The 120,470-nt window shown below is 45.5% G+C and overlaps 4 protein-coding genes across 6 annotated transcripts; 3 read left to right on the top strand and 1 right to left on the bottom strand.

Annotated features, from left to right (window-relative positions):
• Nucleotides 1–3,751: 3,751 nt before the first annotated feature.
• LOC140077569 (major histocompatibility complex class I-related gene protein-like) lies at nt 3,752–12,456 on the top strand. The gene is made up of 5 exons (XM_072124840.1): nt 3,752–3,901; nt 4,781–5,038; nt 8,635–8,910; nt 10,679–10,954; nt 11,994–12,456. The coding sequence occupies exons 1-5, from the start codon at nt 3,838–3,840 to the stop codon at nt 12,137–12,139; spliced, it is 1,020 nt and encodes a 339-aa protein (XP_071980941.1). The 5' UTR covers nt 3,752–3,837; the 3' UTR covers nt 12,140–12,456.
• A 1,819-nt stretch (nt 12,457–14,275) lies between these two features.
• LOC140077562 (HAUS augmin-like complex subunit 3) lies at nt 14,276–23,817 on the top strand. 3 transcript variants are annotated; one of them, XM_072124827.1, is made up of 6 exons: nt 14,276–14,379; nt 17,473–17,503; nt 17,590–18,486; nt 20,067–20,494; nt 21,884–22,100; nt 23,548–23,817. In XM_072124827.1, the coding sequence occupies exons 2-6, from the start codon at nt 17,489–17,491 to the stop codon at nt 23,761–23,763; spliced, it is 1,773 nt and encodes a 590-aa protein (XP_071980928.1). In that variant the 5' UTR covers nt 14,276–14,379; nt 17,473–17,488; the 3' UTR covers nt 23,764–23,817. The 3 variants fall into 3 exon arrangements, with proteins under 3 accessions (XP_071980928.1, XP_071980929.1, XP_071980927.1); XM_072124828.1 differs by having other exon boundaries at nt 14,288–14,380; nt 17,482–17,503; XM_072124826.1 differs by lacking the exon at nt 14,276–14,379 and adding an exon at nt 14,387–14,509.
• A 1,543-nt stretch (nt 23,818–25,360) lies between these two features.
• LOC140077578 (uncharacterized) lies at nt 25,361–70,203 on the top strand. Its single transcript, XM_072124850.1, has 32 exons — nt 25,361–25,686; nt 51,861–51,942; nt 53,013–53,149; nt 54,175–54,510; nt 54,652–54,774; nt 55,480–55,710; nt 56,341–56,496; nt 56,585–56,770; nt 56,862–56,975; nt 57,390–57,623; nt 57,741–57,851; nt 57,952–58,138; nt 58,267–58,412; nt 59,366–59,485; nt 59,652–59,804; nt 60,076–60,418; nt 60,876–61,077; nt 61,311–61,461; nt 61,658–61,836; nt 62,405–62,534; nt 63,072–63,311; nt 64,153–64,265; nt 64,677–64,975; nt 65,521–65,889; nt 66,338–66,480; nt 67,008–67,239; nt 67,823–67,901; nt 67,980–68,121; nt 68,206–68,513; nt 68,603–68,750; nt 68,970–69,067; nt 69,181–70,203. Exons 1-32 carry the CDS (start codon nt 25,635–25,637, stop codon nt 70,033–70,035), a joined length of 6,399 nt encoding a protein of 2,132 aa, XP_071980951.1. The 5' UTR covers nt 25,361–25,634; the 3' UTR covers nt 70,036–70,203.
• Nucleotides 70,204–71,915: 1,712 nt separating this feature from the next.
• GPSM3 (G protein signaling modulator 3) lies at nt 71,916–79,146 on the bottom strand. The gene is made up of 3 exons (XM_072124846.1): nt 79,015–79,146; nt 74,119–74,420; nt 71,916–72,858 (listed from the first exon to the last, which is right to left on the bottom strand). Exons 1-3 carry the CDS (start codon nt 79,139–79,141, stop codon nt 72,712–72,714), a joined length of 576 nt encoding a protein of 191 aa, XP_071980947.1. The 5' UTR covers nt 79,142–79,146; the 3' UTR covers nt 71,916–72,711.
• Nucleotides 79,147–120,470: the final 41,324 nt, after the last annotated feature.

The following is a 120,470-nucleotide window of genomic DNA, read 5'->3' as shown; positions in this document are numbered from 1 at the left end:
CAGGGCAGATTCCTCTCATGAATAGCTTCTCCTGTCTGCACACTGCAGTGCTCTCTGCCTCCTGCCCCTCCCCCCTGCATTACAAGACCAGCTCACACACAGGCATCTCCTCTACTAGCTAGGTGTACAGAAGGTAAATGAAAGTGTATATAACCCTGTACCCTGATTATCTAAGCGCATTGTCAGCACACAGCATCTCATTGCACAAAGGAATCATGAAGTGTCTGCTCAGAGAGTCCCCACTCACACTCTGGAATCTTACACCGAGCATCACTGAGTGATAGGAGCTAAAACCCCAATAACATTGAGTAACATTATAGAGTAAGGGGTTAAAAATAATCTTGATTGTGTAACATCACTGGGGGATTAAACCGTGAGAACTTTCTTTCTTTGAAGGAGTTTTCCAGAATTCAAGTTGCAGGGCAGAGAAAAACAAAGTGTACTTACCCTGCTTTGTCTCCGGATGATACTTTCTATTTTTCGCCCCTGCACTCACCTGGACGAGCAGGAGGGACACCGGGACCTGCCTCAGCAAATCCAAGGTCTACAGGGACCATTGCACATGACTCCCACTGACATCACTACTACTGCCCCCTCACATTTCCCTGGTGCAGGGGCTGAGGACTGGAAGTATTGGCCTAACGTGGGAGCCTCCAGCAGGGGCAGGGTAACTACACTTAGTCCCCCCCCCTCCCCCTCCCTGACCCCCAAGGGTTTCCCAGGACTTCAGCCTCATTTGCATATTCACTTTAAAAACTGTGATAAGTTTGGCACAGAAGGAGCCAATGAAAAGTAAAAACAAGGGTGCAGTCGTCTTGTGCGGGCACAGCCCCAGTGACATTGGGGTTCAGGTGAATTGTGCTGACGGATTCCCTTTAAGTATTTATCTTTATTTTATAATCTACTTATTTTGGTTATTGCACAAATTTTCCCTGAAAAATAACTTTTGCTGAGATCCTGATCTCTTGGTCGATGATTTTTGATCTGTCCGTAATAACGTAACATCCAAACTTAACAAAATGTAATCTGATTCCGATCCCTCCTCCGATCCCTCCAATATTAAAGAAATTCCATCAAAATTTTGCCCCACTAAATCCAAAAAGTTTAGTAAAAATACTGTAGACAAATTTGGGTTTCCTGAAGCTCCAGGTTAGAGGACTGTCGATGATTCCCAGGGAGTAGACTTCATGGACCTCCAGGTCTTCTCCTCAGCCGGACAAAGTGAGAAGAACATTCAACTGATGGACAATATGGAGGGTGAGGCCCGGTGATGACCGCTGGGGCTCTTTACACCATATTTATACAAAGTCTATGTTTTAGTGGGGTCTACACTGTTACAATACAATATAATAAAGCTTTATTGATCCCTGAGGATCATATTGTAAGGTACAAAGCTCCGGCATGTAGAGTACAATACGGCTGGGGACGGGTGGATTATGGTGGATTTGGTTAGAGATGTTGAATGACTCGAGTCTCCTCAGAAAGTTCATTCTAGAAGAAGCATTTTTGAGTGTCAGGTCTCTGTTCGCCGTCCATTCCAACGAATCATCGATTATGACATTGAGATACATGTAGGACCTGGGCGATGGACCTATCACTGATTATGACACTGAGATACATGTAGGACCTGGGCGGTGGACCTATCACTGATTATGACACTGAGATACATGTAGGACCTGGGCGGTGGACCTATCATTGATTATGACACTGAGATACATGTAGGACCTGGGCGGTGGACCTATCACTGATTATGACACTGAGATACATGTAGGACCTGGGCGGTGGACCCATCATTGATTATGACACTGAGATACATGTAGGACCTGGGCGGTGGACCTATCACTGATTATGACACTGAGATACATGTAGGACCTGGGCGATGGACCTATCACTGATTATGAGACTGAGATACAAGTAGGACCTGGGCGATGGACCTATCATTGATTAGGACACTGAGATACATGTAGGACCTGGGCGATGGACCTATCACTGATTATGACACTGAGATACATGTAGGACCTGGGCGATGGACCTATCACTGATTATGAGACTGAGATACAAGTAGGACCTGGGCGATGGACCTATCATTGATTAGGACACTGAGATACATGTAGGACCTGGGCGATGGACCTATCACTGATTATGAGACTGAGATACATGTTGGACCTGGGCGATGGACCTATCACTGATTATGAGACTGAGATACATGTAGGACCTGGGCGATGGACCTATCACTGATTATGAGACTGAGATACATGTAGGACCTGGGTGGTGGACCTATCACTGATTATGACACCAAGATACATGTAGGACCTGGGCGATGGACCTATCACTGATTGAGTTTGGTCCATGGGCTGTTTATTTCCTCCATCAATCGACAAGGAGGTTGTTACCTTCTCTTCATTCCACTAATTTACTACTGACCGGTCATCAGGCAAATCTTTGGGAAAACCTGAAGGTGACGGCGCGTGACCACAAAGGCTCGGCTGCTGTTGGCGCTGAGTTGTGGTTTGTTTTGACCCATTAAACTCCTCCCAAGGCAATCGGAGAATATAACCGTTCTATGGAGCGCAATGTTCTCCTGCCATGGGGTTTTCCTTTGCCTTTGAGATTGGGTTGTAAACAAGTAAAGTGTTTCTCCTCTTCCTCGTGGCACAGCGCCCTGGCAGTCCATACTCTCCATTGGACCTGCTCCACCAAAGGCAAAAACAGAACAATAAACAAGGAAGTATCTCCAGTATTAACCATTGATGAGATCCTGGAGCTGATATTACCCGGCAGGTGGGTTGTAGAGTCCTATATTTTGGGGGCCTAGAATCGATCTTAGATGCTTTTAATTTTTATATGATGAATTCGAAAAAATCCAACACCTTGTGCCAATATGTGTTCATAGTCTACAGTGTGTGGAAGGGTCTTATCCCTTCTCCTCTGTATGGAGAATGATTGGCCTGGGTCCAGTCCATGGCGGTCAATGCGATTGCATTGGTTTAGCAATTAGGGCAAATATATTTCTGGAAAAAGTGAAATACTAGAACCTTCCTTACCTCTGTCTACAGTGCACAGGAGCATTGAATGGCTTTAAAGCGTTCCTACGTGGGCTTCTTCCATCCCATTGACAATCCCATGAGCACTTGCTCTTCTCTCTCTCTTGTTGTGTTGTCTGAATAAGTCGCTGTCCATGTTTGGTGTATGGAGTGAAATTCTGGATGGCAACCACAGCCCTTCCTCTCTGCTCTGAGTGAAAGCTGTAGGACGCCTCGGGGTGGATTCTTCAGCAGTTTTCCACAGCAGAGCCAATAGCACAGCAGTGTGAGGACGTGCTCCCAATGGTCTGGGAGAAGCTAAAATCCTGGAATACAAATCTATATTTCATCGTCCTGTGGTGTGATTGGCCATCTCTCCAGTGACATTGGCTGCCCATAGGTCAGGACATGGAGCCAGAGCTAAGTGTCTGTGCGTCCAGACAGACGCTGTTATCACATCTGCCGCTGCAATTGCATCTTCTGGTCATCCAGGGGCTTATTTCGTATTTTGGGAGTCAAAATTGTGCCCAGGGTCCCCCCTCAGGAGGAGGAGTCTATTGCTCATCAGTGGAATCCGAATATTTCTGTCTTATTATTTCTGCTACATGGAGTTTCAATAGAAGCTTCTTAATCTGCAGAGCAAGTCGTCAGCTCAACGATTCATCTTGTGGGAATTATAGATATTATTTTTATATTTTAGAAGGGACTTTTTCTGGTCAGGTGGAGACACACCTCAGGGCACCTGTGACATATGGAGTAAGAGTATAAGCCGTGCCAGTCTGTAGCCAAGAATCATAAGACGAGGAGCGGCAGGATGAGCAGATACGTCTTACCCGAGGTTCTCCTCCTGACGCTATCTGTGGGCTTCACCTTTGCAGGTAATGTTGCTACATTGTTATGTTACTACATTGTTATGTTACTACTTTGTTATGTTATTACATTGTTTTGTTGCTACATTGTTATATTATTGCATTGTTACATTGTTACTGTACATAGTGGTTAGTCTCATTGTGCTCAGACACTTGGAGCGTTGAAGTTCTGCTTTATCTTTCCAGCATTTTGTAGTATATTAGTTGGGATCTTGTGAGTGTAAGTTGTTTCCTTCTGCCATGAGGCGCAGATTACGGACCCCTGAGAGAGGCGGCAGATCGTAGTACGGACTTCTAGTCAAGCTGTCAGTGCCAGAGACAGGAGGACCCACCTGGTACCAGGAGTCAGAGTTGGGTACTGGGGTTTGTTTCCAGGTTTGGAGAACCTTCTGTTACTCTATAATTATCATTAGAGAAACCTTCATCAGGTATCACGCTTCAGATGGAAAAGCCTCAATGTAGGGGGGGTCATCCTAAAGACATTTATATACAGATGGCTCAGATCCAACCATTTGGACCTTCATTAGGATCCTCAGCAATCAGGAGAACAAGGGACGGAAAGCCCCTGGAGTCCTCCCTATGAAGCAGTAATGCAGTAACTCCCCTCTATGGGGGCTGCACGAGATCACCAACCCGCAAGCTACACAAGAATCATCAGGAAGTATCCCTCGTCCTGTGAATGAAGATACCATCAGTATGTGAAGAATTCAGAATGTAAACCTGAAGGACCAGATTCTAGTTATAGGGCACCACCAGGCACGTTATAGGGCACCACCAGGCACGTTATAGGGCACCACCAGGCACCGTATCGTCCTGCGTATAATTTATGAGCGCTATAATGACATGATGTGATCTGGGTGTAACTACCCCCCTGTATGTATCACGCAGGTCTCCACACTCACTATTTCTATGTGACTGTGACCAGTGAGCGGACGCATGACCTCCCGCTATACACGACTACAAGGACCCTGGATGACATCACACTCCTGCGATATGACAGCGACCAGGAGGTGGTGGAGCGTAGAGTTCCCTGGTTCCAAAGTCCATTTTCCTCTTTGTTGGATGCGAGTTTAAGTTATTTATCGATTCAAAACTCCGATGAAAACCTTCTAAGACTCATCTCCGAGGCTGTGGGACATACACGAGGTAAGTAACACACGACACATTATACAGAATACACTTAGTGCACAACCGCACCAAACAAAATACTCCATGGATCAAGAAAATAATCTGTGAACTCCATTGTGGTCACAGGAGATGCAACTAACTTATATACATTTTTTAAGTGTTGCTTTAAGACATTTTCTGGGATGAGTTATCCTTGGGATCTCCTCGTCAGTGATTGGATGAGCTGATAATGATGAGTTATCCTTGGGATCTCCTCGTCAGTGATTGGATGAGTTAATAATGATGAGTTACCCTTAGGATCTCCTCGTCAGTGATTGGATGAGCTAATAATGATGAGTTACCCTTAGGATCTCCTCGTTAGTGATTGGATGAGCTGATAATGATGAGTTATCCTTAGGATATCCTCGTCAGTGATTGGATGAGCTAATAATGATGAGTTATCCTTAGGATCTCCTCGTCAGTGATTGGATGAGCTGATAATGATGAGTTATCCTTAGGATCTCCTCGTCAGTGATTGGATGAGTTAATAATAATGAGTTATCCTTAGGATCTCCTTGTCAGTGATTGGATGAGTTAATAATGATGAGTTATCCTTAGGATCTCCTCGTCAGTGATTGGATGAGCTAATAATGATGAGTTATCCTTAGGATCTCCTCGTCAGTGATTGGATGAGTTAATAATAATGAGTTATCCTTAGGATCTCCTCGTTAGTGATTGGATGAGTTAATAATGATGAGTTATCCTTAGGATCTCCTCGTCAGTGATTGGATGAGCTAATAATGATGAGTTATCCTTAGGATCTCCTCGTCAGTGATTGGATGAGCTGATAATGATGAGTTATCCTTAGGATCTCCTCGTTAGTGATTGGATGAGTTAATAATGATGAGTTATCCTTAGGATCTCCTCGTCAGTGATTGGATGAGCTGATAATGATGAGTTATCCTTGGGATCTCCTCGTCAGTGATTGGATGAGCTGATAATGATGAGTTATCCTTGGGATCTCCTCGTCAGTGATTGGATGAGTTAATAATGATGAGTTACCCTTAGGATCTCCTCGTCAGTGATTGGATGAGCTAATAATGATGAGTTACCCTTAGGATCTCCTCGTTAGTGATTGGATGAGCTGATAATGATGAGTTATCCTTAGGATATCCTCGTCAGTGATTGGATGAGCTAATAATGATGAGTTATCCTTAGGATCTCCTCGTCAGTGATTGGATGAGCTGATAATGATGAGTTATCCTTAGGATCTCCTCGTCAGTGATTGGATGAGTTAATAATAATGAGTTATCCTTAGGATCTCCTTGTCAGTGATTGGATGAGTTAATAATGATGAGTTATCCTTAGGATCTCCTCGTCAGTGATTGGATGAGCTAATAATGATGAGTTATCCTTAGGATCTCCTCGTCAGTGATTGGATGAGTTAATAATAATGAGTTATCCTTAGGATCTCCTCGTTAGTGATTGGATGAGTTAATAATGATGAGTTATCCTTAGGATCTCCTCGTCAGTGATTGGATGAGCTAATAATGATGAGTTATCCTTAGGATCTCCTCGTCAGTGATTGGATGAGCTGATAATGATGAGTTATCCTTAGGATCTCCTCGTTAGTGATTGGATGAGTTAATAATGATGAGTTATCCTTAGGATCTCCTCGTCAGTGATTGGATGAGCTAATAATGATGAGTTATCCTTAGGATCTCCTCGTCAGTGATTGGATGAGCTGATAATGATGAGTTATCCTTGGGATCTCCTCGTCAGTGATTGGATGAGCTGATAATGATGAGTTATCCTTAGGATCTCCTCGTCAGTGATTGGATGAGCTAATAATGATGAGTTATCCTTGGGATCTCCTCGTCAGTGATTGGATGAGCTAATAATGATGAGTTATCCTTAGGATATCCCCATCAGTGATTGGATGAGCTAATAATGATGAGTTATCCTTAGGATCTCCTCGTCAGTGATTGGATGAGCTGATAATGATGAGTTATCCTTGGGATCTCCTCGTCAGTGATTGGATGAGCTAATAATGATGAGTTATCCTTGGGATCTCCTCGTCAGTGATTGGATGAGTTAATAATGATGAGTTACCCTTGGGATCTCCTCGTCAGTGATTGGATGAGTTAATAATAATGAGTTATCCTTAGGATCTCCTCGTCAGTGATTGGATGAGCTAATAATAATGAGTTATCCTTAGGATCTCCTCGTCAGTGATTGGATGAGCTGATAATGATGAGTTATCCTTGGGATCTCCTCGTCAGTGATTGAATGAGCTAATAATGATGAGTTATCCTTAGGATCTCCTCGTCAGTGATTGGATGAGCTAATAATGATGAGTTATCCTTAGGATCTCCTCGTCAGTGATTGGATGAGTTAATAATAATGAGTTATCCTTAGGATCTCCTCGTTAGTGATTGGATGAGTTAATAATGATGAGTTATCCTTAGGATCTCCTCGTCAGTGATTGGATGAGCTAATAATGATGAGTTATCCTTAGGATCTCCTCGTCAGTGATTGGATGAGCTGATAATGATGAGTTATCCTTAGGATCTCCTCGTTAGTGATTGGATGAGTTAATAATGATGAGTTATCCTTAGGATCTCCTCGTCAGTGATTGGATGAGCTAATAATGATGAGTTATCCTTAGGATCTCCTCGTCAGTGATTGGATGAGCTGATAATGATGAGTTATCCTTGGGATCTCCTCGTCAGTGATTGGATGAGCTGATAATGATGAGTTATCCTTAGGATCTCCTCGTCAGTGATTGGATGAGCTAATAATGATGAGTTATCCTTGGGATCTCCTCGTCAGTGATTGGATGAGCTAATAATGATGAGTTATCCTTGGGATATCCCCATCAGTGATTGGATGAGCTAATAATGATGAGTTATCCTTAGGATCTCCTCGTCAGTGATTGGATGAGCTGATAATGATGAGTTATCCTTGGGATCTCCTCGTCAGTGATTGGATGAGCTAATAATGATGAGTTATCCTTGGGATCTCCTCGTCAGTGATTGGATGAGTTAATAATGATGAGTTACCCTTGGGATCTCCTCGTCAGTGATTGGATGAGTTAATAATAATGAGTTATCCTTAGGATCTCCTCGTCAGTGATTGGATGAGCTAATAATAATGAGTTATCCTTAGGATCTCCTCGTCAGTGATTGGATGAGCTGATAATGATGAGTTATCCTTGGGATCTCCTCGTCAGTGATTGAATGAGCTAATAATGATGAGTTATCCTTAGGATCTCCTCGTCAGTCTTTAGTTCATATATAAATGGTAAGTTTTGGTGACTACGAGGAATATTTGCATAAATCTTTCAGTTTAGTGATGTCCAGACCTGCGTTTGGCCGGTGCCACAGCTTCCGTCCCTTTATTTTCCTGCTGTTAATATCGGAGGGGTAATGGATGGGACCCTTCTACATATTGAAGGTAATAAATGGCTGTTTCCATTCTGGGTGCCCTCATCAGGTCCCTAAACAATCAGGTCCTGTAAGTTGCAGTCATTTTGGGGCTTCCACTGGGAGTGTCACACAATACAAGGCAGTTTTGGCAGTTGAGAAAGGGTTAATGCCCAGATTAATATTCTGCATTTTTTCCCCCGATTGAAGGATTTCACGTCCTGCAGATTATTGAAGGATGCGCCCTCTATGATAACGGCACCGTCCAGGCCACGCTCAGTTACCACTATGATGGGAAACCCTTCATGTCTATGAACATGGAGGCCGCGCACTTCACAGCGGAGACACCGGGCGCCGAGGAGTTAGCGAGGAGTTTTAACTCGAATAAGACTGTATTACAGAACATCCATCATGTTTTGGTGAACACTTGTCTTCCACACATCACCGAGCTGCTGGAACTGGGAAAATGCACCTTCAATAGGAGAGGTGAGGCCGGAAATACTGCAGGGGAGGAGCAGGTGCATTGTGGGTAAAGGAAACCTACAACCACCGATCGACCTATCAAAGTGGATCCGGTGGGAGGTCCCTCTAATCTGTAGCATTATAGACCTTATTAGGGCTAATCCTTTACTGCCCCAAATCTTCTAGAATTTTTAATGGCCCTTTTATGCAAATTTACTAAAGAGGCTACTGGGGCGTGGAGCAGCCGGAGCTGAGGCTACACAACGCGGATACTACACGCCCCACTAGCCTCTTCCGATCCGCCTACGGATACATTTTCAGCGTGCAGGTACAAGGAGCTGTCCGCACTCATCCGCGGAGCCGGGTTTTGCAATCACGCAGTAGCTCTGGCTGTGGTGCCGAGACCGCGTAGCTGCATGCGCTGAACCAATCTCCACGGACAAGTGGAGCTGAAGATGTATCGGTAGGCGGATTGGAAGAGGCTACTGGGGCGTGTAGTATCTGCATTGTGTAACTCCGGCTCCTCCCCCCCAGTAGCCTCCTTAGTAAATTTGCATATAAGGGCCATTAAACATTCTGAAAGATTTGGGGCAATAAAGGATTAGTCCTAAAAGGACTACCCCGCTACAGAGTCACCGGTGCTGGTAAGTTTCCTTGAAATATAAAAAGTACAGCAGATTGTGATTTAGTATATAGCTTGTATTTTGTCCAGCACTTGTGTGACTGCACTAATTGATTTCCACACCTGTCTGTCCCCTGTCCTGGACTGCAGATGGTTAATCTATCTATGATGGACAGATGTCTTCTCCAATCACATTCCTCCTCTCATGGTCTCATTTGTCTGGATGTCAGGGGCCCGGTCCATCCACTTTATGGAGCAGGACTCTGATATCAGAGGAAGATTGTCTGCTGGTGCTATAACCCTGCTAACATTTTCTGAACTTCCATGTTTTTCATCTTCTGATCCTTGCTTGTCTCCTAACCACCAGTTTTACTCTTTATTCTGTATTGCATTGACCAATATTCTTTGTTTGTCCTGTTGTTGTCTCTGTGTTTTTGCTTTGGTGCAGGAAATGAACGTCGACCAGTTATCACCTACCGTCTAGGGTAGAATAAGCAAGTAGGTAGGGACAGCTGGGTAGGGCTCATTGTCCATGTCTGTCTAGTTTTCTCTCTTATTGTCTGTCTCCAAATAGCAGCGTTACAGATAAGGGTGGAAACTGCTGCTAAGATATTAGCAAATGACATAGTCAATCATTTACACAATGGGGCAGATTTACTTACCCGGTCCAGTCACGATCCCGCGGTGCGTTGTCCAACGAGGATTCGGAGCTGCCGCGATTCACTATGGTCGTGCATCCAATTTCCTTCCCCCCTGAGGTCCACCGGAGTTCACCTTCTTCTTCCTGGTGCATGTAAGTGCTGATGTTGCGACACAATTCCGTTTTTCAATTCCGCGGTTCGTCCGAATCCGTCGGGTTGTCTAACGGCCACGCCCACTGATTTCTGTTGCATGCAAGCCAGCGCCGATGCGCCAAAATCCGATTGCGCGCACCAAAAACCTGGGGCAATTCAGCACAAAATGGAAATATTCGGAAAACTCGACGGAATCGTGGTCCATGGACCCTTAGTAAATGAGCCCCAATATGTGTGGTATTGGGTAAAGTGGTGGATAGGATCACAGTTTTTACATTTGCTTTTTTTCTTACTTTGTCTCAAAGAATGCGCCCATCTTGAGTTATTCTCCATCCAGGGTGCACGTCCTAATAGCAGAGTCCATGTCTTGTTACAGAGGAGCCAGTAATACGGGTGACACAGATTCCTATGGACGATGTTGGGCTTCGCCTCTCATGCCGAGCCTATGGACATTACCCCAAGGACATCTTCATGATGTGGTACAAGAACGGAGAAGAGATCCCGGAGGAGATGATGGAGAGGGTGACCCTGCCCCTCCCTGATATCACGTATCTGACCTCTTCATCCCTCAATGTGACCTCTGGAGCTGGTGACACTTATAGCTGTAAGGTGGGGCACAGCAGTATGAGGGACAACGTCACCCACCAGATCAGTAAGTCGGCCAACATCTCACAGTGTGCAGTCTCTCTGTAAACGTCTCTCCAGCTGCTCAGTTCAGTTTTCCGCTCTCCGGGTCCTAGTTCTGTCCTGTTATTAGGGGCCGGGTTGTAGATTAGGACGATCCTCAGGAGAACCTTGTGTGTTTGGTGTTAGGATCAACATTTAGAGACAAATCTCGAGCAAAATCTAGTCCGGTTCAGTTATTGTCTATTTCTGGGGACTCTTCCCATATTATCTCCATCCCCTGTGACAGTGGCGGCAAACCTATGGCACGGGTGTCAGAGGTGGCACTCCAAGCTCTTTCTGTGGGCACCCGGGCCATCTCCCCAGCACACCAGACAGGACTCAAAGAATTTTCCTGCAGTTCCTAGCAACTTAAAAGATACTGCTTTCAGGGATAGTTACTCGGCTACTTGGGACTGTAGGAAGAGGGGAATGTGTGGACAGGGCCAAATTATCTTTGGAGGACCTCCTGCTGGCCCCATGATTCTCTGTGTACACGGGGACGATGGAAAGAAGCTATAATTATGCAAATTTTCCCTCCTTCTTTCTACTGTGTTGGTGTCCTCAGGAGGTCAGTATGATTGAACTGTGTTGAAGAAAAAGGAACAATAAGTTACTGCTTTAATATTTGGTTGGCACCTCGCGATAAATGAGGGGGGTTTGCCATCGCTGCCCTATCACTTCCATTGTCTGGACACCATCACCTCCAGTCATTTATTGGGGAGTTCCTGTTCCTTTCATCCTTCTAAGCTGCCGGAATTGTAGACTGTGCTCCATGTTTCTTATCTAGATGATTGTCCTCCGGGGATTGTTACGGATGATTCTAGGTCTCCCATCTTGTGTCCTGCTCGGGGCGTCATAGAGAGGGGGATATGCAATGGTCTCTGTAATTCATTGAGGGGTGAGAAGGGACCCCAGATGTGGATAGTAGAGGTTACTGTGGGTTTTCGGGGCACATTGTACAACATTCACATGGACTAAGTCTTTGTCTTATTTCCTCTAAAACACTTTGTTCTGTTCCTCTTCAGGGATTTCTGGTGATCCTGAAAGTCCAAGCAGCTCCCCCTCTAATCCGTCTATGGGGGCTGTGATCGCCGTCTGCCTGGCCATTGTCCTCGCTGTGGTGATCATCGTGTGTGGTTTGGTGTCCTTCTCACAAAGCAGAAGACAATGATATCTGCAATACATGGGGTAAATCTACTAAACCCAATGTACACCCTCCAAACTCTACTGAGAAGATGCTGATTGATGAGAGGCCATGAGCAGCCATCACCAGCCGGGAGAGCTGAGCTTCTCGCCTCAGACGTTGGATTCACCTACAGCATATGAAACAGTTATAAAGCTGGGGTTCTGGTTACTGAGACCCACAGGGGGTAAGACTGCTGAGCCCTTTCACTAAACTATGACCATTCTCTTCTAGATCTCGGGTTCCTGATGTCTTTCTTACTCGTTTTTGTTTTTATTACAATTTTTTTCAATAAAAGATGATTAAACCGAAGATTCTTGCTCATATTATTAGTTTATGTAGAAAATATTTTGGGGGTGTCCCATAGAACTCAATGGGGGTCATTTACTAAGGGCCTGATTCGCATATTCCCGACGTGTTACCCGAATATTTCCGATTTGTACCGATTTTCCCTGAATTTCCCCAGGTTTTTGGCGCACGTGATCGGATTGTGGCACATCAGCGCCGGCATGCACGCGACGGAAATGGGGGGGCGTGGCCAAACGAAAACCCGACGGATTCGGAAAAACCACCGCATTTGAAAAAAAAAAAACTGTCGCTGGACACGCACTTACCTTCACCCAGCAATGGATCGTGCAGACCTTGGGGAACTTCAGCGCAGCAGTGACACCTGGTGGAGGTCGGAGGAAGTGCCTTAGTGCATCGCTGGGTGACCCGAATCCACCGCAGAGAACGCGCCGCTGGATATTTGAAAGTTTTGTCTTTACTGCCAAAGTCATTGTATAATTTTGTAGGTAGTGAAAAATGCAAAAAAGTGAAAAGATAAAAAATTCTATCCATACAATGGTCTGTAGATTGGACCCTGCATCCATAGGTTCTCTCTCTATATTTTCCTGGCCAGGGCTATAAGTCGCAGATGTAACTACTACAATAATGTCCATTCCCAGTGTCCTAAAATCCATGAGAAGAGTCAACAAGAACTTTGTGTTATCGAGGGAGACATCACCGAAATCAAGGGGAACAAAGCAGATCACGGCACCTGACACCTGACGATGAAGCTTAATCACCTCCAGGACTTACCTCAGTAATTGGGGGGTGAGCTGCATCACTGAGGACCTCCCCTGACGTAGACCACCATGGGCCCTGCGCTGTATGAATACTCCTAGGGTGGGACAACGGATTATATAGGGGGCAAAATCATTTTCATACTATAATTTTTCAGAATTTTTATTATCTTCTGTAAAGGAAACCTTCCACTTCGGGTAAGGCTTCTAAGCATGAGATACCGTGCTCCGGCTCAGGGTGCGCTGGTGCCGGAGCAGATCTTCGTTGTGTTCATAAACCGCTGTAATGCTTTTATACACTTTTGTAATCTTTATAGTGGAAGCAGCTTAGGCGCATGGTGGAACGCGCTCAGTGCACCATGCGTTGTAAACACAATGTTAACACACGTGTTAACGATAAATTAACGCATGCATTTTGTTAACACATGTGTTAACATCGTGTTAACAAATGTGAATAGTAATGTAATTAGGCAAATCACCTCTCCTCAGCTGTTGTAATGCGTTGCAACAATGCAACATGTGAACACACCCTCGGGGTAATGTCACATGTGACTTTTTGGTGCATTTTTTTCATTGTGTTTTTGCATCCGCATCAGTTTTAACACTAAAAAAACGGGGCACCGGGGTCTAGTTACCGTTTCCTGAAAATGCATATGTGATTGAGCCGAGGCCTCCTCCCCTGTGTGACCCCCCCCCCTGTGTGACTCCCCCCACCTGTGTCACCCCCCCCCTGTGTGACCCTCCCCGCTGTGTGACCCCCCCTGTGTCACCCCCCCCCCTGTGTGACCTCCCCCTCCTGTGTGACCACACCACCGCTGTGTGATCTCTCCCCCGGATGACCTCCCCCTCCCTGTGTGACCCCCCATGTGACCTCCCCCTCCCTGTGCGATTCCCCCCTATGACCTCCCCCTCTGTGTGACCTCCCCCTCCCCCCTGTGTGACTTCCCCCTCCCCCCTGTGTGACCTCCCCCTCCTGTGTGACCTCCCCCCTGTGTGACCTCCCCCTCCTGTGTGACCTCCCCCTCCCCCCTGTGTGACCTCCCCCTCCTGTGAGACCTCCCCCTCCCCCCTGTGTGACCACACCCTGCATCCACATTTCAGGATCCGGAGATCAGGTGCAGGGAGTTCCTTCTGCCGGGGGTGCAGGAGCTGTTATTGGATCAGGTTTGGTTCCTCATATTATTATTTGTGTCCAAAATAACAAATGGTTTTCGGCTGAAATTTCGTGTAAAGTTCTTGATGCCAGAAGTTAAAGCCTGAAAGTCTCATCCTGTGATTCCGTCCGGATACAGAGGTAAGAGGTTCTGCAGGTGCCGGACCTGATGCTACATGGTGGGAGGTTCAGTCAAAGCGACACAAGAGCCGAGGAGACGACATTCACCTAATGACGATTGTTGTCAACATTGTGTTTACACCTGTGCTAACAATTGGAGTGTTAACATCGCTTTATCGCTTGCATTTTGTAAACAATGTTGACAGCAAATCTCCTCGGCTCTTGTGATGCGTTAACACAAACAAAGAGCAACGTGTGAACGCAAACAAAGCGCAACGTGTGAACGCAGCCAAAGGGGCGGGTCCCATCTGTGATGGATGGGTGGAGACTGTGGATGTATCTGTTATGATGGACCTTGGGCCCTCTGAGCACAATTTTCGGATGTCTATAGGTCCCCATAGAACCCCTGGGCACGGTACGGTGAGCGCGGTGCACGTGTCGCTGTGATGCTCCAGCTTTTCCTGTACGTACATCCGGGCGACTTTATGGGGGGGGGCTCATCCCTCCACCTCTCCTGCAGAACGGGCGCTACATCTCGCTATAAGCCTCGACATCAGGCGGCTTCCGTTTTTCCTACTCTTTGCTCACATAACGGAAGGTCCAACCCAACGGAACCCGTGGAAACCGATAATAATGGACACAATTGCGAATCCATTGAAATGAATGAGGGGGGGAAAAAAAAACGGATCTGTTATTAATCGCAGCGAAAACGCAGGTGTGAACTGGCCCTTACGTCTTTATTGTCTTTACTGTTGATGATGTAGGAACCTCTGATCGGCGGCAGAAATCCCGGGAGCCGTTACTTGGTCTCATTTCTTATGTCACCAGCGCAGTGTGAATAAGGACTTGTAGTCGCTGTACAAAACAAGTTTAGCGCCACCTATAGTCCGCTGCTTGTAGCCACATGACTGATGGCACTAACTCTGCTCTGCCTGTAGGGGGCGCAATTAAAAATTCTGTGCAAAAAAACCCTCCCATAATATCAGTGCCCCTGATGCAATGAGGACAGGACATGGCAGCACCGGCCTCACTGCCGGGGTCCTGACTGCTGGACCGGGCCACCACATGGCTGACGGGCACTTTCTTTTCTGCGGGGCTCCAGACCGGGCTCTACTTTACTGGCGCCCCCTGTACTGAATGATGAAAACCAGGAAAGCACAACCCCTGAGGCCTCTGCACTGCACAGATCCGTGTGTGTGTGTATAGACAGAGAAGGTGAAGGGACAGAGAAGGGAGGAGGAAGGGCCGGATTAAGGGTGGTGGGGGCCCTTCCAACAATGTTTTCGGAGGTATATAACCAGCCAGCCTCTGTATACAGCCTGTGAGTTCCGGTAGTATACGGCCAGCAGAAACTGGTGGGGGCCTCTTTAAAAGTTAGTTGATCCAATGTAAAACGCATATTAGGCTTAGCCCCTCCCGGTTGACTTACATTCACATGTGGCGTTTAACATGCGTTTCAAACCGCGGCGCAACAGCTGAAGAGAGATTTGCCTTGTTAAATTGATGTTAACACTTGTGTTTACAAAACGCTAGTAATCACACAATGTTAACTAATGATGATGCAATGTTAACACATGCGTTAACAGTTGCGTTTGGAATTGCAAATGTTTGCAATTGAAATTGCAATTTGAAATTTAATTATGCAAATCTCTGTAATGAAAAGTGATACAATTTTCCATTCTACTTTCTGTATCGATTCCTCACGGTTTCCTAGATCTCTGCTTGCTGTCATGCTATAGAAAGCTTCTAGTGTTATGTCCATGTGATGTGATGGAGGTGCAGGAGACGCTATTATCACGGAGAGTAAAAGGAATTGTGTGATAACGGCTCCTGTGTGGAATCTGTATAGAGACTGCAGGGATATGTTTATATGTCTAGGATATTTACTGCTGGTATTTTTTTTTTTTTACTAAAATGTACGGTAAATTCCTTAATTACGAATGCATCAATGGCGGTTGACTTTTTAATAAACTATTAGTTGACGATTTTTAAGGAATGGTTTAATTTTCACCTCTTTCAGGATAGAATCTGCCCCTGTTCCATAATGCTGGGGGGGGGGGGGAAATTCCTTCCCCACTGACAATAATTCTTACTTTGGAGCGCTCTTTGTCGGAATTCTGGTCACTGGCCGGTCCGGACTTCCACAGAGGTCACCTCAATGGTCAAATGTCCACTTTGTCCCTCCCTAGGGGGTGATGCCACACATGGCGTTTTTGGTCTGTTTTAAGCAGTTACTTAAAAAATGCTATCGTTTTTGGCAGGTTTTACCAACTATCTTAATGTAAACTGGTCAAAAACCTGCATTTTCAAAAAAGTGCATGCGTTGTTTTTTTAAGGAACTGCTTAAAAACGGCCCAAAAACGGAATCAAAATGCCACGTGTGCCGCCGGCCTAAGGTGTTAGGTGCTCTCCAAATTATATAACCCTGACCCTACGACTTTCCCTTGAGAAGCTATGACTTCTCCAGGTAGGGGGTACTATGTGCCCTCCTAGGGGTGCGCAGGGGTGTGTCTGCACCTAATATAATCACAGCACCCCTGATACTTTTGTCTTTCACCTGAGGGAAACCTTAACACCACAAGTGCAGGAGAAGGATTTTAAAGTGTGGACTTGGTTCCTCACCATATATAATCCTGTTACGGACCGGGCTTATATTATGGGAAAACTGGTGGCAGCTTCTCAGGGTTGATAAGATTCGGTTTCTCTGAGGCTGGTGAGAGGGATCTTATAGCGCTTCAGGGCTGTGATTTATTGTTGTGCCATATCCGGAAGTTGTGTGGACGACTCTACATCCCTCCCTGCGACTCTCCGCACCCGTGCATTCTGGGAGTGTCTATAGAAGGATCACTAAGTGACCTTGCATAACCTTCAGGAGTCTGAAACGTTGCGGTTTCCTTCACAATTTTAATTGTTCTCATTTATATAACTAGATTCCTGTCTTTGGACCAGAATGATGTGTAACTTATCTTTTTCTTCCCTTTCAGGGCTTGAAAGAATAAGATGGCAAAACATCTGGTGAGTAATGGACGACCATTTATTGGTTTATTCTCCATCCTTACTTTGCGGTGACTCCGGTTGATTTATCGTCTCTATCTCTATAGGCCCCACCGTCCACAAAGAGTTTGTCTCGTCAACGCTCCATGTGCTTTCTTCTGGAACCTCAGCGCGTTCAGGGGTCAGACTTCGTAAACTTGCTTTGTCGCATCGGTTACCCCGGGGCCCAAGATCTGAAAGGTGAAGATTTTGATTGGCTCTGTGAAGGCAATGAAGAAATCCAGCACTTCCTCGGATGGCTTTGTGAGGTGATTGATCAGCGCAATGTCCTCAGCAGTGAGCAGCTGGACGCCTACAATGTCCTCCTGGAGTCTGGGCAGCCACTTCTGGAAGCGGAAGAAATTCAAAACCTTCTCAAAGGAAAGGATAAAGGCGATGATGATGAGTGGGAGATGGAAGATATGAAGAGTTTGGAGGAGCTGGAAGCTGAACTGCAAGGTTTGCGATCCCTTAAAGCACATCGACTACAATCCCGTAACAAGATGGAGTCCTTGGGCTTGACACTGCTCCATAACCGTCTCTCCTGGGAAAAAATAGAGAAGAAATTAGAAAAAAACTTGAATCAAGTGAAGGAGGAACTTTGTACTCTGAACTCGAGATGCAATTCCACTTTGGTGAGCCTTCGAGAAAATGTCAAAGAGCTCGGACGTTGTCATTCGACCCAGATGGCATCTAGTTTGTTTGTTTCTTCGCTGGACTTGGAGGGTTACCTAAGGATGGAAGACACGTGCTGGGAGCAGGTGGAAGAGCATGCCAAAAGAGTGTTACCTGTGACAGAAGAGGACCTGGAAAAACTAAGGAAAACCCAGATGGAAATGGGGAAGGAAAGTGAGAGACTGCGGACAGCGTGGGCATCCCAGAGAATGCAGCTGAGCATTGCACTTGGTACCTTAAATGGGAACATGGAGGCCCTGGCCTGGCTCGATGGAGGTTCTGGGGAGCAGGTAAGTGGCAGGTCTAAAAATAACAGCAGTCATCTGCCTAACACTAACTCCATCTGGCACCAGGACATCCCGAGCACATCCTAGAAGTTCTGTAAGTTTTGTGATGGAGCTTCAATGGATCATATCTAGGCCCTCACACAGACTACTGATTTGTTTGAGATCTGGGGAGTTTAGAGCCATGCCGTCATCTCCAACTTTTTCATGTTCCTTAAACCATTTTTTTTGCAGAATTTGTTTCTAAAAGCCGCACCTGTCATTAGGGTACATTGCTGTGGGTAGGTGGTACATGTCATGGTAAAATCCATGTGGTTCCAGAATCCAAGGTTTCCCAATGATGTCCCCTCTTCAACATCTTCCCTTAGTTCATCCTGGTAGTACCTCCACCATAGATGGATCACCCACATGAGCCAGGCTGTATGATGGTATCTCCACCATAGATGGGTCACCCACATGAGCCAGGCTGTATGATGGTATCTCCACCATAGATGGATCACCCACATGAGCCAGGCTGTATGATGGTATCTCCACCATAGATGGGTCACCCACATGAGCCAGGCTGTATGATGGTATCTCCACCATAGATGGGTCACCCACATGAGCCGGGCTGTATGATGGTATCTCCACCATAGATGGATCACCCACATGAGCCGGGCTGTATGATGGTACCTCCACCATAGATGGATCACCCACATGAGCCGGGCTGTATGATGGTATCTCCACCATAGATGGGTCACCCACATGAGCCGGGCTGTATGATGGTACCTCCACCATAGATGGATCACGCACATGAGCCGGGCTGTATGATGGCACCTCCACCATAGATGGGTCACCCACATGAGCCGGGCTGTATGATGGCACCTCCACCATAGATGGGTCACCCACATGAGCCAGGCTGTATGATGGTACCTCCACCATAGATGGATCACGCACATGAGCCAGGCTGTATGATGGCACCTCCACCATAGATGGATCACCCACATGAGCCAGGCTGTATGATGGTACCTCCACCATAGATGGTTCACCAACATGAGCCGGGCTGTATGATGGTACCTCCACCATAGATGGATCACGCACATGAGCCAGGCTGTATGATGGGATCTCCACCATAGATGGATCACGCACATGAGCCGGGCTGTATGATGGGATCTCCACCATAGATGGATCACCCACATGAGCCGGGCTGTATGATGGTATCTCCACCATAGATGGATCACGCACATGAGCCGGGCTGTATGATGGCACCTCCACCATACATGGGTCACCCACATGAGCCGGGCTGTATGATGGGATCTCCACCATAGATGGATCATGCACATGAGCCAGGCTGTATGATGGTATTGCTAGTTACCCTTCCTTGGACAACTTTTTGTTTGTAGAAGCCCCCACATACCACAATTGCCCCACAAGATCTGCTGTTTTGGAGACACTTTATCACAGTCATGAAGCCAATACAATGTGATTCTTAGATCCATAATTCAACCTCCAGTGTCACAAAAGTAATTTGTTATATTCTGCTTATTGGTAAACCCTTTGATTGAAGATATGTCTCCTACCTAAAGACCATTTTAATCTCTTCTCAGGTTTGGGACCCTCTGCGTCTGCCAATGTTGGAAAGAGAGGTGCAGTTCTTAGAACTAGAGGTAGAAGCCCTACAAAGGCAGAGACTTCTCGGCCTGGTGTGTGAAGCTTCTCTTGGACTATGCTTACCAGCACTTCATGGATGGGTTCAATCCGAGAAGCATAGACTATCTCAGGTGGAACAAAACCAAGCTCTGGTGGCAGAAGTCCTCCTCAGTCAGTTCTCACGTCTACAGCAGGTGGAACTGGGCATACACATGGAGATGAGACAACATTGCCAAACCGAACGAGGACTTCGAGATCTAAGGGTGGAGATGGAAAACCGAATATATGAGCTTGGAAAAAGGTTACTTGGGCAGAGAGATGTAAGGACTTTCCCCCAGTGGTTGGTCCCTTTACATATGGACAGCAAAGACCAGACGGCAGTCAGGTGAGGATGAGTGTCTGCCAAATACTGTATCTTGTCAAGTCCTAATGCATTGTTTCCTTGTAAGTCCCTGGTGTCCATCACTTTGTTCCCTTACATGTCCAGAAATTTGTTGCCTTGAGCTCCAGCTGTTCATGCCCGCCATTATATAAAATGATAAACTCCCTTGATAACCAAACCAACCTCCTGGTCCCACCAATGGGGGGGGCTCTAAGTCCTGACTTGGGAAGGAGAACCTGCCCTGACAACGAGATCCAGGTATCGTGTCCCCTCTTTATATTTATCTTCTGTGTTGGGTCACTTGTGGCTAGAGGAGGCTGAGGCTGGCCAGGCTCTTCTGTAGAGGCAAGGACCATAGGTGCTCCGGTAATGCCAGTCCTAGTCCACTTGTGTTACTCGCACTCCCTGATGTTCCTGACTCTCCGGTAGGATACTTGTATTGTTGCTGCTCGGTGTCGTGTTCCTCTGGCTACATCCATATTCTGCTCACATTCTTCTCACATTGTTGATTATTATTGTGTGGATTTCCTATTATGCAAAGTAGCATTTTCCTCTGGCTCCAAACTGCCTGGTCCCGGTCCCATGAGAAGGAGCCGCAGCCTCAGCGCTGAGAGGTAGGACCCGGCTTCCGATTGTTCTAGTGATGACTCTTTCGCTTCACTTAGTCCCTTTGTTCCTTTCAGGGTGTTTTCTATTATGAAGCTTTTAAGTGGTTCCTGTCCTCGGATTCTTATGAAGTCCATATTTTTCTTTAATCGTTCAGGCAGATGCCGGGAGCCTTATAGATCAGGATTATTGATCTGCCGCCTGATAAAACGAGGTCACTCCACAATGAATCCACACAAGATTAAAGGGGTCTTCCAGTAATCTGGCCCAAGTGTTAGTCGAGGGGGGAGTCCTACTTGCCCAGGTCTAGCTCCGGCATCCACAGCGCTCGGATATGTCCGGTTTTCAGCCCAACCAGAAGTTTTGGGTGAACATGGGAGCCACTTTAGCCAATGAGTGACCACCTCAGACCTAGGGACACCAAAGGAAGTGACATCCTGTGGTCCAAGGAGGAAACTTGTTGGCCAAAGCGGGTCCTGTGACCCCATAGAACATCTGGCCAGACATATTGCTAAAAACTGTTCCATCACAGCAATGAAGGAAGCAGATTTATTCTTTTTTCTACCCCCCCCCCCCCTTTGGGTCACAGATAATAAAATGGGCAACATTGCAAGTTTTACCATCGAGGTTTCAGAGGAGAACTTGGGGACCGACCACAACTGAGCATCTGTGTATCCCAGAAATGTTATGTCTATTATGGAATATCCCTTTAAATTTTTTGGTCACATATCTGACAATGGGGTGGGACCAACATTCTCATTGCTCCCCGTTATATGTTCCCCTCAGCCTGTCGGCCATGCTGGAACACCCATCGAAGCAGAAGGAATTCTTCCCAAAGTATGAAGTGTTGCAGCGCCAGGCGGCTTCCCTGCTGCAGGAGCTGCGAGCACTGAGCGGCCTCTACCACGAGCCGCTGGAGCAAACTGCAAGACTAGAACGTGACTGTGAGCTGCTGCACCAAAGCCTGTGCCGCGGGAGCCGGAACCTACAGCTGCAAGATCCGGTCAGTGGATGTATATGTACAGAGCGATGCAGAGAGGCCACGGGAGATCCTACTGACCTATCTTACTACCTACCTTCCTTCCTTCCTACCTTCCTACCTTCCTTCGTACCCACCTACCTTCCTTCCTCCTAATCTGCTGCTTTAATATCATAACTGAATTCCTTCTTACTAGCAACAAGACAGAGGGGGAGGCAGGGAGTCAGGTCTCTAGGACTGCAGAGGGCAAATCTGTTACAAATGTATCTACAAGGAGCAGTTACTATGTAATTCTCACGCTGACTACTGATTCCTGAAAAGTTGGGTAAATGCTGCGCACTTCCACAAATGTCTCTTTACACACATTCCATAATAATAAAGGGTTTCATAAAAACTTAAGATAATGAAAGTTTTTATGAAGTTTCTGAGAACCGAGAGTAATATATGGGCTGTGAGCACTAGGTGGCGCTCTTCTCTGCAGGCAGTGACTATGGATGGATCCGCCTGTGTGTGTTGTGGCCTGTACCGGGCCGTGCAGCAGAGTCGCAGCAGACATTGTTTTTCTATCTTCTGGAAGTAAAGAGTGAATGACAGAAAGCAGAAATCTAGAAAAAACTGAGGAATTGTTCCGGAAAGGGACTATTATCTAAATATTTGAATCTATTAACTTTATTTACTGAAACTGGACCATCCCTTTAAGGATGTGGCTGTTTTGGTCCTCTGAGATTCCGAAATATATTTTTATTATAGTAGTAATGGTATGAGGGCTTGTGTTCTCTAGGAGGAGTTGTATTTTTAATGGCACCATCCTGATGTACACCTGATTTTTACAAAGAAACCTCCCCCCAAACCTTTTAAAGTAGTTGTATAAGATCCTCTTCCACTAAACCCCTGGCCTTACCCCTAATTTTTTTAAATTATTTTTGCCATACATTTAATATATTAACCAGACATCCAGACCAAGTATGTAACGGTAACCATAAGCCGGGCCATTCCACCGATCAGTGATGGGGTCATGTGATCCACAGAGACCTTTCCCACGATGGTTGTGTCCACCAGGCCCCTGTGCACTAGGTTTGCTTCCTGCGTGTCATGGAGGTGCCTGAGGGCTTGTTTTTTGTGGTAGGAGTTGGCATATAACGTGTACCATCAGTTGGGGTAAATATAAGGTTTTCAATCACTTTATTCTGTTTTTAGCATTCAACTTGCGTCCTAGTGAGTCCCTTATTTGTATCTGTTTCCTGGGAGGGATTTTGCAATCCTGGGAAAACCATGAAACGCATTCAAGAAAACCTTTTTCATGGAAGCGAAGAAAGAAAGAATCTTTGGCTTTCAAGAAAATGTTTGTTTTCAAAAAAATTTGTCTCAAAATCATAAAGTCGTCCATCTTGTCTCCATGGGTGATGACTCAGCCGCTTCTGTTTCCACATTGAGTTTTTTTTCTCATGTGTTTTTTTTTTTTCTCCCATAGAACCTCACAATGACCCTAGAGACGCTCTTTTCCAACGTTTCCCAGTTTAACTACTGGTTTCTGGACTTTTTACGGGAGCTGGAGCATAAGAAGAATCTTCTGCAGACGTCCTACTGGGCTCAGGGGCGGAAGCTCTACGTCCTCTTCTACAAGGACCCGGCTCTCCTGGCCAGTATGGTGGAGGACCTCGAGCAGAGAGTCAAGGATCTTCAATGAACGGACTTGTCACTATGTTTTGTACTGAAATAAACTCGGCATTCACATAAAAAATGGTTTTATTTCTGCTTAAAATTGTCGGCTTGAGGGGTCCAACAGCCGAGACTTCACATGATTGGGAGAAGGAGTCGCCTGGAGCGGCCCACACCGAAGGGAGACCTCCCCATTTACTTCTGTGAGACTTGTGCCGGCCATAAGAGGGGATGTGCACCGGAATCTGGGGTCCCCTCTAATCCCAGGTGTGACCAGAGGATAATTGGCTTCTATACCACAGGCCCTCAGGGCGCGTTCACACGTTACGCCAGCGCCGCGTTCATAACGCGACGCTAGAGCACAGGGATCGGGTTATTAATCGCATGCGTTCCCCGGGAAACGCATATGCGATCAGCCCGAGCCCCGCCCACTGTGCGATCAGCCCGAGCCCCGCCCACATAATGCAACGATAGCGGAACGTGTAAACGCGCCCTCAGGTGTTGTTATAATTGCCCTTTAGTTCTGTTCATTTATTTTCATGGAAAACCAAAAGCGATTTCCCCAATTCTCAGAAACTTCTTGGCGCTCCCTTCTGCTGAGCATTCATGTGGGGAATGAGGAGCAAAAAGCGAACCCAAAGTGAAGCTTCGGAGAATGGGATGGTCCTCCTGACCCGAACAACTAGTTATGTCTATGCTTGGCCCTGGTATCCCCCCCCCCCCCCCCCCGGCCAATCATAGCCATAGATAGGGGAGGTAATATGTCTGGGTCAGGATGAACGCGCCCGATACCCAAACCTACACCTCGGGTCCGCTCATCTCTACTTCTCACCGATTGAACATTGACTGGACGTTTCATACACATCAGATTGGTGGGATTAGCACCACTATAGGGATTTTCAGGATGAAAAATATTGAAGCCCTACCCTTGGACTTGGTTATCAGATTAAGATTTTTGGGAATCTGACAGTAGCCGCCCTCAGTCTACTGCTCTTGGCATGTATGATACATGGTGCTCAGTACAATCCTACCTGGTTAGTCCTTTCCCAGGGAATCGCATTGCCGGCTCTGCAGGATCGGGTCTGTCCGCCATGTTGGTTGTAGATCGGACTTCCCACTAGTCGTCAATTCACATGCAGCAAATTTATCATAGAAGTTTCTACAAGAGAAAATATGGAGGGAAGAATTTTTTGTGTTTCTGTGATCGGGTGGAAAGTGATTTCTTGGTGCACAACTTTCCTCTGCTGGTCCATCACTCCCATCAGGCTTTACTCATGATGACCCCCATGTTGAGTGCTGAAGACCCAGGGCCCCAAGCAGGTGCATTATGGGTAATTCTAAACTATGGTCCAATACAAATTTTTACAAAATTGAAAATGTAGCCGGGACACGGTGTGACCAGATCCCCTATTCATGTCAGATTTTGGCGCAGGGGGGGGGGGGTGTCTCTTGATATTCATATATTGAAGCCATTTTTGATGAAGGATCCTTTGAGATACTTGACGTCTCACCAGGACATTAAGCGATTACTTGGATGTGAGTTATGGGAAGGGGTCGCTGGCTCGGTGCCCTGGGGGAGGAGCTTGTAGAGTAGGAGTATTTCTGTGCTATTATACTGGAGCTAAGAGCTTCCTCCAATATATGAGCCATGGAGTAGAGTAATATTTCCCCTCGCACCCCACCCCCTCCTGCCGCCTCGGTTCTCAGGCTCTCCCTATTGTCTGCAGTCAGGAAGTTACCAGGGTGCAGTTTGTCCTATAATGATATAGGATGGGGGGGCACTTTCCTGCATCTGACCTCATTGTATGATGGGGAAGGACTTGTGTGGAGCTGGAGACGCAGCGACATGTCCATAACTTGGTGAGAACTTTCCAGCCGGGGGATATATGTTGCGCTGTGATGGGCGCCTTCTGGACACTCTTGACCCTATCGTTTTTGGGCATTTGCAGAGGTAAGACCTGGCGGATGGTGGGCAGAGTGCGGGGGTTGTAGTCATGGCTGCTTATCTGGGCTCGTTCTGGAAATCTTGGGGAATAGCGATGGCAAAGGAAAACAAGTAGCAGGATGTGGAGGTGACGGGTCAGGATTAGCAGAACATGGATGTGCTCAGGAGATGGAGGAAGAAAGGCTGAAACGTCTTCTAGAGATGCGGAGACCAAAGCAGAAATGTAGGAAAAAAATAAGATCTGCACAAAAGTTCTGTGGTCAAAGCTTCAGGGGGTGCAGAGGTCGGCACAGCATCCCCTCCGCCAAATCCCCATAATCCGGGGTTAGTACCAGTGCACAGCATCCCCTCCGCCAAATCCCCATAATCTGTGTTTCGTACCAGTGCACAGCATCCCCTCCGCCAAATCCCCATAATCCGGACTTGGTACCAGTGCGCAGCATCCCCTCCGCCAAATCCCTATAATCCGGGATTTGTACCAGTGCACAGCATCCCCTCCGCCAAATCCCCATAATCCGGGATTAGCTACCAGTGCACAGCATCCCCTCCGCCAAATCCCCATAATCCGGGGTTAGTACCAGTGCGCAGCATCCCCTCCGCCAAATCCCCAGAATCCGGGGTTAGTACCAGTGCACAGCATCCCCTCCGCCAAATCCCCAGAATCCGGGGTTAGTACCAGTGCACAGCATCCCCTCCGCCAAATCCCCAGAATCCGGGGTTAGTACCAGTGCACAGCATCCCCTCCGCCAAATCCCCAGAATCCGGGGTTAGTACCAGTGCACAGCATCCCCTCCGCCAAATCCCCAGAATCCGGGGTTAGTACCAGTGCACAGCATCCCCTCCGCCAAATCCCCATAATCCGGACTTGGTACCAGTGCGCTGCACCACCTCCGCCACATTCCCATAATCCGGGGTTAGTACAAGCATCCCCTCTCATGGGGCGCACGTTACCTGCAGTGACCAGTGTGATACGTAGTTATCATCCTATTACACACCAGTGCACAGTATAACTTCTCTGCTTCTTCCCCTGCACAATTCTGCCAGTAATCTTGTTTCCTTCCTGCACAGTACAACTTCTCACACTGTGCACCTGATATCACACTGCACAGTACAACTTCTCACACTGTGCACCTGATATCACACTGCACAGTACAACTTCACACTGTGCACCTGATATCACACTGCACAGTACAACTTCTCACACTGTGCACCTGATATCTCCCTGCACAGTACAACTTCACACTGTGCACCTGATATCACACTGCACAGTACAACTTCTCACACTGTGCACCTGATATATCGCTGCACAGTACAACTTCACACTGTGCACCTGATATCACAATGCACAGTACAACTTCTCACACTGTGCACCTGATATCACACTGCACAGTACAACTTCTCACACTGTGCACCTGATATCTCCCTGCACAGTACAACTTCTCACACTGTGCACCTGATATCTCCCTGCACAGTACAACTTCTCACACTGTGCACCTGATATATCACTGCACAGTACAACTTCTCACACTGTGCACCTGATATCTCCCTGCACAGTACAACTTCTCACACTGTGCACCTGATATCACTGCACAGTACAACTTCTCACACTGTGCACCTGATATCACTGCACAGTACAACTTCTCACACTGTGCACCTGATATCTCCCTGCACAGTACAACTTCTCACACTGTGCACCTGATATCACTGCACAGTACAACTTCTCACACTGTGCACCTGATATCACTGCACAGTACAACTTCTCACACTGTGCACCTGATATCCCTGCACAGTACAACTTCCCACACTGTGCACCTGATATATCACTGCACAGTACAACTTCTCACACTGTGCACCTGATATCACTGCACAGTACAACTTCTCACACTGTGCACCTGATATCACTGCACAGTACAACTTCCCACACTGTGCACCTGATATCACACTGCACAGTACAACTTCTCACACTGTGCACCTGATATCACACTGCACAGTACAACTTCTCACACTGTGCACCTGATATCACTGCACAGTACAACTTCTAACACTGTGCACCTGATATCACTGCACAGTACAACTTCCCACACTGTGCACCTGATATATCACTGCACAGTACAACTTCCCACACTGTGCACCTGATATATCACTGCACAGTACAACTTCACACTGTGCACCTGATATCACAATGCACAGTACAACTTCTCACACTGTGCACCTGATATCACACTGCACAGTACAACTTCTCACACTGTGCACCTGATATCACACTGCACAGTACAACTTCTCACACTGTGCACCTGATATCTCCCTGCACAGTACAACTTCTCACACTGTGCACCTGATATCTCCCTGCACAGTACAACTTCTCACACTGTGCACCTGATATCACTGCACAGTACAACTTCTCACACTGTGCACCTGATATCACTGCACAGTACAACTTCTCACACTGTGCACCTGATATCTCCCTGCACAGTACAACTTCTCACACTGTGCACCTGATATCACTGCACAGTACAACTTCTCACACTGTGCACCTGATATCACTGCACAGTACAACTTCTCACACTGTGCACCTGATATCCCTGCACAGTACAACTTCCCACACTGTGCACCTGATATATCACTGCACAGTACAACTTCTCACACTGTGCACCTGATATCACTGCACAGTACAACTTCTCACACTGTGCACCTGATATCACTGCACAGTACAACTTCCCACACTGTGCACCTGATATCACACTGCACAGTACAACTTCTCACACTGTGCACCTGATATCACACTGCACAGTACAACTTCTCACACTGTGCACCTGATATCACTGCACAGTACAACTTCTAACACTGTGCACCTGATATCACTGCACAGTACAACTTCCCACACTGTGCACCTGATATATCACTGCACAGTACAACTTCCCACACTGTGCACCTGATATATCACTGCACAGTACAACTTCCCCCTCCCCCGCACTGTGCGCAGGTGCACGTACGTTTCCCGATGATGGAGACCGCTGGAGAGGGAATGTAATGGGAAGTGCGGACAGGAAAGGGCAGGAAGCAGCTGCAGAGCATCGCGCCTGTCCAGAAATAGCATCCAGCAGATCTGCCATAAATCCAGTGACGGGAGGAAGTCATCACACAGAAGGAGCCGAGAGACAGAGAGGATCATGGGACAAAAAATATGATTGAAAATATAAAATTTCTCCTATTGCCGTCAGGTGGATGTTACAGCTCCCCCATGGGCTGTCACCCAGCTTTCCCAGTGTCCTGAGTGGCAGGTCCTGGTGATAAGTGTCATTGGAACCATTAGATTAAGGAGTCAGTAAGAACGTAGCGCTAGTGCACAGGCCCGACCATCAGTTCTGGGGATCAGGGATAAGTGATTGTAGTGGGAAAACCCCTATAAAGGAAGTGACATCACATATTGTATGTGACCCTCATAGACTGTAAGCTCTTGTGTCCTCCCCTCATCCTCATAGACTGTAAGCTCTTGTGTCACCCCCTCATCCTCATAGACTGTAAGCTCTTGTGTCACCCCCTCATCCTCATAGACTGTAAGCTCTTGTGTCCCCCCTCATCCTCATAGACTGTAAGCTCTTGTGTCCTCCCCTCATCCTCATAGACTGTAAGCTCTGGTGTCCCCTCATCCTCATAGACTGTAAGCTCTTGTGTCACCCCCTCATCCTCATAGACTGTAAGCTCTTGTGTCACCCCTCATCCTCATAGACTGTAAGCTCTTGTGTCCCCCTCATCCTCATAGACTGTAAGCTCTTGTGTCCCCCCTCATCCTCATAGACTGTAAGCTCTTGTGTCCCCCTCATCCTCATAGACTGTAAGCTCTTGTGTCCTCCCCTCATCCTCATAGACTGTAAGCTCTTGTGTCCCCCTCATCCTCATAGACTGTAAGCTCTTGTGTCACCCCTCATCCTCATAGACTGTAAGCTCTTGTGTCACCCCTCATCCTCATAGACTGTAAGCTCTTGTGTCACCTCTCATCCTCATAGACTGTAAGCTCTTGTGTCCCCCTCATCCTCATAGACTGTAAGCTCTTGTGTCCCCCCTCATCCTCATAGACTGTAAGCTCTTGTGTCCTCCCCTCATCCTCATAGACTGTAAGCTCTTGTGTCCTCCCCTCATCCTCATAGACTGTAAGCTCTTGTGTCTCCTCCTCATCCTCATAGACTGTAAGCTCTTGTGTCACCCCCTCATCCTCATAGACTGTAAGCTCTTGTGTCACCCCTCATCCTCATAGACTGTAAGCTCTTGTGTCCCCCCTCATCCTCATAGACTGTAAGCTCTTGTATCCCCCCTCATCCTCATAGACTGTAAGCTCTTGTGTCACCCCCTCATCCTCATAGACTGTAAGCTCTTGTGTCCCCCCTCATCCTCATAGACTGTAAGCTCTTGTGTCACCCCCTCATCCTCATAGACTGTAAGCTCTTGTGTCACCCCTCATCCTCATAGACTGTAAGCTCTTGTGTCCCCCCTCATCCTCATAGACTGTAAGCTCTTGTGTCCCCCCTCATCCTCATAGACTGTAAGCTCTTGTGTCCCCCCTCATCCTCATAGACTGTAAGCTCTTGTGTCCTCCCCTCATCCTCATAGACTGTAAGCTCTTGTGTCACCCCCTCATCCTCATAGACTGTAAGCTCTTGTGTCACCCCCTCATCATTATAGACTGTAAGCTCTTGTGTCCCCCTCATCCTCATAGACTGTAAGCTCTTGTGTCCCCCCTCATCCTCATAGACTGTAAGCTCTTGTGTCACCCCTCATCCTCATAGACTGTAAGCTCTTGTGTCCCCCCTCATCCTCATAGACTGTAAGCTCTTGTGTCTCCTCCTCATCCTCATAGACTGTAAGCTCTTGTGTCCCCCCTCATCCTCATAGACTGTAAACTCTTGTGTATCCTCCTCATCCTCATAGACTGTAAGCTCTTGTGTCACCCCCTCATCCTCATAGACTGTAAGCTCTTGTGTCACCCCCTCATCCTCATAGACTGTAAGCTCTTGTTTATCCTCCTCATCCTCATAGACTGTAAGCTCTTGTGTCACCCCCTCATCCTCATAGACTGTAAGCTCTTGTGTCACCCCCTCATCCTCATAGACTGTAAGCTCTTGTGTCCCCCCTCATCCTCATAGACTGTAAGCTCTTGTGTCACCCCCTCATCCTCATAGACTGTAAGCTCTTGTGTCCCCCCTCATCCTCATAGACTGTAAGCTCTTGTGTCCCCCCTCATCCTTATAGACTGTAAGCTCTTGTGTCCCCCCTCATCCTCATAGACTGTAAGCTCTTGTGTCCCCCCTCATCCTCATAGACTGTAAGCTCTTGTGTCACCCCCTCATCCTCATAGACTGTAAGCTCTTGTGTCCCCCCTCATCCTCATAGACTGTAAGCTCTTGTGTCACCCCCTCATCCTCATAGACTGTAAGCTCTTGTGTCCCCCCTCATCCTCATAGACTGTAAGCTCTTGTGTCCCCCCTCATCCTTATAGACTGTAAGCTCTTGTGTCCCCCCTCATCCTCATAGACTGTAAGCTCTTGTGTCACCCCCTCATCCTCATAGACTGTAAGCTCTTGTGTCTCCCCTCATCCTCATAGACTGTAAGCTCTTGTGTCCTCCCCTCATCCTCATAGACTGTAAGCTCTTGTGTCACCCCCTCATCCTCATAGACTGTAAGCTCTTGTGTCCTCCCCTCATAGACTGTAAGCTCTTGTGTCCTCCCCTCATCCTCATAGACTGTAAGCTCTTGTGTCCTCCCCTCATCCTCATAGACTGTAAGCTCTTGTGTCCTCCCCTCATCCTCATAGACTGTAAGCTCTTGTGTCCTCCCCTCATCCTCATAGACTGTAAGCTCTTGTGTCCTCCCCTCATCCTCATAGACTGTAAGCTCTTGTGTCCTCCCCTCATCCTCATAGACTGTAAGCTCTTGTGTCACTCCTCATCCTCATAGACTGTAAGCTCTTGTGTCACCCCTCATCCTCATAGACTGTAAGCTCTTGAGTCACCCCTCATCCTCATAGACTGTAAGCTCTTGTGTCACCCCCTCATCCTCATAGACTGTAAGCTCTTGTCCCCCTCATCCTCATAGACTGTAAGCTCTTGTCCCCCTCATCCTCATAGACTGTAAGCTCTTGTGTCCCTCCCTCATCCTCATAGACTGTAAGCTCTTGAGTCACCCCCTCATCCTCATAGACTGTAAGCTCTTGTGTCACCCCCTCATCCTCATAGACTGTAAGCTCTTGTGTCACCCCCTAATCCTCATAGACTGTAAGCTCTTGTGTCCCCCCTCATCCTCATAGACTGTAAGCTCTAGTGTCACCCCTCATCCTCATAGACTGTAAGCTCTTGTGTCACTCCCTCATCCTCATAGACTGTAAGCTCTAGTGTCACCCCCTCATCCTCATAGACTGTAAGCTCTTGTGTCACCCCCTCATCCTCATAGACTGTAAGCTCTTGTGTCACCCCCTCATCCTCATAGACTGTAAGCTCTTGTGTCACCCCCTCATCCTCATAGACTGTAAGCTCTTGTGTCCTCCTCATCCTCATAGACTGTAAGCTCTTGTGTCACCCCCTCATCCTCATAGACTGTAAGCTCTTGTGTCCCCCCTCATCCTCATAGACTATAAGCTCTGGTGTCACCCCTCATCCTCATAGACTGTAAGCTCTTGTGTCCTTGGGGTATATCTGGTAGGAGGGGAGGGGGGATGTGCAGCTGCAGCTTCCGATGGGGGATGGAGACCTGTGATTGGTTCAGCCGCTCACTCACTGATCATTAACATAAACTAGGAGGCGGCTCCGGTCCTGCAGCAGCTTATAATAAGAGAGCCGCGCAGTGCAGAGCGCACAGAGCACAGCAGTGTCAGGACTGGGAGATGCTATAACACAGGTTCCCTTTAATGGTTTCCTTCTTTAATGTACAAGGGGGCGTGGCTAAAAAACAAAACAAAACTGCGCATCCAAAGTGAAGCACATTGGGGCAGATTTACTTACCCGGTCCTGTCGCGATCCAGCAGCGCGTTCTCTGCGGTGGATTCGGGTCTTCCGGTCGATTCACTAAGGCAGTTCCTCCGACGTCCACCAGGTGGCGCTGCTGCGCTGTATGCACTGGAGTTCACCAAGCCGGGCCGAGTGCAGGTAAGCGCGTGTCCAGCGACACTTTTTTTTTTTAATGCGGCGGTTTTTCTGAATTCGCCGGGTTTTCTTACGGCCACGCCCCCCCCGATTTCCGTTCCATGTTTGACGGCGCCGATGCGCCACAATCCGATCGCGTTTGCCAATGGTAAATCGTCTCAAAACGGTAAAATTCGGGTAACCCGACGCAAAAACACAATTCGGACCCTTAGTAAATGACCCCCAATGTGTCAGGTAGACGGATCTCCCCGGCGTCTGATGCTGATGGTTCTGGTGCACGAGAAGATGGAGACTCGTCTTGTAAGCGTCGAGTTTGCGCACTGAATATTGCGGGGTTTTTTGTGTGTGGCCACGCCCCCTAGTTACATAGGACACGCCCCCTCATAACATAGGGCGCGCCCCTTTTTGTACATATTAGAACTTCCTAAAAATGTTCTCGATCCTCCAATAAAGGTGTCGCTCGGCATCTCAGGAGCAGATGATGCGTCTCTTATAGAAATATATCACGTTATATGTAACCGTCACATCCTGGAGGCTGGAATATGAATATGTGTTATATTATAAAACCTCCATCTATAAAGTCTCGTATACAGCGCTGAGCGTGCGATCAGAGCCGGCGCAGAGGGACAGGACGCTGTGCACATGGAGGGAAGGACTTTAGGTTATCCTGTTATACATTACAATTTTTGTAATTTTTACTTCCCACTGCACCCGGGATGGGAACATTAGGGTTCTGTGTATCTATAGGACCCCTGTGTATCTTTAGGACCCCTGTGTAGCTATAGGACCCCTGTGTAGCTATAGGACCCCTGTGTATCTATAGGACCCTTGTGTATCCATAGGACCCCTGTGTAGCAATAGGACCCTTGTGTAGCTATAGTACCCCTGTGTAGCTATAGGACCCTTGTGTAGCTATAGGACCCCTGTGTAGCTATAGGACCCCTGTGTATCTATAGGACCCTTGTGTAGCTATAGGACCCCTGTGTAGCTATAGGACCCCTGTGTAGCTATAGGACCCTTGTGTATCTATAGGACCCCTGTGTAGCAATAGGACCCTTGTGTAGCTATAGGACCCCTGTGTAGCTATAGGACCCCTGTGTAGCTATAGGACCCTTGTGTATCTATAGGACCCCTGTGTAGCTATAGGACCCCTGTGTAGCTATAGGACCCCTGTGTAGCTATAGGACCCCTGTGTATCTATAGGACCCTTGTGTATCTATAGGACCCCTGTGTATCTGGGGTATATGCAGTTGCGGTCTGGGCGCGGTGTGGTCCCTGTGCTTGGTATGGGGACTGGAGGACTGACCTACAGCCTGGCCGCTCTCCAGCAGGTGGTGTGTGCAGGAAATATGGAGGGAGAGGCTGATGTACTGGTTCTCCCTGGGGCAACCCCTGAGTGTCTGTAAGATGAGTCCCTGGGTAATGGATGGGGAGCCCGTGGTGGTGATACGATTCTGTACAAGTGCAGTACTGGAGTGATCTTGGAGAGGGAACCTCAGGAGTTGTGTCACCAACCCGGATGCAGGGGCAGGCTGGGGAGTAGCTGTGTCCAATGCTGGAAGCTGCAGCTTTGTCCTGTTTGTCCTGTGTCACTCTGTGTCAGGTTGATGAGCTGAGGCCTAGGAGCTTCTCCTGTGGTGAGAGCTGAGGCCTAGGAGCTTCTCCTGTGGTGAGAGCTGAGGCCTAGCAGCTTCTCCTGTGGTGAGAGCTGAGGCCTAGGAGCTTCTCCTGTGGTGAGAGCTGAGGCCTAGGAGCTTCTCCTGTGGTGAGAGCTGAGGCCTAGGAGCTTCTCCTGGGGTGAGAGCTGAGGCCTAGGAGCTTCTCCTGTGGTGAGAGCTGAGGCCTAGCAGCTTCTCCTGGGGTGAGAGCTGAGGCCTAGGAGCTTCTCCTGGGGTGAGAGCTGAGGCCTAGGAGCTTCTCCTGTGGTGAGAGCTGAGGCCTAGGAGCTTCTCCTGTGGTGAGAGCTGAGGCCTAGGAGCTTCTCCTGTGGTGAGAGCTGAGGCCTAGGAGCTTCCCCTGTGGTGAGAGCTGAGGCCTAGGAGCTTCTCCTGTGGTGAGAGCTGAGGCCTAGGAGCTTCTCCTGGGGTGAGAGCTGAGGCCTAGGAGCTTCTCCTGGGGTGAGAGCTGGGGCTTAGGAGCTTCTCCTGTGGTGAGAGCTGAGGCCTAGGAGCTTCTCCTGGGGTAAGAGCTGAGGCCTAGGAGCTTCTCCTGTGGTGAGAGCTGAGGCCTAGGAGCTTCTCCTGGGGTGAGAGCTGAGGCCTAGGAGCTTCTCCTGTGGTGAGAGCTGAGGCCTAGGAGCTTCTCCTGTGGTTAGAGCTGAGGCCTAGGAGCTTCTCCTTGGGTAAGAGCTGAGGCCTAGGAGCTTCTCCTGGGGTGAGAGCTGAGGCCTAGGAGCTTCTCCTGTGGTGAGAGCTGAGGCCTAGGAGCTTCTCCTGTGGTGAGAGCTGAGGCCTAGGAGCTTCTCCTGGGGTGAGAGCTGAGGCCTAGGAGCTTCTCCTGTGGTGAGAGCTGAGGCCTAGGAGCTTCTCCTGTGGTGAGAGCTGAGGCCTAGGAGCTTCTCCTGTGGTGAAAGCTGAGGCCTAGGAGCTTCTCCTGTGGTGAGAGCTGAGGCCTAGGAGCTTCTCCTGTGGTGAGAGCTGAGGCCTAGGAGCTTCTCCTGGGGTGAGAGCTGAGGCCTAGGAGCTTCTCCTGTGGTGAGAGCTGGGGCTTAGGAGCTTCTCCTGTGGTGAGAGCTGAGGCCTAGGAGCTTCTCCTGGGGTAAGAGCTGAGGCCTAGGAGCTTCTCCTGTGGTGAGAGCTGAGGCCTAGGAGCTTCTCCTGGGGTGAGAGCTGAGGCCTAGGAGCTTCTCCTTGGGTAAGAGCTGAGGCCTAGGAGCTTCTCCTGGGGTGAGAGCTGAGGCCTAGGAGCTTCTCCTGTGGTGAGAGCTGAGGCCTAGGAGCTTCTCCTGTGGTGAGAGCTGAGGCCTAGGAGCTTCTCCTGTGGTGAGAGCTGAGGCCTAGGAGCTTCTCCTGTGGTGAGAGCTGAGGCCTAGGAGCTTCTCCTGTGGTGAGAGCTGAGGCCTAGGAGCTTCTCCTTGGGTAAGAGCTGAGGCCTAGGAGCTTCTCCTGGGGTGAGAGCTGAGGCCTAGGAGCTTCTCCTGTGGTGAGAGCTGAGGCCTAGGAGCTTCTCCTGTGGTGAGAGCTGAGGCCTAGGAGCTTCTCCTGTGGTGAGAGCTGAGGCCTAGGAGCTTCTCCTGTGGTGAGAGCTGAGGCCTAGGAGCTTCTCCTGTGGTGAGAGCTGAGGCCTAGGAGCTTCTCCTGTGGTGAGAGCTGAGGCCTAGGAGCTTCTCCTGTGGTGAGAGCTGAGGCCTAGGAGCTTCTCCTGTGGTGAGAGCTGAGGCCTAGGAGCTTCTCCTGGGGTGAGAGCTGAGGCCTAGGAGCTTCTCCTGTGGTGAGAGCTGAGGCCTAGGAGCTTCTCCTGTGGTGAGAGCTGAGGCCTAGGAGCTTCTCCTGGGGTAAGAGCTGAGGCCTAGGAGCTTCTCCTGTGGTGAGAGCTGAGGCCTAGGAGCTTCTCCTGGGGTGAGAGCTGAGGCCTAGGAGCTTCTCCTGTGGTGAGAGCTGAGGCCTAGGAGCTTCTCCTGTGGTGAGAGCTGAGGCCTAAGAGCTTCTCCTTGGGTAAGAGCTGAGGCCTAGGAGCTTCTCCTGGGGTGAGAGCTGAGGCCTAGGAGCTTCTCCTGGGGTGAGAGCTGAGGCCTAGGAGCTTCTCCTGTGGTGAGAGCTGAGGCCTAGGAGCTTCTCCTGTGGTGAGAGCTGAGGCCTAGGAGCTTCTCCTGTGGTGAGAGCTGAGGCCTAGGAGCTTCTCCTGTGGTGAGAGCTGAGGCCTAGGAGCTTCTCCTGTGGTGAGAGCTGAGGCCTAGGAGCTTCTCCTGGGGTGAGAGCTGAGGCCTAGGAGCTTCTCCTGGGGTGAGAGCTGAGGCCTAGGAGCTTCTCCTGGGGTGAGAGCTGAGGCCTAGGAGCTTCTCCTGGGGTGAGAGCTGAGGCCTAGGAGCTTCTCCTGGGGTGAGAGCTGAGGCCTAGGAGCTTCTCCTGTGGTGCAAAGCTCCCAACCGTCCCGATTTTTGCCGGGAAAGTCCCGTTTTTCTTACCTCTGCCCCGCGTCACAGGCAGCTATGAGATTGTCACGGATTTTCTCCCCAGGTCCCGCTGTGTCCCGGCGCTGTGTCCGCATAGTAAATACTTTGAAAGCCAGAACTGATAGTACAGAATGGCTTCTACAGACATCAGGAGGGAATCCTTTTCAGAGTAGTGTCTGGTTAGTGGAAAGCAGGGACCACGTCATCAGCTTCAGATCACCATCTGTCCATATATGGTCACTGCATCTCCTAGGGTTCTCCAGAGCAGACATCTAGAGGGAATCCTTTTCAGAGAAGTGTCGGCTTAGCGGAGAGCAGGGACCACGTCATGAGGTCAGATCAGCATCTGTCCATATATGGTCACTGCATCTCCTAGGGTTCCCCAGAGCAGACCTCGGGCAGGGAATCCTTTTCAGAGAAGTGTCGGCTTAGCGGAGAGCAGGGACCACGTCATCAGGTCAGATCAGCATCTGTCCATATATGGTCTCCAGGGATTCCCCAGACACAAGCTCTTTATATAATTAAATAAAGTTTTGGCTAGGCTGGGATTCAAACCTGGGACCCTCTGCACCATAGACAGGAGCCTTAACTAACTGAGCTATAAGCCCAGAGATACAGAGCTGAGGATTTCTGGTAACTAAGAAGTGTTATCTGCCACTGTTACACTGTGACACAGACTTACTGCACTGATATATAGAGAGGGATCTTCTCAGAGGTTATTATTGTAATTATTGAGACTATTATTATTATTATTATAAATTTTATTATTTTTATTATTATGGAGATGATTATTAATAATAGTAAAAATAATAATAATAATCATCTCAATAATAATAATAATAATAATAATCTCCATAATAATAATAGTCTCAATAATTACAATAATCTCTGAGAAGATCCCTCCCTATATACCAAGGCATTAATCTGTGTCACAGTGTAACAGTAGTCATAGTTCTTAGTTACCAAAATTCTACATCTTGATAATCACTGAGGTTATAGCTCAGTTGGTTGAGGCGCTGTGTTATTATTGTACATGGACACTGCAGCTTCTGGGTTCAAATCCCAATGAGGATACATTTTTTTTTTTTTTATTGAGATGATTTTTATTATTATAATATGGCTAAAATTTTGGGCGCGGCCAGGGAGTGATTGGGGGTGTGGCTTAGGGGGATCGCCCTTTGCCCCTCTTTCCCTTTCACAAATGTAGGGAGGTATGTGTGGTGAGAGCTGGGCCTGAGAGATCTGCTCTCTCTGAAGTTTCTGAAACTCTCCCTGAGCTCTGACTAAAAACTAACTCCTCCCCTGCTCAAGGGTTTAGTTACTCCCTGGTCAGGTGATCTCCTCCTCCAATCACACTCCAGTTACAATAGTGGAACAGCATTGGATGAAACACATTAAACAATGTTAACCCTTGCCTATCCAGGCAGAATCTACCGCTGCACAATTACCACTGAATGTACTAAATGGTACAAGGGGCTTATTCGCAACTACTCCTCTACAATGCGCATTGGCAGGGGTGTTGCACATAGCTATAGGGTTCTGTGTATCTATAGGACCTCTGTGTATCTTGAGGGTTCTGTGTATCTATAGGACCTCTGTATATCTTTAGGACCCCTGTATATCTATAGGACCTCTGTGTATCTATAAGGACCCCTGTCTATCTTGAGGGTTCTGTGTATCTATAGGACCCCTGTATAGCTATAGGACCCCTGTATAGCTATAGGACCTCTGTATATCTATAGGACCTCTGTGTATCTATAAGGACCCCTGTGTATCTTGAGGGTTCTGTGTATCTATAGGACCTCTGTATATCTTTAGGACCCCTGTATAGCTATAGGACCCCTGCGTATCTTGAGGGCTCTGTATATCTTTAGGACCCCTGTATAGCTATAGGACCCCTGCGTATCTTTAGGGTTCTGTGTATGGAATGTCTGTATTTGTTTATTTAGTTCCCACACAACACAGGAAAAGAACAGGAAGTTGTGAAGCCTCCTCCCGGCACATCCCATAGACACAGTATAGAACTATTACATGGACACAGTATAGAACTATTACCTGGACACAGTATAGAACTATTACCTGGACACGGTATACAACTATTACATGGACACAGTATACAACTATTACATGGACACAGTATACAACTATTACATAGACACAGTATACAACTATTACATGGACACAGTATACAACTATTACATGGACACGGTATACAACTATTACATGGACACGGTATACAACTATTACATGGACACGGTATACAACTATTACATGGACACGGTATACAACTATTACATGGACACGGTATACAACTATTACATGGACACGGTATACAACTATTACATGGACACGGTATACAACTATTACCTGGACACGGTATACAACTATTACATGGACACAGTATACAACTATTACATGGACACAGTATACAACTATTACATGGACACAGTATACAACTATTACATGGACACAGTATACAACTATTACCTGGACACGGTATACAACTATTACATGGACACGGTATACAACTATTACATGGACACGGTATACAACTATTACATGGACACGGTATACAACTATTACATGGACACGGTATACAACTATTACCTGGACACAGTATACAACTATTACCTGGACACAGTATACAACTATTACATGGACACAGTATACAACTATTACATGGACACGGTATACAACTATTACCTGGACACGGTATACAACTATTACATGGACACAGTATACAACTATTACATGGACACAGTATACAACTATTACATAGACACAGTATACAACTATTACATGGACACAGTATACAACTATTACATGGACACGGTATACAACTATTACATGGACACGGTATACAACTATTACATGGACACGGTATACAACTATTACATGGACACGGTATACAACTATTACATGGACACGGTATACAACTATTACATGGACACGGTATACAACTATTACATGGACACGGTATACAACTATTACATGGACACGGTATACAACTATTACATGGACACAGTATACAACTATTACATGGACACAGTATACAACTATTACATGGACACAGTATACAACTATTACATGGACACAGTATACAACTATTACCTGGACACAGTATACAACTATTACATGGACACGGTATACAACTATTACATGGACACGGTATACAACTATTACATGGACACGGTATACAACTATTACATGGACACGGTATACAACTATTACATGGACACGGTATACAACTATTACATGGACACAGTATACAACTATTACATGGACACGGTATACAACTATCACATGGACACAGTATACAACTATTACATGGACACAGTATACAACTATTACATGGACACAGTATAGAACTATTACATGGACACAGTATACAACTATTACATGGACACGGTATACAACTATTACATGGACACGGTATACAACTATTACATGGACACGGTATACAACTATTACATGGACACGGTATACAACTATTACATGGACACAGTATACAACTATTACATGGACACGGTATACAACTATCACATGGACACAGTATACAACTATTACATGGACACAGTATACAACTATTACATGGACACAGTATACAACTATTACATGGACACAGTATACAACTATTACCTGGACACAGTATACAACTATTACATGGACACGGTATACAACTATTACATGGACACGGTATACAACTATTACATGGACACGGTATACAACTATTACATGGACACGGTATACAACTATTACATGGACACGGTATACAACTATTACATGGACACAGTATACAACTATTACATGGACACGGTATACAACTATCACATGGACACAGTATACAACTATTACATGGACACAGTATACAACTATTACATGGACACAGTATAGAACTATTACATGGACACAGTATACAACTATTACATGGACACGGTATACAACTATTACATGGACACGGTATACAACTATTACATGGACACGGTATACAACTATTACATGGACACAGTATACAACTATTACATGGACACGGTATACAACTATCACATGGACACAGTATACAACTATTACATGGACACAGTATACAACTATTACATGGACACAGTATAGAACTATTACATGGACACAGTATACAACTATTACATGGACACGGTATACAACTATTACATGGACACGGTATACAACTATTACATGGACACGGTATACAACTATCACATGGACACAGTATACAACTATTACATGGACACAGTATACAACTATTACATGGACACAGTATAGAACTATTACATGGACACAGTATACAACTATTACATGGACACGGTATACAACTATTACATGGACACGGTATACAACTATTACATGGACACGGTATACAACTATTACATGGACACGGTATACAACTATTACATGGACACAGTATACAACTATTACATGGACACGGTATACAACTATTACATGGACACGGTATACAACTATTACATGGACACAGTATACAACTATTACATGGACACGGTATACAACTATCACATGGACACAGTATACAACTATTACATGGACACAGTATACAACTATTACATGGACACAGTATAGAACTATTACATGGACACAGTATACAACTATTACATGGACACGGTATACAACTATTACATGGACACGGTATACAACTATTACATGGACACAGTATACAACTATTACATGGACACGGTATACAACTATTACATGGACACGGTATACAACTATTACATGGACACGGTATACAACTATTACATGGACACGGTATACAACTATTACATGGACACAGTATACAACTATTACATGGACACAGTATACAACTATTACATGGACACAGTATACAACTATTACATGGACACGGTATACAACTATTACATGGACACGGTATACAACTATTACATGGACACGGTATACAACTATTACCTGGACACAGTATACAACTATTACATGGACACAGTATACAACTATTACATGGACACGGTATACAACTATCACATGGACACAGTATACAACTATTACATGGACACAGTATACAACTATTACATGGACACAGTATACAACTATTACATGGACACGGTATACAACTATTACATGGACACGGTATACAACTATTACCTGGACACAGTATACAACTATTACATGGACACAGTATACAACTATTACATGGACACAGTATACAACTATTACATGGACACAGTATAGAACTATTACATGGACACAGTATACAACTATTACATGGACACAGTATACAACTATTACATGGACACAGTATACAACTATTACATGGACACAGTATGCAACTATTACATGGACACAGTATACAACTATTACATGGACACAGTATAGAACTATCACATAGACACAGTATACAACTATTACATGGACACAGTATACAACTATTACATGGACACAGTATACAACTATTACATGGACACAGTATACAACTATTACATGGACACAGTATACAACTATTACATGGACACAGTATAGAACTATCACATGGACACAGTATACAACTATTACATGGACACAGTATAGAACTATTACATGGACACAGTATAGAACTATTACATGGACACAGTATAGAACTATTACATGGACACAGTATAGAACTATTACATGGACACAGTATAGAACTATTACATGGACACAGTATAGAACTATTACATGGACACAGTATAGAACTATTACATGGACACAGTATAGAACTATTACATGGACACAGTATAGAACTATTACATGGACACAGTATAGAACTATTACATGGACACAGTATAGAACTATTACATGGACACAGTATAGAACTATTACATGGACACAGTATACAACTATTACATGGACACAGTATACAACTATTACATGGACACAGTATACAACTATTACATGGACACGGTATACAACTATTACATGGACACAGTATACAACTATTACCTGGACACAGTATACAACTATTACATGGACACAGTATACAACTATTACATGGACACAGTATAGAACTATTACATGGACACAGTATACAACTATTACATGGACACAGTATAGAACTATTACATGGACACAGTATAGAACTATTACATGGACACAGTATAGAACTATTACATGGACACAGTATACAACTATTACATGGACACAGTATACAACTATTACATGGACACAGTATAGAACTATTACATGGACACAGTATAGAACTATTACATGGACACAGTATACAACTATTACATGGACACAGTATAGAACTATTACATGGACACAGTATACAACTATTACATGGACACAGTATACAACTATTACATGGACACAGTATACAACTATTACATGGACACAGTATACAATTATTACATGGACACAGTATAGAACTATTACATGGACACAGTATACAACTATTACATGGACACAGTATACAACTATTACCTGGACACAGTATACAACTATTACATGGACACGGTATACAACTATTACATGGACACGGTATACAACTATTACATGGACACAGTATACAACTATTACATGGACACGGTATACAACTATTACATGGACACAGTATACAACTATTACATGGACACGGTATACAACTATTACATGGACACAGTATACAACTATTACCTGGACACAGTATACAACTATCACATGGACACAGTATACAACTATTACATGGACACAGTATACAACTATTACATGGACACGGTATACAACTATTACCTGGACACAGTATACAACTATCACATGGACACAGTATACAACTATTACCTGGACACAGTATACAACTATTACCTGGACACAGTATACAACTATTACATGGACACAGTATACAACTATTACATGGACACAGTATACAACTATTACATGGACACAGTATACAACTATTACATGGACACGGTATACAACTATTACCTGGACACAGTATACAACTATCACATGGACACAGTATACAACTATTACCTGGACACAGTATACAACTATTACCTGGACACAGTATACAACTATTACATGGACACAGTATACAACTATTACATGGACACAGTATACAACTATTACATGGACACGGTATACAACTATTACCTGGACACAGTATACAACTATCACATGGACACAGTATACAACTATTACCTGGACACAGTATACAACTATTACCTGGACACAGTATACAACTATCACATGGACACAGTATACAACTATTACATGGACACAGTATACAACTATTACATGGACACAGTATACAACTATTACCTGGACACAGTATACAACTATTACATGGACACAGTATACAACTATTACCTGGACACAGTATACAACTATTACATGGACACAGTATACAACTATTACCTGGACACAGTATAGAACTATCACATAGACACAGTATACAACTATTACATGGACACAGTATACAACTATTACATGGACACAGTATACAACTATTACATGGACACAGTATACAACTTTTACATGGACACAGTATACAACTATTACATGGACACAGTATACAACTATTACATGGACACAGTATACAACTATTACATGGACACAGTATACAACTATTACATGGACACAGTATACAACTATTACATGGACACAGTATACAACTATCACATGGACACAGTATACAACTATCACATGGACACAGTATACAACTATCACATGGACACAGTATACAACTATTACATGGACACAGTATACAACTATTACATGGACACAGTATACAACTATTACCTGGACACAGTATACAACTATTACATGGACACAGTATACAACTATTACATGGACACAGTATACAACTATTACATGGACACAGTATACAACTATTACATGGACACAGTATACAACTATTACATGGACACAGTATACAACTATTACATGGACACGGTATACAACTATTACATGGACACAGTATAGAACTATCACATGGACACAGTATACAACTATTACATGGACACAGTATACAACTATTACCTGGACACAGTATACAACTATTACATGGACACGGTATACAACTATCACATGGACACAGTATACAACTATTACATGGACACAGTATACAACTATTACATGGACACGGTATACAACTATCACATGGACACAGTATACAACTATTACATGGACACAGTATACAACTATTACATGGACACAGTATACAACTATTACATGGACACAGTATACAACTATTACATGGACACGGTATACAACTATTACATGGACACGGTATACAACTATTACATGGACACGGTATACAACTATTACATGGACACGGTATACAACTATTACATGGACACAGTATACAACTATTACATGGACACAGTATACAACTATTACATGGACACAGTATACAACTATTACATGGACACGGTATACAACTATTACATGGACACAGTATACAACTATTACATGGACACAGTATACAACTATTACATGGACACAGTATACAACTATTACCTGGACACAGTATACAACTATTACATGGACACAGTATACAACTATTACATGGACACAGTATACAACTATTACATGGACACAGTATACAACTATTACATGGACACAGTATACAACTATTACATGGACACAGTATACAACTATTACATGGACACAGTATAGAACTATTACCTGGACACAGTATACAACTATTACATGGACACAGTATACAACTATTACATGGACACAGTATACAACTATTACATGGACACAGTATACAACTATTACCTGGACACAGTATACAACTATTACCTGGACACAGTATACAACTATTACATGGACACGGTATACAACTATTACATGGACACAGTATAGAACTATTACATGGACACAGTATAGAACTATTACATGGACACGGTATACAACTATTACATGGACACAGTATACAACTATTACATGGACACGGTATACAACTATTACATGGACACAGTATAGAACTATTACATGGACACAGTATAGAACTATTACATGGACACGGTATACAACTATTACATGGACACAGTATACAACTATTACCTGGACACAGTATACAACTATTACATGGACACAGTATACAACTATTACATGGACACAGTATACAACTATTACCTGGACACAGTATACAACTATTACATGGACACAGTATACAACTATTACCTGGACACAGTATACAACTATTACATGGACACAGTATACAACTATTACATGGACACAGTATAGAACTATTACATGGACACAGTATACAACTATTACATGGACACAGTATACAACTATTACATGGACACAGTATACAACTATTACATGGACACAGTATACAACTATTACATGGACACAGTATACAACTATTACATGGACACAGTATACAACTATTACATGGACACAGTATAGAACTATCACATGGACACAGTATACAACTATTACCTGGACACAGTATACAACTATTACATGGACACAGTATAGAACTATCACATGGACACAGTATACAACTATTACATGGACACAGTATACAACTATTACATGGACACGGTATACAACTATTACATGGACACAGTATACAACTATTACCTGGACACAGTATACAACTATTACATGGACACAGTATACAACTATTACATGGACACAGTATACAACTATTACATGGACACAGTATACAACTATTACATGGACACAGTATACAACTATTACATGGACACAGTATACAACTATTACATGGACACAGTATAGAACTATTACCTGGACACAGTATACAACTATTACATGGACACAGTATACAACTATTACATGGACACAGTATACAACTATTACATGGACACAGTATAGAACTATTACCTGGACACAGTATACAACTATTACATGGACACAGTATACAACTATTACATGGACACAGTATACAACTATTACATGGACACAGTATACAACTATTACCTGGACACAGTATACAACTATTACCTGGACACAGTATACAACTATTACATGGACACGGTATACAACTATTACATGGACACAGTATAGAACTATTACATGGACACAGTATAGAACTATTACATGGACACGGTATACAACTATTACATGGACACAGTATACAACTATTACATGGACACGGTATACAACTATTACCTGGACACAGTATAGAACTATTACATGGACACGGTATACAACTATTACATGGACACAGTATAGAACTATTACATGGACACAGTATAGAACTATTACATGGACACGGTATACAACTATTACATGGACACAGTATACAACTATTACCTGGACACAGTATACAACTATTACATGGACACAGTATACAACTATTACATGGACACAGTATACAACTATTACCTGGACACAGTATACAACTATTACATGGACACAGTATACAACTATTACCTGGACACAGTATAGAACTATTACATGGACACGGTATACAACTATTACATGGACACAGTATAGAACTATTACATGGACACAGTATACAACTATTACATGGACACGGTATACAACTATTACATGGACACAGTATACAACTATTACATGGACACAGTATACAACTATTACATGGACACAGTATACAACTATTACATGGACACAGTATAGAACTATCACATGGACACAGTATACAACTATTACCTGGACACAGTATACAACTATTACATGGACACAGTATAGAACTATCACATGGACACAGTATACAACTATTACATGGACACAGTATAGAACTATTACATGGACACAGTATACAACTATTACATGGACACGGTATACAACTATTACATGGACACAGTATACAACTATTACCTGGACACAGTATACAACTATTACATGGACACAGTATACAACTATTACATGGACACAGTATACAACTATTACATGGACACAGTATACAACTATTACATAGACACGGTATACAACTATTACATGGACACAGTATACAACTATCACATGGACACAGTATACAACTATCACATGGACACAGTATACAACTATTACATGGACACGGTATACAACTATTACATGGACACAGTATACAACTATTACATAGACACAGTATACAACTATTACATGGACACAGTATACAACTATTACATGGACACAGTATAGAACTATTACATGGACACAGTATACAACTATTACATGGACACAGTATACAACTATTACATGGACACAGTATACAACTATTACATGGACACGGTATACAACTATTACATGGACACAGTATACAACTATTACCTGGACACAGTATAGAACTATCACATGGACACAGTATACAACTATTACATGGACACAGTATACAACTATTACCTGGACACAGTATAGAACTATTACATGGACACAGTATACAACTATCACATGGACACAGTATACAACTATTACATGGACACAGTATACAACTATTACCTAGACACAGTATACAACTATTACATGGACACAGTATACAACTATCACATGGACACAGTATAGAACTATTACATGGACACGGTATACAACTATTACATGGACACAGTATACAACTATTACCTGGACACAGTATACAACTATTACATGGACACAGTATACAACTATTACATGGACACAGTATAGAACTATTACATGGACACAGTATACAACTATCACATGGACACAGTATACAACTATTACATGGACACAGTATACAACTATTACATGGACACAGTATAGAACTATTACATGGACACAGTATACAACTATCACATGGACACAGTATACAACTATTACATGGACACAGTATACAACTATTACCTAGACACAGTATACAACTATTACATGGACACAGTATACAACTATCACATGGACACAGTATAGAACTATTACATGGACACGGTATACAACTATTACATGGACACAGTATACAACTATTACCTGGACACAGTATACAACTATTACATGGACACAGTATACAACTATTACATGGACACAGTATAGAACTATTACATGGACACAGTATACAACTATCACATGGACACAGTATACAACTATTACATGGACACAGTATACAACTATTACATGGACACAGTATAGAACTATTACATGGACACAGTATACAACTATCACATGGACACAGTATACAACTATCACATGGACACAGTATACAACTATTACATGGACACAGTATACAACTATTACATGGACACAGTATACAACTATTACATGGACACAGTATACAACTATTACATGGACACAGTATAGAACTATTACATGGACACAGTATACAACTATCACATGGACACAGTATACAACTATTACATGGACACAGTATACAACTATTACCTAGACACAGTATACAACTATTACATGGACACAGTATACAACTATCACATGGACACAGTATAGAACTATTACATGGACACGGTATACAACTATTACATGGACACAGTATACAACTATTACCTGGACACAGTATACAACTATTACATGGACACAGTATACAACTATTACCTGGACACAGTATACAACTATCACATGGACACAGTATACAACTATTACATGGACACAGTATACAACTATTACATGGACACAGTATACAACTATTACATGGACACAGTATACAACTATTACATGGACACGGCGTAGAACCATCATCTTACGGATTAGGATTCATGAAATTCCAGAGGAATGGGGGTCAGTTCTGTGAAGCAGTTTAAGGGCCTTTTGAAGGTCCTGGAATGGTCCACTCTCCATAACTACAGGGCAGTGTCATATTGGTGGATGTTATCGGTGGTCATGGGCCCCGGGCGGCCATCGCCATCCGCCATATTATAATCTACAACCCACACACCCCGAGTCTGGCCGGTGCTTTGTTGTTCTGATATATGGACGCGTTTCTGTCCTTCTCTCAGGATATGTGACCCCTGTATAAAGCCCCCCCATTCCAGCACTGCAGGCTCTGTCCACCATATGACTGCTCAGCCAATCACTGGACTCATCATCCTCATGCACAGGACTGCTGAGGCCAGTGATTGGCTCCGCGGCCACATGAAGGGTCATAGTTTCATCCTCACTTCCAGTCTAACATGGAACGTCCCCCCCCCCCTCCCTAGGGACCAGAAACTGCTGCACTGGGACTGGAGGTCCTACAGTAGGTGGATAAGACTTAGTTTATGTTCCCTTCTACCTTTTCCATTTTTGGAGCCCGGTTTTATTATTTTATCAGTTTCTTTGTAGTCGAAGTCTAAAGGGCTAAATATTTCTCTATTATGTTTAGAAAGTTCCCATAAAATTCCCCTCTGGTTCCCTGCATGAGAGGAGTTTTCAACTTTCCTACTTTCTGTATTGTAAAATTTTGGCATAAACCGAGGGAAATGAGTGAAACAATAAAAGTGGATAATGAGAACATAGAAATCACAACATCAAAAAAACAAAAATGAGACTGTTCTAATAATTCAGAATTATTATTCACTTTTCTCTAAATATTTGATCTATTTTCACATACATTGTATCCAGAGGTGAATTCTCGGAGCTTCTGAGCTCACATCTTCTGGGTCCTGCTGGTTCAGTGTCTGGAGCCAAGGCCAGGAATAACCTGGAGGCCGTCGCTGCTTCCATACATGACGTATTATTAGGTCCAGGTCATCTTGGGGTTGTCTGGGCTCCGCTGACATCTACACCTAATAGACCCCAATGACAATGGCTTCTGTTGTGTTCCTAGCCCTGGACTGTATAAGAGAAGCTCCTAATGGCTCCTCCAGTGCAGATGTGACCAGAACCTTAGGGGTCCACTACTTCCACTGAATTACCATAATAATATGTGTCTATATGTCCAGGATAGTCCTGGGGTATCTGGGGTCCACCCTACATCTATCCAGGGTTTGTGTTTGACCATGTAGGATGCATCATGAACGTGACCTACTATTTTATAACCCTGTTAAGTATTGGCTAATGATTGATCCAGTCCCCTCCACCTGAGTTTCTTTAGGATAGTCCATTAGTCTATGTCAGCGCTCGGGACCCTGGAGGGTCTCTGGTATTGTGCTGGGCAGTGTATATGTACTAGTTCATCCAGGTGGACTGTGACTTTCCTATGACAATTTGCATCACATTTCTCATTTAGTCCTTTAATATGGAACCTACCAAGTTCTGGACGATCTGATGTGTGTACATAATATACATGTATGTATTGGAGGAGCCTCGTATAGCTATTGCCCAGGTATCCACTTGTCTGGTATAGGGAGATGTACTGCACCGCTGCTGGGGAGATGGAGGGTGCCATGTACAATGGATAGTCGGGAGATCCTAAAATTGGTGGGATCTGAAGACTGTGCAGTAATGTGTATTGGCAGCAGCGGGGTATATATACTGTATACTGTATCTACTGCATGTACAGGATATATACCTGTATTACTATACTCACAACCTTCCGCCCATAATCTACTATGACAATTTGCATCACATTTCTCATTTAGTCCTTCAATATGGAACCTACCAAGTTCTGGACGATCTGATGTATGTACATACTCACAACCTTCCGCCCATAACCTACATACAGATGATCCAGGAGACTGATCCCTGAATATTTCTTCTGCATAAAATAGTTTGCAGATTTGGCTGCCACAATAGGAAGCAAAAACAATTGTCAAATGTCGCTGGCAGCGCGTCCACATCCGGAGCGAGAGACAATGACGGGGAACCAAAGAGCTCCGTATGTGTGCCGAGGGTCATGTCATGTGTGTGGTGCCGCCATATTATATAACCATTGTCTAGAGGTCGGAAAAGTCGCCTTCTGTGCATAGAATAGACAATGGGAGCATTCATAGTCTGTAGCTCCTTCCTCCCCCATGCTTTACACTGCAGCAGCTCTTCATGTTTGGTTACTGACTGACCTCAGCAGTGATGTGCACCCCAATGGCCGAACACATGACAACAGCAGGACAGTGTCTGCAGCAGACGTTATCGGAAACAGAAGGAGAAGCTTTTACATTCCGACCATCCCTATAGATTGTATAATTATATAATACACTATTGTCTCTTATTTTAGCTCTGCAGCACAAGAACGGGCAAGATCCGTGCCTCCACGGAGGGACATTAATCTCCCTACTGAACGGGACCCAATACTGCAGGTAAGTGGAAGCTTAGGATGGAAGAGATGACTTTCTATACAATAAATTTGTCCTGATTCGGAATGTTTGAGAATGATGGGAAATTGAGGATATCCCGGATGTCTGGAAACCTCTCCGGATTACCAAAAACTGAACTCCTCCCACTCTTCCTGAGATTACCATAGACAACACCATGAGATGAAGGGGCATCAGATCATCAGGAGAAGGATGAGCAAGACTGGGGAGAGGCCTTAGCTCAATGTCAGGTCTCAGCTCTGAGTAGCTTTGGGTTTGTAAATGGACCGTGGGGGGTCTTTAAATTATCAGTTTTGGTCTAGAGTCAGGGTGTGGGTCCAGTGCCCTTGTTAGGGGTCTATGGCTGAGTATCCCCATATCAGTTTCTTCTTCTGGTTACCGTCTAGCAGAGTATCCTCTTCCAAGTTCTGCTTCTCAAAGACAGTTTTCTTTATAAACCTTCTATTAGGAGGAGGAGTAAATAAATTTCAGTGCAAACAATGTCATAACAATTTCACATAGATTTACATTGAGTCCCCATAATATTCTATGGAACCAAGTTTGTAAAGTGGTAAACAACTTTCCAGGCAGCACCTGCAGGCTGTCTGCTTTTGTGGTAAACAACTTTCCAGGCAGAACCTGCAGGCTGTCTGCTTTTGTGGTAAACAACTTTCCAGGCAGCACCTGCAGGCTGTCTGCTTTCGTGGTAAACAACTTTCCAGGCTGTCTGCTTTTGTGGTAAACAAGTCTGTTTTTCTCCTCCAAAACAATTTCTACTACAGCTGTGAAAAATTACCAACTTACGAAACAGAATGTATATAACAAAACACTAAAATAAAGCAATAAATAAGTATAAGCAGTAATAAAGTAAGAAGTGCTGACTTCATATGGGGGAAATATTCAAATGTCCACAGTTATATACACAGGTATACAGGGGCGCTGGTCTTGTCGCTATACAGGCAGGGTCTGAGGTCTGTATTTGGCAAGGAAGAGGATATTTTGAGTATCAAACAAGAACCTTCTACATGCTCTCTTTAAGTAAGTCGACACTCAGTATAGTTAGTGCTTCCTTACAGGTGTCCAGAAGGGTTTCTAGGTGACCAGTGTCAGCTTCCCGGACCCCCCTGCTTCCCACTAATCTGCCAAAATGGAGGAACATGCACCCGGCTGTCTGCCTCAGAGTATCGCTGCACCTGTGGGCCGGGATGGACAGGTGAGACGACTAATCACTGCAAATTATTACAAAACTGTTACTATTTACACAATTAATTGTTCGGTTCTTCTATGAGGTCCAGAGTATCTTAAACATATTTTAGCAGAATTGGACCGGCCAAGCAAAGTAATAAGCAACCAAATGGAGGATCTTCCAGCGGGCCCAAGTCTCGACAAATACCCGGGCCACAAAGGTCCAGCAGAAGACGACCTGATTTGGTGCTGATTGTAGACCCACACTTGGTGTTAGGGGCCATTCTTGTTCTTTAGAAGCCACACAAGACCCGGTCACATAGGAATTGTATTGTTTTTGATGAAATATTTCATAGTTTAATGACTCTCCCGCCCTTATAAAGCCGCTCCGGCCCCTCCAGTATAACAGTATAATGGTCTTCCTGAGCTGATGATCCTTGGAGGAGAAGTTCCGTTTTCCCTTTGTATAACCATTGAATGCAGATCGGACCCCCCCCCCCCCCCACCTTCCTGTAAATGTACAATCCTCTCAGTCCTGTTATCCGGAAGTGATCGCCTCTTCTTCCAGGAACGCCACAATGGTTTTATGAAGTGAAATTTTCTCATCATCTATGAAACCTCTCAGATATTCCGTCTCACTTTTATTGATTCTTTTTTTTTTTATGACAATGGGAGTTTGAGAAATTCTTTGCCTCCGATGTCTCAGGCATCTAAAAATATCTAAAAAACCCAAGTCTACTCCTTCCTCATCAACTAATATCCTCCTTAGCAAGAAGCTAGACCTGGAGCAACCTACCAGGAATCACCATCATCATCATCATCATCATCAAGTGCATCTTATTCTCTGCCGAGGTCACCATAAAAACTTTTTGGAAATAAGACATTTTTAGTAGAATAGACAATAGACAATAGTGTATGATGCCAAAAACTCTGCATGTGTTCCTGACCCATCCCCTTGTAATTCACTAAGATGAATTGGATGAGCTCATGCGGCCGTTGATGCGTCGTATTAACCCAAAAACTGCTTTTTATCATTTCTATGATTCCTTCTAGGGAAGAACTGCATGGACCTGGACCATTGCACCACCAATCGCTGCATGAACAATGGGAAATGTGTCAATAAGCCCCCAGGGTTCGAGTGCCAGTGCCAGCTCGGCTTTGATGGAGAGGCTTGCGAGAAGGACGTGGATGAATGTCAAGAAGCTGGAACCTGCAGAAATGGTGGAAAATGTGTGAACCTGAACGGTTCCTTCAGGTGTGAGTGCCCGGCCATGTACGATGGCATCAATTGTGAGATGAGACGGGGAAAGTGCTCGTTACACAGCTGCTATAACTCAGGAACGTGCCATCAAACAGACCCTCACTTGTACCAGTGCGCATGTCCTCCAGGTAAGTGCACGCCCCCCCCCCCCCCATCCATGTCTATGTAAGCCGGACTTTTTGGCCAGGAACTATCTATGATCTTGACACACTGGAAAATAAATGTTTGCTCGATATTACTGGTAAAGGGCTGGTCTTGTACATTATTAGGCTACACGGGTTCTCAGTGTGAGGAGAACATTGATGACTGCATCAACCACAAATGTCAACATGGAGGCACCTGTGTGGACGGACTGGAAAAATATTCTTGTAAATGCCCCCCAGGATGGGAAGGTAAGGTCCTAGCCCCTCAGTACTCCATGCTCCTACCATTCTGATTCTCCTAATGTGGCCACACACGAGGAACCAGAACTTCACCAATAACTCACCTCCACATACAGATGGACTCTTGCCTTGGCAAAGTGTTCATTTCTTCTGAACTGGGAAGAAGTTAGAAAGCCACAGATGGACACCGCTTATAGAGATAAATTATTGTCCCAGAGAATTAAAAAATGACATAACGTGAAAGTTTTCCAATAATCATTAGCTGGTTGGGCATTTCTGGTGAGGTCTGATGTTGGATTTGGCCAATATTATGTTCACGGCATCTTTATTACACACGTGTTTGTCCTCCGGTTCTCTGATTATGTATATTGTAACCTGGACTAGTAATAATAAATATATACTGGCAGAAAATCCGAACTAAAATAATTTCAAACAATGTCTAAAGATAGATACCACGACGGAGACATTCCCCATTATAGGTCAATGGAATTCATCAGGAACCACTGGGGTCCATCATTGGACAGATCCATTGCAGCTGTAGATATTGTAACAAACGTATAACATGTCCAGTAGGACCAAAGGTGCAGGAGAAGCCTTCATGAGATCCAATTCACACCAGACGACCATCTCTATACAACACGACTTGTCTGATCCTCAGCAATATCTGTCCTCTCCGTTATAGTCTCATTTACTCTTCACCTTTCTCTGTACCAGGAAACTTGTGTTCCCGAGACATTGATGAATGTCAGACCCCAGGAATCTGTAAGAACGGGGGAACCTGTCAGAATACACCTGGTCAATACAAGTGTGTGTGCGTCAACGGTTGGAACGGTGACAACTGTGAGCACAACATTGATGATTGTGCAACGGCCACGTGTGCGGAGGGGTCCACGTGCATCGATCAGGTGGGGACGTACATCTGCCAGTGCCCACCAGGGAGGATCGGTGAGTTCTTCTGAATGGAGATACTGATAACTGCCTCCTAGTTATGGTACAAGTGGCAGATATACCGAAGATTTCCTATAATACAGGGTCATCTGCCTCAATATACTGAGAAATATCCATATGGCACCAAATGATGGAGATTGTCTGACAGGGGCAGGGGGCTTCCAGGATCTATTGGATGGAACCGGCCATAGTTTTGTGATGAATATGGGATTTATGGAAATAGACTCCTTTTGTCTTGGTATCTGCGGTGCAAAATGTTCCCATAACAACTTGGGCTTGTATGCGCCCGTTTTATATTGCGAGGGTTAAACAGAAGAACACATCTCCTAAAGTAATGGTTGTTAAAAGTTCCGCAATTACTTCCTCTATTAGAGAAAAGGTGGACATACAAAAGATTTATATTTATGTATTGAATGAATGTAAAGTATAATAAATGCTACTTACCCCCAGTGCCACATGTGACCTGCTGTCAGGGCAATATCTGTGGAAAGGTGCAGAAGGACCTCACTGGTTCTGGGGGAAAACCACTGAAATTTGGGAGGAGAAGTCCAGAACCATCCTGGACTTTATTATAAATGTTCCCGGTATCTTGAATGAATCTTCTTCTCGCTCCTTTCCGTGTTCTAGGTCTTCTGTGCCACATGGAGGACGGTTGTCTAAAAAATCAGTGTCATCCAAATGCCACCTGTGACACCCACCCCTCGTCTCACAGGGTGTTCTGTAGGTGCCAGGCGGGCTACACCGGACCCACCTGTTATGAGGATCTCAATGAATGTGAGCTAGGTGAGGATGTTACTCTTCATCATCCTCGCAGGTTCCTCCATGTTGTAGCAGCCGTCTATCTGATACTGTCCTCATCCATTGTCCTCAGGTCCATCGCCTTGTGAACATAATGGAGAATGTGTGAACACCTATGGCTCCTTCTTGTGCCGCTGTCCCCCTGGTTACACCGGCGCTCGCTGTGAATCCAAACGTAACGAGTGCCAGCCAAACCCCTGCCGCAACGAGGGCACCTGCATAGACTACCACACGCACTTCCAATGCGTCTGCTCACCCGGTAAGACTTGGTCAAGAATTAAATTCTCCAGATTTTGGTGGTGAACAAATAACTTGTATAATTACTGTATATACCCTCTGTCCATCTGCAGGGTATATGGGAAGCGTGTGTGAGGTGGAGGTGGATGAATGTGTAAGTTCTCCTTGTCAAAATGGAGGAAACTGCACGGATCTGCTGAATGGCGTTCTCTGCTCGTGTCCTCCAGGTGAGATGGATTCCTGACTACCAGATGTGAAACTCCATTGTAATCCCTATCGTATGCAATGAACATTAGATCATTGCCGATGTGAACCACCAATTTTCACCTGAGATGTTGACCACTTGGCATATAATGTCCTCAATGGCAAATGTTATGGGAGCAAAGGTCAGGTATTTGGACAGGTGTATTGAGACCCTTCACAAAGTCGTAAAGTAAAGACCATATGACATCTGTATTTCCTGGACATTGTAGGACCTTATGATCATTTATCTAGGAACTTGTAGACCATGACCAAAAGTGTTGCCTGGTTCCTCCCCTGGCTCCAGTCTAGTATAACTATGGCAGCTGTTTGTGGTCTGTGACCATTGCTCCTGGTGGACCATTGCTCGTCCCACCACTCTCTCATTTTTGTATTCTTAGGTTTTGATGGCCATTATTGTGAGTTGGATGTGGAGGAATGTTCCAGTTCTCCTTGTCACTCGGGTCTCTGTGTCGACCACCCGGGTTTCTTCACCTGTGAATGTCTTGAAGGCTTCACCGGCCTCTGGTGTGAGCAGGACATCGATGAATGTCTAAGCCAGCCCTGCCAAAATGGCGCCACGTGCCTGGACCGGCAGAACGGTTACGAGTGCCTGTGTGAGCCGGGGATGACAGGTTACACATTTATCATTTATTATTATATTTTTATCACTTTATTTGGTCCTTACTCCAGAGTCTCTTGTTCTCTAGATACAGTCCTCGGTGTCGTAACTTTCTTTCCATCTCTTAAAGGTCCCACGTGCGATGCCAATGTTAATGAATGTGCCAGTAACCCCTGCATCCACGGACACTGCCTGGACCTGGTCAATGATTTCCAATGTCAATGTGATCCGGGGTTCTCAGGTGAGGAACTGTATGATGTATCCTCCTAAATGTAGAGTCAGGGCCGTGCTGGTGATGGCATTGTGTCTTATATATATATATATATTTATACCCTCCTAAGGACCCCTGTGTGATGTCATCATTGATGAATGTATCCACAACCCCTGCCAAAATGAAGGGACTTGTAAACTCATAGATGGCGGCTTCTCGTGCCTCTGCCCCCCGGGGACGGTCCTTCCCGACTGCGCCATTCAGAATATAAGCTGCAGCAACGTCACTTGTGTCCACGGCATCTGTCAGGACAATAGGTGAGAGACTTCCCTAGATCTGAGTCCTTGGTACGTGGTACTGGATGCTGAAGGATTCTCTGAAGGTCAGACCAATAACTCCCCCCATCCATGATTACACACTGTATGATCTCCACCCTCGTTTGCAGCTCTCGGTGTCACTGTAACAATGGATGGACTGGACCAACCTGTGATTCTCCCATCAATGAGTGCAGCACCAATCATTGCCGGAACGGCGGCACCTGCCAACCACAACAAGATGGCTACAACTGCAGCTGTGCTCCTGGATATACAGGTTACCAAGCACATATCTGTATGGTAAAGCAGAATTTCACATTTACATTAGTCCAAATAATAGAGTGCAGCACAAAATACCCCCTAGAAAGGCCGCATGGTGCTGCAACACATCCCTGCTGAGCAGTGGCAAAAAATAGTGGACTGTAGCACATAATACCTCCACATAAATATCATATACCACAGCACAGTACATAATACCTCCCCATAAACTATTCAGATTCAGAACAAAGTACCTCCTCACAAGGGGCAAAGTGGAACACAAGATCCCTCCAGTGGCAAACAACAATACAATGCAGCACATAATACCTCCACATAAATATCATATACCAGAGCGCAGTACATAATACCTCCCCCTAAATGTTAACTATTCAGAGGGACACAAGATCCCTCCAGTGGCAAACAATCATACAATGTAGCACATAATACCTCCACATAAATATCATATACCAGAGCGCAGTACAAAACACCTCCCCTGAGTGCGGCATGACATCCCTCCTGAGCAGTGGCAAATCCTGCAGCACATAATACTTCTCCAAATACCAGGGGGCATTGCAAAATGTGTCCCCAGAAGCACCAAATACTGCAGTGAAGCACAACATCCGTGCAGCACAATAACCTTCCCTGCACAACGTACCACGGAGGTACCACAAACCTCACTGCGGCACCATTGTAGTCTACATGGTGTCCCTTCCTTTACAGTGACCAGTGATGACAGCATGGTCTCCCTTCCCACCCTTCTTCCACCAGCCGTAGCATTACCCCTCTTACCACCCACCCACCATCTCTGATAATGCATTTCCACCCATCCTCCTCGTCTCCTGATGACATCTCACCCCCCCACCACCAGCAAACTCCCGTCTCCAGGGACAGCAATACTAAAAGTAACCAGGGATGAAATAATTTTCTTATGATATATAGAAGATGGAGCTGACCTCTGCCGCTCTCTCCTAGGACTTTACTGTGAGACCCCCGTATCCCTCTGCCATCCCGACAGCTGCCAACACGGGGGGATCTGCTATGAGCACCCCAACCTTACTGCCCACTCCTGTCTCTGTCCTCATGGCTGGAGTGGTAAGTCAACCTATGGAGACCTTCAAGGTTTCTCCGGATATTCTTATTTTTCCAGTGTAACGATTGGGTCATGTCTTTGTTCCATCATGGTGGCTACGGGTTGCCTCATGACTAGGGCACGTTTCCACATCTCATGGTAATGGTGGACCTTGTGCCTTCCCCTCAGGACTGTCCTGTGAAGTTGATGTGGATGAATGTATGGAACATCCCTGTAGCAATGGCGGAAGTTGTGTGAATAATCCTGGGAATTACAGCTGTGTCTGCTCCCCGGGATACACTGGGGTACAGTGTGAGACAGAACTGGACCACTGTACTGCAGGTAATATGGACTTATTACATATGACTAATGACTGTTCAACACAATGTAAACCTTTGGGTTACTTTACATCCCCGAACATATAAGTAATCCCAACGCTAAGGGCCAAGCACCCACCCCGGTACCAGCTACACCGGTCTCTAAAACTGATGAAGCCTTCAGGTTCTAATATGACATTATCCTATATAGTCATATCCCTACCTAGAAGATACTGAGTGATGGTCCTGCCTTGTGTCCTTCTTACTCACATTATATTATCTTCTCATCCTTAAAGACATCTGCCAGAACGGAGGAACCTGCACAAGTCTCGTTGACTCCTTTACATGTTCTTGCTCCTCTGGATACACGGGGAAGTTGTGTGAAGAGACTGTGGACAGCTGTAAAAGTTCTCCCTGCCAAAATGGTGGAACGTGCACAAGTCTTGTTGACTCCTTTATATGTTCTTGTCCTTCTGGATATATGGGAAAGTTGTGTGAAGAGGTTGTAGACAACTGTGAAAGTTCTCCCTGCCAAAATGGAGGAACCTGCAGGAAACAAAGTAACTCTTACAAATGTGACTGCGCCCGAGGATACGAGGGAAGCAACTGCGAGGTCAACACTCAGGACTGCACCAACAGGTGAGATACGTAATAGTGAGATACATGATCACGGTCCTCCGGTCATCTGTATAGTCCATCTCTCCATTATTCTTCTGGTTCTTCTGGTTCTGGTGCAGGTACATTCTACGTTTTGGAACAATCAAGGCTTTGGCTGCTTTGTTGGCAGGTTTTGAATATGTATGACCTGAAGAAGACCATTGGCCACCTCCAACAACTCCATCTCTTAGTGTCATCTCATGGTCCCCGTTCTGTTAATTCTGGTGCAGTTCTATAACCATCGCTATTCTTACGTAATCAGTGCTATGGACTTCACCGTCCAATATGATCTCCTCCAGCCCAAGTTCCTCCATCATTGGACCAGAACTTATTAAAAGATGGAAAGATTTGAAGTTGGTGTAGATGGTGAAATGTCCTCTGAGATATAACAATATCTATAGTTTACTACTTTTATTTATTTTGTGTTGTCTCCATTCAGTTCTTGTCTTAATGGAGGCACCTGTGTGGATGGCGTTGCCTCCTTCACCTGCCTGTGCCCAGAGAGGTTCACAGGGAGCCAGTGTCAGGAACAAGGGACATTCTGCAAACCAGAACCGTGCAAGAATGGGGGCACCTGCCATGATGTCCCGGGAGGCTACATCTGCTCCTGTCCTGAGATCTACACAGGGGACATCTGTGAGGTCAGAAATATTACACCACGTCGAGGTCCATCAGCCAAGTCCATGCAGTCATTTGTCAAACCTCATGCATTTTATAAAACCACAAGTCCCTGTGGCACCTTTGTATGACAACTCCATCCAAGTCCAAGTCATGGTCTTCCTGCTTTTCCACAGATCATTGTCAACTACTTCTTTATTACAGTTTGTTATACATCATATTAACCCTATGGTTTACTCTACTGTTATGTATCCAGGACACCGTAGATTTCTGTGCTCGCAAGCCGTGCCAAAACGGAGGCACCTGCTCTCAGAAGGGCTTCAACTATCGCTGCTTCTGTGACCTCGGATGGAGCGGAAGTCACTGTGAGACGTCTCTTCAGTCCTGCAAGACCTCAGATTCCAGAGGTAACAAATGTTTTCTATGATACCTCCACAAATTCCAATGTAATTTATAAGTTCCTTCCTATCCTCAAGAGGTGAATGCAAGTCTACTATTAATTTCTATATATCTCTCTCGGGTCTTATCCAGGGACGGGTCTCCCCACTGGACTTATGGTTGACAATTATACAAGGTTTTATTTTTGAATTCCTCATTTGATAGGAGTAAACCCTCTATGTAGTGGACATGGACGCTGTGTGGAGTCTGGTACGTCCTACGCCTGTGACTGTTTCCCTGGGTACTCCGGTGCTCTCTGCCAGGAGAAGATAGGTCCCTGCCAGCCCAATCCTTGTAAAAATGGTGGCCACTGCTGGGAAGTTTCTGGTTCATTTTCTTGCCAGGTAAATAAAGATCCTTCTGAATTCATGGACACGAATAAGTTCACAGATCTAATGCGGAGGACAAGCCACATTCACAGAGAGGACCCAGAGCCATCAGGGGTCCCAGTAATTGGGGGTCTTAGGACATGTTACCCATTATCAGAAGTGGTGGGCACATTAATACGCAGAAAAGTGAATATTATCTACAAAACATTGAGCAATGAGATTTAAGAGATTTAAGAGCCATTTTATGAGGTTCACCAAGTTCATCAGGACTTTCTGACGCCTAGTACAACAGGAACGCTCACTGATGGTCACCAAAGATGGAGCTAGATATTCTTACAGCCGGGGCAAAGGTTTAGTCTTCTCTCATGACCTCTGTTAAATACCCTGGTCAAAACTTCCCTCCCACCCCAAACCTGAACCTCAATCTCACAGGTGATGTTATTTCCCATACATTGAGGTCACAAGTAAATGGTTCCCAAGGCCATATACAGTATAAATTGAGAATTGGGAATGTTGGGGTCATTATACTGACGCGGGCAATTGTCTCTACCTACTCATTGATGTTTAATTTCCACTTTTTTAGTGCCCTCCTGGTTATTTAGGTAAAACCTGCGCAGAAAGAGATCCGTGCCAACCACAGCCATGCCGGCACAATGGAGTGTGTGTGCCCCAAGGTGGCAGCTATCACTGTGTATGTCCCATAGGAACCCAAGGTAAGGGAATAGCATATCGGCCGTATGTGGGTGATAACACAGAGCAGTACACCTGGAAACAATAGCTCAAACAAAAGCCTGAAGTTGAATCAGGCAGAGAAGAGTATAAGTACCCATGGGTATACACTGGCAAACAGCTGACAACTTTTCTCCTAAACATATACAATGTATGGTTCAGCCTTGCATGCATGTGTTCTCTATAGAGAGCCGAAAGCCTGAGCAAACACTTAAAGTGAAGTATGGAAAATTACACGGAACACTTCTTCCTTCTGGAACCACCTTTGGCTTCTGCTTCAAAAAGCTTCAAAAACTGCAGTGGTCCTGATCAAACCCCCCCCCCCCCCCCATGTGCCCTAATTGTGGCTACTAGAATCTGCCCATAAATGTGTCCTATAATAATGTCCTGAATAATAGCAGTTTCCCTTAATAGTTACCTACACAATGCTAGAAAGGCATCAGTGGTGACCCCATGGCGGTACCATACAGGTGTGAGCAAGGCTACAGGTATAAGAACCCAATCTTCTCCTCTCTTCTCAGGAGCTCAGTGTGAAACCAACATTGATGATTGTGCCACCTCTGAGCCCCGCTGTTTTCATGGGGGCACGTGTCTGGATAAGGTTGGTGGTTTCACTTGCATATGTCCTCAAGGCTATGTAGGAGATCGCTGTGAAGGGGATGTGAACGAGTGTCTCTTCAACCCATGTGACCCACGAGGGACACTTACCTGCACTGAAGTGACCAATGGCTTCCAATGTCAGTGCCATCAAAATTATACTGGTAAGTCATCATAACCCTCCAGGTCTACAGAATAGGAAAATCAAGTGTGATACCAGAGCAGAAGAGTCAGGGAGTTATTGGGGGTCATTTACTAAGGGCCCGATTCGTGTTTTCCCGACGTGTTACCCGAATATTTCCGCTTTGCGCCGATTTCCCCTGAATTGCCCCAGGATTTTGGCGCACGCGATCGGATTGTGGTGCATCGGCGCCGGCATGCGCGCGCCGTAAATGGGGGGGGGGGCGTGGCCGAGCGGAAACCCGACGGATTCGGAAAAACCGGCGCATTTAAAAAAAGAAATGTGTCGCTTGGGACGCGCTTACCTTCACTCAGCCCGAGCCGGTGAACTCCAGTGCGTTCAGATGCTTTTCAGCACAGCAGCGCCACCTGGTGGACGGCGGAGGCACTGCCTTGATGAATCCCGGCCGGACCCGAATCCAGCGCAGAGAACGCACCGCTGGATCGCGAACGGACCGGGTAAGTAAATCTGCCCCATTATCTGTAGCTTTCCATACAAGGGTCGGTATAATCTGAGAGGGTCCAGACTGTGCAGCTCGACACCAATGGAGAATTAGGGGGGTTATTGTTGCTATTTTGGGGTGGCCACGTGCCTTGTTACATATTGTCATAGCTGCTCCACCACATTATTGTCCACGCCTTGTCATGGGGTTGTGTGCACCTACATAGAAGCCTATTGATGGATTCATAATACTATTAATATTACGGTATCTCGAATTTTATGATTTGGAAACATAAATAAGCAAATTAAACTGGATTCCCAAGACGGAATTTAAAACATTTTCTCAAAATTTCACTTTCTATGTTGAATATTTTTTTTCTCAGGTCAAAGGTGTGAAAATACAATCAGTGTCTGTGATCATAACCCGTGTGAGAATGGTGGACTCTGTGCCGTGGCCCTAAGCAGCCATCTTGGATTCATATGCACTTGTCCCAAGGTAATTACGACTAACAATTGTCTAATGTATCAAGATGTATCAAGGTGCCGCCCAACGGACTAACGGCGACTGGAGTGGCCTATCCTATAGACAACCCATTGATAGAGTCTGATTGAGGAAGGTTCTGAGAGGTCGTTAGTTGTCAATTTGCAACACCTGTTCATTCCTATCACACATAATATTGCAACACGAGGGGGCCAGACAGGGGACACCTTCATAGGGCAGGAGGCCAACCTCTTATCACCCATGTAGACAAGGTTTGCCCCTTATCTGGAACTTTCATTCTAGAAATTTAAATCTAAAAAGGCTACAAACCCTATGGCACTCTGCAGAATTCTGATATTACATTGAGGTTTATAGGTCACTGTCTGATCCCATTACGGTCCCTATGAATGTTTTCGCTTTCTTTAGGGATATTCTGGACCGACCTGCACCACCAACATCTGCTCCTCATTTACTTGCTCTAATGGTGGGAATTGTTTATTGAGAATGGACGGGAAACCTTATTGTAATTGTTCCCATGGCTTCACTGGACCAAGATGCCAACAGTACGTGGGACCACCTACCTCCTCACCTTCTCACGGCCCTTGGAAACAATGTCCACACACAGATTGTCGGAGGAACTTTCGAAATGGAATTTGTGACCAACAATGTAATAATAAAGCTTGTCTGTATGATGGGTTTGACTGTGAGACTACAAGAACCTGCAAGTAAGTCAGGGATTCATAAGGACATGTTGTATCGTGGATGTTGTATCATAGATGTTGTATCGTGGATGTTGTATCATAGATGTTGCACCGTGGATGTTGTACCGTGGATGTTGTACCGTGGATATTGTAGCGTGGATGTTGTAGCGTGGATGTTGTACCGTGGATGTTGTATCATAGATGTTGCACCGTGGATGTTGTACCGTGGATGTTGTGTCGTGGATGTTGTGTCATGGTTGTTGTACCGTGGATGTTGTAACGTGGATGTTGTACCGTGGATGTTGTAGCGTGGATGTTGTAGCGTGGATGTTGTACGGTGGATGTTGTAGCGTGGATGTTGTATCGTGGATGTTGTATCGTGGATGTTGTATCGTGGATGTTGTATCATAGATGTATCAAGATAGAACATGGCTCCAGGTCAGGGCTACGTGGCCTATTTATCTGCATTCAATTCTCTTCTATGTGACTGACAAGGACCGTGGTGTCCTCAGAAGCTGGGCCTCCTTTTCTGTCTCTTCTTCTTACTCCTCTTCTCCCTCTTCCCACAGTCTTCTCTATAACAAGTACTGCCTCGATCACTTTGCCAATGGTCACTGTGAGAAGGGATGTGATAACGCCGAGTGCGGCTGGGATGGAGGTGACTGCTCCGGACAGGAGAACCCTGAAGGGATGGTCATCCTGGTTCTTAGTGACAATGGCTCCGTACTCAACCGGAACGATGTCAATAGGCTCCTGCGCTTTCTGTCCGTGCACCTACATGCAAGGTTACGACTGGCGAAAGACAAGAATGGAGATAAGTTGTTCAGGTTGAATAAAGGAAATGACCCTCAAAATTTGGATCCAGAGAAGTTGGAAAGGTGGAAGGATGAAGGTGCCACAAAACCAAGAGAAGAACAGGTTGAAAAAGAGACTATTGGGTAAGTGGAATGTAAGAGACTGATAAGAAGGTGGAGCAAAACCAAAACCTATTGGGGCAGATTTACTTACCCGGCCCATTCGCGATCCAGCGGCGCGTTCTCTGCGGTGGATTCGGGTCTTCCGGCGATTCACTAAGGTAGTTCCAACGACGTCCACCAGGTGTCGCTGCTGCGCTGAAGTTCTCCGGAATGCACTGATGTTCACCAAGCCGGACCAAGTGAAGGTAAGCGCGAGGCCTGCGCCACTTTTTTTTTTTTTAAATGCGGCGGTTTTTCCGAATCCGTCGGGTTTTCGCTCACGAACGCCGCCCGATTTCCGCCGCGTGCGCCAAAATCCCAGGGCAATACAGGGAAAATCGTCGGAAATATTCGGGTAACACGTCGGGAAAACGCGAATCGGGCCCTTAGTAAATGACCCCCACTGTGTCTAATGGCTTTTGTTCTCCAGGTGTGTCCTGTACATGGAGATACTCAACCCCTACTGTCCGTTCACTTCATGTATTGACACCTCGGAAGAGGCTGCAAACTTTTTAGAAGCTCTGAATGAGACCGTTCCGCCGTATACTTTTCTGGAAGTTAGTCATATTTCAGGTAAGTTTATGCCATGTAAACCTTGGGCTGTAGGTCACGTTTCTATAAATGTCCGTGGATTGTGAGGGAACCATCAGCAGAATTCAGTCATGATCATCTGGTAGATATATTGGCGGCTCTTCCCAGACTATCCAGCTCCTGCACAAGTTTTATTGAGTATGAAGTGTAATAAGTGACTCTTCCACTAGTGGGAAAAAGGAATTGGAGAAACTCAACCCATGGAGAATGGTGGAGAATGGGTTACACCTTAGAAGGACTGGACTGGTTCTGGTTGTACTTAGTCCTCTGCTTTCTTCATATCTGCTGTCTCAAAGGAGACCCGTCCTCCTTCCAGTATCCTTAGATAAGATTATAGTTGTGCAACATTAACACCCAACATCAAAACCTCACAGAAATATCCAAGTTAAAAGGAGAGGAAGGAACAACCTCCCAGATGGTGACTTTGACTCTTAGTAATTATGACATTCTTGGAGTCCTGTCCTTCTGTCATCTAATATTTAACCTTCTGTGTTTGTATTTTACATCAGTCCAGGCGCCCTCCACCCCGAGCTCCCCGATCCCAATCCATCAGACGACATGGTTTTTGCCAGTCAGTGTTGTCTTTGCATTGATTGTGATAGTGGTGGCCATCGTTGGAGTGAAAGTCGGCAGGAAGCGCCAGCATGGTACCTTATGGCTGCCGTCCGGCTTCAACCGCCATCGAGCCCAGGAGGGGAGCAGGAGGCGAGAACCTGTGGGTGAAGATTCTGTGCGGCTCAAGTGAGTTCATTTTCCATTTAGGTTTTTCAGGTCTTGATCTTTGTGAAAGAAACAATGGAAAAAAGTATTTTTTTGTAATGAGGACAGCGACTCCGGACAATGGGGACAGTGAGACAGGACAGTGAACCTTAAAACTACAGCCCCCCAACAGCCCTACGGGCTTGTCTTATGGTATCCATGTGATAACAAATAACACTAAGGGAGGTTGATAATCTGGGTCACAACAGAAATAGTAAATAAGGCACAAAATCACAGATACAAAGACTAGTCAGGTGCGAAAGCCAATACTGGAAATACAGAAGTAGCAAAATACGGACCATTGGGCTAGCAAAGAATCTTTAACCAGCAAAGAGCATTACACACGCAGGGTATTATGTCTGTATGATGTGTGCTCCAGGTGAAAGGCGCAGAGCTCTGAGAACCTGGAGCAATGTTTGCAGAGCCGGGCAAGGGAGTGTCAATCCACAGTCCAGCCACTAAAGCCCTGTTCAGACTGATGAAATTCACAGTCTTCTCAGACCCTGCAGCAGATTTTATTATGGGATCAATACTAAAAGAAAAACATTATCTCCCCCTGATTTAGGCCTCTGAAACATGATTCCGGTTATGACGATTCAGGTCCAGAAGAAGGAATTGTCCCACCAAAATCTAGAAGACTAAAAGTAAGACTTATTGAATATCTTCACTTCTTCCAGGAGGAGCTCATCCGTATCCTGATCTTCTGTATTTTGATCCTACAGATTAATACAGACCCGACCATTCTGGATCATCGACAGTGGAGTCAACAACATATTGACGCTGGAGTCCGTTTCCCACAATGCATTGCTCTCACCCCACCCCAGGAGGACCCTGATAGCAGAGACATTGACGTGAGAGGTCCAGGTGGGTTGCGGTCTATGAGATCTTCTCACGCTTATAAATCTCGGTGGTCTCATTCTCCTACTTCTTTCCTTCATTCCGTGATAGACGGAGTGACTCCGCTGATGTCCGCCATCTGTGCGGGAGGAGGACTAGAACCTGTAGGAGGAGGTGTAGATCCACCAGAGGTGGAAAGCTCAGCGAGTGTCATTGTGGACCTCATCGGCCAGGGGGCCAGCCTCAATGCCCAGACCGACTCCACCGGAGAAACGGCTCTTCATCTCGCTGCTCGATTTTCCAGACAAGATGCCATCAAGTGTATGTTAGATGCAGGAGCTGACACCAATATCCAGGACAGGCTGGGGAGGACCCCACTCCACACGGCTATCGCTGCCGATGCTCTGGGCGCCTTCCAGGTAACGTGAGAAAAAGGGGAAAACACTAAACATTCGTAGAGACAGATTTTTACCGTACAAATATTTTTTTCTTCTTCTTTCTCCTGGAGACGCTCTTGAGATGCCGTCAGACCGATATCGACGCTCGGATGAATGATGGATGCACACCTCTAATCTTGGCCTCTCGTCTACCTGTACAAAACATGGTGGAAGAACTTGTGGCGTGCGGTGCAGATATCGGAGCGACGGATAACAGAGGTATCAGCTTAGACTCGTTGTGGATGATGAAGACTCGATATTGGATGAAACTTTAGTTGACATTGATGGTTGATGGATTATTTCCCTGCAATGTAACTTGAAGCTTTCACCAAACTGAGCATCTCCTCGAGAAACCTCTGCCGGCCAGTCAGTCTGGTTCATGGGACTGTGTGACCTGTTACCTGTTACTCTTACCTGTTCATCTCCCATCTTCTATAGGTAAATCTGCTCTGCATTGGGCTGCGGCAGTGAATAATGTTCCAGCAATGAAGACCCTACTGAGCAACGGAGCAAACAAGGATCTGCAAGACAAAAGGGTAAGAAGGGCAGAAGGGCAACATGCACTCATGGTGGTCGTGTGTATAACTTGTCTTACTACAATGACCCATGTGCCTAATATTGTGTCTACTCTTATATTACAATCCAATAGGACCAGACCGCGCTCTTCCTCGCTGCTCGAGAAGGAAGTTATGAAGCTGTTCGGCTGCTCCTTGAACAACAAGCAGATCGTGACCTAGCAGACCACGTGGGTCACCAGCCACGACATGCAGCCAGAGATCGTGGTCATAGGGATATCTTACGACTTCTAGAAGAAAGCAGCCAATTGTTGAATAGGAACACGCCCGCTGCCCCAAACACTGGAGCTCCTCAGCTGAAGAAGACCCCCCGACCTCGACCCAAGGAACCTGTCAAACCTCCCCCTTTACCTCACATAGACTTGAGCAGTTCTTGTTACCACAGTGCTCCTCCTGGTTCTGCTCCACCCTATCTACCAGGAACCCAAACAGAAGCCAACTGCTGCCAATCACATCTTGGCATGGTCAACTATGGAGGAAATTGTGCGCCTTACCCTCGAAGTGGCTCGTTCTCCTCCGGCGTGGCACAATGTCAGTGGGGCGGCCATCGAGGATGGAAGGTTCACTTCTGCCCATCAGGTTGTACGGTGCCTGAAGCTTCATATTCGGGGGGAGGACAGCAGATGTCTCCTCATGCCCACTGGTTACCAGAAGCGCATTATCCCAAGTCACCAAACTGTCAGAATACCGTGCCCAACTATTGTTCTACTCCGGCAATGGAGCATCCATCTAACAAAGACGTGTCCAGTCCTCATGCAGAGCAGATTGGGCATAATATATATTTAACCCCTCCATCTTCACAGTATGGTTACCCTTCTCCAGCGAGCCCAGAAGAAACACAGTCAACACAAAAGACGTGTCTGCATCACCATCCATTTCTTACTCCTTCTCCAGAGTCCAGAAACCCCTGGGGTATTGCTTCACCATGAGCTCATCAAGATGTCTTACCAAAGATGGGGCAATGCCACCAACACCAGAACAGGGCGTCTTTATACCCTCAATGTTTATGTTATATTGTCTTCTTCAAGGCTGATGTAGAGGGAGCTTTATCTCAGAGGCTTGAGATTCAAAGAAATCTAAAAAATTGTTGTATCATGGGCTCACAAAGAAAGATGATGGGACCTTTCAGCTCGGTGTAGGCTTCCGGTCATTGTGGCCACTGGCCTCGGTGCAGACAATTCTGAAACCATCTTTCCTTCCCCGTTGTAAATGTGACTGTTCTGGCGTTAGGTGTTGGGTGTCCTTGGTCAGGGCTTGAGGATACCCAGACGTCGCATTCGTCCAGGTTGGGTGACACTGTACTAGACTCTAATGTGGTCACGGTAAAGGCAGCTTTACAATATTATATATAAAACACATGTAATAGATTTGGGTTCATCTTCTTCCCTTCTTTACATTCTCTCTCCATTGTTCCTCTTATCATTGTGATGCTCAGTGATTATACTGCAGCTGCATCCCCCTCCTCTCCCTCCTAACACTTAGTATTATTAGATGGATTTTCTGACCTCCCATTGTACGTTCATACAACTTTCAATCTGGAGAAGAATTTGTAGCAAAAATCCAGAGGTGGCAGAAGGAGAGGAACAATTCCCTAATTTGTGATTCCCCTGATATATCAGGACATTACATCGTAACACGGAATCCGGAGCAATGACGGACACTATGGACAGCACTTAGACATCAGCCATCGCACTTTCCCTGTTATCTTGTGTATATTTTCTATTAAACCAATGGGAAATATGTTCTCGCGGTGTTGACACTTTCTTGCCCCCCGATGTCCCCTATGAAGTGTTAGGGGGTCTTCTGATTATAATAAGTGGGTGCTATGATGAAAGGGAGGAGAATAACACAAAACTCAATCATTTTACTTATTGAAACTTTTGCATTTATTTCTAAGATTTTACAGCAGACACAAAACAGCAGGAAAGAAAAATGGCGACATTCACCCCGAATGATAAAGAAACCGAATATTATCCTCTAACTACAGCGGATGAGAATGGAGAATACGATCTGCGCTGTGTAATCCCCCCCTATAGATCCAGAACTGGGAGTGGTTGTCCATCACCCGGCTGTGTAGTGGTCGGACCTGGATCTAATGGCGTGCGGCCACTACATTGCGCATCGTGGTTACTATGTGGTTGGGGCCGGTGACCTGGGATTGTGTTTAGGGCTCTGAAAGCTTTGGATCTCAGAAGATAAAAGCCCAAGACAAAAAAAAATGAATAAAGGTCTCACCAGAAAAATCTGATTACTAGTGCGGCCGTTCATTGATGCTGTAGTAATCAGATTTTTAGTAAAATTACTGATTTTTGCTTAAGAACTTTTGTAAATTTCTGAATTTAAATGGCTACAATATAACTTTGGAGACTTTCAACGTGTTCTGACTTTTTGGTACCAGTGGGTCAGGATTTCTTCACATGTTGTGACTCCTCATGGAAGACCAAGTGCTCTGCCCTACGACCCAATGGAGCCGATTGACCCATAACGTGTTGTCCACTTTCCGCTTTGTTCTTCTTCCCAGAATTACTTCTAGAACCTCCAATGCAAATTGGAAAATAGTGGAAACTTGTGACATGTGATGGACAGACGCATTCCTAGCTGCGCCTATCGGGTTCTATGGTGCAGAGAATTCTGGGAGATCTCCCTGGATGTAAAGTATTTCACGTATACAAAAAATCAGCAGGACCAAAGTGGCACATACGGCATTGACACCACGAAACCGAAGGGGCCGAGACCTCTAAACCTACAGAACTAAATCCTACGGCAAATAAGCCCAATGGACAAGTTACTAAAAAGCAGAAGCTGAAAATCTGAACCTGTAATCGATTTAATAATGAGATCAAGTAGAAGGTGTGAAATTTACCCTCATAAGAACCTATTACAGTCGTCTCATCCGATACAGAACAATCGTCAGGCCGGAGCGGGGGGGCAGTAACCCGGGCAGCTGGTGCACATTGCCTTATATTACCGTGTATGGTGGCCATGAGGTGGTCACTCAGACTGGAGACCTGGATGGGGGACCCCGAGAGCTGCTCCTTAGGCAGTGGCCCAGGGTCCATGGTGAAGGGACTTACTATTCCAAGTGTTGGGGTCAATGACCATCGCTCGTAGATCACTCCTAGTCCATTGAAGACCTCAGATCTTTACTTTCCACTCTCACACATCAAAGTCTCGGTCTTCTAATCATCTTTGAGATGTTACGTTTAGACATTTTGTTGCCACCCGTTTGCCGACATGGAAAGGTTTATTGGCAGTGAATCGGGAATGTTGTGTTCTGTAGGATTGGATTGTGTCTTCCCAGATGATCCAAGAACGTTCTTAGGCTTTTCTTAATGTGAGGGTCTAACGAATATTCCTAAAGGCACAGACAATATGAAAACTTAATTTGACCCCAACTGTTAAAAAAATAAAAGCCTCTTCCCCGTCTTCCTCCAGAAAACGAGTCCCTTCCCATTTGGTTTCCTCTTCCACGTCGCATTTGCATTGTCCATAGTGAAAATCAAGAAAACCCCCAGAACTTCCCAGGGCAGGAGACAGACACAGGGGGGGCTGATAATTCGCTTTTTGGACAAGAGGGCGGAGCAAACCCTTCAGCCCATTACTTCTTAGGAACAAGCGCCCCCTAGCGCCTCGGGCAGTTCCACTCTTTGTTCATCCAATCGATTTCCCTGAAGGCGAAATAAGATCTCAAACAGATCTGAAGCGGCTTGTGAGATGGGGGGAGAGCTGCGCTGGTCGTTCATCCGCTGAGACTGCAAAGGGAATAACCCAAAATTAACAGTGAGAAATGTCCTCAACCTACAATTCTTACCTTTATTTATTGCTCCGAAGAATCACAAATTACAAAATCACAAAACTTTACAATTTGTAATCAACACTTTTTCTGTGTATACAGAACCTTTGCTGATAGTGAGGTTTCCATAGTAACAGACAATGTATCTTATGTGTAGTCAGATGATGTAATTCTGTCTCATCTCTGTATCTATACAGTAGATAAACCTGATAATCCGTTATTCCCCCTCCCCGGGGCCTCATCTGCATTACATAATCTCTAGGTTCTGCCCCTTTAGGTTCTGCCCCGGGATCCATCGCCCGTCCAGCCCGTGACCCCGGGTTTGGCTGACAACATGGAATTTACAATGAAAACAATTGTCTTTTCCTGTGGCTCTTCCTGGGAATTATTTCCAGGACTTTTTTTGTACTAAAAACCTCCCAAAGAAAAAAAACTCCATCCTCTAACCCTCGGCGGTGATGAGGATTTATGTTGCTGTATACTGTGTGTTATGTAGGTGACAGTTACCCCACCCCCCCATAGGGGGCAGAATTGGGTAAAATATTTCCAGCCAATGTCCAATAAGTTCCCATTCCCAGATCCTTCTGGCAGAAGGAGATGGTAAAGAACAAAAACCTCTGATTGGAGGATGGGAGGGGCAGGATCAGCCTCTGCCGGGGGCAGCTCAGGTCTTACAGGGGGATTCTGGGATATAATTATTGATCCCTACAATGGGTGAGTGGTGGGAGATCTGACCTGGCGCCCGCTGCTCATCATCTGTACCATTCAGCAGGTGTTTGTGGCTTAGGTCAATGGGACTGAGCTGCAGTTCCCCGATCAGCCACTGTACAGTGCATGGCGCTGCGCTCGGTAGGGAAGAAGCCAAAGCAACAACAAAAAAATATAAGAAGTCTTTGGTCATTAAGGACCAAAAATGGTCACGGACGTTAAGAGTTAATTTACATCTTTGGAAGGTGAGACCATATAGGTCGGGGGCACCAGCCATGAGGCGAGTTGATCCTTTGGCCTCAGGCATCACCAACTGCAGCCAGAAGGGGGCAGCATCAGGGGCGCAATCATCTGCTGTAAAACAGGACCTGACACCCGAAAATAGTGAGAATCCAAAAATCCGATGCAAGACATCTGGATATGGCGGAGGGTCCTGTGGTCTGCCCCGTGGTCTGCCCCGTGGTCTGCCCCGTGGTCTGTTCAATATTTTGCTTCAGGGGGCCGCGCCTACCTGGTGGCCCATGATGGTGTTGTACAGCTCCTCCTGGGCGGGTATTTTGATGGATGGGGGTTTCCTCCTGCGACTCCGCCCAGTCCACGATGTCCTCCGCCTGCGCTGAAGCTCCGAGACAATTCCCTTGTCATCAGATGGAAGAGAGAAATTGCGATACGTGGGCATCGAGAGGTGTCTCTTGGGTGGGAGGACGCGATCGGGCAGCAGAGCCCTCTGCTCATCCAGACGCCGGGTCTGAGCCGTACTGAGGAGCTCCAGGAATTCCTCCGTATGCAGGGAGAGGACTGAGGCCGAGAGCCCTGGAGACAAGAGGAGGCAGTGATGTCACAGTACAGGGGTAATACACACAGCGATGTCACAGTACAGGGATAATACACACAGCGATGTCACAGTACAGGGATAATACACACAGTGATGTCACAGTACAGGGATAATACACACAGCGATGTCACAGTACAGGGATAATACACACAGCGATGTCACAGTACAGGGATAATACACACAGTGATGTCACAGTACAGGGATAATACACACAGCGATGTCACAGGACAGGGATAATACACACAGTGATGTCACAGTACAGGGATAATACACACAGCGATGTCACAGTACAGGGATAATACACACAGTGATGTCACAGTACAGGGATAATACACACAGCGATGTCACAGTACAGGGATAATACACACAGCGATGTCACAGTACAGGATAATACACACAGTGATGTCACAGTACAGGGATAATACACACAGCGATGTCACAGTACAGGGATAATACACACAGCGATGTCACAGTACAGGATAATACACACAGTGATGTCACAGTACAGGGATAATACACACAGTGATGTCACAGTACAGGGATAATACACACAGCGATGTCACAGTACAGGGATAATACACACAGTGATGTCACAGTACAGGGATAATACACACACTGATGTCACAGTACAGGATAATACACACAGCGATGTCACAGTACAGGGATAATACACACAGCGATGTCACAGTACAGGGATAATACACACAGTGATGTCACAGTACAGAGATAATACACACAGTGATGTCACAGTACAGGGATAATACACACAGTGATGTCACAGTACAGGGATAATACACACAGCGATGTCACAGTACAGGGATAATACACACAGTGATGTCACAGTACAGAGATAATACACACAGTGATGTCACAGTACAGGGATAATACACACAGTGATGTCACAGTACAGGGATAATACACAAAGCGATGTCACAGTACAGAGATAATACACACAGCGATGTCACAGTACAGGGATAATACACAGTGATGTCACAGTACAGGGATAATACACACAGTGATGTCACAGTACAGGGATAATACACACAGTGATGTCACAGTACAGGGATAATACACACAGTGATGTCACAGTACAGAGATAATACACACAGCGATGTCACAGTACAGGGATAATACACACAGTGATGTCACAGTACAGAGATAATACACAGTGATGTCACAGTACAGGGATAATACACACAGTGATGTCACAGTACAGGGATAATACACACAGTGATGTCACAGTACAGAGATAATACACACAGTGATGTCACAGTACAGAGATAATACACACAGTGATGTCACAGTACAGGGATAATACACACAGTGATGTCACAGTACAGAGATAATACACACAGTGATGTCACAGTACAGAGATAATACACACAGTGATGTCACAGTACAGGGATAATACACACAGCGATGTCACAGTACAGAGATAATACACAGTGATGTCACAGTACAGGGATAATACACACAGCGATGTCACAGTACAGGGATACTACACACAGTGATATCACAGTACAGGGATAATACACACAGCGATGTCACAGTACAGGGATAATACACACAGTGATGTCACAGTACAGGGATAATACACACAGCGATGTCACAGTACAGGGATACTACACACAGTGATATCACAGTACAGGGATAATACACACAGTGATGTCACAGTACAGGGATAATACACACAGCGATGTCACAGTACAGGGATAATACACACAGCGATGTCACAGTACAGAGATAATACACACAGTGATGTCACAGTACAGGGATAATACACACAGTGATGTCACAGTACAGAGATAATACACACAGCGATGTCACAGTATAGAGATAATACACACAGTGATGTCACAGTACAGGGATAATACACACAGTGATGTCACAGTACAGAGATAATACACACAGTGATGTCACAGTACAGGGATAATACACACAGTGAAATCTATCCAGACACAATGGGGCTCATTTACTAAGGGTCCGGTTTGCGCATTTTCAGCAGGTTTCCCGTATTTTTTCGATTTGTGAAGTTTTTTCACTGTATTGCCCTGGGTTTTTGGCGCACACGATCGAATTGTGGCGCATCGGCGCCCGGCTTTCACGCAACAGAAACCCAACGGATTTCGGAAAAAACGCGGAATTTAGAAAAAAATTGTTTCGCAAAAATAGCACCGTAACGAAGAAAGTGAACTCCCGGCAGAACCCGAATTAGGGCAGATTTACTTACCCGGTCCTGGCGCAATCCAGCGGTGCGTTCTCCAACATGGATTTGCGTCCTGCCGGGAGTCACTAAGATCCTGCGCCCGATATCCTCCATGTGTCGCTTCCCCGTTCAGGTCCCAGGAGTTCACCTTCTTCTTCCTGGTGCATGGATCTTGCGACACAAATTCTTTTCTAAATTCTGCATTTTTTCCGAATTTGTCGGGTTTTTCGACGGCCACGCCCCTGATTTGTCGCGTGAATACCGGCGCCGATGCGCCACAATCCGATCGCATGCGCCAAAATCCCGGGGCAATTCAGTGCAAATCGGAAACATTCGGGAAACCCGGCAGAAAAACGTGATTCGGACCCTTAGTAAATCTGCCCCATTGTGTTACTCTGGGGGGGCCGTGTGACCCGTGTCTGGAGTCTGATCACTGATTCCCATTTGTAGAGGTAAGTCCCGCGGTTTTGGCTCCTTGTCCCATATTCTCAGGATCGGACCCAGATTTAGGTAGTTTGCTGCACGGCTGTATTATTCTATATGCAGCACTAGGTGGCGGTAGAGGAGTGCTCGTACACTGCAGAATACCTGGCATTACATGCAGCCACACAGGGCGGTATTACATGCAGCCACACAGGGCGGTATTACATGCAGCCACACAGGGCGGTATTACATGCAGCCACACAGGGCGGTATTACATGCAGCCACACAGGGCGGTATTACATGCAGCCACACAGGGCGGTATTACATGCAGCCACACAGGGCGGTATTACATGCAGCCACACAGGGCGGTATTACATGCAGCCACACAGGGCGGTATTACATGCAGCCACACAGGGCGGTATTACATGCAGCCACACAGGGCGGTATTACATGCAGCCACACAGGGCGGTATTACATGCAGCCACACAGGGCGGTTTAATTCCCCTTTTTGTGCTATTTTTGGAGTCCTGTACTGAGCAGTTCCTCTCTGTGTGACTGGAGCGAGATCTGACGCTGCGCCCGGATAATATACAACTTATTGTGGTTTCATTTGTGATAACGTTTATTGATCCCCAGAATCTCACGACCGTCATCTAATAATAGAAATATCCATGGACTGGAGGAAAGAGGAAGCGACGCTGAACCTCAGGATTTATACAGCCGGACGGCCATTAGGGAGGCCAATCGTGTGTAATGTGTTCCTAAAGGGAGGAAAAATCATTGTGTGTAGCAGCAGGACTGTGAAATATGGGTTTATAGTCCAGTAGTGTTTCCACACACTGCTGTGCGCTGTGCTCTGTGCAGCCAGTGTTATGTACTGTCCCCGGAGAGATGTGTAATCAGACCTCACACTGCTGTGCTCTGTGCTCTCTTCAGCCAGTGTTATGTATTGTCCCTGGAGAGATGTGTAATCAGACCTCACACTGCTGTGCTCTGTGCTCTGTGAAACTAGTGTTATGTATTGTCCCTGGAGAGATGTGTAATCAGACCTCACACTGCTGTGCTCTGTGCTCTCTGCAGCCAGTGTTATGTATTGTCCCCGGAGAGATGTGTAATCAGACCTCACACTGCTGTGCTCTGTGCTCTCTGCAGCCAGTGTTATGTATTGTCCCCGGAGAGATGTGTAATCAGACCTCACACTGCTGTGCTCTGTGCTCTCTGCAGCCAGTGTTATGTATTGTCCGTGGAGAGATGTGTAATCAGACCTCACACTGCTGTGCTCTGTGCTCTCTGCAGCCAGTGTTATGTATTGTCCCCGGAGAGATGTGTAATCAGACCTCACACTGCTGTGCTCTGTGCTCTCTGCAGCCAGTGTTATGTATTGTCCGTGGAGAGATGTGTAATCAGACCTCACACTGCTGTGCTCTCTGCAGCCAGTGTTATGTATTGTCCCTGGAGAGATGTGTAATCAGACCTCACACTGCTGTGCTCTGTGCTCTCTGCAGCCAGTGTTATGTATTGTCCCTGGAGAGATGTGTAATCAGACCTCACACTGCTGTGCTCTGTGCTCTCTGCAGTCAGTGTTATGTATTGTCCCTGGAGAGATGTATAATCAGACCTCACACTGCTGTGCTCTGTGCTCTCTGCAGCCAGTGTTATGTACTGTCCCTGGAGAGATGTATAATCAGACCTCACACTGCTGTGCCCTGTGCTCTCTGCAGCCAGTGCTATGTATTGTCCCTGGAGAGATGTGTAATCAGACCTCACACTGCTGTGCTCTGTGCTCTCTGCAGCCAGTGTTATGTACTGTCCCTGGAGAGATGTATAATCAGACCTCACACTGCTGTGCTCTGTCACTTATATATATATGTGAGTAACGTGCAGTTACTTGCCTGGGACGTGCAGCGGAGTATAAGCACCACATATGGGGGGGGGGCACCTACCTCTCCTCTCACCGGACGGGGACGGGGGGGCGGACCTCCAGGGTCTATGTCCGGCCCCCACTACGTCCGTGGATGCGCTTGCGTTGTCGAGGAAGACGCTCTCCATTTCCTGGAATTGTGGAGACATCGGGGGAGACTGCGCCGGGAAGAGACACAAACATTTCCATCATTAGGTACAAAGTAACAAAATTACTGAACCCAAATGTAACCCCCACTATGTATAACTACTGCTCATGTGTGACCCCCCACTATGTATAACTACTCCTCATGTGTGACCCCCCACTATGTATAACTACTGCTCATGTGTGACCCCCACTATGTATAACTACTGCTCATGTGTGACCCCCCACTATGTATAACTACTCCTCATGTGTGACCCCCCACTATGTATAACTACTCCTCATGTGTGACCCCCCACTATGTATAACTACTCCTCATGTGTGACCCCCCACTATGTATAACTACTGCTCATGTGTGACCCCCACTATGTATAACTACTGCTCATGTGTGACCCCCCACTATGTATAACTACTGCTCATGTGTGACCCCCCACTATGTATAACTACTGCTCATGTGTGGCCCCCACTATGTATAACTACTGCTCATGTGTGGCCCCCACTATGTATAACTACTGCTCATGTGTGACCCCCACTATGTATAACTACTCCTCATGTGTGACCCCCACTATGTATAACTACTCCTCATGTGTGCCCCCCACTATGTATAACTACTGCTCATGTGTGACCCCACTATGTATAACTACTCCTCATGTGTGACCCCCACTATGTATAACTACTGCTCATGTGTGACCCCCACTATGTATAACTACTGCTCATGTGTGACCCCCCCTATGTATAACTACTCCTCATGTGTGACCCCCACTATGTATAACTACTCCTCATGTGTGACCCCCACTATGTATAACTACTCCTCATGTGTGACCCCCCACTATGTATAACTACTCCTCATGTGTGACCCCCACTATGTATAACTACTCCTCATGTGTGACCCCCACTATGTATAACTACTCCTCATGTGTGACCCCCCCTATGTATAACTACTCCTCATGTGTGACCCCCACTATGTATAACTACTCCTCATGTGTGACCCCCACTATGTATAACTACTCCTCATGTGTGACCCCACTATGTATAACTACTGCTCATGTGTGACCCCCCCTATGTATAACTACTGCTCATGTGTGACCCCACTATGTATAACTACTGCTCATGTGTGACCCCCACTATGTATAACTACTGCTCATGTGTGACCCCCACTATGTATAACTACTGCTCATGTGTGACCCCCACTATGTATAACTACTCCTCATGTGTGACCCCACTATGTATAACTACTCCTCATGTGTGACCCCCCCTATGTATAACTACTGCTCATGTGTGACCCCCACTATGTATAACTACTCCTCATGTGTGACCCCACTATGTATAACTACTCCTCATGTGTGACCCCCACTATGTATAACTACTGCTCATGTGTGACCCCACTATGTATAACTACTCCTCATGTGTGACCCCCACTATGTATAACTACTCCTCATGTGTGACCCCCACTATGTATAACTACTGCTCATGTGTGACCCCACTATGTATAACTACTCCTCATGTGTGACCCCACTATGTATAACTACTGCTCATGTGTGACCTCACTATGTATAACTACTCCTCATGTGTGACCCCACTATGTATAACTACTCCTCATGTGTGACCCCCCACTATGTATAACTACTGCTCATGTGTGACCCCCACTATGTATAACTACTCCTCATGTGTGACCCCACTATGTATAACTACTCCTCATGTGTGACCCCCACTATGTATAACTACTCCTCATGTGTGACCCCCACTATGTATAACTACTGCTCATGTGTGACCCCCACTATGTATAACTACTGCTCATGTGTGACCCCCACTATGTATAACTACTCCTCATGTGTGCCCCCCACTATGTATAACTACTCCTCATGTGTGACCTCACTATGTATAACTACTCCTCATGTGTGACCCCCACTATGTATAACTACTCCTCATGTGTGACCCCCACTATGTATAACTACTGCTCATGTGTGACCTCACTATGTATAACTACTCCTCATGTGTGACCCCCACTATGTATAACTACTCCTCATGTGTGCCCCCCACTATGTATAACTACTCCTCATGTGTGCCCCCCACTATGTATAACTACTCCTCATGTGTGACCCCACTATGTATAACTACTGCTCATGTGTGACCCCACTATGTATAACTACTGCTCATGTGTGACCCCCACTATGTATAACTACTCCTCATGTGTGACCCCCACTATGTATAACTACTCCTCATGTGTGACCCCCACTATGTATAACTACTCCTCATGTGTGACCCCCACTATGTATAACTACTCCTCATGTGTGACCCCCACTATGTATAACTACTCCTCATGTGTGACCCCCACTATGTATAACTACTCCTCATGTGTGACCCCCACTATGTATAACTACTCCTCATGTGTGACCCCCACTATGTATAACTACTGCTCATGTGTGACCCCCACTATGTATAACTACTGCTCATGTGTGACCCCACTATGTATAACTACTGCTCATGTGTGACCCCACTATGTATAACTACTGCTCATGTGTGACCCCCACTATGTATAACTACTGCTCATGTGTGACCCCCCCTATGTATAACTACTGCTCATGTGTGACCCCCCCTATGTATAACTACTGCTCATGTGTGACCCCCACTATGTATAACTACTCCTCATGTGTGACCCCCCCTATGTATAACTACTGCTCATGTGTGACCCCCCCACTATGTATAACTACTGCTCATGTGTGACCCCCCCACTATGTATAACTACTGCTCATGTGTGACCCCCACTATGTATAACTACTGCTCATGTGTGACCCCCCCTATGTATAACTACTGCTCATGTGTGCCCCCCACTATGTATAACTACTCCTCATGTGTGACCCCCCACTATGTATAACTACTCCTCATGTGTGACCCCCCACTATGTATAACTACTGCTCATGTGTGACCCCCCACTATGTATAACTACTGCTCATGTGTGACCCCCACTATGTATAACTACTCCTCATGTGTAACCCCCCCACTATGTATAACTACTCCTCATGTGTGACCCCCACTATGTATAACTACTCCTCATGTGTGACCCCCACTATGTATAACTACTGCTCATGTGTGACCCCCACTATGTATAACTACTCCTCATGTGTGACCCCCACTATGTATAACTACTCCTCATGTGTGACCCCCACTATGTATAACTACTGCTCATGTGTGACCCCCCCTATGTATAACTACTGCTCATGTGTGACCCCCCCTATGTATAACTACTGCTCATGTGTGACCCCCCCTATGTATAACTACTCCTCATGTGTGACCCCCACTATGTATAACTACTCCTCATGTGTGACCCCCACTATGTATAACTACTCCTCATGTGTGACCCCCACTATGTATAACTACTCTTCATGTGTGACCCCACTATGTATAACTACTCCTCATGTGTGACCCCCACTATGTATAACTACTGCTCATGTGTGACCCCACTATGTATAACTACTGCTCATGTGTGACCCCCACTATGTATAACTACTCCTCATGTGTGACCCCCACTATGTATAACTACTCCTCATGTGTGACCCCCACTATGTATAACTACTCCTCATGTGTGACCCCCACTATGTATAACTACTCCTCATGTGTGACCCCACTATGTATAACTACTGCTCATGTGTGACCCCCACTATGTATAACTACTGCTCATGTGTGACCCCCACTATGTATAACTACTCCTCATGTGTGACCCCCACTATGTATAACTACTGCTCATGTGTGACCCCCACTATGTATAACTACTGCTCATGTGTGACCCCCCCTATGTATAACTACTGCTCATGTGTGACCCCCACTATGTATAACTACTCCTCATGTGTGACCCCCACTATGTATAACTACTGCTCATGTGTGACCCCCACTATGTATAACTACTGCTCATGTGTGACCCCCCCTATGTATAACTACTGCTCATGTGTGACCCCCCCTATGTATAACTACTGCTCATGTGTGACCCCCACTATGTATAACTACTCCTCATGTGTGACCCCCCCTATGTATAACTACTCCTCATGTGTGACCCCCACTATGTATAACTACTCCTCATGTGTGACCCCCACTATGTATAACTACTGCTCATGTGTGACCCCCCCACTATGTATAACTACTGCTCATGTGTGACCCCCCCACTATGTATAACTACTCCTCATGTGTGACCCCCCCTATGTATAACTACTCCTCATGTGTGACCCCCACTATGTATAACTACTCCTCATGTGTGACCCCCACTATGTATAACTACTGCTCATGTGTGACCCCCCCACTATGTATAACTACTGCTCATGTGTGACCCCCCCACTATGTATAACTACTGCTCATGTGTGACCCCCACTATGTATAACTACTGCTCATGTGTGACCCCCACTATGTATAACTACTCCTCATGTGTGACCCCCACTATGTATAACTACTCCTCATGTGTGACCCCCACTATGTATAACTACTCCTCATGTGTGACCCCCACTATGTATAACTACTCCTCATGTGTGACCCCACTATGTATAACTACTGCTCATGTGTGACCCCCACTATGTATAACTACTCCTCATGTGTGACCCCCACTATGTATAACTACTCCTCATGTGTGCCCCCCACTATGTATAACTACTGCTCATGTGTGACCCCCACTATGTATAACTACTCCTCATGTGTGACCCCCACTATGTATAACTACTCTTCATGTGTGACCCCACTATGTATAACTACTCCTCATGTGTGACCCCCACTATGTATAACTACTGCTCATGTGTGACCCCCACTATTGGATGTAGTTGCGCAGATGTTTTACTGATAATAACGGTTGATGAGATAATCATCCAACCTCAACCCCTGCAGCAGCCCCATCCCCCCCGGTCTGTACAGATGTGGGGGTCCCGGTGCAGCCCCATCCCCCCCGGTCTGTACAGATGTGGGGGTCCCGGTGCGGCCCCATCCCCCCGGTCTGTACAGATGTGGGGGTCCCGGTGCGGCCCCATCCCCCGCGGTCTGTACACATGTGGGGGTCCCGGTGCGGCCCCATCCCCCGCGGTCTGTACACATGTGGGGGTCCCGGTGCTGCCCCATCCCCCGCGGTCTGTACACATGTGGGGGTCCCGGTGCGGCCCCATCCCCCGCGGTCTGTACACATGTGGGGGTCCCGGTGCGGCCCCATCCCCCGCGGTCTGTACACATGTGGGGGTCCCGGTGCGGCCCCATCCCCCGCGGTCTGTACACATGTGGGGGTCCCGGTGCGGCCCCATCCCCCGCGGTCTGTACACATGTGGGGGTCCCGGTGCGGCCCCATCCCCCGCGGTCTGTACACATGTGGGGGTCCCGGTGCGGCCCCATCCCCCGCGGTCTGTACACATGTGGGGGTCCCGGTGCGGCCCCATCCCCCGCGGTCTGTACACATGTGGGGGTCCCGGTGCGGCCCCATCCCCCGCGGTCTGTACACATGTGGGGGTCCCGGTGCGGCCCCATCCCACGTGGTCTGTACAGATGTGGGGGTCCCGGTGCGGCCCCATCCCACATGGTCTGTACAGGTGTGGGGGTCCCGGTGCGGCCCCATCCCACGTGGTCTGTACAGGTGTGGGGGTCCCGGTGCGGCCCCATCCCACGTGGTCTGTACAGATGTGGGGGTCCCGGTGCAGCCCCATCCCCCCGGTCTGTACAGATGTGGGGGTCCCGGTGCGGCCCCATCCCCCCGCGGTCTGTACAGATGTGGGGGTCCCGGTGCGGCCCCATCCCCCCGCGGTCTGTACAGATGTGGGGGTCCCGGTGCGGCCCCATCCCCCCCGGTCTGTACAGATGTGGGGGTCCCGGTGCGGCCCCATCCCCCGGTCTGTACAGATGTGGGGGTCCCGGTGCGGCCCCATCCCCCCGGTCTGTACAGATGTGGGGGTCCCGGTGCAGCCCCATCCCCCCCGGTCTGTACAGATGTGGGGGTCCCGGTGCAGCCCCATCCCCCCCGGTCTGTACAGATGTGGGGGTCCCGGTGCAGCCCCATCCCCCCCGGTCTGTACAGATGTGGGGGTCCCGGTGCAGCCCCATCCCCCCCGGTCTGTACAGATGTGGGGGTCCCAGTGCAGCCCCATCCCCCTGGTCTGTACAGATGTGGGGGTCCCGGTGCGGTGCTCGTCTCTCCATCACTTACCTCGGCCTGGACCCTCATCTCGCGGTTCTCCCCTGTCTGGCTCATCCTCTGCTCCTCTCTCTATATTTGGCGTCTCTTCTCGCTGTTGGTTCCTTGTTCTTGATTCTCCGTCTCAGGCAGAAGATTTCATTCTGTAGAAGAAGTGAGAGGATGAGCGGGGCCTCTGGACCGGATGTGACCTTTAGGACCTCCATCTGACCTGTACTACACTCATACTGACGTCTCCCCGGCTCCTCGCTGTGCGTCTGCGCCATAGAACATCCCATGAGGAGCAAAACCTCGGGATCAGAGTGATCAGAGCTCTAATACAAGATCACACTGATAATACATAATATAATACATAATATAATACATCACATCATGACGAATGTGTCCAGAACCTGCTGTTCACTATCAGAGAAATGACTCCTGTCCATAAATTATCGATTCCTAATTGTTATCACTATGGGCTCTGCAGGGGCGGGGTTGGATCTAAGCATGGGAGGGGCCTAGCTGTATGGGAGTCTTACATTGATGTCCATCTGCATTGGCCGCTCACTTCCTGACAATGGGCAATGTCTTACACATTGGGGCAGATTTACTTATCCGGTCCATTCGCGATCCAGCGGCGCGTTCTCTGCGGTGGATTCGGGTCTTCCGGCGATTCACTAAGGTAGTTCCCCTGAAGTCCACCAGGTGGCGCTGCTGCGCTGAAGTTCACCGTCCTCCGCTGGGTGCAGGTAAGCGCGTGTCAAGCGACACTTTTTTCTAAATGCAGCGTTTTTTTCCGAATCAGTCGGGTTTTCTTACGGCCACGCCCCCCCCCCCCGGATTTCCTTTGCGTGCATGCCGACGCCAATGTGCCACAATCCTATCACGTGCACCAAAATCCCGGTGCAATTCAGGGAAAAATCGGCGCAAATCGGAATTCGGATAACCCGTTGGAAAAAACACGATTCGAGCCCTTAGTAAATGACCCCCAATGACTTTCTGCTCTCACGTATCATTATTCAGTGTCAAACGCAGCAAAAACATCATTATATCACAGCAGAACCATCGGGGCAGTAACATCAGCGCTTAAAGGGGATGACCCAAAACTAAAACGTATTCAGTATCCACCGGGATCCATTCATCCACATATTCATCCATTCAATCATATGGGACTGCAGAAAAAAGTGGGGTACAGCCCCCCAAAAACTGATTGGCTGCACCCCCGTTTCCACAGCTCAGAGCCCCCCAATCTTACATGACTGCCCCTCAGTAATAGATATAGTAACAGAACTACTCTGACAATAGTAATAGTGAGCGGGATATACAAATGTTTTTATGCCATTTCTTACAATCCTCCGGCCATCGCACTGTAATTACCACCGGCTAAGCCCGGCATAAACCTCTGGGGATAGCCAGCAGCCAATCTGAGGAGGCAGAACCGCATGGGAGGGACAAAGAGCAGCTCAAACCAATGAGGAGGCGGGAGGCGTGGCTTAGCCTACCACAGACTCCATGTAAGCCCTGGAGCTGCACTGTAGTCAGGGGCCCCATGGCCACCCAAATCACCCACCAAATTTAACACCGAGAAGGACCTTCACCCATGAAATCCTCAATACAGATGTCCATTTCAGGACCTCTGAAGGTCCTCCAAGGGTCCTGAAACTGCAGATAGAAAGCAGCAGAAGGGCCTCATCCTAGTCCCAGATGTAGGAAGTGACTCCAGACTTGTAGGGGCCATAATTTTCATACATCCCAGGGGTCCATGGGGGTCTTATACACCCCTAACTGTTATCACAAGTCACAGCTAAATTGGTGGCTCAAAAGGTAAAAAGCAACAAATGAAGAAAATGAAGAAACATTTTTATGTTTTATATAAATGTAAAGATCAGATAACCCTAAAAAAACTAAACAACTGACTTGTAAGAGGCCCCCTGGTTCCAGGACTTCTGGGTCCTTTAGGCCTCATGCCCCCATTGGACGGAAGTGATGACATCACAACCATCAGTCACATGTACATTTAGCCAATCAGTGAACATGGATGTGATGTCTTTGATTTGGGTCCTGGTGGAATGGACCCTGCCGTACAGGACCACAAGGTTCTTAAAGGGGTGGAAAAACATGGCTGCTTTCTTCCAATAAGTCTCCTCTCCTGACCGTGGGTAGTCCCTGGTAGTGCAACGAAGCTGCGATACCGGCACTAACCATGGTCAGGTGTGGCGCTGTTTTTGGAAGAAGGCGGCCATATTTTTCAACCTCTGGACAACCCCTTTAAGCAGGTAACAAACATAACAATGTAATACTAATAAAGTTACATTTTGATTGTGTTAGAATGGATTTATTTGGATAGTTACTTCACCCGTCACCCTCATAAAGTCGGTATTTCCTCATTATGTACAGACATGTCCACACGACAGAACGTACAGAAGATCGGGGTCAGTTCCTGAGGATTTCCAGGTTGCAGGTTACGATTGGGTGTTGCCTGATGTCAGTGACCTCAAAGCTCATGACAAAGATGTGGGGTCAGGAGCAGTTACCCCCCCGAGGGGCAGCGGGGGTCATTCTCCGCAGTGTAAAAGGAAGGAGGGGGCTGCCGGATATTATCACTCACTGACCACAGATGGCGCTAGAGAGCACTCACAGTAGCAACTCATAGGTCCCGGGACTGTGGCATCTTATATGTGTTATCTATGGTCTCCTTCCTTCTAACATCAACTTTATGCTAATGTGTCTGAGGGGCTCTGGGGGTGTTACCAGAGCCCATCTGTGCATCACGAGATGGCGAGAACAATCTTCGTCAAATTTCAGAATTAACCTAAAATTCCCTCTAACCTTTACAGGTGAACTTCATGTGACCTTCTCATAACTTGTTGGACCTCAGCATTAATTCCATGCAAGACACCAGGTTCTGGTTACCGATCGCTTGCGTTTCCATAGAAACACATATACTATCAGGCCAAAGCCCGCCCCCGTACGGTACATGTGACCGCACCCTAAAGGGGATCAACCACTAATATGAAGTAAAATGAAACTGCACCTCCTCACCTGTCGCCCTCTTCCCCCCGATCCTGGCGCTGGTCTCCTTCAAGAAAAAGCGCGGGGATGTCCGGTGCTCCGGGCTGCTAATTATTCTTGTGTGATGTCACCTTCCACTCCAACATGGGAGAGAGAGGTCACATCATGCGAGAGGCGTGAATAATTAACAGCCCGGAGCACCGGACATCCCCGCGCTTTTTCTAATTTTTTTTCAGCAATCCCGCCTCTGAAGGTTTAAGGAGACCAGCGCCAGGATCGGGGAGAAGAGGGCGACAGGTGAGGAGGTGCAGTTTCATTTTACTTTATATTATGGTCTGATCCATGAATCTCCCCATAAATTCCCTGGTTCAATTAGAATCAGTATTTAGACAGTCCTCCTTATCATGCTGCTCACATTTTGGCATCATTAGAGGGAGACCTAACAGCAGTGACATTGGGAGAAGAAGCTTCGCAATCCCCAAACTCCTGTTCCGCTGAGCTCTAGACGAGTTGCATAAACCAAATTGCACAGATGTCACCAGTAACCACAAGAGGTAAGTGGAGGCAGATCCAAACACACGGGGGGATTCACAAACCGATCTACTAGAGAAGTGAGGAGTCATTTCTGCCGCGCGACACTTTTATCAAGTGTTTTAGACAATTTTCGTTCCTTTTTCCGCCTGAAGGATGTGACCTCTCCCTCGCTCTTCTATTGAAGGGTTTTACCAAGCTAAATACTGACTCTGCCCCTCATTTATTACATATTCTGGCCTTTTCTAGTAATGGGCGTGGTCAAGTGAAAAAGGGGTGTGGCTTTAACAGAACATGGGTGTGGTGTAAGATGCAAAACTGGGCACAAACAAATCAGTGATTTAACATAAGATTAATGGCGAGACGCCACAGATTTCTCATCCGATGTCAGGCACCAACATGGAGATCGGTGCGAGGTTTACATATAATTGGTGACAAACCCCAAATTCTTACTGGCCACAGGCCGAAGAGGTGACAGGGACGAGGTGACAGGGGAGAGGTGACAGGGACGAGGTGACAGGGACGAGGTGACAGGGACGAGGTGACAGGGACGAGGTGACAGGGACGAGGTGACAGGGACGAGGTGACAGGGACGAGGTGACAGGACAGGTGACAAGGTGCCAAGGTAGTATGGAAGGAAATGCAGGAAACAGTCCCAAACCTGAGATGACAGCAGGAAACACGGAGGAATACTGGTAACGCTGGCACGGACTGTAGATTCTGCTGGACAGGAACCCTGGAAGGCACAGCAGGTAATAGGAATGGCAGAGACACAGAGGCACACTGGTGACACAGAGGCACACTGGAGACACAGAGGCACACTGGAGACACAGAGGCACACTGGAGAGACAGAGGCACACTGGAGACACAGAGGCACACTGGAGACACAGAGGCACACTGGAGACACAGAGGCACACTGGAGACACAGAGGCACACTGGAGACACAGAGGCACACTGGAGACACAGAGGCACACTGGAGACACAGAGGCACACTGGAGACACAGAGGCACACTGGAGACACAGAGGCACACTGGAGACACAGAGGCACACTGGTGACACAGAGGCACACTGGTAAAACAGAGGCACACTGGTGACACAGAGGCACACTGGAGGGCTTTCTCTTAGCAGGAAATGATTCTGAAGATCCGGCAGGGAGTGAAGGGAGGAGCCGGATTATAAGGGAGAGCCGGATTAGTAAGAGCCAATCAGGAGGACACTGGCCCTTTAAGTCTTAAAGAGCCGGCGCGTGCACACCCTAGCAGTGGGAGCGTGGCCTAGCAGGAGAACAGCCAGGAGCGTGGAGAGGTGAGTCCAGGCCGGGGAGCACAGCACATAGAGGGGCACGGGTGTGCCCGAGATCCGTGACAAAAATCGCAGGTGCATCTGTGACACCATGTCAGTCCCCTGTGTCTTGGACTCCCTGTAAGGTCCCCAGAGTCTGTGTGGAACGTGGTGGGGATCAGATGTGCAACATCCACCACCGGGGCCTAGCCTGGCAGCTCTCCAGCAGGTGGTGTGTGCAGGAAATATGGAGGGAGAGGCTGAGGTACTGGTTCTCCCTGGGGCAACCCATGAGTGTCTGTAAGATGAGTCCCTGGGTAATGGATGGGAAACGGTCAACAGCAGATTCTGGTACTGGAGCGGTCGTGCAGAGTGTCCTCAGGAATAGGCACCAGCCCGGTAGTAGATGCTGGGATAATGGAGATGGAGCTGTTTCCAGACTGTGGAAGCTGCAGCTCTGGTCCTGGGATTAGGATAAGTGTCAGTACTAAAGGTGTCCTGTGCTCTGGTCACTCAGACCTTGTGCTCCCCCTGCACAGGTTTTATACTCCCCCCGGTCAGGTGGTGGCTCCTCTCCAATCACACTCCAGTTTACAATACAGACACATGATTGGATAACATCTTACACCCATTTAACCATTGCCTGTCCAGGCAGGATCTACAGCTGCTATTACATAATGTCCAGGCTCTAGAACCTTCCTGGAGGGTTCATGACTCCCCCTAACAGCTCCTGACCTGGAGAGGGCGCTATTCACATCTACCAGCCTCCCTATGCATTGGCCGGGGCGTTGCAGATGTGTCGGGGAAGTGTCAGGAGGTCGAGCAGAAAGTTGTTTTTCTCTGCAGTTTGTGGTTAGAAGAGTCTGAATCATCCGACAGCAAAACAGAACAAAGATCAAAACCTCCGCTGTGACCGCAGTAAATGGACCTGATACCTGTGCATGTGGATCGGAGGAGCCGGCACTGAGATATTCACCTCCTGTCACATCACAGCTCCATGTATAGAACATTACACTGTAATAGCACAAGCCCAGCAGGAACTGAAGGCAGAACCGATCCCCACCAGACAAGGACTACAACCACCAGCGGGGTGATAAAGATTATGTGGGCGTGTACAGAACCGCTAATATAGCGTGTACTGGGGGGTGACCCCCTAATATAGTGAGTACTGACCCCCTCCTAAGCGTGTACTGGGGGGGTGACTCCCTAATATAGTGTGTACTGACCCCCCCTAAGCGTGTACTGGGGGGGGGGGACTCCCTAATATAGTGAGTACTGACCCCCTAAGTGTGTACTTGGGGGGGACTCCCTAATATAGTGTGTACTGACCCCCCCTAAGCGTGTACTGGGGGGGGGGACTCCCTAATATAGTGAGTACTGACCCCCTATGTGTGTACTTGGGGGGGACTCCCTAATATAGTGTGTACTGACCCCCCTAAGCGTGTACTGGGGGGTGACCTCCTAATAAACTCAGAGTTTTATGTGGGGAACAATTTCAACCATGGAAGGTCCTGAAGATATCTCAGATCTTACACCAAAGGTCCTAGTCCCCTGCATTGTGTATTACTTATGGAATGAAGGGAGACGGGGTCCCCAGGATCAGGGCTCGGAGATGTCCCCTTGTGGGTCACTGATGCTATAAAACCATCAGGACGTGAAATTGTTAATGACGCAGAGAATGTCCCATAAAATCGCTGAGTAAATGAGTAGAAGGGACCAGACCCGGTGATGTCAGGATTCAGAAGAGGCTCCGCAGCAGCTCAGTCCGGTCACTATACTATATAACGATATAACTTTAGTGTCAGGGTTGGTATGATATGAATGTAGAGTCTCCTCCTCCTGGACTATAATGTCCTGCGGTCGGTTCATTACATCCCTATGGATACATGTTCTGTATATACAGTCTCCCCTATTAACCAGCGCTGATACATTATAGAGATGAGGCCCCTATGTCTGACCCCGGCTTGTATCTGAGTGAGGTCACAGCGTAGCACAATATACAGCAGCTGCGGCAATGTCCTGCATGTACATATAACATTCTCTCACCTCTCTATCTGCATGTCCCTGGCCTGGAGCCGTCTCTGCTGGGGTCTCTGCTGGGGTCTCTGCTGGGGTCTCTGCTGGGGTCTCTGCTGGGGTCTCTGCTGGGGTCTCTGCTGGGGTCTCTGCTGGGTCTTTGCTCGGTCTCTGCTGGGGTCTCTGCTCAGTCTCTGCTCGGTCTCTGCTTCTTACTAAGCTGTCACTTCCCCTCGACGCCTCGTCTTCCGCTCATTCTCTTCCTCTTTTCTTCCTGTCTTCCTCTCTCTAATCAGCCATTGCACCTTCCCCCGCTCCTGCACGTATAGACCGGTCCTATATATATAATGGCGGTCCTGCTCACCTCTGGCTGCGGTCTCTTGCAGTCTCGCTGGCTGTCTCGGTGCGTTCTCTCTTCCTGTGTAGTCTGCACTATACACAATAGGTGTGTGTGCCGCTCTCTCTCCGTTCCCACACACCCCGAGACCGCCAATTACTCGCACACAATGGCATTCGTCATCTCATAAAAGCCACCGGGCCGGAATAGAGGGAAGGATTGTGCAGACTTGGCTCCGACCGCGCCGCACGTTCTCACAGGCTACAAGAAAAGTCACATCACAACAAAAAATGACAAAAAAAATCCAAATGAAATAAAAGAAAAGTGAAAAGTAAAGAGAAGTTTGATAAAAAGTTGTAAAATATAAAGTGACCAGAGGGTGGCGCTGCAGCTGCATCTACCTGTGTATCAGGGGCCTCTGTGTGTGCCCCAGGGGGCGGAGCGAGGACTTACCGCACACAACCGACCTTCAGGTCTCTTCTGGAAAGTGACAACTACTTTCCAACTGAAAATCCAGGAAGTTTGGATAATTTGGGAATTTTAAAAAAAAATAATTTAATGTTTTGTTTCTGTTCCTCTAGAAGGAATCCAGGACTTGGGGTCTTAAAGGGATCCTGCACCGAGTATGAAACGACCATGGGTGTGATTATCATTGTGTCCATCGTCAATTTGTAGTAAATGATTTGGCCAAGGGGGAGGTAACCTTTCACTCGCATACATTAGACAGAGACACGCCCCCAGAAGTCTGTAGTTCAGTGCACGCTGGATATAATGGAGTCACGTGTAGCATCACAGCGCGTTCCGGTCTCATTCCTCCCAAATCTAACCTACCATCACAATCCTGGTAACCCAGGGGCACTTACCTATAGTCCCAGGCACCGTGACTGTGGCATCTTCTTATATTTGTTACTTATGGCCTCCTTCTTTCTAAAATCAACTTTGTGCTGACAAGCCTTGGGGGGTGTTACCCTATCCTCTCCGTGCTGTAGCTTTAAAGGTTGTTACACTGTGCAGGAGCACTTCCCTCTTCCACTGTGTCAGATTACTGCAGGCCAAGGGAGGTGCTGAGGAAGCAGGGGGGAAACAGTGTAGCAGACTATGAAGCTGCAGCAAGGAGGGACTCTGTTATCACCCCCAGGAGCCCTTTAGACTCATTAGCATAATTATTAAAGTTTTTGACAGCGACAGGCGAGACCGCCAGACTCCACCAGCGACAGGCGAGACCGCCAGACTCCACCAGCGACAGGCGAGACCGCCAGACTCCACCAGCGACAGGCGAGACCGCCAGACTCCACCAGCGACAGGCGAGACCGCCAGACTCCACCAGCGACAGGCGAGACCGCCAGACTCCACCAGCAACAGGCGAGACCGCCAGACTCCACCAGCGACAGGCGAGACCGCCAGACTCCACCAGCGACAGGCGAGACCGCCAGACTCCACCAGCGACAGGCGAGACCGCCAGACTCCACCAGCGACAGGCGAGACCGCCAGACTCCACCAGCGACAGGCGAGACCGCCAGACTCCACCAGCGACAGGCGAGACCGCCAGACTCCACCAGCGACAGGCGAGACCGCCAGACTCCACCAGCGACAGGCGAGACCGCCAGACTCCACCAGCGACAGGCGAGACCGCCAGACTCCACCAGCGACAGGCGAGACCGCCAGACTCCAAACAGCGACAGGCGAGACCGCCAGACTCCAAACAGCGACAGGCGAGACCGCCAGACTCCACCAGCGACAGGCGAGACCGCCAGACTCCACCAGCGACAGGCGAGACCGCCAGACTCCACCAGCGACAGGCGAGACCGCCAGACTCCAACAGCGACAGGCGAGACCGCCAGACACCACCAGCGACAGGCGAGACCGCCAGACTCCACCAGCGACAGGCGAGACCGCCAGACTCCACCAGCGACAGGCGAGACCGCCAGACTCCACCAGCGACAGGCGAGACCGCCAGACTCCACCAGCGACAGGCGAGACCGCCAGACTCCACCAGCGACAGGCGAGACCGCCAGACTCCACCAGCGACAGGCGAGACCGCCAGACTCCACCAGCGACAGGCGAGACCGCCAGACTCCACCAGCGACAGGCGAGACCGCCAGACTCCGCCAGCGACAGGCGAGACCGCCAGACTCCGCCAGCGACAGGCGAGACCGCCAGACTCCGCCAGCGACAGGCGAGACCGCCAGACTCCGCCAGCGACAGGCGAGACCGCCAGACTCCGCCAGCGACAGGCGAGACCGCCAGACTCCGCCAGCGACAGGCGAGACCGCCAGACTCCGCCAGCGACAGGCGAGACCGCCAGACTCCGCCAGCGACAGGCGAGACCGCCAGACTCCGCCAGCGACAGGCGAGACCACCCACCCTGCACCCTGATCCCATGGCTGTGACACCCGATGTCCACACGTGGTAACACTTTCTCCATAATTTGCGTCTCTGCCGTCACTAATGTCCAAAAATTACCGAAAATCCCCTCCTAAACGCCGGCGCCCCCCGAATGATGTCACATGAGACGCCAGACCTGCAGGAATCCTGTTATTATGTGTCATTTAGCGCTGTCCCGGGTCATGACCCCTGAGCTCTTATTATGCACATTTATACGTTTATTAGGGATTTCTGACTCTTTTGGGGCAACTACAAGGGGGCACGAGGAGGGGGTCACAGCGTCTTCTGCTTTGCTTTATAACAGGCGCAGGTTTAAAAGGCAAAGACGACTTAAAGGTACTTTCCATATTTTCCCTAAGATTGGTCATCATTTCATGCTGTATGGATGGGGGCCCAGAATTCTGCATGTTCAGCAAAATACTGATGCAGAAGTAATTCAGTGTAACACAGCGCCACCCACTGCATAGTGGCCAAACAGGGGAACTGCATCTCTAGTTTTTACCGTTACTTGAATGTAATTTACTGGCCCCCACACTGCGCCCCCGTGACTGTGACTTCCTATTTTCATGGTTGTTCTGATGATGTTTCCTGTTCACAGGTCAACGATATTGACAAACTGAAAAACAAAAGGTGGCAAATAATCAGGACCAACTATTCACGTGTATGTCCTGATATCATTGATAAAAGGATCGGACAAGGTGAATATCAACATGCCCTATCCTTTTATCCCTTGAAGCACATGCACGCTCAGCTCTGCCGGGAGTGCGTGTACATGGGGGAGAAGCCAGGACTGGATGCAGTCTGTGTGAGAGATGAGTTATGACATGTACTATGGGGCTGGTGCTACAGATATTAAAGGGATTGTCAGAGGTTTGTTATTGATGGGAATCATCAGTTTTGGATTGGTGTGACAGCGCCACACACTGTGCAGTGGTCATGCTGCGCTATTGCAGTTCAGACCTAATGCAATTTAATAGGAGAAGCCCTTTAATTCATTTTTTGTCATTTTTTTAACTTTATTTTGTATATTTTGCATTTTTTGTACATTTGGACGGAATATTTCGGAATATGAATCCATTTTCCTGAGGATTCAGGAAGGAGAAGCTGGAGGAGCGCTGGCATGAAGCGGTGCACCGGCGGCGTCTCTGGATGGAGAGATGGAGGAGCCGATTGTCTCCATTTATCTTTGGATAATTAGATCCTAATTACCCGCCTGCTCCGTTTAATTAGAGCTGCAGCGATGGAGCCCTCCCCTCCCCTCTGCTAATTAATATCCATGCTTTAACGAGCAGCCTAATGAAGTGTGCGAGGGGGAAAGAGCGAAAGGGTTAATGGAGCAGAGCTTCATCATCTCTGGCAGACGAGAGGTTAATGGGCCAGTATACTGCCGGGTCTGCCTAGCAAGGAAGAGGTTAATGGGCCAGTATACTGCTGGGTCTACATAGCAGGGAAGAGGTTAATGGGCTGGCGCGTGTAGTGGGCTGGTACCAGGGGTACAGTTCATCAGCTTCCGGTGCTGACTGGCCAGGTAGGGGTTAATAGTGCAGTGGTCAGTTAAAGGGGCGGCACATTGTGTGGCCAGGATATCAGGGCTGTATATAGCATGGCATACGGCTGCTGACCCTGGATGGGCAAAAGGTCACCACAAAAACTTAACACATAGAAACAGCGCCACTATAACCAGGAGGATTAGTCTGGTACTGCAGCTAAAGTCCAATCTCACTGATTGGAGGGATCTTCAAGCACTTCCTCTATGTCACGAGACAGCAGGAATAAAGCGCAGTGTGGACCAGAGCCAGAGGAGCGCAGTGTGGACCAGAGCCAGAGGAGCGCAGTGTGGACCAGAGCCAGAGGAGCGCAGTGTGGACCAGAGCCAGAGGAGCGCAGTGTGGACCAGAGCCAGAGGAGCGCAGTGTGGACCAGAGCCAGAGGAGCGCAGTGTGGACCAGAGCCAGAGGAGCGCAGTGTGGACCAGAGCCAGAGGAGCGCAGTGTGGACCAGAGCCAGAGGAGCGCAGTGTGGACCAGAGCCAGAGGAGCGCAGTGTGGACCAGAGCCAGAGGAGCGCAGTGTGGACCAGAGCCAGAGGAGAGCAGTGTGGACCAGAGCCAGAGGAGCGCAGTGTGGACCAGAGCCAGAGGAGCGCAGCGTGGACCAGAGCCAGAGGAGCGCAGCGTGGACCAGAGCCAGAGGAGCGCAGCGTGGACCAGAGCCAGAGGAGCGCAGCGTGGACCAGAGCCAGAGGAGCGCAGCGTGGACCAGAGCCAGAGGAGCGCAGCGTGGACCAGAGCCAGAGGAGCGCAGCGTGGACCAGAGCCAGAGGAGCGCAGCGTGGACCAGAGCCAGAGGAGCGAGGGATTGAGGAGAGGTCACTTATTTTTTGTCATCCTAGCAGTTTGTTTATTCTTTAAATATTTATTTAACATTGTTTTGGGATCCTTCCTTTAGGCCCCGATAGAGTAAAGAAAACCAAAATCGCCAATTCAGGCCCTTCGATTACAGAACGCCCAATACCTTTATTCTGATGGTAAATAAGCCTCAGAGGCTTCCGGTGGGATCTACTCCCCTCTACTCTCTTAGAATACATGCAACCTCAGCTGACCACAGAGTGCATGTGTGTTAGTGGTGGAGAGGAATAGCTGTCAGCCTCTTTATATAGGAACCTGTGGTCAGGCAGAGGTGCAGGGCAGCCCCTAAACTTCTGGAAGAGCCTTGTTATGGCTTCGTATAGATGAACACCCCCAACGTGTGCAGGGACCTGAAGGATCCTGTTTGTAGTAGAAGAGTTTAAGGGGTTAATGGTCTAATTTGAAGGTCTGAAGGCTGATGTCCGGCTAGAATGAAGTCCTAGAGATACACTAAGTCTCAGGCAGGCGATGGGTTAATTAAAGTGCTCACCTACAGTCAGGACAATAATGTGGAGGCTGCTGCTATCTGCCCCTCTCTGTAATAACCCCCCCCCTTACATTACTCTTTGTTATTCTAACCCCCCCCCCCCCCTCCTTAATGTTCCCCCCTTATCCATATTAAATCTGTCTCCTGGTCCTCCCCTCATTACCTCTTTGTATAATATCCCCCGCTCCCCTCCCCCACTCCTTAGGGGATTGTCAGTCTGGAGCGGGTCCTGATGCCTCTATAGATGGCTGCCGTGTATAATACCGTATATATATATATATATACTGCTCTATGGGTGATGGTCAGAAGCCTCGCGCTGGGACCAGAAATTATTTCACTTTTCACCAAATTCTGTCACAAACTTTAAACCTTTAAATTCTCAGAATATACAAGTTTTATAAAATAAGTGAAACGAGGAACCAGAAAACTATCCAGAGCCTCATGTGCCCAGTCCCCAGGTGAAGGTAGAAGCTTCATCTTAAAGGTGACGCGCCCCTTGGAGGACCAATGCCCCTTGGAGGACCCCACATGTTCAGGAGCCATTGATTTCCCTGTGACTTTCCGTGTAATACTTCCTGGCTCCTGTGGGGGAGCTGTAGCTCCTGCAGTCAGATCACCACCAGGGCAGCTGATAATAAAGGGATTATCCGAGGGGGGGGGGGGGGGGTAATAATCCACCTGGAGATTATATTCATCAATAAGTCTTTGGTTATAGCCACATTTATTATGTATGGGGTCTTCCCGCTGTGGTGGCCGCTTGTGCGTCCCATTTTATTAGACCTGCATTATGGAGGGGAAATAATGGCAGACACCCCCCCCACACACACACACACAGATACAATGTGTCGCTTTATCATTACCAGCCCATTCCTATTGTTATCAGGGAGAGGGCTGGGGGTCTCAGCGAGAGGGCTGGGGGTCTCAGCGAGAGGGCTGGGGGTCTCATCTGCTTGCCCCCCCCCCCCTGCTGTACTCAGATAACATGCACGTTCATCCCCGTCATCTTCGTGTCTTAATGGGGGCAATGGGATTGATAGCGGCTGCCCAACAATTATCCAGATCAGATGTGTCCCACTGCAAGGACCCGGATATACATGATCCAGTTCTGTCTGACCACAGCCACCACTAGGGGGAGCTAAACCTCTAACAGGGAATCTTTAAAAAAGATTGTAGATGGTAAACATTAATATGACCGAAAGGTTCTGTGTACAAATAAATAAAAACCTTAGGCGCATCATAGATCCCCCACTGCCATGTACACAGCACAACCTGCCGGATCCTGCAATTACATCATAACACAGAGGCATCTACACAAGACACTACAAGAATATAGTGACTATAACTACAACTATGTGTGCTATAATAATGCCCCCTATGTACAGGAATATAACTACTATAATACTGCCCCATATGTACAGGAATATAACTACTATAATACTGCCCCCTATGTACAGGAATATAACTACTATAATACTGCCCCCTATGTACAGGAATATAACTACTATAATACTGCCCCATATGTACAGGAATATAACTACTATAATACTGCCCCCTATGTACAGGAATATAACTACTATAATACTGCCCCCTATGTACAAGAATATAACTACTATAATACTGCCCCCTATGTACAGGAATATAACTACTATAATACTGCCCCCTATGTACAAGAATATAACTACTATAATACTGCCCCCTATGTACAGGAATATAACTACTATAATACTGCCCCCTATGTACAGGGATATAACTACTATAATACTGCCCCCTATGTACAGGAATATAACTACTATAATACTGCCCCCTATGTACAGGAATATAACTACTATAATACTGCCCCCTATGTACAGGAATATAACTACTATAATACTGCCCCCTATGTACAAGAATATAACTACTATAATACTGCCCCCTATGTACAGGAATATAACTACTATAATACTGCCCCCTATGTACAGGAATATAACTACTATAATACTACCCCCTATGTACAGGGATATAACTACTATAATACTGCCCCCTATGTACAGGAATATAACTACTATAATACTGCCCCCTATGTACAGGAATATAACTACTATAATACTGCCCCCTATGTACCGGAATATAACTACTATAATACTGCCCCCTATGTACAAGAATATAACTACTATAATACTGCCCCCTATGTACAGGAATATAACTACTATAATACTGCCCCCTATGTACAGGGATATAACTACTATAATACTGTCCACTATGTACAGGGATATAACTACTATAATACTGCCCCCTATGTACAGGAATATAACTAATATAATACTGCCCCCTATGTACAGGAATATAACTACTATAATACTGCCCCCTATGTACAGGAATATAACTACTATAATACTGCCCCCTATGTACAGGGATATAACTACTATAATACTGTCCACTATGTACAGGGATATAACTACTATAATACTGCCCCCTATGTACAGGAATATAACTACTGTAATACTGCCCCCTATGTACAAGAATATAACTACTATAATACTGCCCCACATGTACAAGAATATAACTACTATAATACTGCCCCCTATGTACAGGAATATAACTACTATAATACTGCCCCCTATGTACAAGAATATAACTACAATAATACTGCCCCCTATGTACAAGAATATAACTACTATAATACTGCCCCCTATGTACAAGAATATAACTACTATAATACTGCCCCCTATGTACAGGAATATAACTACTATAATACTGCCCCCTATGTACAGGGATATAACTACTATAATACTGCCCCCTATGTACAGGAATATAACTACTATAATACTGCCCCCTATGTACAGGAATATAACTACTATAATACTGCCCCCTATGTACAAGAATATAACTACTATAATACTGCCCCCTATGTACAGGAATATAACTACTATAATACTGCCCCCTATGTACAGGAATATAACTACTGTAATACTGCCCCCTATGTACAAGAATATAACTACTATAATACTGCCCCCTATGTACAGGAATATAACTACTATAATACTGCCCCCTATGTACAGGGATATAACTACTATAATACTGCCCCCTATGTACAGGAATATAACTACTATAATACTGCCCCCTATGTACAAGAATATAACTACTATAATACTGCCCCCTATGTACAGGAATATAACTACTATAATACTGCCCCCTATGTACAGGAATATAACTACTATAATACTGTCCCCTATGTACAGGAATATAACTACTATAATACTGCCCCCTATGTACAAGAATATAAGTACTATAATACTGCCCCCTATGTACAGGAATATAACTACTATAATACTGCCCCCTATGTACAGGAATATAACTACTATAATACTACCCCCTATGTACAGGGATATAACTACTATAATACTGCCCCCTATGTACAGGAATATAACTACTATAATACTGCCCCCTATGTACAGGAATATAACTACTATAATACTGCCCCCTATGTACAGGAATATAACTACTATAATACTGCCCCCTATGTACAAGAATATAACTACTATAATACTGCCCCCTATGTACAGGAATATAACTAATATAATACTGCCCCCTATGTACAGGAATATAACTACTATAATACTGCCCCCTATGTACAGGAATATAACTACTATAATACTGCCCCCTATGTACAGGAATATAACTACTATAATACTGTCCACTATGTACAGGGATATAACTACTATAATACTGCCCCTATGTACAGGAATATAACTACTATAATACTGCCCCCTATGTACAGGAATATAACTACTATAATACTGCCTCCTATGTACAAGAATATAACTACTATAATACTGCCCCCTATGTACAAGAATATAACTACTATAATACTGCCCCCTATGTACAGGAATATAACTACTATAATACTGCCCCCTATGTACAAGAATATAACTACTATAATACTGCCCCCTATGTACAAGAATATAACTACTATAATACTGCCCCCTATGTACAAGAATATAACTACTATAATACTGCCCCCTATGTACAAGAATATAACTACTATAATACTGCCCCCTATGTACAGGAATATAACTACTATAATACTGCCCCCTATGTACAGGAATATAACTACTATAATACTGCCCCCTATGTACAGGAATATAACTACTGTAATACTGCCCCCTATGTACAAGAATATAACTACTGTAATACTGCCCCATATGTACAGGAATATAACTACTATAATACTGCCCCCTATGTACAGGAATATAACTACTATAATACTGCCCCCTATGTACAGGGATATAACTACTATAATACTGCCCCCTATGTACAGGAATATAACTACTATAATACTGCCCCCTATGTACAAGAATATAACTACTATAATACTGCCCCCTATGTACAGGAATATAACTACTATAATACTGCCCCCTATGTACAAGAATATAACTACAATAATATTGCCCCCTATGTACAAGAATATAACTACTATAATACTGCCCCCTATGTACAAGAATATAACTACTATAATACTGCCCCTATGTACAAGAATATAACTACTATAATACTGCCTCCTATGTACAGGGATATAACTACTATAATACTGCCCCCTATGTACAGGAATATAACTAATATAATACTGCCCCCTATGTACAGGAATATAACTACTATAATACTGCCCCCTATGTACAGGAATATAACTACTATAATACTGCCCCCTATGTACAGGGATATAACTACTATAATACTGTCCACTATGTACAGGGATATAACTACTATAATACTGCCCCCTATGTACAGGAATATAACTACTATAATACTGCCCCCTATGTACAGGGATATAACTACTATAATACTGCCCCCTATGTACAGGAATATAACTACTATAATACTGCCCCCTATGTACAGGAATATAACTACTATAATACTGCCCCCTATGTACAGGAATATAACTACTATAATACTGCCCCCTATGTACAAGAATATAACTACTATAATACTGCCCCCTATGTACAGGAATATAACTACTATAATACTGCCCCCTATGTACAGGAATATAACTACTATAATACTACCCCCTATGTACAGGGATATAACTACTATAATACTGCCCCCTATGTACAGGAATATAACTACTATAATACTGCCCCCTATGTACAGGAATATAACTACTATAATACTGCCCTCTATGTACAAGAATATAACTACTATAATACTGCCCCTATGTACACGAATATAACTACTATAATACTGCCCCCTATGTACAGGAATATAACTACTATAATACTGCCCCCTATGTACCGGAATATAACTACTATAATACTGCCCCCTATGTACAAGAATATAACTACTATAATACTGCCCCCTATGTACAGGAATATAACTACTATAATACTGCCCCCTATGTACAGGGATATAACTACTATAATACTGCCCCCTATGTACAGGGATATAACTACTATAATACTGCCCCCTATGTACAGGGATATAACTACTATAATACTGCCCCCTATGTACAGGGATATAACTACTATAATACTGCCCCCTATGTACAGAGATATAACTACTATAATACTGCCCCCTATGTACAGGGATATAACTACTATAATACTGTCCACTATGTACAGGGATATAACTACTATAATACTGCCCCCTATGTACAGGAATATAACTAATATAATACTGCCCCCTATGTACAGGAATATAACTACTATAATACTGCCCCCTATGTACAGGAATATAACTACTATAATACTGCCCCCTATGTACAGGGATATAACTACTATAATACTGTCCACTATGTACAGGGATATAACTACTATAATACTGCCCCCTATGTACAGGAATATAACTACTGTAATACTGCCCCCTATGTACAAGAATATAACTACTATAATACTGCCCCACATGTACAAGAATATAACTACTATAATACTGCCCCCTATGTACAGGAATATAACTACTATAATACTGCCCCCTATGTACAAGAATATAACTACAATAATACTGCCCCCTATGTACAAGAATATAACTACTATAATACTGCCCCCTATGTACAAGAATATAACTACTATAATACTGCCCCCTATGTACAGGAATATAACTACTATAATACTGCCCCCTATGTACAGGGATATAACTACTATAATACTGCCCCCTATGTACAGGAATATAACTACTATAATACTGCCCCCTATGTACAGGAATATAACTACTATAATACTGCCCCCTATGTACAAGAATATAACTACTATAATACTGCCCCCTATGTACAGGAATATAACTACTATAATACTGCCCCCTATGTACAGGAATATAACTACTGTAATACTGCCCCCTATGTACAAGAATATAACTACTATAATACTGCCCCCTATGTACAGGAATATAACTACTATAATACTGCCCCCTATGTACAGGGATATAACTACTATAATACTGCCCCCTATGTACAGGAATATAACTACTATAATACTGCCCCCTATGTACAAGAATATAACTACTATAATACTGCCCCCTATGTACAGGAATATAACTACTATAATACTGCCCCCTATGTACAGGAATATAACTACTATAATACTGTCCCCTATGTACAGGAATATAACTACTATAATACTGCCCCCTATGTACAAGAATATAAGTACTATAATACTGCCCCCTATGTACAGGAATATAACTACTATAATACTGCCCCCTATGTACAGGAATATAACTACTATAATACTACCCCCTATGTACAGGGATATAACTACTATAATACTGCCCCCTATGTACAGGAATATAACTACTATAATACTGCCCCCTATGTACAGGAATATAACTACTATAATACTGCCCCCTATGTACAGGAATATAACTACTATAATACTGCCCCCTATGTACAAGAATATAACTACTATAATACTGCCCCCTATGTACAGGAATATAACTAATATAATACTGCCCCCTATGTACAGGAATATAACTACTATAATACTGCCCCCTATGTACAGGAATATAACTACTATAATACTGTCCACTATGTACAGGGATATAACTACTATAATACTGCCCCTATGTACAGGAATATAACTACTATAATACTGCCCCCTATGTACAGGAATATAACTACTATAATACTGCCTCCTATGTACAAGAATATAACTACTATAATACTGCCCCCTATGTACAAGAATATAACTACTATAATACTGCCCCCTATGTACAGGAATATAACTACTATAATACTGCCCCCTATGTACAGGAATATAACTACTATAATACTGCCCCCTATGTACAGGAATATAACTACTATAATACTGCCCCCTATGTACAGGAATATAACTACTATAATACTGCCCCCTATGTACAGGAATATAACTACTATAATACTGTCCACTATGTACAGGGATATAACTACTATAATACTGCCCCTATGTACAGGAATATAACTACTATAATACTGCCCCCTATGTACAGGAATATAACTACTATAATACTGCCTCCTATGTACAAGAATATAACTACTATAATACTGCCCCCTATGTACAAGAATATAACTACTATAATACTGCCCCTATGTACAGGAATATAACTACTATAATACTGCCCCCTATGTACAAGAATATAACTACTATAATACTGCCCCCTATGTACAAGAATATAACTACTATAATACTGCCCCCTATGTACAAGAATATAACTACTATAATACTGCCCCCTATGTACAGGAATATAACTACTATAATACTGCCCCCTATGTACAGGAATATAACTACTATAATACTGCCCCCTATGTACAGGAATATAACTACTGTAATACTGCCCCCTATGTACAAGAATATAACTACTATAATACTGCCCCATATGTACAGGAATATAACTACTATAATACTGCCCCCTATGTACAGGAATATAACTACTATAATACTGCCCCCTATGTACAGGGATATAACTACTATAATACTGCCCCCTATGTACAGGAATATAACTACTATAATACTGCCCCCTATGTACAAGAATATAACTACTATAATACTGCCCCCTATGTACAGGAATATAACTACTATAATACTGCCCCCTATGTACAAGAATATAACTACTATAATACTGCCCCCTATGTACAGGAATATAACTACTATAATACTGCCCCCTATGTACAAGAATATAACTACAATAATATTGCCCCCTATGTACAAGAATATAACTACTATAATACTGCCCCCTATGTACAAGAATATAACTACTATAATACTGCCCCCTATGTACAAGAATATAACTACAATAATATTGCCCCCTATGTACAAGAATATAACTACTATAATACTGCCCCCTATGTACAAGAATATAACTACTATAATACTGCCCCCTATGTACAAGAATATAACTACTATAATACTGCCTCCTATGTACAGGGATATAACTACTATAATACTGCCCCCTATGTACAAGAATATAACTACTATAATACTGCCTCCTATGTACAGGAATATAACTACTATAATACTGCCCCCTATGTACAAGAATATAACTACAATAATATTGCCCCCTATGTACAAGAATATAACTACTATAATACTGCCCCCTATGTACAAGAATATAACTACTATAATACTGCCCCTATGTACAAGAATATAACTACTATAATACTGCCTCCTATGTACAGGGATATAACTACTATAATACTGCCCCCTATGTACAGGAATATAACTAATATAATACTGCCCCCTATGTACAGGAATATAACTACTATAATACTGCCCCCTATGTACAGGAATATAACTACTATAATACTGCCCCCTATGTACAGGGATATAACTACTATAATACTGTCCACTATGTACAGGGATATAACTACTATAATACTGCCCCCTATGTACAGGAATATAACTACTGTAATACTGCCCCCTATGTACAAGAATATAACTACTATAATACTGCCCCATATGTACAAGAATATAACTACTATAATACTGCCCCCTATGTACAGGAATATAACTACTATAATACTGCCCCCTATGTACAAGAATATAACTACAATAATACTGCCCCCTATGTACAAGAATATAACTACTATAATACTGCCCCCTATGTACAAGAATATAACTACTATAATACTGCCCCCTATGTACAGGAATATAACTACTATAATACTGCCCCCTATGTACAGGGATATAACTACTATAATACTGCCCCCTATGTACAGGAATATAACTACTATAATACTGCCCCCTATGTACAGGAATATAACTACTATAATACTGCCCCCTATGTACAAGAATATAACTACTATAATACTGCCCCCTATGTACAGGAATATAACTACTATAATACTGCCCCCTATGTACAGGAATATAACTACTGTAATACTGCCCCCTATGTACAAGAATATAACTACTATAATACTGCCCCCTATGTACAGGAATATAACTACTATAATACTGCCCCCTATGTACAGGGATATAACTACTATAATACTGCCCCCTATGTACAGGAATATAACTACTATAATACTGCCCCCTATGTACAAGAATATAACTACTATAATACTGCCCCCTATGTACAGGAATATAACTACTATAATACTGCCCCCTATGTACAGGAATATAACTACTATAATACTGTCCCCTATGTACAGGAATATAACTACTATAATACTGCCCCCTATGTACAAGAATATAAGTACTATAATACTGCCCCCTATGTACAGGAATATAACTACTATAATACTGCCCCCTATGTACAGGAATATAACTACTATAATACTACCCCCTATGTACAGGGATATAACTACTATAATACTGCCCCCTATGTACAGGAATATAACTACTATAATACTGCCCCCTATGTACAGGAATATAACTACTATAATACTGCCCCCTATGTACAGGAATATAACTACTATAATACTGCCCCCTATGTACAAGAATATAACTACTATAATACTGCCCCCTATGTACAGGAATATAACTAATATAATACTGCCCCCTATGTACAGGAATATAACTACTATAATACTGCCCCCTATGTACAGGAATATAACTACTATAATACTGCCCCCTATGTACAGGAATATAACTACTATAATACTGTCCACTATGTACAGGGATATAACTACTATAATACTGCCCCTATGTACAGGAATATAACTACTATAATACTGCCCCCTATGTACAGGAATATAACTACTATAATACTGCCTCCTATGTACAAGAATATAACTACTATAATACTGCCCCCTATGTACAAGAATATAACTACTATAATACTGCCCCCTATGTACAGGAATATAACTACTATAATACTGCCCCCTATGTACAAGAATATAACTACTATAATACTGCCCCCTATGTACAAGAATATAACTACTATAATACTGCCCCCTATGTACAAGAATATAACTACTATAATACTGCCCCCTATGTACAGGAATATAACTACTATAATACTGCCCCCTATGTACAGGAATATAACTACTATAATACTGCCCCCTATGTACAGGAATATAACTACTGTAATACTGCCCCCTATGTACAAGAATATAACTACTATAATACTGCCCCATATGTACAAGAATATAACTACTATAATACTGCCCCCTATGTACAGGAATATAACTACTATAATACTGCCCCTATGTACAGGAATATAACTACTATAATACTGCCCCCTATGTACAGGAATATAACTACTATAATACTGCCCCCAATGTACAGGAATATAACTACTATAATACTGCCTCCTATGTACAGGAATATAACTACTATAATACTGCCCCCTATGTACAGGAATATAACTACTATAATACTGCCCCCTATGTACAGGGATTTAACTACTATAATACTGCCCCCTATGTACAGGAATATAACTACTATAATACTGCCCCCTATGTACAAGAATATAACTACTATAATACTGCCCCCTATGTACAGGAATATAACTACTATAATACTGCCCCCTATGTACAAGAATATAACTACTATAATACTGCCCCCTATGTACAGGAATATAACTACTATAATACTGCCCCCTATGTACAAGAATATAACTACAATAATATTGCCCCCTATGTACAAGAATATAACTACTATAATACTGCCCCCTATGTACAAGAATATAACTACTATAATACTGCCCCCTATGTACAAGAATATAACTACAATAATATTGCCCCCTATGTACAAGAATATAACTACTATAATACTGCCCCCTATGTACAAGAATATAACTACTATAATACTGCCCCCTATGTACAAGAATATAACTACTATAATACTGCCTCCTATGTACAGGGATATAACTACTATAATACTGCCCCCTATGTACAAGAATATAACTACTATAATACTGCCTCCTATGTACAGGAATATAACTACTATAATACTGCCCCCTATGTACAAGAATATAACTACAATAATATTGCCCCCTATGTACAAGAATATAACTACTATAATACTGCCCCCTATGTACAAGAATATAACTACTATAATACTGCCCCTATGTACAAGAATATAACTACTATAATACTGCCTCCTATGTACCGGGATATAACTACTATAATACTGCCCCCTATGTACAAGAATATAACTACTATAATACTGCCCCCTATGTACAGGAATATAACTACTATAATACTGCCCCCTATGTACAGGAATATAACTATTATAATACTGCCCCTATGTACAAGAATATAACTACTATAATACTGCCCCCTATGTACAAGAATATAACTACTATAATACTGCCCCCTATGTACAGGAATATAACTACTATAATACTGCCCCTATGTACAGGAATATAACTACTATAATACTGCCCCCTATGTACAGGAATATAACTACTATAATACTGCCCCCTATGTACAGGGATATAACTACTATAATACTGCCCCCTATGTACAGGAATATAACTACTATAATACTGTCCCCTATGTACAGGAATATAACTACTATAATACTGCCCCCTATGTACAGGAATATAACTACTATAATACTGCCCCCTATGTACAGGGATATAACTACTATAATACTGCCCCCTATGTACAAGAATATAACTACTATAATACTACCCCCTATGTACAGGGATATAACTACTATAATACTGCCCCCTATGTACAAGAATATAACTACTATAATACTGCCCCCTATGTACAGGAATATAACTACTATAATACTGCCCCCTATGTACAGGAATATAACTACTATAATACTGCTCCCTATGTACAGGAATATAACTACTATAATACTGCTCCCTATGTACAGGAATATAACTACTATAATACTGCCCCCTATGTACAGGAATATAACTACTATAATACTGCCCCCTATGTACAGGAATATAACTACTATAATACTGCCCCCTATGTACAGGAATATAACTACTATAATACTGCCCCCTATGTACAGGAATATAACTACTATAATACTGCCCCCTATGTACAGGATATAGCCGCTATGATAGTATGATACCAGGTAGATATTCTTAGTGTAGACACATGATGACAGATGTTGCACTATTCCGCTATGAGGGGTGTGTGTGGCGGTATAATATGGTGCATTGTGTCCTTATCTCCTCCCTCCACACTCCTGCTCTATAATGTCCTCCCTATCTGGCCGCCCCAGGTGCTCTCTATCTGTATATTGTGCTGGATCCTGAGTGGGGCAGGACCTGGGGGGCAGCTGTTTATCTCTGACATTCCCCAGATAATTCGGACCCCCTGCCCCCTCCAGGTTATTTCATGTGTAAATGGCGGCTGCTCGGGGTCTCTTCCCCTTTTCACACAACTGATAATTAAACCAACAGCTTGAAAAGCAAAGGAAAATAAATGAGGAGATAATGGGATGGGGAGAGGGGGGGCTGCGGCCCCCAGGACCCCCCCCCCCCCCCCCCCCACATCATTATCCCGGACCCTCATTGTGTTCTGCTCTTCCTGTGATCATATAATAATTCCATTATTGGGATTTTGTGGTGTATAATATAAGGCCAGGGGTTAAAGGTCAGGTGCCAGGCCAGTCCTCAATGCCAGTCTGCTGCGCCAGGGAACAGGTTTTATAGTCTCTGGTGGATGTGTATACTATAACTGCTGGGGGCACAATAGGGCCATACACGTCACATCAATGCAGAGAACCCGGCAGCTCAGTACTACTACTCCTATCCTGTATATATGGAGACAGCACAGTACTACTACTCCTATCCTGTATATATGGACACAGCACACTACTACTACTCCTATCCTGTATATATAGACACAGCACAGTACTACTACTCCTATCCTGTATATATGGAGACAGCACAGTATTACTACTCCTATCCTGTATATATGGACACAGCACAATACTACTACTCCTATCCTGTATATATGGGCACAGCACAGTACTACTACTCCTATCCTGTATATATGGACACAGCACAGTACTACTACTCCTATCCTGTATATATGGGCACAGCTCAGCACTACTACTCCTATCCTGTATATATGGGCACATCACAGTACTACTACTCCTATCCTGTATATATGGGCACAGCTCAGCACTACTACTCCTATCCTGTATATATGGGCACATCACAGTACTACTACTCCTATCCTGTATATATGGGCACAGCACAGTACTACTACTCCTATCCTGTATATATGGGCACAGCACAGTACTACTACTCCTATCCTGTATATATGGGCACAGCACAGTACTACTACTCCTATCCTGTATATATGGGCACAGCACAGTACTACTACTCCTATCCTGTATATGGTCCCAGCACAGTACTACTACTCCTATCCTGTATATATGAGCACAGCACAGTACTACTTCTCCTATCCTGTATATATGGGCACAGCACAGAACTACTACTCCTATCCTGTATATATAGACACAGCACAGTACTACTACTCCTATCCTGTATATATAGACACAGCACAGTACTACTACTCCAACCCTGTATATATGGACACAGCACAGTACTACTACTCCTATCCTGTATATATGGGCACAGCACAGTATTACTACTCCTATCCTGTATATATAGACACAGCACAGTACTACTACTCCAACCCTGTATATATGGACACAGCACACTACTACTACTCCTATCCTGTATATATGAGCACAGCACAGTACTACTACTCCTATCCTGTATATACACAGCACAGTACTACTACTCCTATCATGTATATATGGAGACAACACAGTACTACTACTCCTATCCTGTATATATGGGCACAGCTCAGCACTACTACTCCTATCCTGTATATATGGGCACATCACAGTACTACTACTCCTATCCTGTATATATGGGCACAGCACAGTACTACTACTCCTATCCTGTATATATGGGCACAGCACAGTACTACTACTCCTATCCTGTATATATGGGCACAGCACAGTACTACTACTCCTATCCTGTATATATGGGCACAGCACAGTACTACTACTCCTATCCTGTATATGGTCCCAGCACAGTACTACTACTCCTATCCTGTATATATGAGCACAGCACAGTACTACTTCTCCTATCCTGTATATATGGGCACAGCACAGAACTACTACTCCTATCCTGTATATATAGACACAGCACAGTACTACTACTCCTATCCTGTATATATAGACACAGCACAGTACTACTACTCCAACCCTGTATATATGGACACAGCACAGTACTACTACTCCTACTTTGTATATATGGGCACAGCACAGTACTACTACTCCTATCCTGTATATATAGACACAGCACAGTACTACTACTCCAACCCTGTATATATGGGCACAGCACAGTACTACTACTCCTATCCTGTATATATGAGCACAGCACAGTACTACTTCTCCTATCCTGTATATATGGGCACAGCACAGAACTACTACTCCTATCCTGTATATATAGACACAGCACAGTACTACTACTCCTATCCTGTATATATAGACACAGCACAGTACTACTACTCCAACCCTGTATATATGGACACAGCACAGTACTACTACTCCTACCCTGTATATATGGGCACAGCACAGTACTACTACTCCTATCCTGTATATATAGACACAGCACAGTACAACTACTCCTATCCTGTATATATGGACACAGCACACTACTACTACTCCTATCCTGTATATATGAGCACAGCACAGTACTACTACTCCTATCCTGTATATACACAGTACAGTACTACTACTCCTATCCTGTATATATGGAGACAGCACAGTACTACTACTCCTATCCTATATATATGGGCACAGCTCAGCACTACTACTCCTATCCTGTATATATGGGCACATCACAGTACTACTACTCCTATCCTGTATATATGGGCACAGCACAGTACTACTACTCCTATCCTGTATATATGGGCACAGCACAGTACTACTACTCCTATCCTGTATATATGGGCACAGCACAGTACTACTACTCCTATCCTGTATATATGGGCACAGCACAGTACTACTACTCCTATCCTGTATATATGGGCACAGCACAGTACTACTACTCCTATCCTGTATATGGTCCCAGCACAGTACTACTACTCCTATCCTGTATATATGAGCACAGCACAGTACTACTTCTCCTATCCTGTATATATGGGCACAGCACAGAACTACTACTCCTATCCTGTATATATGGAGACAGCACAGTACTACTACTCCTATCCTGTATATATGGGCGCAGCACAGTACTACTACTCCTATCCTGTATATATGGACACAGCACAGTACTACTACTCCTATCCTGTATATATGGGCACAGCACAGTACTACTACTCCTATCCTGTATCTATGGGCACAGCACAGTACTACTACTCCTATCCTGTATATATGGGCACAGCACAGTACTACTACTCCTATCCTGTATATATTGAGACAGCACAGTACTACTACTCCTATCCTGTATATATGGAGACAGCACAGTACTACTACTCCTATCCTGTATATATGGGCACAGCACAGTACTACTACTCCTATCCTGTATATATGGGCACAGCACAGTACTACTACTCCTATCCTGTATCTATGGGCACAGCACAGTACTACTACTCCTATCCTGTATATATGGGCACAGCACAGTACTACTACTCCTATCCTGTATATGGTCCCAGCACAGTACTACTACTCCTATCCTGTATATATGAGCACAGCACAGTACTACTTCTCCTATCCTGTATATATGGGCACAGCACAGAACTACTACTCCTATCCTGTATATATAGACACAGCACAGTACTACTACTCCTATCCTGTATATATAGACACAGCACAGTACTACTACTCCAACCCTGTATATATGGACACAGCACAGTACTACTACTCCTATCCTGTATATATGGGCACAGCACAGTACTACTACTCCTATCCTGTATATATAGACACAGCACAGTACTACTACTCCAACCCTGTATATATGGACACAGCACACTACTACTACTCCTATCCTGTATATATGAGCACAGCACAGTACTACTACTCCTATCCTGTATATACACAGCACAGTACTACTACTCCTATCCTGTATATATGGAGACAACACAGTACTACTACTCCTATCCTGTATATATGGGCACAGCTCAGCACTACTACTCCTATCCTGTATATATGGGCACATCACAGTACTACTACTCCTATCCTGTATATATGGGCACAGCACAGTACTACTACTCCTATCCTGTATATATGGGCACAGCACAGTACTACTACTCCTATCCTGTATATATGGGCACAGCACAGTACTACTACTCCTATCCTGTATATGGTCCCAGCACAGTACTACTACTCCTATCCTGTATATATGAGCACAGCACAGTACTACTTCTCCTATCCTGTATATATGGGCACAGCACAGAACTACTACTCCTATCCTGTATATATAGACACAGCACAGTACTACTACTCCTATCCTGTATATATAGACACAGCACAGTACTACTACTCCAACCCTGTATATATGGACACAGCACAGTACTACTACTCCTACTTTGTATATATGGGCACAGCACAGTACTACTACTCCTATCCTGTATATATAGACACAGCACAGTACTACTACTCCAACCCTGTATATATGGGCACAGCACAGTACTACTACTCCTATCCTGTATATATGAGCACAGCACAGTACTACTTCTCCTATCCTGTATATATGGGCACAGCACAGAACTACTACTCCTATCCTGTATATATAGACACAGCACAGTACTACTACTCCTATCCTGTATATATAGACACAGCACAGTACTACTACTCCAACCCTGTATATATGGACACAGCACAGTACTACTACTCCTACCCTGTATATATGGGCACAGCACAGTACTACTACTCCTATCCTGTATATATAGACACAGCACAGTACAACTACTCCTATCCTGTATATATGGACACAGCACACTACTACTACTCCTATCCTGTATATATGAGCACAGCACAGTACTACTACTCCTATCCTGTATATACACAGTACAGTACTACTACTCCTATCCTGTATATATGGAGACAGCACAGTACTACTACTCCTATCCTATATATATGGGCACAGCTCAGCACTACTACTCCTATCCTGTATATATGGGCACATCACAGTACTACTACTCCTATCCTGTATATATGGGCACAGCACAGTACTACTACTCCTATCCTGTATATATGGGCACAGCACAGTACTACTACTCCTATCCTGTATATATGGGCACAGCACAGTACTACTACTCCTATCCTGTATATATGGGCACAGCACAGTACTACTACTCCTATCCTGTATATATGGGCACAGCACAGTACTACTACTCCTATCCTGTATATGGTCCCAGCACAGTACTACTACTCCTATCCTGTATATATGAGCACAGCACAGTACTACTTCTCCTATCCTGTATATATGGGCACAGCACAGAACTACTACTCCTATCCTGTATATATGGAGACAGCACAGTACTACTACTCCTATCCTGTATATATGGGCGCAGCACAGTACTACTACTCCTATCCTGTATATATGGACACAGCACAGTACTACTACTCCTATCCTGTATATATGGGCACAGCACAGTACTACTACTCCTATCCTGTATCTATGGGCACAGCACAGTACTACTACTCCTATCCTGTATATATGGGCACAGCACAGTACTACTACTCCTATCCTGTATATATTGAGACAGCACAGTACTACTACTCCTATCCTGTATATATGGAGACAGCACAGTACTACTACTCCTATCCTGTATATATGGGCACAGCACAGTACTACTACTCCTATCCTGTATATATGGGCACAGCACAGTACTACTACTCCTATCCTGTATCTATGGGCACAGCACAGTACTACTACTCCTATCCTGTATATATGGGCACAGCACAGTACTACTACTCCTATCCTGTATATGGTCCCAGCACAGTACTACTACTCCTATCCTGTATATATGAGCACAGCACAGTACTACTTCTCCTATCCTGTATATATGGGCACAGCACAGAACTACTACTCCTATCCTGTATATATAGACACAGCACAGTACTACTACTCCTATCCTGTATATATAGACACAGCACAGTACTACTACTCCAACCCTGTATATATGGACACAGCACAGTACTACTACTCCTATCCTGTATATATGGGCACAGCACAGTACTACTACTCCTATCCTGTATATATAGACACAGCACAGTACTACTACTCCAACCCTGTATATATGGACACAGCACACTACTACTACTCCTATCCTGTATATATGAGCACAGCACAGTACTACTACTCCTATCCTGTATATACACAGCACAGTACTACTACTCCTATCCTGTATATATGGAGACAACACAGTACTACTACTCCTATCCTGTATATATGGGCACAGCTCAGCACTACTACTCCTATCCTGTATATATGGGCACATCACAGTACTACTACTCCTATCCTGTATATATGGGCACAGCACAGTACTACTACTCCTATCCTGTATATATGGGCACAGCACAGTACTACTACTCCTATCCTGTATATATGGGCACAGCACAGTACTACTACTCCTATCCTGTATATGGTCCCAGCACAGTACTACTACTCCTATCCTGTATATATGAGCACAGCACAGTACTACTTTTCCTATCCTGTATATATGGGCACAGCACAGAACTACTACTCCTATCCTGTATATATAGACACAGCACAGTACTACTACTCCTATCCTGTATATATAGACACAGCACAGTACTACTACTCCAACCCTGTATATATGGACACAGCACAGTACTACTACTCCAACCCTGTATATATGGGCACAGCACAGTACTACTACTCCTATCCTGTATATATGAGCACAGCACAGTACTACTTCTCCTATCCTGTATATATGGGCACAGCACAGAACTACTACTCCTATCCTGTATATATAGACACAGCACAGTACTACTACTCCTATCCTGTATATATAGACACAGCACAGTACTACTACTCCAACCCTGTATATATGGACACAGCACAGTACTACTACTCCTACCCTGTATATATGGGCACAGCACAGTACTACTACTCCTATCCTGTATATATAGACACAGCACAGTACAACTACTCCTATCCTGTATATATGGACACAGCACACTACTACTACTCCTATCCTGTATATATGAGCACAGCACAGTACTACTACTCCTATCCTGTATATACACAGTACAGTACTACTACTCCTATCCTGTATATATGGAGACAGCACAGTACTACTACTCCTATCCTGTATATATGGGCACAGCTCAGCACTACTACTCCTATCCTGTATATATGGGCACATCACAGTACTACTACTCCTATCCTGTATATATGGGCACAGCACAGTACTACTACTCCTATCCTGTATATATGGGCACAGCACAGTACTACTACTCCTATCCTGTATATATGGGCACAGCACAGTACTACTACTCCTATCCTGTATATATGGGCACAGCACAGTACTACTACTCCTATCCTGTATATATGGGCACAGCACAGTACTACTACTCCTATCCTGTATATGGTCCCAGCACAGTACTACTACTCCTATCCTGTATATATGAGCACAGCACAGTACTACTTCTCCTATCCTGTATATATGGGCACAGCACAGAACTACTACTCCTATCCTGTATATATGGAGACAGCACAGTACTACTACTCCTATCCTGTATATATGGGCGCAGCACAGTACTACTACTCCTATCCTGTATATATGGACACAGCACAGTACTACTACTCCTATCCTGTATATATGGGCACAGCACAGTACTACTACTCCTATCCTGTATCTATGGGCACAGCACAGTACTACTACTCCTATCCTGTATATATGGGCACAGCACAGTACTACTACTCCTATCCTGTATATATGGGCACAGCACAGTACTACTACTCCTATCCTGTATATATGGGCACAGCACAGTACTACTACTCCTATCCTGTATATGGTCCCAGCACAGTACTACTACTCCTATCCTGTATATATGAGCACAGCACAGTACTACTTCTCCTATCCTGTATATATGGGCACAGCACAGAACTACTACTCCTATCCTGTATATATGGAGACAGCACAGTACTACTACTCCTATCCTGTATATATGGGCGCAGCACAGTACTACTACTCCTATCCTGTATATATGGACACAGCACAGTACTACTACTCCTATCCTGTATATATGGGCACAGCACAGTACTACTACTCCTATCCTGTATCTATGGGCACAGCACAGTACTACTACTCCTATCCTGTATATATGGGCACAGCACAGTACTACTACTCCTATCCTGTATATATTGAGACAGCACAGTACTACTACTCCTATCCTGTATATATGGAGACAGCACAGTACTACTACTCCTATCCTGTATATATGGGCACAGCACAGTACTACTACTCCTATCCTGTATATATGGGCACAGCACAGTACTACTACTCCTATCCTGTATATATGAGCACAGCACAGTACTACTACTCCTATCCTGTATATATGAGCACAGCACAGTACTACTACTCCTATCCTGTATATATGGGCACAGCACAGTACTACTTCTCCTATCCTGTATATATGGGCACAGCACAGTACTACTACTCCTATCCTGTATATATAGACACAGCACAGTACTACTACTCCTATCCTAAATATATAGACACAGCACAGTACAACTACTCCTATCCTGTATATATGGGCACAGTACTACTACTCCTATCCTGTATATATGGGCACAGCACAGTACTACTACTCCTATCCTAAATATATAGACACAGCACAGTACAACTACTCCTATCCTGTATATATGGGCACAGTACTACTACTCCTATCCTGTATATATGGGCACAGCACAGTACTACTCCTCCTATCCTGTATATATGTAGACAGCACAGTACTACTACTCCTATCCTGTATATATGGGCACAGCACAGTACTACTACTCCTTTCCTGTATATATAGACACAGCACAGTACTACTACTCCTATCCTGTATATATGGACACAGCACAGTACTACTACTCCTATCCTGTATATATGAGCACAGCACAGTACTACTACTCCTATCCTGTATATATGGGCATTGTACTATTACTCTTATCCTGTATATATGGGCATAGTACTACTACTCCTATCCTGTATGTATGAGCACAGCACAGTACTACTACTCCTATGGTCCAATGCTGATACAGATATTTGTGTGTAACGGACATAGAAGAAGTCAGCGCCATGAAGACCCGATGACCCTTTATTCCCCGGGGCTTGTGTCCTACATTGTCATCTGGGGGGGCAATAGCAATAAGGGGGAGCAGAGGGAACATTCACTACTGGACCCTGGACCTCTGCAGCATCAGACCCCAGTACACGGAGGAGAGCCGGGGCCCAGTACAGATAAGGGCCCGGGAGCTCCCGACATCAATATCATTTCCTCTATGGAAAAACTGATTAGAGAACCAATTGGATGGAGCTTAACGATGTCCCGGCGGATAATAGTCTCCTAACGAGGAGGTTTATTACTCTACAACATTCAATTATAACAGGGGGGCTCAGCTTCTCCAGCTGTCACACTGATCACAGCTCTGTGTTGTAGTTCAGTGACATAATACAGTCATACAGGAGCCTTGCAGATATTCCTCTTATCCCTCTGCATACACACGCACACCTGGATTGGCAGAGCTTGCATGTCTTCTCGGTAGGCACAATAGGATAGGGAAGGTGCGAGTCCAGCCTTAGCCATTGGGGTATATTTGTGACACCCCCAGACTCCTGACTGATTATCCAGTATTAGAGATGTATGACCCTGCTCCCTACTAAATAACCTAAAATGGTGGGTGGCTGGAGTAGTGGTGGCTGGAGTAGTGGTGGCTGGAGTAGTGGCGGCCGGAGTAGTGGCGGCCGGAGTGGTGGCGGCCGGAGTGGTGGCGGCCGGAGTGGTGGCGGCCGGAGTGGTGGCGGCCGGAGTGGTGGCGGCCGGAGTAGTGGAGCATAGTGGAGGCTGGAGTAGTGGAGGCTGGAGTAGTGGAGGCTGGAGTAGTGGAGGCTGGAGTAGTGGAGGCTGGAGTAGTGGAGGCTGGAGCGGTGGAGGCCGGAGCGGTGGAGGCCGGAGCGGTGGAGGCCGGAGCGGTGGAGGCCGGAGCGGTGGTGGCCGGAGCAGTGGCGGCCGGAGCAGTGGAGGCTGGAGTAGTGGTGGGCATGCTGGGGGTAGCTCTCACAGCATCCGTATGTGGCATCTCCAGAATAGTTTCTGGTGGGTTTTTAAAGGTAATGACACAAAGTATCAGAGAAGTAACGAGGTGTCGTCCCTACTATAAACATTTCTTATCTGCGAGGATGTTTGCTATTTACAGCT

Source organism: Engystomops pustulosus, chromosome 9, assembly GCF_040894005.1.
Source record: "Engystomops pustulosus chromosome 9, aEngPut4.maternal, whole genome shotgun sequence".
NCBI lineage: Eukaryota > Metazoa > Chordata > Amphibia > Anura > Leptodactylidae > Engystomops > Engystomops pustulosus.
Note: the sequence above shows the minus strand (reverse complement) of the source record. Positions and strands in the feature narration are given on the sequence as shown.

Excerpts from the sequence above, each read along its gene's own strand:
- LOC140077578 (XM_072124850.1), top strand. The coding sequence starts at position 25,635 with ATGGGCGCCTTCTGGACACTCTTGACCCTATCGTTTTTGGGCATTTGC. Across the intron at positions 61,462-61,657 it reads CAAGACCTCAGATTCCAGAG|GAGTAAACCCTCTATGTAGT; the intron begins GTAACAAATGTT and ends CTCATTTGATAG. Across the intron at positions 64,976-65,520 it reads GAGACTACAAGAACCTGCAA|TCTTCTCTATAACAAGTACT; the intron begins GTAAGTCAGGGA and ends CTCTTCCCACAG.
- LOC140077562 (XM_072124827.1), top strand. Across the intron at positions 18,487-20,066 it reads ATGGAGGTTCTGGGGAGCAG|GTTTGGGACCCTCTGCGTCT; the intron begins GTAAGTGGCAGG and ends ATCTCTTCTCAG. Across the intron at positions 22,101-23,547 it reads ACCTACAGCTGCAAGATCCG|AACCTCACAATGACCCTAGA; the intron begins GTCAGTGGATGT and ends TTTCTCCCATAG.
- GPSM3 (XM_072124846.1), bottom strand. The coding sequence starts at position 79,141 with ATGTCTCCACAATTCCAGGAAATGGAGAGCGTCTTCCTCGACAACGCA. Across the intron at positions 74,421-79,014 it reads CCCGTCCGGTGAGAGGAGAG|GGCTCTCGGCCTCAGTCCTC; the intron begins GTAGGTGCCCCC and ends TCTTGTCTCCAG. Across the intron at positions 72,859-74,118 it reads ACACCATCATGGGCCACCAG|TCTCAGCGGATGAACGACCA; the intron begins GTAGGCGCGGCC and ends TTCCCTTTGCAG.
- LOC140077569 (XM_072124840.1), top strand. The coding sequence starts at position 3,838 with ATGAGCAGATACGTCTTACCCGAGGTTCTCCTCCTGACGCTATCTGTG. Across the intron at positions 5,039-8,634 it reads GGCTGTGGGACATACACGAG|GATTTCACGTCCTGCAGATT; the intron begins GTAAGTAACACA and ends CCCCGATTGAAG. Across the intron at positions 10,955-11,993 it reads CAACGTCACCCACCAGATCA|GGATTTCTGGTGATCCTGAA; the intron begins GTAAGTCGGCCA and ends GTTCCTCTTCAG.